We start from the raw sequence: 144179 nt of genomic DNA, 5'->3' as shown, positions 1-144179 counted from the left end.
CCCCCCTGGCCCTTGTCCCATAGCAGGAATGGTAGGTTTGTCCCACCCAGCCCTTTCTTACCCACAGTCGGTCCTGCTCCCTCAGGTGTGTCTCTTGGAGGAAGACTATGTCGGCCCTCATGTTTCTTAGGTGGGTGAGGACTCTAGATCTCTTCACTGGGCCGTTGAGTCCCCTTACGTTCCAGGTGACTATCCTGGTGGGGGGGGCTTCTGCCCCCTCACTCCTGTGGGATTAACGATATTTATCTGGTGGACGCGCTCCTGCCCTCCAGGGTTTCCCTTTGTTAGGGGGCCGTCCAGGATGGCCACTGTCACTGCTCTCCCCATGCGGTCGGGTCCCTGCGCTCCAGGTTTCCCTTTGTCCCGGGGGCACCCGCCATGGCCGGCCATTGTGCATCTGCCACGCGGGTAGTCCCCTGCACTCTGGGGTCTCCCTTCGCCCACAGACCGTACTGGGTGAGTGCTTGCAGCGATTCCTTGTTTCGAGCCCTTGGTTTTGGCACTTTGTAGCCCTACGTGGAGCTATATCCTGAGGCTCCCCCGTCACCTGGCGCTGCCTGTCCTGGAGGCCCGCTGCCCTCTCAACCAGGGTCCGCCGGCTCATGGCCATAGAGCACAGGGAGTGGACCATCTCCACCTGGAATTGCACCAGATCATCCATTGACTGCGCTAACACCTTCTAGGCCTGTGTTACATCAGCCAGTGACTGTGCCATCTCCCTCTGGGACTGGGCCACCTCTTTTTGTGACTGCGCCACGTCAGCCAGCACCTGGGCAATGCCGCTGACGTTTCCAGTCATGGCCTGCTGTGACTGAGCCACGCTCAGGAGCGCCGCTGCAATGTCGGCAAATTGGCCTTGGATGTACTGATCCATAGCCAAAACCGACACCTCCAGTGCCACCCGTGCCGTGTCGACCTGGGTGGCATGCATGACCGGCACCACCCCCTGCTCTTGCACGTGGATGGACTCCTTCACTTGCCCCTGCAGGTGCAGGATGCCTGCCGTCATTCCCTCTTGTAGTCCCCGAGTCTCTGAATGCACCTGCACTGTGGCTGGGACCCGGCTGGATGGCAGCCTGTTCCTGAGGCTGGCCTGCCCTCCCACTGTATGGCCCCTTGGCTGCTCCTACCTCCACCTGCGATGTGTGGTGCGCACCAGATAGTGTCCCAGGAAACTCTTCACTAATGTGCCAACCGAGGTGATGGTCTCTGGGATGGTTGGGACTGCAGGAGACAGCTGTGATGGAAAGTTCCTGTCCTCCTCCGACCCGAGCACCGGGGTGTCCTGAGTCTCGGCCGGAGGGTTGGTGTTTGGGCTGCTCTCCCCATCAGTGCTCGGCTGTCTGGGGGGGTATGGGCCCTGGCAATGTCTGGGGGCGGGAGTCTCCTGATGGACCGGCCCCATCTCCGGCAGGTCCTATTACATACAAGACGCCATGTATGATTAGACAGCAGGCCGGAAGGGCGTGAGGGGTGCAGTGTGAGAGGGGTGGGGACTGTGAAGAGGTGAGGGAGGTGCGGGGGGGGGGGGGGGGGGGGGGGGCACACATGTGCCATGGGGATCCGCAACTAAGCAGGGTTGCACTTCCTCGCCCGCCGCCGAACTCCACCTCAGCGACCTCCCTTTCCTCCGGACCGCCGACCACGTCCAGTGCCCTCTGCTCAGGATGGGGAGGGGCTGCAGTTCTGGTGGGCTCCCTCCAGTCTTTTCCCGCTCCCGGTGGTTGTGTGCGCCGTTCTCCGAGGGACACACGCAAACAGTACAGATATTCTGATGCATGCAGACCAGGGTTTGGGTAGATGGTGGCATCAGTGGCCAGAGCTCCCGGCCATGGCGGCTGCCATGGGGGGGCAGGATGGGAGTTCGGCCTTCGCCCGGGTAGATGGGACCAGGTAGGGTTAGTGCCCGGGGCACAGCGCTGTCTACTCACCATGGCCACCCTGAGGGGATTGTGGAGTTTCTTCCTGCACTGGATGCCAGTCTGGGCAACGTTGCCCACGGCATTGACCTCCTCTGCCACCAGGCATGGCGAATGGCAGCACCTGCTGGCCTTCCTCTCGGGCTGGGGTACAGGGTCATCCTCCTCTCCTCCATGAAGGTGTCAAGCTCAGAGTCCCTGAACCATGGCACTGCTCTCCTTCCAGCCACCTTGTTGGCTGGGTCGGTGTGTGTGTGGGTGGGGGGATGGATCGTTTAAGTGCGGCTGCGGCGTGTGAGTCTCATGTGCAGCAATCACGGACCTGCCGAATCCGGCACCGTTTGGCTTGGAACCGGTTGTGTTCCACTTGCCGATGGTGCCGGCTGACTTATAGTTGCTGAATCGGTGCAGCTGTTGCGCCGTTTTTTCTGTCGTTAAACACCACTGTTTCCACGCCTGGGTCGGCACTTCGTCTCAGAAACGGAGAATCCCGCCCCAGGTATCTCTAATTAAGATTACAGCTATGTTAGATGTAAAAGAGAAGGTTTACTGCTGCAACATCTGTCTGACTTGGAACCATTCCCCTAATTATCTGTTTGTGCCATTAGCAATCTGGTTTTAGCTAGCCCACATTGGATAGAACCACTGCAAAACCAGCAGTTGATGTACTATATGCACAATTACAGTATTCTTTAAACAAGTGGTAAATCAACCAAAGTTCCTGCCCCTGATTGCAACCTCTGATTATTGGATGTCATGATGCGGCCGGGCTTGCATTCATCTGGAATTGTATCAATCTGGCCCTCCTAATTTGCTTCAGTGAGGCAATTGTTAGAAATGGGTCATAACAGTAGCTCCCCAATGGGGATGCTAGAAAGGCAAATTTATGTTGAATCAGATAACCTGTTTTTAGGGATAGGACGCCTGTTTAAATGTGCAAAGTACTGAAGCATTTCACACATGCAGAACTCTACTTTTAAAAAAAATTAAATTAAGGGGCAATTTAGCATGGCCAATCCACCTACCCTGCACATCTTTGGGTTGTGGGGGTGAGACCCACACAGACACGGGGAGAATGTGCAAACTCCACACGGACAGTGACCTGGGGCCGGGATCGAACCCGGGTCCTCGGCGTCATGAGGCAGCAGTGCTAACCACTGCGCCACCATGCCGCCCCACAGAACCGTACTTTATGCCAACTCGGAAATGTAAAAAGCTAACCAACAGAGCTAAAACAAAAAGCCAATTCGTAAAAACCAATCTAACATCAATATATGAGAAAATAAAGTAACCAATTGCCAGACACAAACTTCAGGATTCACCGTATACAAACAATCAGGTAAATACCAGATAGTTGACTTTAAAAAGAAATGACTTTTCCAGATAAATCTACTCAGCATTTCTGAGAAAATGAGAAAGTAGAAAACCATATGACAAGTATACTCAGATTTTCAAAGAGCCTTTGTCAGCTGTGGCTTAGTGGTAGCACTCGTGCACTGAGTCAGAAAGTTGTGTGTTCAAGCCCCACTGAGGAAACTTCAGTCCATAATCTGAACGGCTGCTGTAACACAGTACTGAGAATGTGCTCTGCTGTCAGAGGTTCAACAAAGGCCCTGTCTGCTCTTGGATGGAACCAAACGATTTAACTTGTTTGAAAAAGAGATGGCGAGCTTTACCTGGACAATATATATCCCTCAATCACCTCAAACACTAAAAATGGCATAGCTGTCCATTTTCTCATTGCTGTTTGTGGGTTCCTGTGCAAAATTGGCTGTCATGTTTTCTACATTATAACAAATATATGGCACTATAGAACTTACTGAGCTATATACAAGTCTCTCTGATATAGCTTATCTTTAAGGCCTGCTAGGCGGCTCGGTGGCGCAGTGGTTAGCACTGCTGACTCATGCCACCGAGAATCCAGGTTCGATCCTGGCCTCGGGTCACTGTCCGTGTGGAGTTTGCACGTTCTCCCTGTGTCTGCGTGGATCTGACTCCCACAACCCAAAGATGTGCAGGGTAGGTGAATTGACCACGCCACATTGTCCCTTAATTGGAAATAAAAGAACTGTGCACACAAATTTTTTTTAAATCTTTAAAGTCTGTTACTGAAACCTAAAACAGTGGGGACTAGAGATGTCTGTGTAAGGAGTTGGTTAAAGGGAAGAAATCAGAGTGATGGGTGAATTGGAAGAACAATGGAGTGCCCCAAAGATCAGTTAGGGCTCAAACTACATCAATTTCTTGGATTCTGAAATCCAATACAAGCAGGTCAAATTCGCGGACATTTGGGGCAAGATATTCCCTCCAGGGATCAAAAAAGGATGTTGGGACCATTTCCGGATCCTGATCCTGCTCCTGGGGCAAAACAGTCATCGCCCCAATTATCAGAGGGGTTCATGGATAATTGGCATGGATATGTTTTTGGCAGTCAATTAGCTGCTGGGGGCGGAGGGGGAGGGCAGGAATGTTCAAGTGTACACCCGATTTAAACAAGACAACAGTAGCCATTATTGTGACTGCTGTTTTAATGCCTTAGCTTCAGCTTGGAAGAGTATACATGCTTAGAACTGTAGAATGTCTCAGGAGAGCACAGGCCTAGGACCCGGAGCAGGGTAACATCTCAACTTGCTTGAAGGTCCTCAGGGCCATAAGGGAGAGTAGGGGGATGCCTCTTCCTGAAGGAGCACAGTAAGAAGTCTTACAGCACCAGGTTAAAGTCCAACAGGTTTGTTTCAAACACAAGCTTTCGGAGCACTGCTCCTTCCTCAGGTGAATCTCCACATCATCTTCCTGGAGGGTGAGGGGAAGAGGCCACCCACCTAGACAAAGCAGACCTGGACAGTGGCAGCCGACAATCAGCTAGAGAGATGTGGGGCGGAATTCTCCGCTCCCGGGAAAAATCGGGAAGGCCGTCGTGAACTCGGCCGAGTTTCACGACGGCCTCGGAGGCCGCTCCTCTCACCGTATTCTCACCGGGGGCTAGGAGCAGCGCTCCGTTATTCTCGGTGGTCGGGCCTTGACGCTTTGCGTCGAGGCGGCGCGCCGAGAATGACACGGCCGGCGCGCCTAAATGATGTCAGCCGCACATGCGCAGGTTGGTCGGCTCCAACCCGCGCATGCGCGACTGACGTCACGACGGCTCAAACCCGCGCATGCGTTGTGGCCGTCTTCCCCTCCGCTGCCCCGCAAGATGTGGCAGCTTGATCTTGCGGGGCGGTGGAGGGGAAAGAGTGCGTCCCTTTGAGACGCCGGCCCGACGATCGGTGGGCACCGATCGCGGGCCAGTCCCCTCCCGAGCACGGCCGTGGTGCTCATTCCCCTCTCCGCCCCCCACAAGCTTCAAACGGGCCTTTGGCGCCCATGTTCACGACGGCAGCGACCAGGTGTGGTTGCCGCCATCGTGAAACGGTCGCGAACGGCAGGCCGCTCGGTCCATCCGGGTCGGAGAATCGCCGGTCGCCGTGAAAAACAGCGAGCGCCGATTCTTCAGAGCGGGGGTTGGGAGAATCATGGGGGGTGCCAGGGGGGCGTGAAATGAGTCGCCCAGCCCTCCCGCGATTCTCCCACCCGGCAGTGGGGAGCGGAGAATCATGCCCGCTGTTCTCAGAAGCTAGATCCAGAATTAGAAGATGATAAATAACCAAACATACTCTGGTAAGGTGAGTGTAACTCCCAACATTCAGGATATGTCTCTGGGTATTCACCCTCCGGTGAACACACTGAGGAGCCTCAGGGCGCTTGCTGTTCCTGAACATGAGGAGCACATTCCCATGTCAGATCAATTACTGACCCCTCAGAATGGCCCAGCGGAAAGTGCTGCCTAGCACCTGCCAGCACTGAAACATGATAATTTTTTTCAATGACTATGACCAGCAGGCATAGATGAGAGCATGCCTTATCGCACTTTATTTTGTCCATGCATCATAAACAGGCCAGGAGAGGGGCCAGACAGGTGGAGGGGTTTCCTACCTTCATAAGATCACAGCTACAGAGGAGGGTGCCATGGGCATCGCCAGGATATGGACTATGAAATTGAAAGCACAGCAGCAGCAGAACTCAGAAGAGGTCCCTTTACGTGATACAAGTGCACACTCAACCACAGGCGAAGACTCAAGGAGGTTGACTGTATCTGTGCTGAAGATAGGCTGGTACTCAGTGATGAACAGGGCGCTGGTGTGCAGGAGAAAGTGCCAAAGGCAGAAGCATCTATGGGCAAATCTCCCTGTGCTCAGCTGAACAGGGATGCAGGACCTCTAGTCACAGGAAAGTACCTTCTGCCTAGACCAGAAGCAACAGATGTGCTCCCCAGTGTCGAAGTTCGCTGAGACAGTTCAGGATCATAGACCATAAAAGGAGGAGACCATCCAGCTAACCTCCACTACAATGACTCGGGTCTTTGAGTACTTGACCTCCTTCATGGAAAGAGTGGCCAACCATATGGGCAGCACTCACAGAGTGCTTACAGGAATTACGCACTAGCATACACAGGATGCAAGCTACACTATCGAGCATGTACCAGTCAGTGTCACAGATAACACAAGGATTTATGCAGAGAATGTTAGTTGCATCCCATCTAGTGCTCTGCCCCCTCCCCCCAATGTTCCAGAGTGCCAGCCAAGGGCTGGAAATTGGTGCCAAAGGCTGAGAATAATACCAGAGAAGATAAAGAGTTTCAACCCTCATGGGTCAACATCATCAATTTCAGTCTCCTTGGCTTCTGCGATAGATTGGTGCTGCAGATCTTTGTCATGGAGGCTGCCCCTGCAGTGATTCAGCTGCAGCAGCCTCTAGAGATGCCCTCACAAGCACCTCCACGGTGCGGACAACCTCCATGTGTATTTCTGTCACAGGCAAAGACAAGTGAGAAGGCTCCCTCCAGTATCTACAGCGTTTTGCTTTTGTATACTGGGAACCAATAACATCCATGTAAAATGAAAATTACTGTCACTGACTCAAGCAATATAAAAGATGTATTTGTACCTGTTCAGTGAAGGTGTTAGCTTATTTTCTAACCCATATATTTTTGTCCTTGTTTTAATGGATTATGAATCTCTTAGTACTGTGTTTTCCCATTAAATGGGTCCAATTTTAACTCACTGTAAATCCATTCTCTTAAACAAGTTAAAATCAGGCCTAATCCATCCAAACTATAGATCTGTCACTGAAGGGAGAGAGATGGGAACATTACATAAAGAAATGTCTAATTGGTTACTTTTAGTTTGCTGACTAAGTGAGAAATAATTCAGAAGGGAACATATGTATAATAGGTGAGGACACCTTAGCTGTTATAATCCCAACAATGGAAAATCTCAAAACATCACCATCTTGTATCTTATTTGAAGAATATCCATTTGTTTGACGTATATTGGAGTTATTACTGACGCCAATAGAACAATAGCCCAATATAAACACTACCTTCAGAGCTGGTAGTTGGAAAATAAAATTACAAAGCTAGGTGTATAAAATGTCAATTTATATTTTAAAAATTAAGGATTACTGGAATTAGCCATCAATTGAACATTTATACTTTAGGTTAATTTAAATCCAAAAACTCCCCTTGTTTGCGTGGGTTTCACCCCCACAACCCAAAAGATGTGCATGGTAGGTGAATTACATAGAACATACAGTGCAGAAGGAGGCCATTCGGCCTATCGAGTCTGCATCGACCCACTTAAGCCCTCATTTCCACCCTATCCCTATAACCCAATAACCCCTCCTAAACGTTTTAGATACTAAGGGCAATGTAGCATGGCCAAACCACCTAACCTGCACGTCTTTGGACTGTGGGAGGAAACCCACGCAGACACGGGGAGAACGTGCAGACTCCGCACAGACAGTGACCCAGCGGGGAATCGAACCTGGGACCCTGGCGCTATGAAGCCACAATGCTATCCACTGTGCTACCATGCTGCCCTTAAATCTAAATTGCCCCTTAATTGAAAAAAATGAATTGGGTACTCTAAGTTTTTTTAAAAACCTTGGGCGAAATTCTCCGACCCCCAGCAGGGTCGGAGAATCGCCTGGGGCCGCCGAAAATCCCGCCCCCGCCGTGGGAGAGATTCTCGGCCACCCGGGAAGTGGCGGCGGCAGAAATCTCACCACTCTGATCGGAGAGGCCCCTGCGGTGATTCTCCGGCCCGGATGGGCCGAAGTCCCGCCGCTGGGAGGCCTCTCCCGCCGCCGAGGTTTAAACCACCTCTGGAACGGCAGCATCAGCAGCGCGAGCAGGCCCCGGGGGGCGGGGGGCGATCGGACCCCGGGGGGTGCCCCCACGGTGGCCAGGCCCGCGATCGGGGCCCCGTGCTCAGACTCCAGGCCAGTGCCCTGGGTGCACTATTTTCTTCCACGTCCGCCACGGCCTTCGCCATGGCAGAAGCGGAAGAGAACCCCACATCGCGCATGCGCCGGCAGTGACGTCAGCAGGCCAGCTGCCGCTGACGTCACTGTCGGCGCATGCGCCGACCGGCGAAAGCCTTTCGGCCAGCCCCGCTGCCGGGGGCGCCGGTTTTTTGCGCCAGTCTTCTGGTGCCAACCGCTCCGGCGCGGGGCTGGCCCCCAAAGGTGGGGAGAATTCCCCACCTTTGGGGAGGCCCGACCCCGAGTGGTTGGCGCCACTCCCCTACTCCGGCACCCTCCGTCATGCCGGGTAGGGGAGAATGCCGCCCCTTAAATCCAAAAGTTTGCAAACTTCAGCTAATCCTCTATTAGATATATCATTTCAAATATTGCCTATAACATTGTTGTGCAATTATTATTTTTATATAAAATCAGACGTTCTTGAAGTCTTATGAATGTGAAGATCCACTGGTTACATGCAGTGGTGATGAGTCACAAAAGCAAAACAGATCTCGGGTGGGATTCTCCGACCCCCCGCCGGGTCGGTGAATCACCGGGGGGCAGGCGTGAATCCCACCCCCGCCGGCTGCCGAATTTTCCGGCGCCAGAGATTTGGCAGGGGCGGCAATTGTGCCACACCCATCGGAGGGCTTCCCACGGCGATTCTACGGCCCGCGATGGGCCGAAGTCCCGCCCATTCTATGCAGGTCCCACCGGCGTAAATTGGAGTTGGTCCCTTACCGGCGGGCCCTGGCGGTGCGGGCGGGCTCCGGGGTCCTAGGGGGGACGTGGGCGATTTGGCCCCGGGGGGTGCCCCCACCGTGGCCTGGCTCGCGATCGGTGCCCACCAATCTGCGGGCGGGCCTGTGTCGTGGGGGCACTCTATTCTTACACGCCGGCCGTGTAAGCCTCCGTGATGGCCGGCGCGAACGTGAACCCCCCCTGCGCATGCGCGGGGATGACATCAGCAGCCACTAATGCTCCCGTGCATGGGCGGACCCGCGCCGGCCGGCGGAGTCCCTTCGGCCTCAGCTGGCGTGGCGCCAAAGGCCTTCCACACCGGCTGGCGGGGCGCAAACCACTGCAGCGCCAGCCTAGCCCCTGAAGGTGCAGTGATTGTGAGACTCCACAAATTTGTGGAGAAAAATAAGACTCCGCGATGAGCCAGGAAAAAGTGTACCAGCGACTGGAAGGGAAATAACATCAGGATTTATCAGGACATCGGAGCTGAGTTGGCGAAGTGGCGGGCAGGCTTCAACAGGGCCAAGGCGGTACTGTACCAGCGGCAGTTCAGGTTTGGGGTGCTCTACCCGGAGAAATTATGGCTGGCATTCGTAGGCCGGGAGTATTATTTCAAGACCCAGAAACGGCCGAAGTCTTCATTAAGGAGCATAAATTGGGGGAGAACTGCGCGGACAATACTTGGGAACCGGGATGCTGGCACTTCGTAATGGTTGGGATCATGTTTAAAGTGGGGGTAAGGATTGGGGGATTTTCACTTTTTTTGGGGGGGGGTTGCTGTTTACTGTTGAGATTGTATGGGGTTGTAGGGGAGTTTGTGTGGGGAGACTGTTTGTATTTAACATTTGTTTGTTTGTGTTTGGAGAAGGCTGCCAGGAACACAGAACCTAGAACATACAGTGCAGAAGGAGGACATTCGGCCCATCGAGTCTGCACTGACCCACTTAAGCCCTCACTTCCACCCTATCCCCGTAACCCAATAAATCCTCATAACCTTTTTTGATCACTAAGGGCAATTTATCATGGTCAATCCACCTAACCGGCACATCTTTGGACTGTGGGAGGAAACCGGAGCACCCAGAGGAAACCCATGGAGTTTAGGAGAAGTCCTTGTTTGGGTGGGGGAAGGTAAGGTCAGCAGGGAGCCTTCCTCCTTGAGCTGAGGAGTGGAGGGGGTGGTGGGGGGGGGGGAGAATGGAGGTCATTGGGAGGTGCCTTTGGGCAGGGGTGGCCACGCTAGCAAGTTATGCTGGTGAACGGAAGTGTGGTGGTGGGGGAGAAGGCCGAGAGGGATGGCGGGGGGACGGAGGAAGTTGCAGGGGAGTTGTTGCGACGTGTCAGGGGATGAGAGATGACATTGGTCAAGGGCGGCAGTATTCCTCCTTTTCACACATCTATAAGGTGCATTCGAGGATTGATTACTTTGTAGTGAGTCGGGAGAATTTGGTTGGGGTGGAGGGAGCAGAGTATGTGGGGATAGTTATCTCGGATCATGCGCCCCACTGGCTGGAGATTCGGTTTAGAGCCGGACGAGAGCAGAGGCCGGGGTGAAGGTTTGACTTGAGGTTGTTGGCGGATGGAGGTTTTTGTGATAAGGCACAGGCGGCGATTAAGGAGTATGGGGAGTTGAATCGGAAAGGGGAGAATCAGGGGTATGAAGTTGGGGATGGCTCCTGGGCCGGATGTGTACCCGACGGAATTTTATAAGGAATTTGTGACGGACCTGGCATCACATCTGTTGGGGGCGTTTAATGAAGCACTGGAGAAGGCAATAATCACACTAATCCCGAAAAAAGGGAAAGAGCCGGTGGAATGTGGTTCGTATACACCCATATCACTATTGAACACGGATGTGAAAGTATAGACTAAGTTGTTGGCGGAGAGGAGTGTGTCTCCAGGGTGGTGGCAGAAGATCAAACAGGCTTCGTGAAGGGCAGGCAGCTCGTGAGTAATATAAGACAGCTGTTGAATGTGGTGATGTATCCGCAAAGAAGGCATTTAAAAAAAAAGTTAAAAAATTTAGAGTACCCAATTATTTTTTCCAATTAAGGGGCAATTTAGCATGGCCAATCCACCTACTCTGCACATTTTTGGTTTGTGGGGGTGAAACCCACGCAGACACGGGGAGAATGTGCAAACTCCTCACGGACAGTGACCCAGAGCCGGGATTCGAACCCGGGTCCTCAGCGCCATAGGCAGCAATGCTAACCACTGTGCCACCATGCTGCCTGCAAAGAAGACCGCAATTGGGCGGTATTTGTTCGAGGTTTTGGGAATGTTTGGGTTTGGGCCAAGATTTGTGGCATGGGTGCGGTTGCTGTATGTGGCACCAAGAGCGAGGGTGAGGACGAATGATATGAACTCACAAAGCTTTGGCTTACACAGAGGTACGAGGCAGGGGTGCCCGCTGTCGCCGTTGCTGTTTGCGCTGGCCATAGAGCAGTTGGCGATGGATCTCAGGGGGTCAGCGGAGTGGCGGGGGATTGTGAGCGGACAGAAGGAGTATTGGGTGTCGCTCTATGCCAATGACCTCTTGCTGTATTTTTCGGATCCGTTGGAGAGAATGGGAAAGATTATGGGCCTGCTGGGGAGGTTTGGAGTGTTCTCAGGGTACAAACTGAATGTAGGGGAAAGGAAGGTATTCCCGGTGAATGAGCTAGGACAGTGCACTAATTTAGGGGGATGCCATTTATGGTAGCGAGGGATAGGTTTAGGTATTTGGGGATTCAGGTAGCAAGGGAATGGACGGGGCTCCATAAGTGGAACTTAACAAAGCTGGTGGAGGAGGTCACGAAGGATCTTAGGAGGTGGGATATACTATACTTAACGTTGGCAGGGAGGGTCCAAGTGGTGAAAATGAATATTCTGCCGAGGTTCTTGTTTATCTTTCAAGCTCTCCCGATCTTTATACCAAAGGCCTTTTTTCGGAAAGTGGACACGATCATCTCGGACTTTGTATGGGCGGGAAAGGCACCGAGGGCCGGGAGGGCCCTGCTACTGAGGCAGAGGCAGCAAGGGGGTTGGCGTTGCCAAACTTGCTTCATTATTATTGGACGGCAAATGTGGACAAGGTGCGGCAGTGCTAGGAAGAAGGTGTAGAGTCGGTTAGGATGGAGGAAGAATCTTGTAAGGGGTCCAGTTTGAGGGTTTTGGTGACGGCAGCGTTGCCAATGGCTCCGAGTAGGTATTCAGGGAGCCCGGTGCTGCAGTCCACGATGAAGATATCGGGCGGGATTCTCCAACCCCCCGCCGGGTTGCAGAATCCCCGTGGGGTGGCGTGAATCCCGCCCCGCCGCTCCGACGGGGATCACGCCACGCCGGTCAGGGGCCGTTGACAGTGGCCCCCCGAACAATTCTCCGGACTCCGATGGGCCGAGTGGCCATCAGTTTCTTGCCAGTCCCACCGCCGTGGATTGGACATGTCCCACACGACGGGACCTGGCAGGTACACTGGCTGCTGCGGTCCTCGGGGGGGGGGGGGGGGGGGGGGGGGGGCGTGGTGATCTGACCCCGGGGTTGGCCCCCACGGTGGCCTGGTCTGCAATTGGGGCCCACCGATCTGCGGGCCGTCCTATGCCGTGGAGGCACTGCTTCCTTCCACTCCGGCCCCTGTTGGGCTCCACCATAGCCAGCGCGGAGAAGACACCCCCCTGCGCATGCGCCAGAATACGCCGGCCGGTCTGCACATGCGCTGAACCACGCCGGCGGTTCTGCGCATGCGCTAACTCGCGCAATCCCTTCGGTGCCAGCTGGCGCAGCGCCAACTCCTCCGGCCTAGCCCACATGAAGTGCAGAGAATTCCGCAACTTCCAGTCGGCCTGACGCCGGAGTGGATCACGCCGTTTTTTACGCTGGCGTCGGGCCATCACGCCGATTCGGGAGAATCACGCCTATGGTATCAGTTGAGGAGGCATTTTAAGGTGGAAGGGATGTCGGTGCTAACACTGCTGTGCGAGAATAATGGGTTTGAGCTGGGGGGGGGGGGGGATGGATAGTGTATACAGGAGGTGGAGGGAAGTGGGGTTGGTCAAGGTGAGGGATTTGTATTTGGAGGAAGGGTTTGCCAGTCTGGAGGAGCTAAGGGAGAGGGTAGAGCTGCCGCGGGTGAGTGAGTTCAGGTATTTGCAGGGTTTTAAAAAAAATATTTTTATTCTCCTTTTTCACGTTTTTCACATCCCAAATTTGCACCCACCATCAATAAATAATAAGCAGTAACGAATATAATGTCAATCTGCATATCAACAACAATCCCATCCCCCACCAACCCCCAAACATTAGCCCATATGTTAACATAAACAAATAACAAAAAGGAATCAGGAATCACCCATCGTCACCATTAACACATACAGTCCATCCCCCACCCCCCTCCTCCCCCACTAATGTTCGATGTTATCCATTTCTTGAAAGTGCATCATGCATAACGCCCATAAATTGTAGAACCCTTCCATCCTTCCCCTCAGTTCAAACTTAACCTTCTCATGAGTCAAGAATTCCAACAAGTCCCCCCGCCACGGCAGGGCACGGGGTGGAGAGGTTGCTCTCGATCCCAACAGGATCCGCCTTTGGGCGATCCACGAGGCGAAGGCCATGATATCTGCCTCCGCACCCGTTTCCAACCCCAGCCGGTCCGACACCCCGAATATGGCCTCCCAAGGGCCCGGGTCCAGTTTCACATGCACCACTTTAGAGATTACCCAAAAAACCTCCTTCAATTCTTCAATGAAGGTAATCATTCCTTCAATCTCTCTCAAAATGCCTTTGGCAGGAAAATTGGCAGGCATTGAAAAATAAACAGGAATTGCGGCAACACATTCATTTTAACCGCCTGCACCCGTCCCCCCCACTCCCGAGCAATCTGCACCCCCAGGTATCTAAAGTGAGTCCCTGCCTTACAGAATGGCAGCCCCCACCCCTGACCGAGACACCACAAATATCCACTCCTGTCTAGATTTAATTTGTACCCCGAGAAAGACGCAAACACCCGAAGCAGCTCCAATATTCTGCAGGGCAGCACGGTAGCACAGTGGATAGCATTGTGGCTTCACAGCAGCAGGTTCGATTCCCTGCTGGATCACTGTCTGTGTGGAGTCTGCACGTTCTCCCCGTGTGTGCGTGGGTTTCCTCCGGGTGCTCTGGTTTCCTCCCACAGTCCAAAGACGTGCAGGTTAGGTGGCTTGGCCATGATAAATTGCCCTTAGTATCCAAAAAGCGTTTTGGAGGGGTTATTTGGGTTTTGGGGATAGGATGGAAGTGAGGGTTTAAGTGGGTCAGTGCAGGCTCGATGGGCCGAATGGCTCCTTCTGCACTGTATGTTCTATGTAATCTATGTAATATTCCCCCTATTGACACACTCAGTTCCGACACATATAACAAGTCATCAGCATATAAGGACACCCTGTGCTCTATTCCCCCCTGCACTATTCCTTTCCATACTCCCAAATTTCTTAATGCGATGGCCAACGGCTCAATCGCAAGTGCAAACAGCAGGGGGGACATAGGACATCCCTGCCTAGTCCCACGGTGGAGAGAAAAGTATCTCGAGCTGATGTTGTTTGTACAGACACCCGCCCTCGGCTCCTTATATAGTAGCTTTACCCAGTCCACAAATCTTGGTCCAATCCCAAACTGCTCCAGAACTGCCATCAAGTACCCCCATTCTACCCGGTCAAACGCTTTCTCGGCGTCCAATGCCACAACCACCTCAGTTTCCTTCCCCTCCGCCAGTGCCATAACCACATTCAATACCCTCCTAACGTTCGAAAAGAGCTGCCTCCCTCTCACGAACCCCATCTGATCTTCACCTATCACCTTCGGGAGGCACTCCTCCAGCCTACCCACCAGTACCTTCGCCAATACTTTTGCGTCCACGTTTAAAAGTGATATGGGCCTATACGACACACACTCCGCCGGATCCTTATCTTTTTTAAGCAACAGGGAAATCGATGCCTGCCCCAAGGTTTGTGGTAACACCCACTTCCCTATCGCCTCCTCAAACATCCCCACCATCAGGGGTGCCAGCTTATCCTTGAAGTTTTTTATAATATAGGTGTTTGCAAGTTAGGGACTTTGATCGATAAGTCTGGAGGGGCCTCCCTAGGTTGCCGGGATACACCTTGCTGGAGCAACTGCTGCTTCCGGATATGGAAGGGGAGGGAAGAATTGAGGATATATACAAGTGGCTGGGGGAGCAGGGAGGCGAGCGGGTGGTGAAGATCAAAAAGAAATGGGAAGCGGAGTTGGGGAGTATGGAGTGAGGCACTGTGTAGGGTAAATGGGACCTCCTCTTATGCAAGGATGAGTCTGATACAGTTTAAGGTGGTGCACAGGGTGCATATGACTCAGGCGAGAATCACAGAATTTACAGTGCAGAAGGAGGCCATTCAGCCCATCGAGTCTGCACCGGCCCTTGGAAAGAGCACCCTACCCAAGCCCACACCTCCACCCTATCCCCGTAACCCCACACAACCTTTATGAACACTAAGGGCAATTTAGCATGACCAATCCACCTAACCTGCACATCTTTGGACTGTGGGAGGAAACCGGAGCACCCGGAGGAAACCCACGGGACACGGGGAGAACGTGCAGACTCCGCACAGACAGTGACCCATGCCGGGAATCAAACTTGGGACCCTGGAGCTGTGAAGCAACTGTGCTAACCACAATGCTACCATGTTACCCCCTATGCTACCGTGCTGCCCTAGTGGGTTCTATCAGGGGTAGCAGATGAATGTGAGAGGTGTGGGCAGGGGCCAGCGAATCATGTGCACATATTTTGGGGTTGCGAAAAATTGGGAAGATTCTGGGCGGGAGTGTTCGCAGTCCTAGCCAGAGTAGTGGAGGAGGAGGTGGACCCGGACCCTTTGGTGGCAATATTTGGGGTTTAAGAGAAGCCGGAGCTCATGGAGAGGAGGAAGGCCGATGTTGTGGCCTTCACCTCTCTGATTGCACGGCGGCAAATTTTGCTGGAGTGGCGGTCGGCATCGCCGTCGACGGTAGAGGCATGGTTGGGGGACTTGTACGACTTCCTGCGGTTGGAGAAGATAAAGTATGAGTTAAGGGGCTTAGCAGGGGAGTTTGAGAAAAGGTGGGGGATATTTGTGACCGTGTTTATGGGGCTGTTTGTTGCAGGGGGGTGGGGGGAGGGTGAAAAAGGGGACAAATCTGTACAGACTGGGAAGTATGTTTCCCGGGGTGTTTATTTGCTGAAACCTGTTTTGATGCATGTTTGTAATAAAATATATATATATTTTTAAATGATGCCTCCACCTTGTGACATTCTAGCTTACAGCACCTCTGAGCATTGTCGATTGGGGACCAAACAAGCAGATTAGGAGTTTAATAAAACCCAAGGAGCTAAAAATGTGGAACATGCAATCAGCTTTTTGAAACAGTGGCCTGCATGTTTCCTGTCATAATATCCACTCATGTATATAATGAGATGCAGACAGGCAGTGATTGACACATAGGATGACCAGTAAACATACAACAGTACAGCCAATCACCAGACAGGACACTACCACTATAAAGCCAGAGGGCACTAGGTTTCCCGCTCTCTCGGGACCCAGCTACTGAGACAGTCAGAGTCCACGAGCTAGCAAGTGCAAACACCATGCGGTAGCTAGTAAGTCTGGTCAGGCTACTACAAGATCACCAGTCAGTTCAGTATAGTGTCAACCCACAGCTGAATATGTACAGCAGTTCTATAGTTGAATAAAACAGTGTTGGATCTTCTCCAGTGTTAGACATCTGTTTCTAACCTCCCTGCATTCGAGTGCAGTCTACATCGAACCAACCTGCCTAACACATCATTTCCAACTTAGCTTATTCTTCCTGGACGGGCGGCACGGTGGCCCCGTGGTTAGCACTGCTGCCTCACAGCACTGAGGACCCAGGTTCGATCCCAGCCCCGGGTTATTGTCTGCGAGGAGTTTGCACATTCTCTCCCGTGTTGCGTGGCTCTCACCCCACAACCCAAAGATGTACAGGGTAGATGGATTGGCCACGCTAAATTACCCCTTAATTGGAAAAAAAATAATCAGGTACTCTAAATTTATAAAAATATAAATAAATGTAAAAGAAGGAAATTGGCTGGATGTATAACTCTGAAAATAAATGCTGTTAAAAGGCTGGTTCCAGTTCTAGCATTCACCAACGGACTTTCAGGAATAAAACAGAAGGCAGGATTGGGGAGGAAGCGTGGAAATCAGGGGTTCCATCTAGACACCATCATCAGCTTCCACTTAGAACATAGAACAGTACAGCACAGAACAGGCCCTTCGGCCCTCAATGTTGTGCCGAGCCATGATCACCCTACTCAACCCACATATCCACCCTATACCCGTAACCCAACAACCCCCCCCCCCCTTAACCTTACTTTTATTAGGACACTACGGGCAATTTAGCATGGCCAATCCACCTAACCCGCACATCTTTGGACTGATGTCTCATCCCAGATAAGTACGAGAGAGTTAAAAAATATCATAAAGCTGTCAATTACTGTTATCTTGGGATTACAGAATAACCTTAAAATGCCAACCACAAGTGTGTGAACTGCAAAATACCATGATTATAATTACCGACCTGAAGTATAAAACAGTGATAAAACATTATACAACAGTAATAAAAATTGTTTTACTTATGCAAAAACCTGACCACGTCACCAGCGGGGAGGGTGCAGCGAAGAATTCAAACAGAGATCTTGCTGGTGCAAATCCCATTGTGGCTCTCTTGCGAGATTTAGCGGCCATGACGGGACCTGCGGCCATGGCTAAATCCCACCCACTGTGTCTTGCTGGGATCTGCTCAGGCAGTTCCGCGCAACTGGTGTTTCCAAACAATCGATTTCCAGACTGGAAAGGTTACCGTGTATAGATTTTCTTTTTCTTTTTTATAAATTTAGAGTACCCAATTCATATTTTCCAATTAAGGGGCAATTTGGCATGGCCAAATCCATCTAGCTTGCACATCTTTGGGTTATGGGGGCGAAACCGACACAAGCACGGGGAGAATGTGCAAACTCTACATGGACAGTGACCCAGAGCCGGGATCGAACCTGCGCCACCATGCTGCCCTTACAGTGTATAGATTAATGCATTTTTAAAAATCAATCATTAGTCTAAATCTAAGATTTGCTACCATGTAGTTTAAATGGGCATAATCATTTTAAAGGCTCGTCCTAACAAGGCGTTAGGACCCAGGGAAGCTATGAGGTGCTGATATAAGATTCATGAAGGGCAAAAGCAAGTGAAACTCTAACTCAGTTTATCTGCAGTCTGAAGGGTGTAATGCTGACTGCAGTAGTGAGGAGCTACAGTAACTCTTAAAATAACTTAAGGCATCTGGAAATATGCATAACCTTGGACTGATCAATTAAATATCAGAAGTAAAATGTTCTAATTCACAATACATCAGGGCATGTCACATCATAATTAGCTGTAGTTAAAAAAAATTGCCTTTATGTTGTCACCATGGCATTTTCTATGCAGTTGTTATAGCATACCAGTGAAAATGTAACATACATATCAAATGACTGTCACCACCATACATGATGCTGCAGTTTGCAGCAACTAACAAACAGATGTCCAGATTCTACGAAATGTATTCACAAATTAAAAAGATCAACAGATCTTAATGTATAAACTTGTTTCGCTGTACAACTTATTAAAATGTTATTAAAATGTTATAAAACTTATTAAAGTTCAGAAAATAAACAGAAGGTTGCAGTGTTTGGTTTAACGTAAGAAGAGCTCAGATTTCACTGGAACCAAGGTTGCCATTCTTGTAAGGGCTTATTCCTGGAGGCTGTTATCGCATGACATTCCATCACATGACATTTGCCCACAGTTTTCAAATGTTATTCCATTTAACTTATGAAGTTTGGGTTTCCTGACGATCTTGTGCAGCAGTTGTCACGCACGAAGATCTGTTAACTGCCTGAAAATGGGTGAAGTAAGAGCACAGCTGCAAGTCATGAAATGAAAATCGCTTGTCACAAGTAGGCTTCAAATGAAGTTACTGTGAAAAGCCCCTAGTCGCCACATTCCGGCGCCTGTTCGGGGAGGCTGGTACGGGAATTAAACAGCACTGCTGGCCTGCCTTCAAAGCCAGCGATTTAGCCCAGTGTGCTAAACCAGCCCCTGGTCATATATGGAAGCATTGCTTTTCTGCTGGGATGCTAGAAGCAGCAGCAATAGAACAGCTTTAAAGTTTTTTTTATCTGAAAGATGTTTCAGGCTTGGCTGATAATGTCAGTAATCTAACATTGAGTCAGACTATTTTGAGGATCAAGCAAATTTACTTATGTGCATTTGGTCAAACTGTACTGTCACAATTTATTCTCATCTTCATAATGATTAATTAAAAATAAAACACAAACATTAACGAAAGGCAGAATATATTCTTACTTATCCATCTGCTCTTGTTTTCCCTTCGACAGGTCACTGCACAATCCTTGTTCGTCAGGCTGGTGACTTCAATACACCCAAGTTAGCGTGAGGATTTTATGAGAGAAACAGTTTTTGTGAAATGGAAAGATTTTTATTCTCCCCCGGCATCAATAACAGGAGAGAGGTTGCCCTGTTCCTGAGACTGAATGTTGTATTTACACGTTCGGTTCCAGTGCTTTAAATTAGGAACCCAAGAGAAAAATGCCAGACCACCTTCACCTTCCCAGTGCCCATGGAGGGTCAAATGTCAATATCCATCTATAGTATTTAATTAAAAACATAAAGATAGGGAGCATTTCAATGTACTGCTATGGTTTTTTTGTGTGTTTGGAGTGCACTTTCATCCTCCATGTGTGCTGTGGCTAACTCTTTTTTTTTTTAAATTTTAGATTACCCAATTATTTTTTCCAATTAAGGGGCAATTTAGTGTGGCCAATCCACCTACTCTGCACATTTTTGGTTTGTGGGGGCGAAACCCACGCAGACACGGGGAGAATGTGCAAACTCCACACGGACAGTGACCCAGAGCCGGGATCGAACCTGGGACCTCAGCGCCGTGAGGCGGTTGTGCTAACCACTAGGCCACCGTGCTGCCCTTGCTGTGGCTAACTCAACCCTGAGAGCTGTTTTAAATTGTTGAAGATGCCCAATGTGCCTGGTCTTAATGACTGCTGTCACTGAGTCTCATAATATTATAGAAAATATCATCTGGCATGAACTAAAATTAGCTATGCCTTTAATTGCATAAAAGATAACTTTATGTAATAACCTTGATTTTGAATGAATGAGCATTTTGCATTGTTTAATGGGGTGACCAGGAGGGGAGGTGGTTGAATTTACCTCACAAATCACCTGTAAATACAGTTCTGATAAGTGGCAACTCAGATGCTGCATATAGTCAGAAGTAGTTCCTGCAATGTTCAAGTTCAGTAAAATAAAAAAAAGAATGCAGAATTCATCAAAGGAAGTAGGACAAGATATTTATTTCCACACAACTCAAGTACGGAGGTGGGAAAATATGAAAATGGGTCCCATAGATCGTTTTGCTGGCTTGCTGTTGTTGCTGTTAACGATTTTGCTTAGGAGGCATGAAGGTGGGACCCGGAAACCTGCCCGATTCAGATAATAGGCCAAGAGATCTTGTTAACAAGTTTGATGTTAGCATGCCAACGGTTAACATAAATTTTTTTATGGGGAGCATGGGTCACAGTCCAAGATGAAGGAGCTGGCAACACAACAAAGAGCTAGTTACTGGCAGGCCATTTAATTAGGTCAGAGTAATTTACAGAACAGGAGGCCATTCGGCTCATCAAATCCATGCTGGCTCCCCCACAGAGAAATCCAGTCAGTTCTACTCCGCTCTTCCATCCCCATAGGCATGCAAGTTTCATAGAATTTACAGTGCAGGGGAGGCCATTCGGCCCATCGAGTCTGCACCGGCCATCAGAAAGAGCACCCAACTTAAGCCCCCACCTCCATTCTATCCCCGTAACCCAGGAAGTTTACTTCCTTTAAGTGCCTATTTCCACTTGAAATCATCGCTCCACTTCACAACTCGTGAACCAGTGAAGTTCTTCACTGGTCACTGTATAAAGAAGTTATTTCTCACCTTCCCCTTGTATCTCTTGCCTAAAATCTTAAAGCTGTGTCCCCTAGTCTTTATACCATCAACTAATGAGAAGACATTTCCTTGTCTATCATATCTAAACCCATCTTAATTTTGTATACCTCAATCAACCCCCTCAATCTCTTTTGCTGCAAGAAGAACACCACCAGACTTTTCAACCTCACCTTGTATGTAAACTTCTCCCCCCATCCTTGGATCCCCTCATCCTTGGAACCATTCTGGTAAATCTCCATTGTACCCTTTCAAGGATCTTCACATCATTCCTAAATTATAGTGACCAGAACTGGACGCAATCAGTGGCTCTAGTCCTTCTATCTGAGGATAACATCTACTCAGGATTGCAAGTTTCTGTCATTGGTCTATGTGGGCACATGGAGCAGGTCGTTTCACAAAGTAGAGTACAAGATTTCCTTCCTTTTCCTTCCTCCCTGTTGCTGCTCTGCAACTCAAAGTGTGGTTCAGCTTGATGGACAAGTTGTCACCATTTTGAATGATTGGTAGCAAGCTCCTCCCAGTCATTAATGTCAATGCTGCCACACTTCAAGGGGATCTGGTAGTGTTTTCACTTTCCTCCCCAGAAATTTGACCATTTGAAAGTTGAGAAAACAGGACTTTGTGGGGGAGGTGCTTTTTGGCCATCTGGACATGGCATCCAGTCCATCGTAGTTGATTTTGCAGGGGTTTTGCCTGAATGCTTATGAAGTTGGCTTCAAGAAGGGCACTTGCATTTTTACGACTAGATGCAATTCTATAGTTAGGGCCTAACCAGAGCTTTACAAAGGTTCAGCATAACTTCCTTGATCTTCTACTCAATGCTTCTATTTATGAAGCCTAAGATCCTATAAGCTTTGTTAACTACTCTCTCAATATGTCCTATCATCTTCAAATATCGATGCATATGCACCCCCAGTTTCCTCTGTTCATGCACACTCTTCAGAATTGTGCCGTTGTCCCCATTGCCTCTTCCTATTCCTTTTGCCAAAATGCATCACCTCACACCTCTCTGTAATAAATTACGTCTGCCACTAGTCTGCCCACTCTACTAACCTATGTCCTGTTGCAGGCAAGTTGAATTACCCCTACTTTTTGCCACTCCTCCAAGTTCAGGTGGGCCTATAAAAGGGTGTACAGCTAAAAGGGGCCCTCAGCCATTGCTCAGCTGGTGGCACCTGTGAGCAAGAGTTAGCAGAATAAGTGATCTGTGCTAGCTCGGGCAGTGGAGGAATTTATGACCCTGCAGGGCTCATGGGGGGTCATATGAAGGGGGAAAGGTTAGACTTGAAAATGAAAATCGCTTATTGTCACGAGTAGGCTTCAATGAAGTTACTGTGAAAAGCCCCTAGTCGCCACATTCCGGCGCCTGTTCGGGGAGGCTGGTACGGGAATTCGAGACTTCATTGTGAATGCAGCTGGCATTGAGCATGGCAATAGCTGGCATGGGATCAAGGTACACATTCATAGGACTGAGTTGGAGGACTCCGTGGTTTGTAACCGACTAAAAACGAGCTTTATTCAGGAAGGCACCAAACACATTGAGAGAGTTTGTCAGACGCACGCAGAGGCCAAGTCAAAGCATTGGAGAGAGCACAGAAATTCCCAAATGTCTCATCTGCCCAATCCTTCCAGTACCACCCGCCCCACATGTGGCAGCGTTGGAAGTTCATTTATTGAACTTATCAATCGTTCCTCACCCACCGAGGTGAGCTAATTGCTGTGTTGCGATAAGGCCTCCTCCACTCCCTTCAGTTTCTCCCCCTGCTCCCGCACCTCGGCCGATGTCCTCGACACCGGCGTCTTCACTGGTGTAAATCGCCTCATCCACCAGCACCTTCGATGCCGCCATCATCTCCTTCTTCATTACCTCTATGTGTTTTGTGAACTGTTTTTCAAGTTCCACGACCATCACCTCGGTTATCTTTTCTGCTATGAACAGTACGGCCCCACCCAGCGACCCAGCCTCTGACTTCCTTCCAGTTGCCGAGCTGACCTTCTTCACGGCGGCTTTCCTTTGGGTTTTGGACAACCTTCTTCCTTATGTCTTCCTGCACTTATTTAAAGGAAAAGTGCCCCTGGGACCGGGCATTAAATTCTAAAAAATCAAGCCTCGAGCAGGAGCCCTCCAACGTGCGACCTCTTCCTACAGGCCGCCACCGGAGGTCCCTCCTCTTTTCAATATTCACCAGTCAATTCACAAAACAATCACAGAAAGATCCTTGTTTTGTTTAATTCATTCATGGGATGTGGGCTCATTGGCTTGGCCAGCATTTATTACCCATCTCTAATTGACTTTGAGAAGGTCGTGGTGAACTGCCTTCATGAACTGCTGCAATCCATGTGGTGTAAGTACACCCGCAGTGCTTTTAGAGAAGGAATGATAATGCTCATTGTTAGCATTTGGCTGCAAATATGATCTGAAATATACTCTTTAGATTAAAACAAATTGGTCCAATATATATGCAGCATGGGTTTTTAACATCAAGAGCAGCAACAATATAATGCAGTGTTAGTTCGTGTGCGCCCTACAGGTGATCCCACCACAGATATTAACAAACCAGAGTGCAAATTTTATTTAACAGCATCATGCAATATTGTTAATTTGACAGGAAAATATCCCATTAAATATTATTTTTTTTATAAATAATTTTTATTGAAATTTTTGAAAAATGTATAACAAAACAATGATAATAACAATAATAAACACCCCCCCGGACCCGTAACAACGCATATAACGAGCCCCCCACCCCCCCCCAAACCCGATGAACAACAAAATAAATTAAAAATAAATTAGATTAACATAAACAATACCCCCCTGAACCCCCCCCCCCTTCCCCCCGGGTTGCCGCTGCTGCTGACATAGTTCCCTATCGTTGAGCCAGAAAGTCGAGGAAAGGCTGCCACCGCCTAAAGAACCCTTGTACCGACCCCCTCAGGGCGAATTTCACCTTCTCCAGCTTAATGAATCCCGCCATGTCATTGATCCAGGTCTCCACGCTTGGGGGTCTCGCATCTTTCCATTGCAACAAGATCCTCCGCCGGGCTACTAGGGACGCAAAGGCCAAAACACCGGCCTCTTTCGCCTCCTGCACTCCCGGCTCCACCCCAACCCCAAATATCGCGAGTCCCCAGCCTGGCTTGACCCTGGACCCTACCACCCTCGACACCGTCCTCGCCACCCCCTGCCAGAATTCCCCTAGTGCCGGGCATGCCCAAAACATATGGACATGATTCGCAGGACTCCCCGAACACCTAATGCACCTGTCCTCACCCCCAAAAAACCTGCTCATCCTCGTCCCAGACATATGAGCCCTGTGCAGTACCTTGAACTGGATGAGGCTAAGCCTCGCACATGAAGAGGAGGAGTTCACCCTCTCCAGGGCATTCGCCCATGTCCCCTCCTCAATCCGCTCCCCCAGCTCAACTTCCCACTTAGTCTTCAGCTCCTCTACCGATGCCTCCTCCACCTCCTTATCACCTGGTAGATGTCAGACACTTTCCCATCCCCGACCCACACCCCCGAAAGGACCCTATCCCTTACTCCCCGCGGGGGCAGCAAAGGGAACCCCTCCACCTGCCGCCTAGCAAACGCCTTGACCTGAAGGTACCTGAACATATTCCTTGGGGGGAGCTCAAACTTCTCCTCCAGCTCACCCAGGCTCGCAAACCTCCCGTCAATGAACAGGTCTCCCAACTTCCTTATGCCCACCCTGTGCCACCCCAGGAACCCGCCATCCATGTTCCCTGGGACAAACCGGTGGTTCCCCTGCAGCGGGGCCTCCACCGAGCTCCCCACTTCCCCCCTGTGTCGCCTCCACTGCCCCCAAATCTTGAGGGTAGCCGCCACCACCGGGCTCGTGGTGTACCTCGTTGGAGGGAGTAGCAACGGCGCCGTTACCAGCACTTTGCAACACAACCTTTAAGAGGCCAGAGGGCAAAGACAATGGTTAACAATTGTATCTGCGTTGTCAGGAAAACAGAGGTAGTATAAACAAGTTATATTTGTATTGTTAAATATTCGAAATAAAGTACATATCTAAGTGGGTTTAATTTAGTGGTTTTGTGTAGGAAAGGATAAAGCACTAGTTAGATTCATGTTAAACAAAGATGTTTGCATGTATGGGGTTTTGGTTTCAGTTCAAACTGTGTTTCTGTTCTGCCGAGAGAGTATACAATGGGAAAAGTGAACACAAGCTGGGGGGGGGGGGGGGGGGGGGGGGGTTTGAGATGTTGCTTAGCAGCCAGGGCACCTATAAAGAGATGGCCTTTTTGATTTTGGTTTTAACTGGAAAGCCAGAGTAGAAGGAGCTTTACAGCTAGAGAGGGAACATCTCTCTCAGCTCTGCTAGAAGAAAATCCATGCCATGGAGTAAGAGGCAAAGGAGGCAAATGTCAGCAATTTAAAGAACATCTAGTTAAGGAAACTAGAGAAATGAAGAGAGGTTTCCAGGGAGTCTGAAGTTAAAGGAACAGAAGAAACTGGAACAGGGTACTGTTCATTGAAACCACAGAGCTGAGAAGGTGTTTACTAGTGAGAAGCCAGAAATATATCTGAAATGGTTCTAAGGGTGGTTGAAGCAATTGGTGAAATAATTGTGGATCCCAGAGTTTATGTAAAAGCATTCAAGACAAAAGAATCCTGAAAGGAGATTTGGAAAACCTGGAGGCAGATCCTTGTTAAAACAGTGGAGAGGAAGTGTTGCTTGAAAGGATAGCTGGAAAGCCTGGAGGAGAATCCTTGATGAAAACAACCAAGGGAAAGCATTATTTAAAAGGAGATTTTAAAGCATGTTTTTTTATGGGTGGCATGTGAAAGCACTCATGTGACATCATGTGGGAGGTAATTGAGGCAAAATCCACAGATCTATTGAGTGGGGTGTTATCCTTGAAATCTGTACATTTGTGAAAATAAGGGGGAATAAACGAGTATTGGATTGTAAACAACTTTTCACGTTTAATAAATGTTTTTTTCTTGTTAAAAACGAATTGGCAGTCCTGTGACTCTGTTCCTCCACATTTTCTAAAAGAAAGTAAAATGTTACTACTTTCTGAGCTAGGGTTCCATTCTGGGACCTTCCCAACCAGTAGCAACAAGCACTGGAATTGCAAGTGTTTTCTTGATCAGCAGGTCTGAGGACTCTGCTGATTGTTGCTTCGCACTGCAATGGACTTTCAATTTCTACCGCGCAACACAACTTTATCACAATATTTCAGAAAAATCATTAAAAATGCCAAAATAGGATGGGGTAATAGGTAAGTGGACAAAAGGGTAAAATTCAAGTCAATGGAAAAGACTCTTGAGAGTCAGATACAAGGTAAAACAGGTTACCAATTCAGTATGAGCTCATACAATCCTGTCCTGGCAATTTCACCCCGCAAAGTTGCTCATAGTAAACTTTCAGTAGGAACAAAATAAACAGAACTCCAGCCCTGATTCCACCCTATGTTCACAAGATATTTAAATGTGACGAAGGCTATCTAACCTAGCTTATCTCATCCATCCAGAATGACATACAAACATATATATTAGGAGCCAGCCATTTGCCCATTTGATAACACCGCCGACATTCTTTTTTTTAAAAAGAGAAGGACTGGAGGTTGGCAAACAGTTTAAGATGGAGGAGAAATGTCGAAATCTAAAGTTGCCGACCTAACGTTCTCACCACTGGTGAAACCACTGTGAGGAAGCTCATAACACAGTCAGGTTTCTGCTGGCACTGTGCCTCCTGCAAATGACATCATTGGTTTCTGCATATGCACAGACGAGTATCGGCAGCCACCTTGTGTTGGCAGGAGACACAATGAAAAATCCTTTGATTGAAACCGTAGTAGAATCCTGTGGCCTAATTCTTTCAGTAAATAACTGGGATTTCGGATTTATTTTCTTTAAAGAAGTTACTGGTATTAACCAAGATCATAACAATAAGAAACTAAAACAAGTCAAGGTAAATGGTTGCTTTTCAGACTGGTGGATGGCAGAGAGTGGTGCCCCACTACACCCCCCCCCCCACCCCCAAAAGACAGTGCTTAGACCACTGCCTCCTTTGATATATATAAATTACTTAGGTATTGGAATACAGAGTGAAATTTCAAAACTTGCTGAACGTACCGACTCACGCCGCCCGGCAGAGGCCCTTCAGCACCGGTTGGAGCAGCGTCAACCACTCCAGCGCCAGTCTAGCCCCCGAAGGTGTGGAGGATTCCGCACCTTCCGGGCTGCCCGACGCCGGAGTGGTTCACACCGGATACCGGAGAATCCCGCCCTGGGTCTGAAACACCCCTACCAACTCCACAACTCCAACAACTGCAAGGAGCTCGTGGATTTCTTTATCACTAAGAAGGAGACTATTAAATCAGCTGCCTCTGCCACTTCTCCTACCCACCAGGCCAACGATCTACTCGGCACCCCCATACGCTAGACCTGAACACGTATCTATATCAAATTTATCTGTCTCCCCTCATGCCCTCACAAAGCTCATCTTGTTCATGGGACTCACCTGGTCTGTCTCAACCCTTTTTCCACTAAGCTACGGAATTTTATTTTCCTAACTTCCATATTAGCTGATTTCATAGCAATTCTCTCTCCTCGGGTACCGTTCCGTCTCTCCTGCAAATCTGCCAGCATCACCTCTTCCCAATACGTGATCCGTCAAACCACCACCCCACATCCAACCTCCCTTTCTTCTCAGGTCATTGATTACGTAGGGATATACGGCACAACAACAGTCCATCTGACCACCCCATTCTATTCTGGTGTTTAAGCCTCACTCAAGCCTCCTCCCATCTTTCCTCATTGAAAGTTAGCATCCTAATCATCTATTCCCTTCCCCTTCATTCGAATGTTAGTCTAGTATCCTCTTAAATGTATCTATATGCCTTGTTTCACCCACTCTGTGTTGTAGCGAGTTCACGTTCCCACCACTCATTGGGCTGAAGAGTTTCTTCTGAATTCCCTTATTGGATTTCTGTGGAGTATCTTATATTGATGTCCTCTCGTCAAACTCTTCTCCTCAAGAGGAAAAGTTCTATCAAATCATTTCATAATTTTAAAGCTCAACCTTTCTTCAAGAGAGGGGAGACCCAGCTTGTCAATCCTTTCCCCGATAAGTATACCCATGCATTTCTGGTATCGTCCTTGTAAATATTCATTGTGATCTCTCCAGTGCCTGCAAATGGAATGGTAACAAGAACTACATGCTCTAAGTGTAGTCTAACTAGTGTTTGACAAGAGTTTTATTAAGAAATATGTGACGTTGCTTTCCAAATCTGTGCCCACACCACTTACCTGCAGATATGGACGGAAAATTGACGTGTCCGTGGTCACGCACAGGGGTGACCTGCAGCGGCCGCACCGTACAACATGGTGTCGGCCACACGTGCACCCAGCTTGCTAGGTAGTGTCCCCCTGTAACAACCCCCCCCCCTGCCATCCACAAACCACCCTCCACCAGTCCCCGCCGAAGCCCCCCAGCTAGCGGAACGGCTCTCCCCCCTCAGACTGTGGCAGCGCTGGACACAGTCCGTAGCCGCCACAGAAGCTCCCCAAAACCGGTGTGAACACGCACCCCACGGCGTTGGGAAGTCAGCCCATTGGGGGCAGAGCATCGGGGAGGGCCTCAGGTGTCATCCTGAAGCCGTCGCAACAGTGTGTGGCGTACGCAGCGATGACGCCGTTTTTGAGGGGGTGGAGCATCTGAAAATCAGCCCCCCCCCCCCCCCCCCCCCCCCGATATTGGCGTAAAAACAGATTCTGCGGCCAATTGCCGAACGCGATTTTGGCATCGACAATCGGAGAATCCGGCCCTAAGTGTTGACGCCAATGCAAAATCCATGAACTTTCACGACAGCAAAACTAGAGCCACACCTGGACTGATTCCGCTACTGTTAAGGGGCTAGCACCGGCGCCACGTGGAACACCATCTATTCTAATGAGAAATGGTGCTGGTTGATGCACGATCAATCACTACTGAAGCGATATTGTAGTCCAATTGAAGGCTTTAATGAACAAGTAGCTACCCCAGCAGCTCCGGTACAGAATGACTGCTGTGGGTGAAGCACAGATTCTAATGCTCCGCCTGCTGGGCGGAACCAGCAGGCAGTTTCTACCACTCATACTCCAGTATAAGGTACATTCCACCTAGGTACCACGATACCCCTAATATAGCCCACCACACCGGTTTCACGAGTAGGCAGCACTGCGCCCCTGGCACTAACCCCCGTCCCACACACCCATAACCCTACACTCCCAACTTGGAGGGCAGCCGAACCCACCCTGCCCTACATGCCAGTATTCATACCAGCCGCCATGGCCGGGTGTCCTGGCCACTGAGGCCACAAGTTACCCACCCCGTGGGCTGCCTGAGTCGGACTGTCCAACACTGTCGTCTTCTGTTCCCTCCCTCCCCCCCACCCGACCCAGGAGAAGACAACTGCCAGGAGCGGGAGAAGACAGGAGGGGGACCGCCGGACTTGCGGCCACTCATCGTGCCAGAGCAGAGGGCCCTGGATGTGGTCGTCGGCTCGGAGGAAAGGGAGGCGCTGAGATGGAGCGTGGCCACGGGCGAGGAAAACCCTGCTTAGTTGCGGTTCCCCATGACACGTGTGTCAACAACCTCCCCCCCACCCCACCCCCCTACCGCCCAACACCACCCTCACCCCAATACCACCCTCACCCCCACATTCCCCTCACCCTACACCATCTGGGCCCGGTCGCCCCAGTAAACAACCGCCAACGGGGACCCACATCACAGGGCAGTAATCACAGCAGGCCACCTCCACCCCTGCTGTACCGTCTGGGGAAGCACGTAGGCGTAGCGTTAGGGTCCATAAGTCCAGGAAGCTAGACAGCAGTTGAGTTGGCATGGGTGCAGGCCACAGTTTAGTTATGAGGCTAGGGCACAAATCTGTATATATCTGTTCACATTAAACACATGTTACCACTGCTATAACGTGCCTCGGTGCTCTGTCAGATGGGGTAGGCTGGGCTGGCCACAGAGAGGGGGGGGGGTTGAGGGTGAATGGGTGGGCGTTGTGGGTTGGCAGGGGGAGAGTGAGGAGGTGTGGGGTTGGGATGCAGTGTCCATGTCCCTGGCCAGTCCCCCTTCTCCACCACCACACCCCCAGTCGGTGAACCGGGAGGCGAACAGAGCGTCCCGTGCGCGTTGGCCCTGGCGCACGCATTGTGCTGCCTCCCAGGCCTGCCTGGGCCCCATGTCCTGCCCATCTTCACCCTCCCCAACATCCACCTTGTTGGATGAGGCCTGGTGTTCCTCTTGCAACACATTGCCCCTCTGCTGAGCGATATTGTGGAGGCCGCAGCGGTCCACCACTATGCGGGTAACCCTCTCAGCAACATACTGGAGGGCCCCTTCAGACGTGTATGATGTGCAGATGATGGTCACATATCAGCTGCACGTTCATCGAGTAGAACCCCTTTCGGTTAGTGTAGAGTGTCCTATCATCCACTGATGCTCATAGGGGGACCTGCATCCCGTCGATCACTCCCTTGACCCGGGACATACTGACGATGGCAGAGCCTCCTGGGCAGCCTGGTGGGCTCGGTCCACATTGAAGTAGATATATTGATCCACCTGGGCATGTAGGGCCTCCGTGATGGCGCGGATGCACCTGTGCACCGAGGTCTGTGGATCCCGCACAGGTCCCCGCTCAGCGCCTGGAAGGACCCTGTCGCATAAAAGTTCAGGGCGACCGTCACCTTGATGGCCACCGGGAGCGAGTGTCCTCCCCCATACCCCCGCGGTGTCAGGTATACCATAATCTGATATGTTGCACTGGTTCTCTGCTCAGCCAGAGTCTTCGATGGAATGCCTGGTCCGGCAGGTCCTTGCATTACAGGTGGTGCCAGTTTACATGAGACCTCATGTGGTGCCTTCTTTGCACCTCCTCCTCCTTAGCCTGTTGGGTGACTCGCTCTCCATCCTGGGCGGCTGCCACCTGTCCCTCTGAAGTGTGCTTCGCTGCTGCACGCTTTGCTGCTGCAGCTTCCACCTCCTCCTCGAGCACCGCCAGCTCGTACATCAGGGCATCCCCCAGAGCTGTGGTAAATAGCAGGAAGGCCACCAATGCTGGTTAAATTCCAATATCCATTGTCTACAAGGGGTAAAAGGCCAACCTGTTAGCATGGTGCGTACCCCTGTGCCCAACCAGGTCCAACGGCTACACAGTGGCCCCAGTTGGCACCTTGGGCTCTGCCCCCGCATGTCCCTCCCCTCAACCCTCCACCCCCTGCCCGTTGGCGGCTGCCACTGTGGGGGCCTCTGGCCCTGACGCCCATCCCCGATGCCAAGGATAACGTTGGCTGGCACTGCTCCTGCCAGGGATATGCACCGCGGCCCCCATAGGGGCTACTGTGGGTATTGCCCGGGGAGGGCGGCTGGTAGCCGGGTGGGTGGGTGGGAGGGGATAGGCAGGGGTTCGGTTGCAGGGTGGGGGCACCCATACCGGCTGGTGCCACTCTGCAGAATCAGGAGCCAGTGTCGTTGGTCAGTGGGCCCGCAGAAAGATAGCTTCGGTAATGGTGGTCCGTGCCTGGGCACCACCCCAGTCGCGTGGGGGGGTCACCCCCGTCACTCCCTTCCCTCCCCCCAACCCAGCCAGTGTCCAGCCCAGCAGCCCGTAGTCGTTCCTCTCTGTGACCTGCATCCTCTCTCTCCCTCATCAGCCACGATGCCGGATTCACGATTTTTAAAAGTACAAGTGAACCTCGCCATTGGGAACTCGGCCCATTGGAGGAGGTGAATCGCGGAGGCCCCGGAGAATACCAGGTCCGGCCCGCTAATGATATGCAAATATTGTTTACTGTAAGTGATTTGGGTACGCATTGACACCTCTGTCGAGGTGACGGAGAATCACAATTTGGCGTCAAATCGACGCCCACCGCGATTTTGGCGTCGGAACCTATTCTCGGGCCAATCGTGTTTCGCGAATTTGGCGTCGGCCAACAGAGAATCCCGCCCCTGGAGTTTGTGGTCCGTCAAGTCTGCTTTGCTATTCAATACAATCGTAACTAATCTTCTCCGCCAACTCTACTTTCCTGCACACTCCCCAAATAACTTGAATAAACCTCTATGTACCCCATATAGTCAATGCTTTTAACAATGTTTCCTCAATGTTGCCTTTCAGTAGATCCGTGGACGCCTTCTGTTCCTTATCAAAATACTGCCCTTTGGCAAAATCATCCATTAACGTGGGTTTATCTTCTACAAGAATGCTGACAACACCCAGCTCTAACTGACTAACCCTTTCAGTGCCTTTCAATTCCTGCCTGACTTTTCGTACATTTTAATTATTAGACAGCAAATTGGATCGGTTGTGCTCTTCTCTACAGATTTTTCTCTACTTCTTATGCCAGGCAATCCATATCTGAGGCAATGTCTCGGAGGATGAGGTGTGAAGGATGGTATAATAATCATCTAGGTCTAACTGATTGTACAATTCGGGTCTCTAAGGTAACATGCCTACAGATGGATGTAGGATTGAAACTGGCAACCACTAGCCATACTAATAGAACACCTGAGTCTAGGTGTCCACACAGTACACCATATTAGGAGTGACGATTAACCAGCTAGGCGCACTAATGGGATTTGCATGGATAGACCTAGGCTTCCTCCCACCTGGCTGCAGAACATTTTGCAGTGGATGGGGTAGTCCTAGCTAGACCAGCAACCAAAAACCTGCCCATGCTGTGTAAATCGTGTAGATTGTGTGCCAGCAATGCCATGCTAATAACCATCTGTCTGTTGGCAAGAACAAACACATTAGTTTGAAAAGCAAATCTGGCATCCAGACACGTGAGAGTACCTTAAACTTGTCAATTCTGAATTACAAGGTTAAATGCAAACTCTATTTACATGTACAACGTCAAGATAACAGGAAAAGGAACTTATTAAAATATGCAGAACAGTAAAACTTCACAACTGAGAATAGTGGTTACGTTTACTTCAGTAAAACAGGAACTCTGGCAAGGGTTTGGCTTATGTCTCATTGTTAATGGAAGTAGTAAAAATATCCTGAAACTGATGGGGTGGCAAACAGTTCCGATAAATTGTGTAGAAAATGTGGCCCCACGATTTCTCTTGCCTTAGAAGGGCTGATAATAGCTGAGCTTAACTTACCTGTATTTTGAACATAAGGCATTCAACGCCCCAACAATCGCCCTCACTTTTTAATGTACTTTTATTACTTAGTTTATTGGTGTGTTTTAAAAAAAAACATATTTATTGAAGGTTTTTATTTAGGAGAAAAATGCAACAAAACTACGAAATAATACAGGCCCAAGGGTAGGAAGAAGAAAACGGTTTATTTGGCATGAGTACAGAGTGGAGCAGGAGAATGACACCACAATCGGTTCGATAAAATCATTGGCCAAGACGAGATACTCCTTTAGCCTCACCGGAGACTGAGGGATGGACAGGATAAAGCCAGAAAAACATGACAAAAAGGTGCACCCCCTCCCACGCCCCACAGGCCCACAATCACCATGATTGTGTCTCCCGGTGCACACCAACGTACATCCCCCTAGACTCCAGCAGCGTCAATGGCACCACTGACCCATCGCAGCGGCCTCCCTTCAGATATCAGAACCAGATCAGACCCATCTGTATCCATGTGAAAGCCAAGAGCAGATTCATCCTTGCAAAAACAAAAGAAAATGCACAAAAACCCCAGTCCTAAGTGAAGTTGCATACATGTTACACAATGCAACTCAACCCAATCCAGGCCCGAGGCAGAAACAAAATCATTCCAGACAAATGTAAAGAGTGGACCGGCAGCAAGACGGAAGGAACCCAATCGCTCCCAGGATAAAGAAATCTGTTCAGGCACTCGAGGGATAAAGACATGGGGCGTGATTCGCTTACCGTGTTGCGCTCGAGCGAGAGCACAACATGGCCGGAGAACCTCGGGAGAGCCCTGCCGCAGGTCTCCCGGCAGCCTTCGCGCCTCATGAGATTCACCCAAGTCCAAATGGCACTGCCAGACGTAGGACTTAAACCTACTTACGACCTACTTACCCTGGATACACCGGCCATCGATCGATTCTCCGGCCACCCCGGGGAAGCTGCAGCTGGGCACTATTCACCACTGGTCCACACAAATGTGGACCAGGTGGAAAAGCACCCAAGGCGTCCCCCGGGCTATCGGTGACCCCTGGGTGGTCAGGGTCAGTTCAGGGTAGCTCCTGTCCCGTCTCTTCGAACGTGGCGGGCAATGGCGAGGTGCAGAGGCAGCACTGCCAAGCTGGTTGAAGCACTGCCTGGCTGCCAGTGCAAGGGTGCCTGCGTGACACTGCCAAGAGAGGGCCCGTGAAAGGAGGTTGGAGGGGTATTTAAAGAGTGAGGGTGTGCAGGGCAGGTAAGTAGGGGTCTCCACGAGGTTGGGAGGTTGACGGCTGGGGGTGCTCTAAGGGTCTTGGGGGTGGGTTTGAAGATGGGGAGACTCCAGGGACTTCATAAAGGGGTGTGGGGTACTGCCCATGTGTGTGTGTGGGAGGGGGGGTGACATTGCCCATGGATGGGGGGGTTAGGGGACGACAACTCACATATAGATCACGGCACCCTTTCAAAATGGCGGCCTGAACTCCGAGTTCAGTTCTCAAGTGCTAAAAAAATTCTAAGAGCCCGATTCTCCCAAACAATTTCAGAGATATTTTGTGGTGGGTTTTTCAGGGAGTTTCCTGCCGGCTCTCCCACTTAGGGCGCGATTCTCCAGAAAAATTTCCAAGTGCAGTATTGAGTGGGAATTACCGTGTGTTTCCTGGCGCTCGGCTCGGCGAGCCCTGCAACCGAACCCCTGCCTATCCCCTCCCACCCACCCACCCGGCTACCAGCCGCCCTCCCCGGGCAATACCCACAGTAGCCCCTATGGGGGCCGCGGTGCATATCCCTGGCAGAAGCAGTGCCAGCCAACGTTATCCCTGGCATCGGGGATGGGCGTCAGGGCCAGAGGCCCCCACAGTGGCAGCCGCCAACGGGCAGGGGGTGGAGGGTTGAGGGGAGGGACATGCGGGGGCAGAGCCCAAGGTGCCAACTGGGGCCACTGTGTAGCCGTTGGACCTGGTTGGGCACAGGGGTACGCACCATGCTAACAGGTTGGCCTTTTACCCCTTGTAGACAATGGATATTGGAATTTAACCACTATTCAATATTAATTGGCCCACTCAACGAGGCCCCACGGGCATCCTGCCCTGAATGCCGACTCGCCAGCTGCCGGGACCACGCTCGCCACCACCCTGCTAACAAGGTTGAGCAGCACTTAAACTGCACTTGTTCAGCCAACCCCAGCCAGCTCGGACCGAGGAGACCGGCTCCAAGATTCAGGGATGCTGATGTGGGGAGGCTCCTGGACGCGGTGGAGGCCAGGAGAGATGTCCTGTTCCCCCGAGGGTCCCGGAGGGTGAGCCACAAGGCAGCCAGTGCTGCCTGGGACGAGGCGGCGGCTGCTGTCAGCTCGGGCAGTGTGACCAGGAGGACAGGCCTCCAGTGTCGGAAGAAGGTCAACGACATACACCGGGCAGCCAGTGTGAGTAGACACCAACGTCCCACGCACCCAAGGGAGAATCCCCCCAGGCGACCTCCAACCCTTCCTCCATCCTCCTCCCCCTTCAGCACTCCCTTCACCCACCCCTTCAACCCTTCCATCACACATCCCCACAACTGTGAACCACGCATGTGGCTAACGATGCCCTCTGTGCACCCTCAGGAAATGCTCTCCCATAAACAGCGGGAGGACCCAGACTGGAATCCTCATGTCCTTCGAGGTGCGGCTCTGGAGGTATGGCCGAGGACAGGGCGGGTCACCCAAGTGGGGCAGATGCTGCAGAAGGAGGATCCACCGGAGGACCTGTCAAACGTGAGTTGTTGTTGCCTTACTGACTGATTCATCCCTCCCACTAACCACATGTCCATTCTCCTGCAGGTCCTCCAGCCGATGGCGCCGACTCATCCCAGACGGCCCCCTCGCCTGACTCAGAGAACACCTCGGAGGAGAGCTCCGAGGATGCAACTGTTGTAGTTGCGGCACAGCTGTCATCCCCACCCTCCACCAGGGCAGATACACACACCTCAGTGGGACATGCTAGTGGACAGGCTTCGGGGGCACAATCTGGTGAACACCACACTGCTGTTGATGTGCATCTGGTGGAGGCAGGAACCCCCAGGCAAGACTGCAGTTGTAGGCCTGCTGGATCCCAGGACCCAGCTGTGTCCCAGCCTGAGTCTGCGCCCCCTGGAACAGAGTTAGCCCGAGCTGATGGGGATGATCGGGAGCAGCCAGGACGTTCAGAGGGTGATGTCAATGTCCCTGCAGCAGATCCATAGCCAATTGGAGGACTCCCAGAGGCTACGGGCACAGGAGATGGCGCCGGCAATAAATGGTACCTAAGCCAACACTGCTAGGGTGCTGACCGCAATGGAGAGCCTGGCGCACGACACCAGCACCATTAGTGAAGGTGTCCAAGGCATCGCGCAGTCTCGGGCGAATGTCCACCACACTGGGGTATGTCACCCAGTACCAGGCCAACCTTGATGAGGTTCTGCAGGACATGTCCCTCTCTCAGATGGGATTGGTCGAAGTGCTGCGGAGCTTGCTCCAGTCGCTGGTGGGCATGGCTGAGGTGCTCAGTGACTGGATATGTTCCAGTCACGGAGGAGAATCGCCGAGGGTGTCGACACTATGGTGCGGACCATGGGGAACCGCCAGGGCTGGCAGAGCCAGATGATACAGGGGCAGCAGGGTCCTGAACTCGCTGCCCCTCCATTTGAGTTGAACCCCAGCGCCCCATGGACCCCCAAACTGGAGGAGGGGGCGCTGAGCCCCAACCTAGACCCATCCCATGGGGCGGAGTGGGTGACCACCAGCAATCCCGAGTTCCACCCCTCTGATGAGGCCATGTCTCAGGGTCAGAACACGTGACAGGGTGGCACGGCTGTGCATGTGCCACTGTCAAGTGGACTGGGACCGTCCGGCCCCAGAGGACGCCTGCCGGGGCATCGAAGGCCACGGGACGAGGTAAGCAGCTGGCTGCCCCCACCTCAGATCTGCATCCTGGGGAAACACCAAGACGTAGCGGTACAGCTGGGAGAGTCAGGCTGGTTGAGCACCACTAAGGGCCCTGAGGTAGGGGCTGGGGGGGAGGGGGGTTGCACTATCGGGAATCGGGTATTGTACAGCACATTAAACAACTCTTTGCACAAACATCATGATGGCCCTGTCACTTTCTTCCGCTATGCGGGCTGATCCCCGGACCCTTTGCCTGTCTCTCCAGGCAACACCCCCTCTCTGTGGCACCCACCCACCCTCCGACCGTGGTCGTCTTCCGGGAGCTGTGTGCCATCCCCTGGATGTCCAGAGGTTGGCTGCTGCGTGTACATGCATCAAGGTGTGATTGGAATGCTGGGCAATGACTCCCACATGCTACATGGCCCGCCCACCCACGGGAATCCAGTTGGAATGTGTCAAGTGCTCACTTAACCGGTGAATGACAGGAGGCCATTGGATGACAGGTGGCTCTCGTTAATTGTATGGAAATGGGCCTTAAGTGGTGATAATTGGACCAACTACATTAACATCACAGAAAATAGCTTAGTATTAACAGTTAAACAATTCTAAAAAGTAAAAGGAAAACAGTTTAACTATTAACTTATACCTTCTCTATCTCTAATTAAGCAAAATCCATTACAGATCAAAAGCCACGTTTAAATAAAGTTAGTGAGGGTGGCATGGGGGCGTAGTGGTCAGCACTGCTGCCTACGGCGCTGAGGACCCCAACCAGGACGGCCGCGGATTGAGTCCGCAGCGGCCACGCCAGCATCCCAACCGGCAATAGGTGGTTAGTTCCACGCCGTCGGGAACTCGGCCGGTTGGGAGCGGAGATTTGCTGGGTGGGCCTCTGTCAATGGACCCCCAGCCGCGCGGCGTACTCCGCGGACACGCCGATTTTCGGCTCCCGGAGAATCGCCGAACCAGCGCCGGGCCCGATTATGTCGTGAAAGTAGATTCTCCGCCTCTGCGGTGGCCGCGATTTCGGCAGGGGCTGCTGAGAATCCAGCCCAAGGCCTTTAGTTATCTAAACCCCAGGAAACCTTCTTTCTACAGTATAAACAAAATGCCATTAGCCCTATATAAGTAAACAAATGAATGGTTAGAATCAATGATTGCCTTATTTTTCCAACACTTTCATTACATGTTTTACATACACACCACCTACTTGATGAGCCAGGATTTTAAAAAATATTACTGCAACAGATATATAATGTAATATATATAACAATTTCCTATATTCATCACACCAGTTCAGGATGGTAGTGCTGGATTGGGACCCAAACTGACAATTTCACTCAATAGGCACAAGGACAGCTAACGTGGGACAGGGAAGTGTAATGTAGTACAAGAGGGTGTAAAGACTAAGATCCAACGTCAGTGCAGAAAGAGGCAGCCTTACTCTGCAGCTAGCTGGCTGGTTATAAATGGGTGTTTGAAAGGGGAAACTTCCATTCTCTAGTATTCTCTAAGCATAAATATATCTAAGGTTATTTTCAAAGCACATCTCCAATACCGAAACATTACATCTTTAATGTGCATTCCAATCAATTGAACATTTTTAGTATTTATAGTTGAGTAGGTGGGAAATTGCAGTAAATTATATTTGATGTGCATTATCAAAGAATGAAAGTCTCTGTGCAACACTCTTAAACATTTTTTCTTCATTAGTGCTCAACTTCCTACTCCTTTGGATATTAAAATAAACTCACCAATTGTGCTGGTTTTCAGAACTGCAGTTTCTTATGTCATATGTTGGAGTGGCTGACTTCAATTAACAGTGATGTCTAAGTACAGTCTTTACTGCGGTACTTCAAGTTAGGATGCAGAACGTAGTTATTTTATTTGATAGGCCATTGTTGTAAACAAGTATTTTTCAGGTAATTCAACAAAATTAAACATGGTGACCACTGAACAAAGCAAAGTAAAATCCATTTTTTTTCTTGAGGAATGAATCCACTTCCCCTGGCAAGTGTATATTCTTTATACAAAGTTATAGTTTTAATAAATTGCATAGCAGAAAAAAAAACATAATTTGCAGTTTCTATTTGCTTTCTCGCACTCATTGTGCATCTGATGTTAGTCTCCTTCTCCTGTGTGTGCAAACAAGGCATGTTGATTACAGGCTTGTCTTTACATAATGACTTTCAGAACCTCAGGTCATCCCAAAGTGCTCTCTACAATGAAGTGCTTTTTGATGCAAAGTCACTGATGTAACTTTGGAAACAAGGCAGCCAATTTGTGCACAGTAATCTGCCACAAGCAGCAACGAGATAACAACTAGATAATGTACTTTAGTGATTTTTCTTTTGAGGGTTGAATATTGGCTAGGACATTTGCAATTGAATAGCGGCCTGGCTTTGCAGAACTGACTACATCAGCTTTGGGGCAGTAGACAACCACCTATGGTGCTGTGCAGCTAATATGCACCAAGGGTCGGCATTGTTTTGGGGTCTGTTGCATCACCTGAACAGCTCAATAGAATGTAATGATCCAACAGCACTTTAAAGCAACAAGTTTGATGATAGTGTGAAGAGCAAGCGCAATTTACTGAAAATCCGTGAAAAAAACCTATCTCTTTGAGTTAGATTTTCTATTGAAAAGTATTTGACATATTTTCTCCTTTCTGTTTTTCAAACAGTGCAGCATAATTCCCATTGGATCACATCACTGTCTCAAAAATATCATTTTTGGTTTGGCTGTATGACCATTGTGTTGAATGCGACACTCAGCTGTTCTCCTCCCTATTACAATCCCAAACCAGACCCCAACGTTTTCTGGGATACTGGACAGGAACCCCAATCACTTTTTTAAAATTTGTAAACTGTGAGGAAAGGATACTTTGCTCCAGTAGTGATTCCATACACAAATAGGGATATGATGGATTAAAACAAACTTCATTATTAACACAGTATTAAACTACTTTTTAAAAAATTATTTTTATTCAAGCTTTTTGTCAAAAACATAATTTTTGCATAACCGTGCGCAACCATTAACATAACAAAATAAAATAAAAGTTAACCATATATACAAAAAAAGAGCAGTACAACGTAATGATTGCCCCCCCCCCCCCCCCCCCCCCCCGCCGCGGACTGCTGCTGCTACTGCTCAACATTACTGCTCTCCTAGAAAGTCGAGGATTGGCTGCCACCTCCGAGAGAACCCCGCGATGGACCCTCTCAAGGCAAACTTTATTTTCTCGAGACTGTGAAACCCAGCCATGTCACTAACCCGGGTCTCTACACTCGGGGGCTTTGAGTCCCTCCACATTAAAAGGATCCATCTCCGGGGAGGCAAAGGCCAGGACGTCGGCCTCTTTCGCTTCCTGAACTCCCGGATCGTCTGACACACCAAAGATCGCTATCTCTGGACTCGGCAGCACCCGCGTGTCCAAGATCTTGGACACTGCCTCAGCAAATCCCTGCCAGAATCCCTTAAGAGCCGGGCATGCCCAGAACATATGGACATGATCTGCAGGGCTTCCCGCACACCTCGCACATTTATCCTCAACCCCAAAGAGCTTGCTCATCCTAGTTGCTGTCATGTTTTCCCGGTGGACCACTCTAAACTGGATTAAGCTAAGCCTGGCACATGATGAGGAGGAATTGACCCTGTTTAGGGCATCCACCCACAGGTGGATCTAGCTCCCCGCCTAGCTCCTCCTCCCATTTACCATTAAGTTCCCCCACTGGGGCTTCCTCCGCCTGCTGAAGTTCCTGGTAGATGTCCGACACGTTCCCCTCCCCTACCCAGGTGCCGGAGACCACCCTATCCTGTATCCTGCGTGGGGGTAGCAGCGGAAATGTCACCACCTGTTCTTTCAGAAAGGCACGTACCTGAAGATATCTGAAAGCATTTCCAGGGGGCAAACTGAATTTCTCCTCCAGCGCTTTCAGACTGGGAAAGGTCCCGTCTACGAACAGGTCCCCCATCCTTTTAATGCCTGCCCTATGCCAGCTTTGAAACCCTCAGTCTATCTTGCCCGGGACAAATCTATGATTGTTGCGTATCGGGGTCCAGACTGAGGCTCCCTCCACCCCCTGTGCCTTCTCCACCGACCCCAGATCTTTAATGCCGCCACCACCACCGGACTGGAGGAGTAGCGGGCTGGCGAGAACGGCATAACAAGTGCCCCTAGGCTGGTACCTTTGAATGAGGCCACCTCTAACTGCTCCCATGTCGACCCCTCCCCCAGTATCCATTTCCTAATCATGGCTATGTTAGCCGCCGATAGTAGCTGCAAAGGTTCGGCAGCGCCATCCCACCCCCTCCCCGACTGTGCTCTAGGTATAGTCTCTTTACTCGCGGGGTCTTGTTCGCCCATACGAATCCCGAGATGATCTTGTTCACCTGCTTAAAAAAGGACTGAGGGATAAAGATGGGAAGACGCTGGAAGACGAACAGGAATCTGGGGAGGACCGTCACCTTAACGGTCTGCACCCTCCCCGCTAAAGATAGTGGGAGCATGTCCCACCTTTTGAAGCCCCCTCCATCTGCTCTACCAGCCAAGATAGATTAAGCTTGTGGAGGGCATCCCACTTTCGAGCTACCTGTATCCCTCGGTACCGAAAGCTCTTCTCGACCATCTTCAGTGGAAGCTCTCCCAGTCTCTTTTCCTGCCCCTTAGCTTGGATCACGTACAAGCTCGCTTTTCTTCTCGTTCAGCTTGTACCCCGAGAAATTGCCAAAGTCCCTCAGAATCTGCATGACCTCCCCCATCCCCTCTAGTGGGTCTGAGATATACAAGAGCAGATCATCCGCATAAAGCAAGACCCTATGCTCCTCCCTCCCCCCCCCCCCCCCCCAAAACCAGCTCCCGCCAGTTCCTTGAAGTCCGCAGCGCTATAGCCAGCGGTTCTATCACAAGGGCGAATAGTAACGGGGAGAGGCGGCACCTCTGCCTTGTCCCCCGGTGGAGCCTAAAGTATTCCGACCTCACCCTGTTCGTGCACACACTTGCCACAGGGGCCTGGTAGAATAGCTGGACTCAACCTATGAACCCCTCACCAAACCCAAACCTTCTTAGCGCTCCCATTCCACCCGGTCAAAGGCTTTCTCCATCGCCATCACTACTTCTGCCTCCCTTCCCTCTGAGGGCATCATGAAGATGTTTTGGAGCCTCCGTACATTGGAGTTCAATTGCCTGCCCTAACCGAAGTCTGTCTGATCCTCGCCTATCACCCCAGGGACACAGTCCTCAATCCTAGCAGCTAAGATCTTGGCCAGCAGTTTGGCGTCTACATTCAGGGACGATATCGCTCTATAAGATCCATACTGTAGTGGGTCTTTCTCTCGTTTGAGGATGAGTGAAATCGAAGCCTCTGGCATTGTTGGGGGGAGGGTCCCTCTCTCTTTGGCCTCGTTAAAGGTCCTTAGTAGGAGTGGGCACAGCAGTTCCAAAAATTTCTTGTAGAATTCTACAGGGTAGCCATCCGGCCCCGGGGCCTTGCCCAACTGCATGTTCCCTAGCCCCTTTACCATCTCCCCCAGCTCTATTGGGCCCCCAGTCCCTCCACCAGATCCTCTTCCACCTTTGGAAACCTCAGTTGGTCCATGAATTGCTTCATCCCCGTCCCTCCCGGCGGGGACTCTGATTCATACAATTTACCGTAGAACGCCCTAAAAACTTTGTTCGCCCCCTCTGGGTCTAAGACTGTGTTGCCCTCCTTATCCCGTATTTCCCCAATTTCCTTGATCGCCGCCCTCTTGCGAAGTTGGTGCGCCAGCATTCTACTTGCTTTCTCCCCGTACTCGTAGACAGCCCCTTTGGCCTTCCTCAGCTGTGCTACCGCCTTCCCCGTGGTCAACAGGTCGAATTCCGCCTGCAGCCTCCGCCGCTCTTTCAGAAGCCCCGTCACGGGAGTCTCCGCGTAACTCCTGTTTACTCTGAGTATCTCCTCAACTAGCCTTTCTCTCTCCGCTCTTTCTTTCTTCTCTCTATGGGATCTGATCGAGATCAACTCCCTTCTGATAACTGCCTTCAGGGCCTCCCACACAGTGGACGCCGCTACCTCCCCCGTATCATTAGTTTCCAGATAGTTTTTAATGTTCCTCCTTATCCACCCACAAACCTCGTCGTCTGCCAGCAGCCCCACATCTAGCCTCCGTAGTGGGGGCTGACCTCGCACCTCCCCAAGACACAAATCCACCCAGTGTGGAGCATGATCGGAGACTGCAATGGCCGAATATTCTGTCCCCTTCACCCAAGGGATTAGCGCCCTGCTCATCACAAAGAAATCTATATGGTAGTAAACCTTGTGGACAAGGGAAAAGAAAGAGAACTCCTTCACCCTCAGCCGGGCGAATCTCCATGGGTCTACGCCCCCCACCTGTTCCATGAATCCTCTCAGTTCTTTAGCCGCCGCTGGTCGCTTCCCCAAACTGGGGTTTGACCAGTCCAGTACAGGGTCTATACTGTGTTGAAATCACCTCCCATAATCAGATTGTGTGAGTCTAAGTCCGGAATTTTACCCAGCATGCATCTCATAAATTCCACGTCGGGGCATAAACATTCACCAGCACCACCTGAGTGCCCTGCAGTTTCCCACTAACCATTATGTATCTGCCCCCTTGTCAGCCACAATACTTCCTGCCTCAAAAGCCACCCGTTTGCTGACCAGAATTGCTACTCCGCTGGTCTTTGAATCCAGCCCCGAATGGAACACCTGGCCTACCCACCCTTTTCTCAATCTTGTTTGGTCCGCACGTTTTAGGTGCGTCTCCTGCAGCATGGCTACGTCTGCCTTTAACCCCTTTAGGTGCGAGAACACGCGAGCCCCTCTTGACCAGCCCATTCAGGCCCCGCACATTCCACGTGATCAACCCCGCCCCCGCCGATTAGCCATCTCCCTTTCTCGGCCAGCCTGTGTCTCCCACTTACTCGAGCCCTCCCATTGGGGCCACACACACCCCCCCGGTTGGGGCCCCTATTGGGCCCCCCCCCCCGACTCTCCCTCTGTTCCCCCATGTTGGCTCCTTTTTTGTCAGCATCCCCCCCCCCCCCCAGCAGCCCCACGATCCCAAACCCCCAAGTCAAGCACCCGCTTAACACTAACTCTCCCCCCATTACGCTTCCGTGAGTCAGCTGACCCATGTTGACTCCAGCCTCTGTCTCCGATTATTCAGATGCCTCGTTCTTTCGGGCCCCTCCCTCCCTGTGGAAAGCCCAACTTATCTGCTTCAGCGGCCCCCAAAGAACATTTTCCGCCAACTCCCCCCAGCGAAACAAACAACAAACCCGACCCCACAAAAGAAACGGCTCCAGCTGCCAGCGGAGTGGCCCTACGTGTAGGGCCCCTCTCCTCCCTCTGCGGCCGAGCTCTACAAAAGCCGAAAACATAGCCGAAGACACAGGGAACAAACAAAAATAAGAGGAAACAACATAGTGTCGCTCCCTCCGGCTACTTGGCAATTACCATCCCCACCAGAGTAACGTCCCAGTGTGGCTGTCCTTTAGGTCGAGTTCAGCTTTTCTTCCTTGATAAAATTCCACGCCTCGTCCGGTGTATCAAAGTAATGGTGGAGATCTTGATACGTGACCCAAAGCCTCGCCGGGTGCAACAGTCCGAACATCACCCCTTTATTGTGGAGGGCCACCTTAGCACGGTTGAATCCAGCGTGCCTCTTGGCCAGTTCTGCTCCCAGGTCCTGGTAGATGCGGATTACGCTGTTCTCCCACCTGCTGCTCCGCTCCTTTTTAGCCCATCACAGGACTCGTTCCTTATCCGAGAAGCGGTGGAACCGAACCACCATGGCCCTCGGCGGTTCATTCGTTTTGGGCTTCCTTGCAAGGACTCAGTGCACCCCATCCAGTTCCAGAGGCCGAGGGAATGCTCCTGACCCCATCAGGGTCCCCAGTAATGTGGTCACGAATGTGCTCGCGTCCGACCCCTCCGCACCCTCAGGTAGGCCCAGAATGCGCAGGTTTTGCCTCCTGGACCCGTTGTCGGCATCTCCATTATCGATGGGACCACCCTTTTCAGAAGCCAGTCAGACGCAGGCAGTGGGCAGCTAATGGCCTTTGTGGCCAGGGCACCCAGCCATGGTGGCTGGTATGGGTGCTGGCACAAGGTGCAGGGTGGAGAGCACTCATTGTACCGGTAGGTGGGGTGATGGGATACAGGTATGTGGGACGGGGATTGGTGCTAGAGGCATAGTGCTGCCTTCTCACCCTGGCCGCCCTGAGGGCATGCAGCTTCTTTCGGCACTGTTGACCAGACCTGGTGGTGGGACCCATGGTGCTCACAGCCTCTGCCACCTGCGCCCAAGCCCAGTGTACAGCAGTGGGTGGCAGCCTCCTTCTCACCCAGGGTGGCCTGCCTCTGCTCCAATGCATCCAGCAGGGTCCCCTGTTCGGTGCCCACAAACCAGAGTGCCGTTTTTCATTGGAATCAATTGTATTCCACATGGCGCCGATGCTAGCTCATTAACGGATCCTGAATTGCTCCGGACCAGCATCAATTTAGTTGTGGTAGAAGTCCACCGATTCAGTCCTGTCATCAACACTTGGTTTCTGAAACAGAGAATCCTGCTTCATGTCTCTAATTATCTACTCCCCAGAAATCCTATTAGGCCTCTCCTTGTAAACATAAGCATGGTTGGAAAAATGATGATATCATGTTTATGATATCTTAATTGCACCTTTTGCAGCTACAAAGTCTGTCTGTCTTTTAAACAGGATTTTTTAAAAATACTGCAGCAGATACATAGTACACACCCTAACCCAGGTTTTGACCCTTACTGTAACAAATATATGTTGTATAATCTACATACCAATTTCTTACATTCATCACATTCCCTAATGTTAAAGACAGTGCCTCTGTATCAGCAGATTCTGCACATATATCATACAGGTCATGCAACCATTGTCATCGCATTCAGTCCAGTCCCTGGATTCTTGGGAAGTCTGTCTTCGCACCGGCATTGAAGCAGTCTGACATGTCACGTTCTATCATTCCAAGTCCCAGGATGTGGCCAGGGGTGCACAAAATCATCCTGGATCAGCCTCTCCACAAAAGAGAGGCAAAAGCTCCTCTTGTTCAACTTTAAATTTCTCACTGGCTGTTGTTTACTGCAACATATCGACAACAGAAGATACATTTGGTGAGGCTTCACTCAGTTGCTTGATAGGTTGTAAAACCGAGCACACCCAATTCGCTGTGCACTTCACCAGGTACAATGTGATGAAGTTGCAGGAAACCACACAACTGGCAAGTATGAAACTCATCTTAACATACAACAAAAGACTTCAGGTTCACTGTCGGATTTTCACAAGTTTGGGTAAGGCTCCAACAAGGCATTAACTTGACTAAATATAAAAAGAACAAGTCCTCCTCACTGGTCGGCAGTAGAGCTGATTTATTATTTTTTGTCTGTACTTTGTTTTTGTTTGGAGTAATTACAAGGTTGCACATACATTGTTTGGGCGATTTGCTGTTGACCTACTTCACAATTCTTTTGTGGTACTGTGCATACTGTGAAGGTACAAAAGTGAAACAATTCTAATACTACTGAGGATGGCTTGGCTATGTCCACTTCAATTCAGTTATAACCTGGATTTGGAGGACCACTTCATGATGCCACATCATCTGCGAAAACATCTCAGGTACTTGGTGTGCACATCAGCCGTTATCCTTGGAATTGGAATTTGTAGAAAATATCACCCTTACCTGGGCATGTCAGTGCATCTGCTTCAATGCAGATGCAGTGATAGATTCCCAAGTCTTGGGCACAATAGATGGCTTTCATCTGGACATCAAGTATTCCACTGACTTGACTATTAAGATTGGTAAAAGTTAAAAAGAAATTGCTGGCTGTTTCTTTAAACATCTTGTTATCTAAAGGTACAGCCTCACAATCCCCAGTTTATTAGGAAGCTTTAGTTACACCCACTTTTGAGAGCATATCTATCCTTTTTTTAAGACAGCGGGTGACATTATAGGAACCTATCTTTATTTGTGCAACTTAAAAGTGCCAAATAGTGGGCAGCACGATGGCACAGTGGTTAGAATTGCTGCCTACGGCACTGAGGACGCGAGTTCGAATCTCGGCCCTGAGTCACTGTCTGTGTGGAGTTTGCACATTCTCCCCGTGCCTGCATCACAGTAAAGTATTAGAGGATAGGTATTAGCATGAAACGTTACTGAAATGTAATGTTCAGTGAGTGACAAGGAATTGTTTTTTTCAGTGTGAATTAAAAGGGGCTGATTTAGCATACTGGGCTAAATCGCTGGCTTTTAAAGCAGACCAAGGCAGGCCAGCAGCACGGTTCAATTCCCGTACCAGGCGCTGGAATGTGGCGACTAGGGGCTTTTCACAGTAACTTCAGTTGAAGCCTACTTGTGACAATAAGTGATTTTCATTTTCATTAGAATTATGAAAATAATCAGCGGATGTTTGGAGCAAACTCTGAATTGAAACTCAAACCCCTGTTTTTCCCATATTCTTTCTACCCTGGAGGAGATGTGCTGGTTCCTCACAGTAAGCTAGAGGCAGGGTGTTGGGACTCTGATTGAATACACAGCTTTTCTCCCTTTTGTAATGGCTAATCATTTGCTAAAAGAATTGAAGGAGGTGAGCCATTGACAAGAGCACATATAGACCTATTCATAGAATCATAGAATTTACAGTGCGGAGGGAGCCCCTTCGGCCCATCGAGTCGGCTCCGGCCCTTGAAAAGAGTACCCTACTTAAGCTCACGCCTCCACCCTATCCCCGTAACCTAGTAACCTCACCTAACCTTTTGGACACTTAAGGGACAATTTAACCCGGCCAATCCACCTTTTTGGACTGTGGGAGGAAACCGGAGAACCTGGAGGAAACCCCACACAGACACGGGGAGAAAATGCAAACTCCACACAGTCACCCGAGGCCGGAATTGAACCTGGGGCCCTGGAGCTGTGAGGCAGTAGTGCAAACCACTGTGCAACCGTGCCGCCCTGCGGCATTGATGTATCTGCATATTGTCACTGGTTGTGATTACAGGAATGTACACATCATGTACACCGGATTAAAGGATTTGCCAGGGAACAGCACTTGGAACTGCGAGAAAAGCAATTGTAGGGAATGGGGAGCTGATGCAAAGTATTTCATGGTCCAGAATGGCCAATCATGGGAGACTTTCTAGGCACTGAAAGACTGCGTGGGTGTTTTAGAAAATATATTTTTATTGAAGATTTTCCATTTTACAATAAATTTTACAACCAAACCTATATTACCCGCAGCAAAACCAACATAACAAAACCCAACAACTGTACACACCTCATCCAAAAAAAAGAGAAACAAAAAGGAAACAAACCCCCATCTGCCACCCAACCCCCCCCCCCCCTTGAGATACTGACGCTGACCAATTCCTTAAAGTAGGTAATGAATGGCTTCCACCTCCAGTAGAACCCCTTAACCGACCCTCTAACAGTGTACTTGACTTTTTCCAGCTACAAGAATATCTAACTGCTGTCACCAGGGTATTTGTGACGAGTGATCATGCCTAAACTCATTCTTACTTCACCCAATGCCCATACTTGCACTTCCCAACAAGCATCGTTGGATAGCGATCAAGAACAGTAAATCCATCTAAGTTTTTTCCCTTCCCTAGTGTGGTGACACTTGGGCCAACTCTCGAACTCCAATTGTGATTGACTAAAATGAGATGAAGATTATGGATTTAACCTGGGTCTTTTGTGTACTCAGTACTCAACAAAGCCTTTGGGATTTAAACATTTTTTTTAGCTAACAAAATATTCACCTGATAATTAGTGGCACGTACTTTAATATCCCCCCCCCCCCCCCCCCAAACAAGTGAATAAAATAACTGAATGAGGCATTACGCTGATGCAAAGATTCTTGCATGCCTAAGATCTGGTCAGAGTGTGAACAATTATCCACTACTGAGAGATCCAATAACACAGATGGTCAAAGGCTTGTCAAGCAGATGGTTTCATGTGGAACCAATGTGACGGAAGGAAAATTAAACTGACAGTCACTTCATTTTCTCCCCCTCCTCCTCTGTAAGTTGAGAAACAACGGTGGCAGAGTGAATAGTACAGAAGTAAACAGCAGTATTGAGTATATGGATCCAAATTCGCCAACTCCCCCGAGCTCGCAATGCCTTCCATAAAGGCGAGAGGGAGTAATGATCACCACAGTTGCGCCTTGTGCTTCTGCTTAAGAGCAGAATTGATGAAGGGTTGCAAATTGGTTGTCCGTCTGCAAAGACACACAAAGTGCGCAGCTCAGTCAGACTTCCACAGGGAAGGAGAAATTGAGAAAGGTCAAATATTCAAACCCAGATGGGATGACGTCATCCACAGCTAAACATCTCCCTTCAGGCACTAGCAGTTAAATAATAGAGGAGAAAGAAATATGATTAGCAACATCTGTCAACTTTGGCTCAGTTGGAAGTAATCTCACCTCTGAGGCAGAAGATTCAGGATTCAATTCCCACCCCAGAGAGTTGAGAATCATGTCCAGTCTGACACTGTAGTATATTATTGAGGCACTGCTGAGGTTCTGGCTTTTTACGGGATGTTTATCTGAGCCTCATCTTCCCTTCCAGGCGGTTGGAAAAGATTCCATGGCACGTTTGTGAAGAAAAGCAGGGGAATTCTCGGCCAACATCAAGAAACAGATTATCTGGTCGTTATATCGTTGCTGTATATGGGACATTACTGTGTGCAAAATTGGGCAGGGCTGTTTTGTATTTCCTACATTACAATATTTATTACAACTTGCAAAATGCTTAATGGGCTGTGTTTTTAGCTTCCTGTGTTTGTGAAAGGAGCTACACAAATGCAAGTTCTATCTTTCGCAAGTTAAGAGGCTAAAAAAACATAAATGAGGATCTCAAAAATGGAAAAGAAAAACATACATTTGTGTAAAATAAACATTATCAGTGATTAATTAAGCTTCTATTTACCTGGATACATTGTCAACTGACGACCCATGATGCAATGCAATATATTAATATGCTAAAAGATACTTCTATATCAAAAGATACTCTATGCTCTGAATTCGAAATATCCATGTTTGTTCAGGTGATCTATTGCTCCGACCAACAAATGGAGCTGTGAATGTAAGCCGTGAAGCCCTAATTAACGTGTAACAATTACTGAAGGCAAGTAGGTGTATCTTGATTCTTACTCTGCCTTTTTCAGGCCAAACACTGAATAGAAGCCTGATTAATTGCATTTACATTCAAGAAGGAAGGAACACAGTTTCAGTTTTCGTCTCCATGGTAACAGCCTGCGCTTTTCCAGCATTCCTCTGTTCATCTGCAGTAGAGAACAAAATATGCAAAATTTGTCAGATGCTTTAACTCAGTAAAATGCAAAGAGTAAAATCATACTAAAGTACTTTGGGTTTTAAATTTGGCACTCAGGTTACCTGTTGCCACAGTTGTTTTTTGTATTTTTGTTGATATGCATATTAAAAATGCCTTCAATAAAACATTTTTCAAAAAAACCTTCGGCACTCAGGGTCAAAGAGATAACTTTTTGTTCTTGGTACATGGTGTTCACATTAAGTCTAAGATAGGCACAGTGCATAGCTAAACATTTTCCACATTGCTTCAAGTACGTGCATCAAACATAGCCTAAGAGAATGTTATATTGCACAAACAAATTCTTCAAACTTGTTGTAAATTTCAACATAGCTACAAAATGATTAATGACGGATTGGTCAGAAAAGTCAAAGCCCACGAGGCCAAGAGAAAGTAGCAAGTTGGATCTAAAATTGGCTCAGTGACAGACAGGGTATAGATGACAGGTATTTTTGAGTCTGGAGAATGTTTCTAGTGAGGTTCTGCAAAGCTCTGTATTAGGTCCGTTGCTTTTTGTGGTATATATCAATGATTTTAACTTAAATGGAGGGCATATGATTAATAAGATTACAGATGATAGTAAAATTGTCCATGTGAGAAAAAGAGACAGTGAGGAAGAAAGCTATACTCTGCAGGAAGGGGGCAGCACGGTGGCGCAGTGGTTAGCATTGCTGCCTACGGCGCTGAGGACCCGGGTTCGAATCCCGGCCCTGGGTCACTGTCCGTGTGGAGTTTGCACATTCTCCCCGTGTCTGCGTGGGTTTCGCCCCCACGACCCAAAGATGTGCAGGTTAGGTGAATTGGCCACGCTAAATTGCCCCTTAATTCGAAAAAATAATTGGATACTCTAAATTTATTTTTTTTTTAAATAAAATAAAATAAAAATACTCTGCAGGAAGATAGTGTTGGTCGTTCTGGGTGAGTGTGCTTAACACTCAATTTGGCTCTGTTTCGTTACATAGCTCTGGAGTCGCCATGTGTCGTTAAGACACCGCCACAAGCTTCAAGGTGAAGTTCAAAGCAATAAAACCATACACCAATTAGTAAGTCCAAACAACTGATTTTATTTTAAAACAATTATAATAACTACCCATAGGGCAGCACGGTGGCCTAGTGGTTAGAACAACCGCCTCACGGCGCTGAGGTCCCAGGTTCGATCCCGGCTCTGGGTCACTGTCCGTGTGGAGTTTGCACATTCTCCCCGTGTCTGCATGGGTTTCGCCCCCACAACCCAAAAATGTGCAGAGTAGGTGGATTGGCCACGCTAAATTGCCCCTTAATTGGAAAAAATAATTGGGTAATCTAAATTTAAAAAAATATATAATAATAACTACCCATACACACGCTAAAAGGATTAAACTTATTCCTACCGCTAAATAAACTAATACTTATCTCGAAGGAACTGCTGGGTCAGGGAACAAGGCCTCTTGCTCTGCTCTGGTCTGCAGACTTCAGGTTGGTATCAGTTAAAAGGGGTCAGGAGTGCCTATCTCTGGTAGCGATCGTTGTGAGGCACTTACTTGTTGGCGGCTGCTGTCCGAACCCTCTCCTCTCTCTCGTTCAAGATCTTCTTTAGGGCAGCACGGTAGCATGTGGTTAGCATAAATGCTTCACAGCTCCAGGGTCCCAGGTTCGATTCCCGGCTGGGTCACTGTCTGTGCGGAGTCTGCACGTCCTCCTCGTGTGTGCGTGGGTTTCCTCCGGGTGCTCCGGTTTCCTCCCACAGTCCAAAGATGTGCGGGTTAGGTGGATTGGCTATGCTAAATTGCCCTTAGTGTCCTAAAAAATAAGGTTAATGGGGGGGGGGGGTTCTTGGGTTACTGGTATAGGGTGGATACAATGACTTGAGACGGGTGATCATTTGCTCGGCACAACATCGAGGGCCGAAGGGCCTGTTCTGTGCTGTACTGTTCTATGTTCTATGTTCTTGGCAAAAGCTGGTCGAAGTGCTGGTCCACGGAGGAGTGTTGGTCAAAGAGAGAGAAGGGCTGGATCAGAAGACTGAACCATGTGTGGGACCTGTCTTTTATAGGTCCCAGGGGATCCGCGCCCCTTTGGGCGGACTCCCTTACCTGCTTGGAATCGATTGGGTCTCTTCCCAAACGATATGTTTGAACCCCCCCAATCATGGGGCAGTTCCTCGGTCACTGGGGCGGTTCTTGGGACTTATCGTTTTGGGCTTCTCTGGCGCCGAAAGGTCTGGCCTTCCATTCAATGTATCGATCTGTGTTTAACTTGTTTCCATTGTATCTGGGGATCGCCCGGTATCGCCTCATTAGTATGTTAACTGGTTTCTTTTCACAGTGCTGTCTGGTTTCTGCCGCAGTCAAAACTGGTTTCTGCAGCCATCCCAATATACAAGCGCTTTGCAAGCTGCTTGCTTTAAAACATGTCCATTTTCCCTGCATTCCTTGCAATCTTCCATTTTGTGTTGGGCAGTGGCCACCCCAGGTGGCTACAATAGGAATGGATTGAAAAAGTGCCACAGAAAAGTGGCAAATGGAATTCAACTGAGAACTTTTAAGGTCATCTTCAATCGACTGGGGTTCTTTCCTTTGGAACAGAGGAAGCTCAGGAAAAATTTAATTGAGGTGTATAAAATGGAGGTGCCTAGATAGAGTTACTAGGAAGGATCTATTTCCCCGGCAGAGAAGTCAATAACCAGTGGTCACAGATTTAAAGGAGACAGTAGAAGATTTAATTTAGGAGTCGAGAAGAAATTCTTCACCCTGAGGCTGATATGGGTCTGGAACTCACTGTCAAAAACTATGGTGGCGCAGTTTCCATTGTAACTGCCGAGGTCCCAGGTTTGAATCCCGGCTCTGGGTCACTGTCCGTGTGGAGTTTGCACATTCTTCCCGTGTTTGCGTGGGTTTCGCCCCCACAACCCAAAGATGTGCAGGCTAGGTGGATTGGCCATGCTAAATTGTCCCTTAATTGGAAAAAATGAATTGGGTACTCTAAATTTTTTTTGGAAAAAAAATTAGATAAAAAAAATATATGGTGCCTGCAGAAAACCTCTTCACATTTAAAAAGTACTTGGATACGAACTTGGTGCCCTGTACAAAGATATGGTCCAAAAAACTGGAACGTGGCATTAAATTGAATGGGCCAGCACTCAGCAGCGGGATCTTCCGATACAGTTGCTGTCAACAGGGCTTCTTGTTGTTCGCGACTGGAAGATCCCGCTGCAGAGTGCCGGCCCAAACTTACCCATTCAATTTAATGCCATGTTCCAGTTTTTTGGACCATATCTTTGTACAGGGCACCAAGTTCGTATCCAAGTACTTTTTAAATGTGAAGAGGTTTTCTGCAGCCAACCATAGTTTTTTTTTATCTAATTTTTTTTTTCAAAAAAAATTTAGAGTACCTAATTCATTTTTTCCAATTAAGGGGAATGCTCAGCAAATCCTGCCCAATAGGCTGAATATCTTCCTTCCAAAATTCCTTAAAGTTCTACAATTAGGACAATGTAATTAGTTTCCTTTATACACTGAATAAATCTCCACATTGACCTGCATGGTTTGGATTATTAAACTTTTAGAAATTGATCTTTTACTCATTCAACCTTGTTTCTGGTCTCCATTGTTGAACTGGATAAATTAAGCTATTGGATGCGATTCAACTAAAAGGGAACAAAGTCCCTCAGTGAGCGTGTTTAGACACATGTTTCCCGGCGTTCGTAGCTTTGAGAAACAGATGGCTATACAGCGCCAGTGGGGAATGCACAGCCGATGCTGCATATAGCACCGTTTTCTACACCGAGGAGCTCCGCCTGCCGGAACTCCTCAGTATAGCAAGGGATCGGATGCTGTTTTTAAATGGCGTCCCAATCTCCGCAGTCCCCGACGCAACTCCCGACCCCCGCAAGCCCCATCGCACTTTGGCAGGATCCCTGACCCCTCTATGCAGGTCCACTAACACCCTGCGCAGCAGAGCATCCTTGGCCCAATTGCCAGCACACAAAGTGCCATCATCACACCTTGGCAGTGGCAAGCTGCCCAGGTGATACCAGCAATGCCAGAGTGGCACCAGCTGTGCCAGGGTAGCACCCTGCCCAAAGGGCTTGCACTGGGGACCTCCAATCCCCTGGGAGACCCCCATGAGTGCCATTCTGAGTGGTTCCTGTTTGTGGCACCAGTATTGAACGGCACTCGCCCGAGGTCTCCAAGGCAAAGCGGAGAGATTCCAATGCCTGGGTACCTCAGGAATCTGCACATTAAAGTGAGACTAGTTGTCTCACTCTAATATGCAGATTTGGTAAAAAGTGATTGTTGTGTTATGCTTCTTCACATAGCATTAGCTGCTTCCTTGATGTATACTCTGACAAAGGAAGGTTCAGACTTGGAGATAGATTTAACACATTTATTGAACAGTTAACAATTCTCCTACTTGGGTTCGACTCTCCTGCTAATCTTGCTATAGTAACTCGATCTAACTAACTAGTCTGCTCTAATCCATGCGGTGGGTGTAATGCTTCCTGATCCGCCCCTGTGCCTCTGAGTGTCTCCTAGGGAAAGAGAAAGAGCATGTGTGCCCTGTCCTTTTATATGGGTAGACCCCTTGCGGTAGTGTCACCTCTGTGTGTATCTTGAATGTCCATTGGTCGTGTCCTATCTTACTGACCTATTGGTTGAATGTCTGTTTGTCATGATGTCTCTGGTGCTCCCTCTAGTGTTTATTTAGTTCTAGTGTGTTTATACATTAACCCCTTGTGCGTGATGCATATCACCACAGTGATCCCGCCGACAATGGCCGGGATTTACATCACAATGTCTTGCAAGACAAGTGTTAGATCTCGCGAGACATTGGAATCCGGGTAGATTCCGGGAGCGGGGTCTTCCAGTTTTTATCGGCCACGATGCTTTTTGGGCGCGTCGTGGCCAGTGGATCGCACCCATTGTGAATTTTGTTGGATGAAACTAATATCGAGCCAAGTTAAATAGGTGAACGGTGTTTTTGATTAATGTTAAGAATCTCAAATTTGGTGTTCAGTTGAAATAAGTCCAAAACCCAAAGCTGCTCTGCTGTTACATTGGACACTTTTAATTAGTTTGTTAGTCAGTTCACCTGGATAACACATGCAAATAATTTGGATGATATACTTAATTGTGAAAGTTCCTTGGGACCTTCTGAGGTCTTGAAAAGCATTATGTTGGGTTTTAGGTTTACAGAATAATGTGGAGAGAGTGTCTACAATGTAGTGGGCATGTCCAGGCTATACATGCAATGATTGCTGGTGTTGCCAAAAAACTGCAGGGAAATCTTGCACTCCAACCTACTCCATAAGAAAAAGATATGCAAAGCTATTAAATGAGCGGCATGACATAATATAGTCACCAATTATCTTTGTGAGTTGATTGTCCCTACAAGGGCAACACAGCAGAGTACAGGTCACCTGGCCTAGGTGAAAATCAGGATTCAGAGTTGAGAATCACCCTTGTGGGGGGGGCTCTCCTAGACTGGAATTAGCTGCAAGCATGCTGCTGTTCTTGGGATCATTAAATAAATCCCTTTCTATTCACTTATGAAGTTTCTGAAAGTGCAGCATTACAGTTTGTATGTCCTTTATCACTTCTGCCTATGTGTTACAAAGAGGAGCAACATATAGCAAACGTGTTTTGGATGACTCCAGCAGTTTTGAGCTGCAAGTTCAGAAGACATGTCCTTGCCTGTCAGAGTGCTGCCAAAATGCTTATTTACTATTCCCCATACCCTACAGTTCTTCCTGTTTGATCAGTGAATCACTGGGTAACAGTGACAGCTTATTTCTGTTGGGTACTGTTCTGTGTTGCTTCATTGTTACACATACGGACTCCTCCATCATCACCCCATATGACAGGTGAGACTTTCAACTGAGCCCCCCTCTTCCTTCTCAGATGAATGTAAATTGCACTATTTCAAAGAAGAGCAGGGGAGTTCTAGCTGCTGTCTTGATCAATGTTTATCAAATGGCTAAGATCACACAAGAAAAAGAATTATCTGGTCATTTATTTCAATGCTGCCTGGGCAAACTTGCTATGCACAAAATTGGATGTCGTATTTCATACATTGCAACAATGGCTAAAGTTCGAAAGTACTTCATTGTGAAAGCGCTGTGGGGCCTTCTGAAGTCTTGAATAGCATTATATAAATCAAAAGTTCTTTACTTTCACCCACCCACCAACACAAATAGTGTCACGCATAATCAATACTGTTTGTTTTTATTCTTTAATGGAATGTGGGCATCTCTGGCTAGGTCAGCATTTATTGCCCATCTCCAATTGCCCTCAAGAAGGTGGTGGTGAGTTGCTTTCCTGAACCGCTGCAATCGATCTGGTGTAGGTGCCCCCACTGTGCTGTTAGGGAGTTCCAGAATCTTGACCCAGCGACAGTGAAGGTACGGCGATATTTTCCAAGTCAAGATGATGTGTGGCTTGAAGGGGAACGTTCAAGTGGTGGTGTTCCTATGCATCTGCTGCCTTTATCCTTCTAGGTCAGAGAAATGTTGTTGTCTGGCGTATTTGATCTCTACCTCACAGAGGCTGATACCAACTCTCAGACACTTCCTCCTACCTTCCCCTGGACCAGGGCCTCACAACCAAGCATCAAGCCATTGTTTCCAGGACTGTCACTGACTTCATCTCCTCTGGAGATCTTTCCTCCACAGTGTTCACCCTCATAATCTCCCAACCCTCGACTGCCTGCTTCTGCTTCTGCATCCTCCCCAAAATCCACAAACAGGACTTGTTAAGATGGTGTACGGTGTGTTAGCTTATATTAGTAGAGGGATTGAGTTTCGGAGCCATGAGGTCATGTTGCAGCTGTACAAAACTCTGGTACGGCTGCATTTGGAGTATTGCGTGCAGTTCTGGTCGCCGCATTATAGGAAGGATGTGGAAGCATTGGAAAGGGTGCAGAGAAGATTTACCAGGATGTTGCTTGGTATGGAGAGAAGATCTTATGAGGAAAGGCTGAGGGACGTAAGGTTGTTTTCGTTAGAGAGAAGAAGGTTAAGAGGTGACTTAATTGAGGCATACAAGATGATCAGAGGATTAGATAGGGTGGACAGTGAGAGCCTTTTTCCTCGGATGGTGATGACCAACACGAGGGGACATAGCTTTAAATTGAGGGGAGATAGATATAGGACAGATGTCAGAGGTAGGTTCTTTACTCAGAGTAGTAAGGGCGTGGAATGCCCTGCCTGCAACAGTAGTGGACTCGCCAACATTAAGGGCATTTAAATGGTCATTTGATAGGCATATGGATGATAAGGGAATAGTGTAGATGAGCTTTAGATTGGTTTCACAGGTTGGCGCAACATCGAGGGCAGAAGGGCCTGTACTGCGCTGTAATGTTCTATGTTCCGGTAGGCCCATTGTGACAGCCTGTCCCTGCCCCACCTAACTAATTTCTTCCTATCTTGACTCTATACTCTCTCCTCTTGTCCAGTCCCTTCCCACCTATGTTCGTGATTCTTCCGATGCCCCACATCACATCAACAACTTCCAGTTCCCCAGCCCTAACTGCCTCCTCTTTACCATGGATGTTCAATCCCTCCATAATCTCCATTCCCATCAGGATGGTATGAGGGCTCTCCGCTTCTTCCTCGAACAGAGGCCTGAACAATCCCCATCCACCAACACCGTCCTCTCACTGAAATATTTCGCCTTTAACGTGTCTCATTTCCCCAAACCAAAGGCGTGACTATGGGTACCCGCATGGGTCCCAGTTTCACCTGTCTCTTTATGGGGTATGTGGAACATTTTGTGTTCCAGTCCGACTCCAATCCCATCCCACCAACGCTTTTATTGGTACATTGATGACTGTTTCAGTGCCGCTTCATGTTCCCGTCTGGACCTGGAAAATGTATTAATTTTGCTTCCAATTTCCACCCCTCTATCACCTTCACATAGTCCATCTCCGACCCTTCACTTCCCTTCCTTGACCTTTAGATTTCAATTTCTGGGGAAAGACTGTCCACTAATATCCATTGCAAACCCATTCCCACAGCTACCTCAACTACAGCTCTTCACACCCAACATCCTGTAAGGACTCCATCCCATTCTCCCAGTTCCATCGCATCTATCCTGATGATGCCACTTTCCAGACATGTCTTCATTCTTCCTTTTCCCACCCACTGCGGTCAACAGGGCTCTCAACAGTGTCCGACCCATCTCCCGCACCTCTGCCATCACTCCCTCTCCTCCCTCCCACGTCCAGGGTAGAGATGGCATTCAGCACAAACCCGGCGGTATTGCACATGGATGTAGTGCCCAGTCCTCCAGAAGCCATCTTCGAGTTGTCAGACTGGCCCAAGTTACAGGCGGGAGCGGGAGCAGATGTTTTAGCCTTCGCCTCGCTGAACGTTCGTAGGTGGGTCTTGTTGCGGTGGAGGTCAGCCTCTCCACCCTGCACCTCGGCCTGCCCGCGGGGGGGGGATCTTGCTGGAGATTTTAACTCTGGAGAAGGTGAAGTTTGAGCTGAGGGGGTCAAAGGAGGGGTTCAACAATTCTAGGGGTTTGTTTAATATGTACTTTCGGGAGTTGGTTACCGTTGACTGTTGAGGGGGGAAATCAGGGGGTGGGGGGATTATTTTCTTTTTTATATCATTGGGGTTATTTTTGTTTCTCTTTTGTATGGTGATAATGATGAAAACATGGCGAATAAAAATATTTAAAAAAAATAATTCCACCACCAAATACAACTTCCCCTCACTCCGCTTGTCAGCATTTCGCAGGGACCGTTTCCTCCAAGGTACCCTGGTCCACTCCTCCATTGCCCGCAATACCTTATCCTCTTCCCACGGCACCTTCCCATATGCAATCGCAGCAGGTGTAATGCCTGCCCCTTTACCTCCTCCCTGCTCACCATCTCGGCCCTACACACTCTTCAAGTGAGGCAGCGCTTCACAAGCACCTCCTTCCATCTGGTCTATTGCATTTGCTGTTCCCAATGTGGTCTATTCTACATTGGAGAGACTAAACGCAGAGGGTGATCGCTTTGCAGAACACATTTGGTCCATCCGCAAGCAGGGCCCAGCCCTTCCTGTCGCTTGCCATTTCAACTCACCGTCCTGCTCTCACATTCACGCGTCTTTCCTAGGCTTGCTGCAATATTCCAGTGAAAACCAGCGTAAACTGGAGGAACAGCACCTCATCTTCTGATTAGGCACATTACAGCCTTCCGGGCTTAACATTGAGTTCAAATTCAGACTGAACTCTCTCCTCCACCTTCACCCCATTTTTATATTTAGCAATTTATTATCACTTCTTCCATTGATCTTTTTCCCCTCACCATTGTCCCCCCTCCCCCCACTCCACTTGAGTCATCTGTTCCTAATCGCCCTTTGACACACTCTTCAACTTTGTTCTGCCATTCACACATTCTAATCTCATGTGCCACTTTCAGCAACCTTCGTTCTTGAATTTCTTTTCCAATTGAGGGGCAATTTAGCGTGACCAATCCACCTACCCTGCACATCTTTGGGTTATGGGGCGAGACCCATACAGACAGGGGGAAATGTACAAACTGCACACAGACAGTAACGCAGGGCCGGGATCGAATACAGGTCCTCGGCGCCATGAAGCAGCAGTGCTAACCACCGTACCACCCCTGTCAGCATCCTTCTTCACCTTAATCATCCCCATTTACATTCCTTTTGTCTTCTGTCCTCGACATCTTTGTCAATCTCCACCTATCGCTGGCTCCCTATCCGGCTCCAGCTCCAGCCCCCCCCCCCCCATATCAGTATAAATCTGACCCTATTTCCAGTTGTCTCTGGCTTTGACAAAGAGTCATCCAGACGCGAAACGTTGGCCATCCTACCTAAGCCCACACTTCCACCCTAACCGAGCAACTAACCTTTGGACACTACGGGCAATTTAGCGTGACCAATCCACCTAACCCATACATCTTTGGACTGTGGGAGGAATCCGGAGCATCCGGAGGAAACCCACACAGACACGGGGAGAACGTGCAGACTCTGCACAAACAGTGATCCAAGCAGGGAATCGAACCCGGTCCCTGGTGCTGGGAAGCAACTGTGCTACCGTGCCACCCACCAAGCAAGTGCAAAGTATTCCATCATACTCCTGACTTGTGCCTTGTAGATGCTAGCCAAGCTTTAAGGAGCCGGGAAGTGAGTTACTCGCCACAGAGTCCAGGCCTCTGACCTGTTCTTGTAGCCACAATATTTATATGGCTGGCCCAGTTTGGTTTCTGCTCAATGGTAACTCCCAGGATATTGGTAGTGGGGGATTTAGTGATGGTAATGTCACTGAATGTCAAGGGGAGATGGTTAGATTCACTTGTTGGAGATCATCGTTGCCTGGTACTTGTGTGGCACAAATGTTACTTGCCACTTGTCAGCTCCATCCTGAGTGTTGTGCAAGTCTTGCTGCATATGAACACAGATTGCTTCAGTATCTGAGGAGTTGTGAATGGTGCAGAACATTGTGAAATCGTTAGCCATCATCCTGAATTCTGACTTTACGATGGAGAGGTAATTGATGAAGCAGCTGGGACTTCCGGTGACGGCGGGCAGGAGGCTGCCGTGCAACGGAGGGCTCCCGATCGGGAACGGCATTTTCGGGGCTTTAAGCCCGGTCCCAGGGTCCACGGAGGCGTCAAAGGCAGGGAGAAGGCGCAGAGGAGGCACAGCAGAAGAAGATGTCCAGGATCAGCAAGAAAACGGCCGGTAGAAGAACAGCTGAGGGCCCGTCGGGAAGTGGAGAGGTCACCACGGGGTCACCAGGGAAAAAGGAGGCTGGAGCACCAGGGGAGGAAGATTTGATGGGCCAAATGGCCTCCTTCTGCACTGTAGGGATTCTATGATAACATTCAACATTTTAGAAACTTAAAAAGACCCATTTGGCTCGCAAAACTCTGCCTTTCCCTGACTGATTGCAATCCTGCCTTCTCACCATATTCCTTTATGTCTTTATTATCCAGAAATATTTCTTATTGTTCCAATTTGTATTATTTACATCTCTGGCTTTCAATGGTAATATGCCACAAGGCTATTACTTTCATTGTGGAATTGTTCTATACAAGTTCCTTATTTTCTCTTCATTTATAGTATTTGGCCCTAATCCTGAAACTTCAAATCAATGTGAACCATTTGTTTCGGATCAACTTCATCAGACATTGCCATAAATTTCAACGCCTTTGTTCGGCCACCTCAAAGTTGCCTCTTTTCCAACCGAGACGAGGCTAATTTCCTTGATCTTCATAACTTAGAAACTTGTTTGTGCCACGCTGCACCCCCTTCTGGGTGATATTATTGTTTCTGTGACCTTGTGACTGATTCGGCGGTGCACCAGATAAGGCCTCATGCAGCTACAGTATCACTTCTTTGGACTTGCATTCTATTTGTCATCTGATGCATCTCAAAATCTCATTGATACCAATCACTCCAGTCAAAATGGTAGTTAACAAGAACTGTGGTTTTAATCAGCTAGAATGCGCGCACCGGTAGCTCCTCCTGCACTGAGAGGCTGTCCCGGATCGATGGGTTATATACCTTCTCAGAGGGGCGGAGCCACAGGCAGAGCCAACAACATGAACACAACAACAGTAACAGTGAGTAAATACAATATATACAACAGCCGTATGTGGCTCACCTCATTCATCCCCTGTTAAAAAAAAGTCCGATGGGGATGAAGTGGACTCACAGGTTCAGTCTCACAGGGGGGTGTATTGTCCGCTGTGAACGTCGCAGTGTAGGCGCTGGCGCGAGACCTTCGACTCCGCGAGCATGTCGTCCTGACAACAGGGTCCCGGACAGGGTGACGGCGCAGGGGCAGTGCTAATGGACCCCGATGAGTTGATGGGGTGGATGGGGAGGTAGAAGGAAACGGTCAGGTGATGGTGGGTGCAGGGGTACCCGCGGGGGCCAGGTCCCTGAGGGAGACTGTGTCCTGCCACCCGTCGCGGTGTGTCACGTACTGAAGGTTCGCATGGAGGAGGTGAACCCTCTCGACCAAGGGGTCGGCTTTATGGCTCCTCACGTGCATCTGGAGGACTACCCGCCCATGGGTCGTAAGCCAGGTCAGAAGCGAGACCCCGGAGATCGATGTCCTGTGAAAGACAAGCAGACGGGCGTGAGGGGTCTCGTTAGTCGCAGTACACAACAGTGACCGGATGGAGTGGAGCGCGTCAGGGAGGACCTCCTGCCAGCAGGCGACTTCCAGACCGTAGGACCAGATGGACGGCCTTCCAGACCATAGCATTCTCCCTCTCCACCTGCCCGTTTCCCCTGGGGTTGTAGCTGGTAGTCCTGCTCGAGGCGATGCCCTTACTGAGCAGGTGCCACGGGATGCCACGGGACAAGGCATCTGGGGGCTCATTGAGTTTCCCAGGACAATACAAGATGTAGTTATAGGTGGAGAGCTCGATCCTTCTGCAAAATCTTATCGTTCTTAATTTTGCCCCGCTGCGTGTTGTTGAACATGAAGGCAACCGACCGTTGGTTTCTGAGGAGAATGAATCTCCTGCCGGCCAGATAATGCCTCCAGTGCCGCACAGCTTCCACAATGGCTTGCACCTCCTTTTCAACAGAGGAGTGTCGAATTTCAGAGGCATGGAGGGTACGGGAAAAAAAGGTGACAGGCCTCCCTGCCTGGTTAAGAGTGGCTGCCAGGGCAAAGTCAGACGCATCGCTTTCCACCTGGAACGGGATGGATTTGTGGCCTTGGCAATTTAGGATCTGATGCGGTTGAAGGACAGGCGGGCCTCAGCCGTCAGGAGAAAATTAGCAGACTTAATGAGTGGGCGGACTTTGTCCACGTAATTGGGGACCCACTGGGCATAGTAGGAGAAGAACCCCAAGCACCTTTTCAGGGCCTTGGGGCAGTGAGGGAGAGAGAATTGCAGGAGGGGGCGCATGCGTTCGGGGTCAGGCCCCAGGACTCCATTTTCCACAACATAGTCGAGGATGGCTAGCCAGGTTGTGTGGAAAATGCATTTCTCCTTATTATATATCAAATTAAGGAGTCGGGCGGTGCAGAAGAATTTTTGACGGTTGGCATCGTGGTCCTGCAGGTCATGGCCACAGATGGTAACATTATCCAAGTACGGGAACGTGACTCGCCGCCTGTACTGGTCGACCATTCAGTCCATCGTTCATTGGAAGACCGAAAACCCGTTGGTGACGCCGAAGGGGACCCTGAGGAAATGGAACAGACGGCCTTCTGCCTCAAAGACAGTGTATGGGGGTCCTCCCGCCGGTCTTCCCGTATCAGCCTCCCCGAACAGGCGCCGGAATGTGGCGACTAGGGGCTTTTCACAGTAACTTCATTTGAAGCCTACTCGTGACAATAAGCAATTTTCATTTAATTTCATAGGGAGCTGGTGGTACGCAGATTTCAAGTCTACCGTAGAGAAGACTTGATACTGTGCAATCTGATTGACCATGTCAGATATGCGCGGGAGGTGGTACGCGTCGAGCTGCGCGTACCGGTTGATCATCTGACTGTAGTCGACTACCATCCGGTTCTTCTTCCTGGTCCTGACGACCACCACTTGTGCTCTCCACGGGCTATTACTGGCCTCAATAATCCCTTCCCTCAGGTGTCGCTGGACCTCTGACCTGATGAAGGCCTGGTCATGAACACTGTACCGTCTGCTCCGGGTGGCGACGGGCTTACAGTCTGGGGTGAGGTTCACGAAGAGGAGAGGGAGGGGGCGAACATCAGGGTCACGAGGCTACAGACAGTGAGAGGGGGCAGGGGTCCCCGAACTTCAGGGTTAGACTACGGAGGTTGCACTGAAAGTCTAAACCCAGTAGGAGAGGGGCGCAGAGATGGGGGAGGACGTAGAGTTTGAAATTGGCATATTCAACGCCCTGTATTGCCAGGTTGGCGGTGCAGTACCCCCAGATCTGCACGGAGTGTGATCCGGAAGTTAGGGATATGACTTGGGAGACGGGGAGGACCGGAGGGAACAGCGCCTTACCATGTACGGGTGGACGAAGCTATCCGTGCTCCCAGAGTCGAAGAGGCAGGACGTTGTGGCGCTAACAATAATACTCAAAGCCGAGAGACTAGTACAATAGAGGCTTTATTGCTGTACGATGTTGTCCCTCCATCTGCAACAGTAGACTAAGGGTCTGAGCAGCTCTCATACATTTATACATAAGCTCCCTGTGGGCGGAGCTAGCCGGCAGGGGCTGACCGGAGGAACCTGTATTACAGGTACAGGCATACATCCCCCTACTGCAGTACACATAACTACAGTGGTTATCTCACCACATTCACCCCCTGTAAAAAATGAGTCCGGCGGGGGTGACATGTAACTCTAATACAAAGGATGCTATTTACCTGAGGACCCGGGTTCGAATCCCGGCCCTGGGTCACTGTCCGTGTGGAGTTTGCACATTCTCCCCGTGTCTGCGTGGGTTTCGCCCCCACAACCCAAAGATGTGCAGTTTAGGTGGATTGGCTACGCTAAATTGCCCCTTAATTGGAAAAAAAAAAAAAATTGGGTACTCTAAATTTAAAAAAAAAAAAAAAAGGATGCTATTTACAAGAGGGTCCAACAAGGAAAATCAAGAGTCCCTCCGGTTAGCAGGTTACAGGTTGAGCCGAATCGGTGGTCGGACGTTCCGCTGTGATCGGCGTAGCTGTGGTGGTGACGTCGGCACAGGCGGTGATGGCCCCGATGGTGCAGGTGCTGGCGGTGTTGGTGCTGGCTGCTGGCGGGATGACTCCGAGAGCAAGCCGAAATCTTCCGTGTCCTCCAGGGTGGGCAGGGGCATGAGGGATGGACCTGATGGGGACGAATAGGGGGGCACTGGGGTTGGCGCAGGAAGGGGTGTGCGCATGGGATCGGCACCTGAGGGAGCCAGGTCCCGGAGCGAGACTGTGTCCTGGCGGCCGTCGGGGAACTCCACGTAGGCATACTGAGGGTTGGCGTGGAGAAGGCGTACTTTGTCCACCAGGGGTTCCGCCTTGTGGTGCCGTACATGCCTACGGAGAAGGACTGGGCCCGGAGTCGTGAGCCAAGTCGGGAGCGACACTCCGGATGTGGACTTCCTAGGGAAGGCAAAAACACGTTCATGGGGTGTACTGTTAGTTGCGGTGCACAGTAGTGATCGAATGGAATTGAGCGCGTCAGGGAGGACCTGCTGCCAGCGAGCGGCTGGGAGGTTTCTGGACCGTAGGGCCAGCTGGACGGCCCTCCATACCGTCCCGTTCTCCCTCTCTACCTGCCCGTTACCCCGGGGGTTGTAGCTGGTCGTCCTGCTGGAGGCGATACCCCTGCTGAGCAGGAATTGACGCAGCTCATCGCTCATGAATGAGGATCCCCTGTCACTGTGGATATAGTCGGGGAAACCAAACAGGGCGAAAATGGAATCCAGGGCCTTGATGACGGTGGCAGACGTCATATCTGGGCATGGGATGGCAAAGGGGAACCTAGAAAGTTCATCGACCACACTAAGGATGTAGGTGTTGCGGTCGGTGGAGGGAAGGGGTCCTTTGAAGTCCACGCTGAGGCGTTCAAAGGGGCGGGATGCTTTCACCAGGCGCGCGCGATCTGGCCGGTAGAAGTGCGGCTTGCACTCCGCACAGATCTGGCAGTCTCTGGTGACTGTCCGTACTTCCTCGACGGAGTAGGGCAGATTGCGGGCTTTGATCAGATGGTACAAGCGAGTGACCCCCGGATGGCAAAGGCTGTCGTGCAAGGCACGGAGCTGGTTCACTTGTGCACTGGCACATGTACCTCGGGAGAGGGCGTCTGGGGGCTCGTTGAGCTTGCCGGGGCGATACAAGATCTCGTAGTTAAAGGTGGAGAGCTCGATTCTCCACCGCAAGATTTTGTCATTCTTGATCTTGCCCCGCTGCGTGTTGTTGAACATGAAGGCTACTGACCGTTGGTCAGTGAGGAGAGTGAATCTCCTGCCGGCCAGGTAATGCCTCCAGTGCCGCACCGCTTCAACGATTGCCTGGGCTTCCTTTTCGACAGAGGAATGCCGAATTTCGGAGGCGTGGAGGGTGCGTGAAAAGAATGCCACGGGTCTGCCGGCCTGATTCAGCGTGGCGGCAAGGGCGACATCTGAAGCGTCGCTCTCTACTTGGAAAGGCAGAGTCTCGTCTACGGCGTGCATCCCCGCCCTGGCTATGTCAGATCGAATGCAGGCGAAGGCCTGTTGTGCCTCGGCCGAGAGGGGAAAATGTGTGGACTGGATAAGTGGCCGGGCCTTCTGCGTATTGCGGGACCCACTGGGCGTAATAAGAGAAAAACCCAAGGCAGCGTTTGAGGGCCTTGGGGCAGTGGGGAATTGGGAGCTCCATGAGGGGGCGCATGCGGTCGGGATCGGGTCCCAGTAGTCCGTTTTGGACTACGTAGCCAAGGATGGCTAAGAGGTCTGTGTGGAACACGCATTTCTCCTTGTTGTACGTGAGATTAAGGAGAGATGCGGTGTGGAGGAATTTATAAAGGTTGGTATCATGGTCCTGCTGGTCATGGCCGCAGATGGTGACATTGTCGAGGTACGGGAAGGTGGCCTGCAATCCGTACCGGTCAACCATTCGGTCCATTTCTCGCTGAAAGACCGAGACCCCATTCGTGACGCCGAAGGGAACCCTCAGAAATTGGTACAGACGACCGTCCGCCTCGAAGGCAGTGTAGGACGGTCCGATTTACGGATAGGGAGCTGGTGGTAGGCGGATTTCAGGTCAATAGTAGAGAAGACCCGGTACTGTGCAATCTGATTGACCATATCAGAAATGCGGGGGAGGGGGTACGCATCGAGCTGCGTGTACCGGTTGATGGTCTGGCTGTAGTCCACGACCATCCTGTGCTTCTCCCCGGTCTTAACCACTACCACCTGGGCTCTCCAAGGGCTGTTGCTGGCCTCGATGATACCCTCCCGAAGCAGCCGCTGGACTTCGGACCTGATGAAGGCCTTGTCCTGGGTGCTGTACCGTCTGCTCCTGGTGGCGACGGGCTTGCAATCCACAGTCAGATTAGCAAAGAGGGAGGGGGGCTCGACCTTGAGGGTCGCGAGGCCGCAAACGGTGAGGGGAGGTAGGGGTCCACCGAATTTGAGGGTGAGGCTCTGGAGATTGCACTGGAAATCCAGGCCTAGTAAGAGTGAAGTGCAGAGGTCGGGGAGAATGTACAGACGGAAACGGTCGAATTCCACACCCTGTACAGTGAGTTTAACCAGGCAGAAACCCCGGATCGGGACAGAGTGGGAACCGGAGGCAAGGGAGATCTGCCGGTCGGCGGGATGGATCGCAAGGGAATAGCGCCTTACCGTGTCCGGGTGGACGAAGCTCTCGGGTGCTCCCGGAGTCGATGAGGCAGGAGGTCACATGGCCGTTGACCAGCACCGATGTGGAAGAGGGTGCCAGGTTGCGAGGACGGGACTGGTCGAGCGTAACGGAAGCGAGCAGTGGTTGGTTGGCGGTTGAGTCAGATGAGTCCGACGAGGAGCGGTAGCGACCCGTTTCCCGTGATGGCGGCCCCTGGAGACGAGATGGCGGCATCCGCAGTACCTGTGGGTAAAATGGCGGCGTCCACGGAGCGCACGTCATGGGGTCGGAACAAAATGGCGGCGCCCATGGAACGCACATGGCTGTGGTGGATGAAGATGGCGGCGCCCATGGGGCGCACGTGGCGGGGGCGGCAAAAGATGGCGGCGCCCACTGATCGCACGTGGGGTCGGGGGAAGCGGACGGTGGGGCCCATTGAGGGAGCGGCTGAGGCGTGGGGACCGGCGGCGCGATAGCGGCGACCGTCCGGGACTGACACACCGCTGCAAAGTGGCCTTTCTTACCACAAGCTTTGCAGGTCGCTGTGCGGGCCGGGCAGCGTTGGCGAGGGTGCTTCTGTTGGCCGCAGAAGTAACAGTGGGGACCCCCAGGGGGTGCGGTGCGGCGGGCAGCGCAGGCATAGTGCGCAGGGGCGGCTGCTGGGGGGGCCGTTTGTGGGGTCCACGAGGGGTAGGACGGATGGGCCTGGGGAGCCGTTTGCGGGGTCCACGAGGGGTAGGACGGGTGGGCCGAGTGGCTAGCGGAGTAAGTGTGCGCACTACGGGAGGCGGCCGTCATGGAGAGCGCCAGGGCCTTTGCGGCCGCGAGGTCGGGGGCGACCCCATCCAGCAGTCGTTGCCGGATGGGGTCCGATGCAATGCCTGTAACGAAGGCATCGCGCATGAGTAAATCAGAATGTTCCGTGGCTGTGAGGGCCCGGCAGTCGCAGTCTCATACCAGAGGTATAAGGGCCCTCCAGAAGTCCTCAATCGACTCACCCGGCTGCTGGACGCGAGTAGAAAGTTGATGCCTCGCAAACAGGGTGTTCGCCAATGGTGCATAGTTCTCCTTGAGCAGTTCCATAGCTGCGGTGTAGTCGGTCGCATCTCGAATGAGCGGAAAGACGCTGGAGCTAAGTCTGGAGTACAGGAGTTGCTTTTTCTGAGCCTCCGTCGGGGGAGGGTCTGCTGAAGAGATGTAGGCCTCGAAGACTGCGAGCCAGTGATCAAAGTCTTTTCTGGCGTGAGGCGAATGCGGATCCAGCTGCAGACGGTCAGGCTTGACTCTGATGTCCATGGTGACTGGGAAATCGTACAGCAATAAATTGTGGCGCTAACAATTATACTCAAAGCCGAGAGACTAGTACAATAGAGGCTTTATTGCTGTACGATGTTGTCCCTCCATCTGCAACAGTAGACTAAGGGTCTGAGCAGCTCTCATACATTTATACATAAGCTCCCTGTGGGCGGAGCTAGCCGGCAGGGGCTGACCGGAGGAACCTGTATTACAGGTACAGGCATACATCCCCCTACTGCAGTACACATAACTACAGTGGTTATCTCACCACAGACGTCTCCTTCCCGTTGAGGCTGTTGGCCATCATCGAGCTTTGAAGATGGCAAGGCCGGGACTGGTCAAGTTGAATGGAGCTGAGTAGATGGCGATGAGTGTCGTTCTGGTTGCAAAATGGCGGCATCGACGAAGCCGGACAAAATGGCTTCCCCCATGGATTGCACATGGCGTTCGACGTTGATGATGTCAGACAAGATGGCTGCCCCCATGGATTGCACATGGTGAGTGACGCGTCAGCAGAGGGCGCTCCGGGCAGGTACGATGCCACGCAGCGGGGTCTGTGAGTCTCAGACTGGGCTTGACAGGCTTTTGGTTTTTGATTTTGATTTTTAAGCTTAGCTAGGCATACTTTAGCGTAGTGCCCCTTCTTGCCACACTCGTTACACGTGGAGCTGCGAGCCGGGCAACGCTGCCTGGGGTGCTGGCGCTGACCGCAGAAGTAACAGCATGGTCCTCCGGAGCTGGACGGCTGCCACGTGGCGCAGGAATGAGGCATGTCTGGGTCGGGTGATGGCTGCGCCTCCAACATCCCTGAGGATGCCGCGTGGTCGGATGGGAAGGCATCCAGGCTCTGGAAGGCCACTTCCAGCGATGTAGCCAGCTTCACAGTCTCCTCGAGGCCGAGGCCCCCCTTTTCTAGAAGCCGCTGCCGGATGTAGATGGACCGGACACCTGCCACATAGGTGTCCCGGACCATCAGCTCCGCGTGCTCGACTGCTGTGACAGTCCCTTAGTTACAACTGCGGACGAGTACTCTCAGCTCACGTAGGTATTCAACCAGTGACTCACGAGTGAATACCCCGTTCACCGGCCTCACGAACTGTCGTTTGAGCAGCTCCACTGCCTCCGTGTATGAGGCCGCGTCTCTGATGAGTTGGAAAATCCTGTGGCTCACCCGGGGGTTGAGGAGACGCTGTTTAATCTCCGGGGAGACCTCGGCGGCGAAGGAGCTGAGGTAGGCCTCGAAGCAATTGATCCAATGTTCAAATATTGCCGCAGCCTCTGGCACCTGCGGGTCAAGATTGAGGCGGTCTGATTTTAAAAATGCTTATCATAGAATTTACAGTGCAGAAGGAGGCCATTCGGCCCATCGAGTCTGCACCGGCTCTTGAAAAGAGCACCCTACCCAAGGTCCACACCTCCACCCTATCCCCATCACCCAGTAACCCCACCCAACACTGAGGGCAATTTTGGACACTAAGGACAATTTAGCATGGGCAATCCACCTAACCTGCACATCTTTGGACTGTGGGAAACCGGAGCACCCGGAGGAAACCCACGCACACACGGGGAGAACGTGCAGACTCCGCACAGACATTGACCCAAGCCGGGAACCGTACCTGGGACCCTGGAGGTGTGAAGCAGTTGCGCTAACCACAATGCTACCGTGCAGATTCCATGTTAAAAAACAATTCTAGCTGATTAAATTGATACCAAGATTGTTAACAAGAACTGTGATTTTAATCAGCTAGAATGTGCCCACCAGTAGCTCCTCGCGCACTGAGAGGCTGTCCCGGATCGATGGGTTATATACCTTCTCAGAGGGGCGGAGCCACAGGCAGAGCCAACAACATCAACACAACAACAGTAACAGTGAGTAAATACAATATATACAACAGCCATACGTGGCTCACCACATTCATTTTGTTTTCCTCATACCTCTGGCATTCTCATGATTTCAATTATTTTTTAACAGTAACTCCTGTAACTCTTCCCTGATCAGTGTACTGACTACATGGCTGTTCTTTCAGCATATACTCCCTAGCCTGGTCTAATTCTTGGATACGTTTCTACATTGAGATGCACTTACTATCCCCTGGTGCAGTTTCCCAAAAGATACATATTTTTCAGGATCATTTTAGTATTTGTCTTTCAAAGTTATCCTTGTCTTTCAAAGTTATCCAATTATTTACTTATGCTGTACATGTAACAGGGGCCTTCTAGGGGGAGTCTTTACAGTTTGCAAAGTTTGCATTTGTGGCTTCCCCATTTCCTGTTTCAAATCCGTTTCTGAATCACAGGAACAGATGAATTTCTAGACAAAAAAAGATCAAGGTAGTCACACAAGACAACAATGGAGTTGTGAACTAATCACGACAGTCAGTTTGTGGTTTACAACAGACCTAGACCTAGATATGAGGAAATTAGTTTTCAAGAAGCAGTTACATATTGCACTCGCGGCGAAAGGGATAAGAGAATAAGGCAGATGAGCTACTCACTTGGATGATCAGCCATGATCACAATGAATGGAGGAACAGATTTGAAGGGCTGAATAGCCTTCACCTGTCTCCTATTTTCCATGTTGTCTATGTTTAGTGGTGGGGAGTTTTGGAAACCATGGGATGGATTCTCTGCAGCCTGACGGCGAAGTCACGGACGGCACCGGAGCGGAGAATCCAATTTGACGCTGTATTCGGGCCCGGTGCTGATTCGGCGATTCTCCGGGCACCGAAAATTGGCGTCACCACGGAGTATGCCACGCCGCCAGGGGGGCATTGCAAGAGGCCTGACCAGCAATCCTCCGCTCCCGACCGGCTGAGTTCCCGACAGCGTGGAACTAACCACCTGGTCGGGATGCTCGCGTGGCGGCTGCGGAACGCTGCTGCCCTGGTCGGGGGCGGGGGGATTGGAGACCATGTGGGGGCCTTATAGAACATACAGTGCAGAAGGAGGCCATTTGGCCCATCGAGTCTGCACCGACCCATTTAAGCCCTCACTTCCACCCTATCCCCGTAACCCAATAACCCCTCCTAGCCTTTTTGGTCACTAAGGGCAATTTATCATTGGCAATCCACCTAACCTGCACATCTTTGGACTGTGGAAAGAAACCGGAGCACCCGGAGGAAACCCACGCACACACGGGGAGGATGTGCAGACTCCGCACAGACAGTGACCCAGCGGGGAATCGAAACTGGGACCCTGGTGCTGTGAAGCCACAGTGCTATCCACTTGTGCTACTGTGCTCCTCAAAGGCAGCCGATAGGCAGCCAGGGATTTAATGTGCGGGGGTTGAGGCTCAGGCGCACGGCCGATTATGGGGATCTCTTTCTTCAGTCTGGGTCCGCGGTCCGAGTCCGCCATGGAGCACGGCGTGGCCGCTGGAGGCCGCTGCCATGCACGTGCGCGGCCTCTGACCCGGGGTCTGTAGCTGCAGAAAAAGCTGCAAGATTCACTCCGGGTCCATGCTAGCCCCCTGCAGGGCTATAAATTTGTTTCACGTTTTTGCAGGAATTTCAGGAGTAAAACGCCACTGTTTTTATGCCGACGTGGGGACATAATCTCAATAATGGAGAATCCAGCCCCATAGGTCCCAAGTCAATTGGTCTTCCCAAGCATACTACACTTACCACATGCTATGACTCAAATTACTCAGATACTGTATCCCAAAGAGTTAATGGCTGAAAGAATTCAAGACTGAAATCTGATTGATGTAGGAAACTCCTGTCTTAAAAGTGTAATGTCACTTTTTGCATTGTATGTATTGGAACCTTTGGTAAGTTCATCCACTTTTCCTGAGACAGTACAGGCATGTAGAGACTGTCATAATATATACCAATATATCATGGTGCAGACACGCACTGATGGAAACACACAGGGACCAATCAACATGTACAAACACCGCAGCCAATCACCAGTTAGAATACACACACTATAAAGGCAGAGGGTACCATGGTTCCCGCTCATTCTGGGTGCTGCCTCTCAGTGTAACAAGAACTCATCCAGCCCAGCACAGATTTACAACACGTGCTGAGAGAATCAACTGGTTCGGACAAGGCTTAGGTCTCTCGTTTAAGTTAGCATCATTTAGACCCACAGTCATCGTGTGTTAGTTAGTTAGAAATAGTTAATAAAACTGAGTTGAACCTTCATCAGTGTTGGAAGTGTCTGTTCATCTCTCAAGTCTACACTAGCCAACACTTCAGAGACTGGACAAAACTAACATTTTGTTTTGTTCGTTCATGGGATGTGGGTGTCGCTACAGTAGCTGGGTCAACATTTATTGCCCATTCCGGAGGGTATTTAAGAGTCCACCACATGCTGTGGATCTGGAGTCACATGTAGGCCAGACCAGGTAAAGACAACAGATTTCCTTCCCTAAAGGACATTAGTGAGCCAGTTGGGGTTTTTACGCCAATCGACAATGGTTTCATGGTCATTTTCAGACTTGTAATTGCAGATTTTTATCGAATTCAAATTTTACCATCTGCCATGGTAGGCCTTGGTCCCCAGAGCATTGTTACCCTGGGTCTCTGGATTATTAGTCCGGCAACAATACCACTGCCTCCCCACAAGTGGAGTGTGATGAGGTCCGATAGAGGATCAGCAAATAAAGACACCTCACACACTCACATCATGAGACCTGACTTTAAATTCAGTTTAAACCTGCCATGCTGATAGGCTCCGCTCTCAGTCAATTGTAAAAGTTCTTACCTGGAGAAAGACTGGGCAACGTCATCCAAGATAGGCTGATAAGATCAAATAAAATGACTTTTATATTTACCTTGTTCTAATTTCAATTCCATATTTGAGGGCAGCACGGTGACACAGTGGTTAGCATTGCTGCCTTACAGTGCCAGGGACCCGAGTTCAACTCCAACCTTGGATGACTGTGTGTAGTTATTCTCTGTGTGGAGTTTGCACGTTCTCCCAGCGTCTCCATGTGTTTCCCCTGGATGCTCCGCTAAGGCGTGCAGGTTAGGTGGTTTGGCCATGATCAATGCACGGGGTAACTGGGATAGGGTGGGGGAGTGGACCTAAGGTTTAGTGCTCTTCTGAAGGGTCAGTGCAGACTCAATGGGCAGAATGGACTCCTTTTTCACTTAATGATTCTATGATTCCTGACATTTACACTGCAAAAGTTAGTTTGCAGTGGAGTTTTATATTTACAGTTTTTTTTCATGAGGGCACCTGAGGGGGGGAATGTGGCACAGTGGTTAGCACTGGGACTGCGGCGATGAGGACCCGGGTTCGAATCCCGGCCTTGGGTCACTATGCGTGTGGAGCTTGCACATTCTCCCCATGTTTCACCCCCACAACCCAAAGATGTGTGTTAAGTGGATTGGCCACGCTAAATTGCCCCTTAATTGGAAAAAAATAATTGGGTACTCTAAATTTATTTTTTTGAATGAATATACGCACCTGCTGCTAGATTGAAAATACCAGCTGTCAAGTCACAGATGCTTAGAAGATTAAAATGTGAGCTAATTAAGCAGTTTAAGATGACTGAAGGAATTGACAGAATAGATAGAGAGAAACTATTTCCTCTGGTGGGAGATTCCAAACTGGAACCATTCAGGAATAATGTCAGGAAACATTTCTTCAAAGGATAGTAGACCCCTGGAACTCCCTTCCCCAAAAAGCCCACTGAGGTTCGGTCAATTGAAAATTTCAAAACTGAGATTGATAGATTTTTGTAGGACAAGAGTATTGAGGTTTAGGATGTCTACGGAATTGGGATACAGATCACCCATTGAATGGTGATTTTGGCTCAAGGTGCTGAATGAACTACTTCAATTTCTATATTCCCATACTGGGCTCTTGGAATTTGAATGAAAGCAAGGCTGATTTAAAAAAAAATCAATGACACATTTTGCAGAGTGCCATTGCGAGCCACACATATCAGCAATGTGCCAGGTGTGAGCACTGACCCGTGCTGTAGTACCTGATGTCTGCAAGACAATATTGGGAACATTGTTATTGGTCTCAGCATACCTAAACTAAGGAAGGTGTTAAAAAAAGAAAATCAGCCAACCTCCTGATAATTATCCGGGGATTCCTGCTGAAAATTGAACATACGCAGGTTTAGCGAACAGGTTTAGTTTCAGTTGGGTTCCCCTTATGGATGAACAACTTACTCAATCATTAAGAATTCGAATGGTCATTTATTCAAGTTACTGGAGAATTGCCAGCGTACAAGTCACCACATTCATTTGCAAAAACACCTTTAATCCGTCCGCAAGCAGGACCCAGGCCTTCCTGTCACTTGCCATTTCAACTCACCGTCCTGTTCTCACTTCCACATGTCTGTCCTTGGCCGACTGCAATGTTCCAGTGATGCCCAGCGTAAACTGGAGGAACAACATCTCATCTTCCGATTAGGCACCTTACAGCCTTCCGGGCTTAACATTGAGTTCAGCAACTTCAGACGGTGAACTCTCTCCTCCACCTTCACCCCATTTTTATTTCTATCAATTTATTTTAATTTCTTCCATCAATCGTTTTCTCCCTCACCATTGTCCCCCCTCTCACCACCCCACTTGGACCACCTGTTCCCTGTTCCCAGCTGGCCTTTGACACACTCTTCACCTTTGTTCTGCCATTCACACATTCTAATCTCTTTATGTGCCGCTATCAGCACCTTAGCCGTAATCAGCCAATTTACATTCCTTTTGTCTTTCTATTCATGACATCTGTGGCAATCTCCACCTATTGCTGGCACCCCCATCCATCCCCATCGCTCCACCCGCCCCCACAACAGTATAAATCTGGCCCTATTTCCAGTTCCCTCCAGCTTTAAGAGAGTCATCCAGAATCAAAACATTAGCTCTTGTTTCTCTCCACAGATGCTGTCAGACCTGCTGAGATTGTCCAGTATTTTCTATTTATTTGTCACCACATTCATTGGTGGAAAGAAAAATGGAGGGAGTGGGTAGAATTTTAATAATTCTTGCTGTGACAAAGCCACAGACTGTCAAAGTTTGCTATGCTCACATGCTTGTGACACAAGAGTTCATAGAATCATAGAATTTACAGTGAAGAAGGAGGCCGTTCGGCCCATTAAGTCTGCACCGGCCCTTGGAAAGGGCACCCTACCTAAGCTCACACCTCCACCCTATCCCCGTACCCCAGTAACCCCACCTAATCTTTTGTTTGGACACTAAGGGGCAATTTAGCATGGCCAATCCGCCTAACCCACATATCTTTGGACTGTGGGAGGAAACCAGAGCACCCGGAGGAAACCCACGCACACACGGGGAGAAAGTGCAGACTCCGCACAGACAGTGACCCAAGCCGGGAATCGAACCTGGGACCCTGGAGCTGTGAAGCAACTGTGCTAACCACTGTGCTACCGTGCAGTAACCATTCCCAGTTAATACTGGGAATATAAATGCTTTTTTTTTTTTAAATCACCCAGGTTTTCCTACTTCAGGTGTTTCTCCAGTAATAGCTGATGGTAAATATATGGGCATTGGGTGAGAATTGGTTTGGACTGATTAAAATTGTTCTCTAAAATAACCTGGCATCGTTGAATGTTCAACCGTGGAGTATCTCACAGCTGCAATCGGAGTTCTACAACGATTTCACGCTGACCATGGGAACATGAGAAGGCCATTCAGCCCGTCGAGCCTGTTCCACCATTCAAATCAATCATGGCTGATCGGACACTTCAATGCCTTTTACACCCAGTATCCCCATAACCCTTTACGTTATTGATCAATCAATCTTTACTTTAAACATAATTAATTACTGAGCTTCTACAGCCTTCTGGGGTGGAGAACTCCAATCCTCTGTGTAAAGAAATTTCTCCTCATCTGGGTCCTAAATGGCATCCCTCTTATTTTGAAATTGTGCCCCCTGGTTTTAGACTCCCCAGCTGGGGGAAACATCTTGGGCGGGATTCTCCGACCCCCCCACCGGGAGGGAGAATCGGCCGGGGGGGGGGGGCATTGGCAGTGCCCCCCACCCCCCCCCCCCCCCCCCCCCCCGGGCGATTCTCTGCTCCGCGATGGGCCGAGTGGCCGCCCATTTTCGGCCAGTCCCGCCGGCGTAAATCAAACAAGGTCCTTACCGGCGGGACCTGGCTCCACGGGCGGCCTACAGAGTCCTCGGGCTCGGGGGGGCGCAGAGGGATCTGGCTCCGGGGTGGCCTGGCCCGCGATCGGGGCTCACCGATCTGCGGGCGGGTTTGTGCCATGGGGGCACTCTTTCTCTCCGCGCCGGCCGCTATAACGGTCCGCCATGACCAGCAGGGAGAAGAACCCCCCCTGTGCATGCGCTGGGATCACGCCAGAACACGCTGGCACTCCCACGCATGCGCCAACTCACGCCAGCAGGCGGAGGTCCTTCGGCGCCAACCCTTCCGGCACTAGCCTAGCCCCTGAAGGTGTGGAGGATCACACCTTCCGGGCGGCCCGACGCCGGAGTGGTTCACGCCACTCCTTGGCGCCAGTACAGCCCGCCCCGGCGAATAGCAGAGAATCCCAGCCCTTATCTGCATCTCCCCTGTTTACTCAATTCAAGTATTTTGTAGGTATCAATGAGATCAGCTCTCATTCTTGAATGCTCTAGAGAATACAGGCCCTGTTTTCTCAATCTCTCTTCATAAGACAGTCCCACCATCCCCAGAACAAGTCTGGTGAACCTTTATTGCAATCTCTCTATGGTAATAATATCCTTTCTGAGGTAAGGAGAACAAAACTGCACAGTGCTCCAGGTACAGTCTAACCAGTTCCGATGCACAGGGAATAGTTGATAGAGTATGCACAGTTGAGTGTGGCATGTCAGCGTAATGATAATGCTGAATACATGTTCAAGCAAGCACGTACAAGTCATTATCCTATTCGCTTACAGATCTCAATATGGTTTGGAGGGTTTGGCTTTTACAAGATTATTGGGAAAGCGTTAGCAGCAAGCTGGAAGAATAAAGTGTTTTTGTTTCTGTCCAGGTTCCAACCCTTCCCTCCAGAAAACATGCATGCACACACCCTCCGATTCACACTCACATTCACACGCACACCTGTTCACTGAGGTACACACATGCGGAGAACCAAAGGAGGGCCAAAATATGTGAAATAGGTCAATTCCATGTCAGGTCACTGACATTGCATAAACGTTTGATTCAGAGCAGAGATTAAAGAATTAGGACAGGTTTTCCTAGATTTCGGTCTCCGCAGATTGTAGTACAAATTATTACATTGTAATATTCCATAGCCTTGAGAAAGAAGCAACCTTAGCACCAATGTGTGAAGAAATCTGTAGTTTGTGGGTCCAGTGAAGAGCCTGCATGAGCTGTTGTCTGCACAGTAGCTTGTTGAATACTCGGTGGGTGCGCTTACTAATGTTTCAAAAGCCTGCAATATTTTGAGACGCCATCAAACTAAAAAAGAGAAACTTAAACTTCAGATTTCTGGTAAAGAGGGTTGTGGGGGCAGCACGGTGGCGCAGTGGTAGCACTGCAGGCTCACGGCGCTGAGGTCCCAGGTTCGATCCCGGCTCTGTCCGTGTGGAGTTTGCACATTCTCCCCGTGTTTGCGTGGGTTCCGCCCCCACAACCCAAAGATGTGCACGGTAGGTGGATTGAACACGCTAAATTGCCCCTTAATTGGAAAAAAAAGAATTGGGTACACTAAATTTAAAAAAAAAAGAGCCGGCTTTATGTTTCTGGCTGTAATAATATCTGGGAAATCAGACTGTGACACGTCAGGAAATGGAAGCTGATTGAAACTAAAAGAAAAACATAGAGACACCAGAGATCGGGGCGTGATGTAATGGGGGGGGGGGGGGGGAAACACCTACAGCACTGAGAGTGACCCCATTATCAAACAGGACTCTGGGGTTTTTTGGTCTTGGCAAGGAAAGCCCTGCCGACCACACCTACCTTAATTACCTGCACTGACAAACTGATGCCATTTCTAAATGCCGCTCAATCCCCCATCGTGGCCTTCTCCCCCCCCCCCCCCCCCCCCCACGCCCTCCCAAAATGCCCCAAGTGACTTATTAGGGGATCCTCCAGCCCCCACACACCCCACCTCATAAGGATAGGGCACCCCTGGGCCCGATCCCTGGCACGAGTAACCTGGCACTTTGGCAAGGCAGCCTGACACCCTGGCAGTGGCACTTGGGACCTTGGCAACATCAGGATGCCACTGCCAGGTACCCAGGTATTACTGCCAGGCTACCTAGGTGGCAATGCCACAGTGCCAGGCTGGCAGTACCAAGGTGCACAGGTGGAAGCAGGGGTACTATCCTACCCACAGCGTGATCATCTCAGGTCTTCTGATGGCCTGGGAGACCCTCCCAGGGCCAGTGCTAAACGGAGGCCTCTCAGGTACATGCATTAGTTCCCAGGCCTTGGGAGAATCCAGCACAGATATATTTAAGTGAGCCTAACTTAAAAGAGACTTAGGCACGTATTTGAGGATGAGAAATCTATAGGCATACAGACAAAACATGGGGATATTGGCACAGTTGCCAACACAGATCTGATAGGCCAAATGCTCTTCTTCCATATCACGGTTGGCTTTGGACTGAGATTTTCCGTCTCCCTTGTGGTGGGACCTGTCGCAGGAGATTCAACGGCTGAGCCAAAAGTCCATTGACTTCTGGAGGGGCCGGACAATCTAGGTGGCAGGTGGGGCTGGAAAACCCCGTCCTCTGAGACTGTGATAGCACGAAGTCCTCTTTTGAAAGTTATTATCGAATCCTGCAAAACCCTTTCAGGCAGTGCATACCAGATCATAACAACTCACCAATGTAAAATAAATTATCCTTGTACACGGATATGAGGATATTAGGTGGGCGCACGGTTGGGCTCACCTGTAATACAGCACCATACCCTGTGATTGAACACAATACAGACAGTCATTATTCAGACTGGGATATGAAAGTTAGCCACTTGGGCAATTTACAGAAGCACGATAGTAGCCTTTGATCTGTAGTCCAAAGACAATCAGCTGCTTCAAGGAGAGGAAAAAGGAGAAAATTTCGAAGAAATTTGGACCAAGCACATCAATTATCTTTTGCGAACATGGGTTTATAATAGTCAGGTAGAAATCCCAGTTTGCAGAATGAGGATGAACAGTGCTGCAACAGCTTCCTGCCCTTTATAAATTGCCCATGAACTTGGTTTGGGGCATGATGCTCCGAAGATCGTCCCCCGCCCCCCCTCCATTACATTGATGCAAATGTGGAAATGTTTCTGGGCTCCAGTCCCAGTCCTGGACTTGGGCACAAAAATCAAGGTTAATAATCGTAGAATCATACAGTACAGGAGAGGTCTCCGGCCTATCAAGCCTGCACTGACAAAAAAACTACTCTAATCTACACTAATCCCACTTCCCAGCACATGGGCCATAGCCTTGAATGTTGTGGTGTTTCCAAGTGCTTATACAAGTACTTTTTAAGGATTGTGAGGTTTCCTGCCTCAACCAGCCTCCCAGACAGTGCATTCCAGATTCCCACCACCCTCTGGGTGAAAATAATTTTCCTCAAATCCTCTCTAAATTCCAGCCTTTCACTGATAAGATTTACGAGGATGTTACCAGGGGCTGATGGTCTGAGTTAGGAGAGGCTGGGACTTTTTTCCCTGGAGCGTTGGAGGTTTAGAGGTGATCTTATAGAGGTCTACAAAATAACGAGGCGTATTGATAAGGTAGATGGTCAATATCTTTTCCCAAAGTAGAGGAGTCTAGAAGTAGAGGGCATAGGTTTACGGTGAGAGGAGAGAGATACAAAAGAGACCAGAGGAGAAATGTCTGCACACAGAGGGTGGTGAGCATCTGGAACGGGTACAAGGTGGATACAATTGTCCTTTAAAAAGCAGTTGGACAGTTACATGGGCAGGGTGGGTATAGAGGGATATGGGCCAAATGCGGGCAAGTGGGACTAGCTTAATGATAGAAACTGGGCAGCATGGACAAGCTGGGCCGAAGGGCCTGTTTCCATGCTGTATACATCTACGACTCTATAACTATGCCCCCTTGTTATTGACCCAAGTGTGATACTGAGGGAAGTCTGCATTGTTGGAGATGCTGGGCTGGATTCTCCGGTTCCCCAACTGCATGTTTCTCAGCGGCGCGCCATTCGCTGGGGGCAGGATTCTATACTCCTGCTGCCTGTCAATTTCCCATTGAAGCCACCCCACACGCTGCCAGGAATCCCGCGGGTGGGGGTGCGCTGCCGGCGGGAAAAGTGAAACGCAACTGCAGGAGAATTCCGGCCGTCGCTTTTCGGATGGGAGGTTAAATGAATGTCCCACTCTGCTGGACGGAAAAGACCCAAGGCACTATTTTGAAAAGCAGGGTTGAGTTATCCCCTGACATAAATACAGATTATCTGCTCACCAACATAATGCTGTTTGTGGAAACTTGCTGTGTACGGATTGGCCATCATGTTTATTTATTTTATTACAATAGTGGTTAAGTATTTCATTGGCTGGAAAGTGCCTTGGAATGTCCTCTGATTGTAAAAGGCACTAAGTGCAAGTCTTTCTTTCTACTCTGGAAATACTGTCCAGCTATCCCATCACAATCTGAGGAGAATCTGTCTTGCTGAGAGCAACGTCAACCCATATTTTAAGCCTCAATAAATCTGCACCCTATAGGTGCCCTTCTGTTCCCCGAGGAAGTACCAAAAGAAAAAAATATTGAACCTTTTTATTTGCCCTGAATTGGGCCAAAGGTATTATCAGAGTGGCACAGAACTACGTCATGTTCCAATATCTTCAACAGGGCAGATAGTGCCCTCCTGGAATATTCAAGTAACACCTAACCCTTTTCTACGGTTCCAACCCTGGGAACTGCCTTGGGATAAACTGCTGTGAAAAGCCACGTGCACAAGCTCTGCCTCTCACTTCTGCCCTTACCCCTAATCCCTCCCAGAGTTTGTGGGAATTCTCCAGTAGTGTGTCAGGGTAGAAATTAAAACCAGTTTCACTGTGTGTCGTACTGTTTTTTACAGTCTCTAGCGTGTGACCTTAGCTGTTTACTGACCTTGAGACACACCCCTGTCACCTGTAGTAGAACATGATTTTGCTCCATGACTAACACTTAATTTCCATTACATTTACATGAGACTGGGGACTAATAAACACATTTGACTGCAAATGTCTGGAAAACAAACACACTTGGAGGTTTAAATAGTCCACTGGGGAATTTGAAACAAAGATGGTAACCAGTATGCAAGAAGAAGCTCATGATAACATTTCAAAATGTCCAGGCATTGGACAAGATTGAAGAGAATATTTATGAGAATGGTACCAGGGATGCAGGACTTCAGTCAGGTGAAGAGACTATAGAAGCTGGGTTATTCTCTTTACGACGGAGAAGGTTAAGAGGATATATAATAGAAGTGCCCAAATTCTGATGGGTTTTTATAGAGCATATAGGGAGAAACTCCTTTCACTGGCAAGAAGGTTATATTATGTCCAAAGATGTTCCGGTTAGGTGGATTGGCCATGCTAAATTGCCCCTTAGTGTGCAGATAGGTTAAAGTGTTATAGGGAGAGGGCAGGGGAGTGGACTTGGGTAGAGTGCTCTTTTGGAGGGTCAGTGCAGACTTGATGGGCTGAATGGCCTCCTGCACTGTAGGAATTCTATGATTAACCAAAGGACGGACATTTAAAGATAATTGCGAATGACTAGTGGAAGATTATTCCAATTCAGATAGCCGGACAGTGAATGATATAACTGATGCCTAGTCTTAATACACTTTATACACTTAATAATGGTAGTTCGAAGGTAGTACGCACGTTCCCCAACTGGAAACCATGGTTTAACTGGGAGATTCACTAAGGCCAGGACTGAGGTGTTCAAGGCATGTGATCCTGACCTATACAAGAAATCTAGGTACAACTGCTACAAAGCCATCAGGGATGCCAAGAGACAATACCAGACTAAGCTAGAGTCACAGACTAATGACACAGAGTCTTGTCGGTTGTGATAAGGCTTAAACAACATAACAGGCTACATAACAAAACCTAGTAGAATCTCCAGCAACAGCACACCTATCCCTGATGAACTCAACGCATTCTGTGTTCGGTTCAAGCAGAAAACCAACAAACCGGTGTCAACTGGCCCAGCTGCCTCGGACACACCCATACCTACCGTCACAGCTTCCAAAGTCAGATCGGCCTTCTTGAACAGTTATTGAGCACAAAAACAGAAATTACAGATCAACAGACTGTACACAATGGTACAACTGTGAAACTGAAGGACAACTGAACAGCACAGTCCAAAACAATGTCACGAAGAACAGGACACTGTTTAGACACAAACGAAGTCATGCCAATGAATTTAATGAGTTCATTTTTGCTCAAAGACCAAAAAGCAATCCAGTATTTAAGGCAAATGACATACAAAATTGATACCACAAGCACAGAAAAAACATCAGGTCAGACAATAAAAGTGATTCAACCAGTCAAACACCTGATGATGACTTGTTGGTACTTCAACACACCACGAGTGAAGACTAAGGACAGATTCAACTTGTGAATCATTACAAATAGACTGTTTGCTAAAATTTATCTTGCCTCATCTGTTAATTTCAAAAACATATCATGTATTATGTACTAATATTATACATTCTTTCCTTTGATAATGGAAAAGAAATGTAAAAAAAGGGGGGGATGTAATGATATGTATATGGTCAGGTTAGTGAAGGGTTAATAATTACATCTATGTGTAAATCAAACACTGGAGGGCGGTACTAATTCTCTGTATTTAACACAGCCTCTCAGGGAATTCTGGGAGAAGTATGAGGAGAAAGCTGAGAAGAATATAGAGAGCAGATTGAATGTTAATTAGAGATAGAGAGCACAAGTTTAGATCATAGTGTAGTTCGTGACTAGATAAAATATAGACCACTGTAAGACAGATTCAATATCATTTATTATCATCTATAACTCAGTAGAGTGTGCAAACTTCATTTAAATAGTAGTATAATAATAAATTAGTTTTGTTTCAATCTTTTGATTGGTATATTACTTTTCAACACTACATCGGGTCATTCTGGAAGAAAGGACAAAGAATACAACACATTACCAATCATGGTAATATAACATGCTACCAGGTGTAGAAACATAACATGGTTCAGTGACTACTGAAGCTATATAGACAGATTAGCTAGAATCTAGTTAACAAAAAACTAGCGGGTGACAAAGACCTGATACTGCGAGACTCCGTAGAATCCCAAACTAATGGAGCAACTGCAATCTCTCCAACACCTCCGGATAACTGGTAAACTACATGTTAACTGGAGAATGTTTAAACAAGAATTTCAACTGTATCTCTCATCCTCCAACCTAGAAACTGCCAGCAATGAGCGAAAAACTGCTTTATTTTTACTAATAGCTGGACAACAGGCCATAGAAGCGTATAAGCATTGCATTTGGAGAATGATGCTGAAAATATAACTTTGAACTGGCAATTAAAACATTTGATCATTATTGTGAAAGTAATGAAAATTTCAGCAAAAGAAACAAAAAATGCTGTCTCCTGATTCGATTAAAATGTACAACGCGAGAAACCAACCTACAAATAGAAGTGCCGAAATATTAAATCGTCAAAGTAAAAATATTTTTCCCTCCGTTGAAGCTATGGCACAGTTGGAAACTAATCGCGCTCAAAAAGGTGACTGCGCACAAGTGCACCCGAACAAAATCCGCAATTCCAATTCTGAACGTTCTGCGCATAGGCGGGACCAGTTTGCACATGTGCCCTTACAAAAAAAAGACGCAAACAGGAAAAATACCGTTCTGCACAGGCGCAAGAAGCTGCAGGTGCGCACATATAAAAAGAACTAATCCGAAGAAGCTCGATTTGCACATGCCATGATGTCACAAACGTCATGGTGTCAGAACATTTTGGACACGCCCACTTAAAGGGAAACTGCCGAAAATTGAAAAAAAGTTTTAAAGGCACCAAACACTTACCTTGCAAGGCAGAACATTGCCTGAATTTAAACAAAACAGCTGAAGAAAACTTTTTTTTTTTTAAATCTTTTTATTGGCTTTTCTCTTATTTATAAATAGTTGTTGCGTTACATTTTGTAATGCATTGCATTACATTACATTTTTCTTGCCCGCGCTACTTTACTTTATTGTACAGAGAGGTTTATTTTGTCCTTCATTTAACTAACTATGTACATTTCGTTGCCTTCTGTATCGGTCTATAAGTTGTCCCCCTTCCTTCCACACCCCCCTCCTCACCCCCCTTCCTTCTGCCCCCCCCCCCCTCCTCCCCCTCTGATGGCGTACTTAATCTTCTCCAGGTGGAGAAATTCCGAGAGGTCAGCGAGCCAGTCTGCAGCATTGAGTGGGGCTACCAATCGCCAGCTGAGCAGGATTCTCCGGCATGCGACTAGGGAAGTGAAAGCAAGGGCGTTGGCTCCCTTCCCTATGTGTAACTCTGGCTGCTCCGATACCCCGAAGATTGCCACTATTGGGCATGGCTTCACCCTCACAACCTTGGACATTGCCTCAGAGACGGCTGTCCAGAACCCAGCAAGTTTGGGACATGCCCAGAACATGTGGGTGCGGTTGGCCAGGCCAACCTGGCACCACTCATTTTTGTCTTCCATCTCCAGGAAGAACTTGCTCATTCGATCGCCCCTTCTCGCTGCTTGTGCCTACTAGGCCCTCTAGCAGTGTGTTTTCTGGGGTTTCTGGGGTTTCTGGGGCCCCGGAGTACCCGACTGTCTCTTTGCGGAGGAAGTGTTTTATTTGGAGGTGTCTCAATTCCTGTCCTTTTGCTAGTTTCCACTTCGTCAGTTCATCCAGTGTCGTCAGTCTGTGCCCTATGTAGAAGTCCCCGACCGTCAGTGTGCCCCTGTCCCGCCTCCCTCTTTTGAAGGTGGTATCTAGCATGGCGGGGGGAATCTGTGATTGCCGCATATGAGGGCCATTTTAGTTATCCCAAAGTGTTGTCTCAATTAGGTCCACGTTCTCAGTGTGGCCTCTACCATTGGACTCGTTGTGTATCTTGTTGAGGAGGATGGGCGTGTTGCTCTGGCTAGGGCCCGGAGGGTTGTTCCTTTACAGGATGCCGCCTCCATTTGTACCCAATCTGTTTCGGGATCTTGCACCCATCCCCTCACTCTTTCTGCCATTGCTGCCCGGTGGTAGTATTGTAGGTTTGGTAAGGCCAAGCCCCATTTGATTTTTCTTCTTTGCAGCGTCGGTTCGGGAATTCTCCAATTCTGACCCCCCACACAAACGCCATGATTAGCCTGTCTATGTTTTGGAAAAAGGCCTTGGGGATGAAGATCGGGATGGATCTAAACAGGAAGAGGAACTTTAGCAGTACGTTCATCTTGATCGTCTGCACTCTCTCCGCCAGGGAGTGAGCCCCACCGTTGAAGGTCTTTCTTACTTCCTCCTCCAGGCTGGTCAGGTTCCCCCTCACCCTCGTCCCATGGCATGAGTGGTACGTCAGTCCCACCCAGCCCTTCCTTACCAGCAGTCGGTCCTTCGCCCTCAGGTGCGTCTCTTGTAGGTAGATTATGGCTGCTTTTAGGCTTCTTAGGTGGGCGAAGACTCTGGATCTTTTCACTGGCCGTTGAGTCCCCTTACATTCCAGGTAACAATCCTGGTTTGGGGGGGGGTTTCTGACCCTCCCCAGTCCTGTGGGATCCCCCATGCTTACCCGGTGGACGCGCCCCTGCACTTCGGGGCTTCCCTTCGTCAGGGCGCCGTCCAAAGTGGCCAGGGTCACCATGGGGTCGGTCCCCTGCGATCCGGGGTTTCCCATTGTCCAGGGGGCACCCAACATGGCCACCAACTATGTGTATGCGCTCCTGCCCTCCCGGGTCTCCCTTCGCCCTGATGCCTTCCCGAGTGGCTGCTTAGTTCCTCGCCCTGCTCCATGCCTGCCGGGGCCTGTATCTGTACTGGTTCTCTATCTCACCCTTCTCTTTTGTTCTGCGCTCTCCCCCTGACTTGTCCCCCCCCCCCCCAGCCCCCGTCCCTCTGTCCCCCCGTGTTCTCCCCCCCCCCGCCTTCTGTCCACCCCCCTCCTTGCGCCAGGCGCTCCTTCTCCCCTGAGAGATGCGCAGCGGCCCTCCTTCCTTCCTTCCCTCCTGTGTTGGCCCTCCTCGCTTGTACGGTGGCACTCCTCCCAGTATTCGCCCAGCTCTGGCCTTGTTTAACCTTCCTCCTACTGGCCCGTTTCTCGCCCTCCTGTCCACTTTTCTCATCCTCATTCCCCCCCCCCCAATCGCAATGAGAGAGGAGACAAGCCCGGAAACGAGGCAGCACAGCCCCGCGCAAAACATAAAACACATGTGCACAATTCATGATCTTATTGGTCCTTGTTTGCAGTCTGTCCTCCGCTCTTTGTTCCAAATTTCCCTTTCTTTTCCGTCCCCGTGGCTTTCATAGCGGTTGCGGCTGCTCGATGTAACAAACTCATCAGCCGCCTGTGGGGTTTTAAAATACAGCTCTTTCCCCTTAAATGTTACCCAGAGTTTGGCCGGGAATAACATCCCAAATTTCACCTCACTTTTGTAGAGTGCTGATTTTGCCCTGTTGAACTCAGCCCTTCTTTTTGCCAGGTCCGCCCCAATGTCCTGATACACCCTTACGTTCTTCCTTTCCCACGTGCTCGGTCTCGTCTGCAGAGCCCACTTTAGAATTTTCTCCCGGTCTTGGAACTGGTGCAGCTTTGCAATAATTGCTCTGGGCTGCTCCCCGGCTTTGGGCTTGGGTCGGAGCAACCTGTGCGCCCTGTCTATTTCTGAGGGGTTTGGAAATTCTTCCCTTTCCACTAGCTTGCCCAGCATTTGGGCGATATAGCCTGTTGGGTCTCTGCCCTCTATCCCCTCTGGCGGACCCACTATTCTAACGTTCTGCCGTCTGGACCCATTTTCCTGGTCCTTCACTTTCCCTCTTAGGCTCCCCTGGGACATTGCCAACCTTTTCACCTCGGTTTCCAGAGCTATCACCCTGTAGCTCTGGTCCGAGGAAGCCCTCTCCAAATCCAGAAATCGCTCTCTCCTGCGCCTCCACTTTCCTTCCCAGGCCTTCGATGGTTTGCTGCATTTTGTGCGTTGTCTCCGCCAGCATCTCCTTCATCATTGTGTGGAGCTCTGACCTGATCGCCTCCTTTATGGGGCTTAGCTTTATTATCACGTTTCTCCACTCTTCCCCCTGTGCGAGGGGGATGCTGGTTGCTGCGTCCTGCTCCGCTCCGCGGTCCGCCATCCTTTTCCCTTCTAGCTCGCCCGAACCGCCGTCTCGTCTCGTGGGGCCGCCTGCCTGCACGCCCGCCGCTCCTGCGCTTTTCCCTCGCTGCTGCTGCTGCTGCTCCGTGCGTCTCGCCATCCCTTCGCTTTGACATTTTCCTTTCCTCCAGCCATCTGTCTCTCTCCATGCTGCTGTTCCTTACCCTGACGTTGATCTCCCTTTCATCGTCCTCTGCTCTCGTGCTCTCGCAGCTCTAGTCTGCCTCAGGTTTCAGGTTTTATTTTATTTGTCTGTCCGGTTTTGTTTATGTTTGTGGTGGTTAGGGGCAGCTCGGTGGAGCAGTGGTTAGCACGGTTGCCTCACAACGCCGAGATCCCAGGTTCGATCCCGGCTCTGGGTCACTGTCCGTGTGAAGTTTGCACATTCGCCCCGTGTTTGTGTGGGTTTCCCCCCACAACCCAAAGATGTGCAGGGTAGCTGGATTGGCCATGCTAAATTGCCCCTTACTTGGAAAAAGTTCATTGGATACTTTAAATTTATTATTTTAAAAAATGTTTGTGCTGGTTAGTTCCCTTCCTTTCCCCTTCCCTCTCACCGGGTCAGGAGGGTCGAGAGCGAGAGGCTTCGAATCAGACTGGGAGTCCTCCTTTGTGCCGCCGCCCACCTCGTGGTCGCTCGCGACTTTGGAGTCCGGGCCGCCGCTCCTCTCCTTCCGCACTCTCTTGCTCTGCGAGGGTGGGGGCCCCCAGTCGGACCAGTTTGCGTGCTTAGGTGCAAGTTCTCCTCGGGGAACGGGAGGCGCCCGTGTTCCCCTCTTAGGAGCTCTGCTACCCGTGACTGCTCTCTTCCCCAGCAGAAGTCAAATCCAACTGAAGGAAACTTTTGCAGCACCATGGAACAAAATGTTCTCTATTGTGTTGCACTGTACTCCGTATGCTTCACCCGATGTCTGTGCTTGCATTGTGTATTTATCGTATGTCCTATGTTTTTCATGTATGGAACGATCTGTCTGGACTGTATGAAGAACAATACTTTTCACTGTCCCTCGGTACACATGACAATAAGTCTAAATCCAAATCCTCATCTCCTGAATACAATTCCAGAGAAGTGTGAATTGTTACAATCTACAATGCACTGCCAAAAATGCTAGTGAATGAAATTTCAGCCGAGTCACAAATTTCAGAAGGGAGCTTGGAAAAATATTTGAAAAAAGGAAAATATTGCCAAGTTATGGGGAAAGAACAGCCCAGTGGTTTAGTTGGATAACTCTTTCCAATCTGTCACAGCCATGATGAATGGCCTCATTTTGTGTTATATGACCCAGGAAAAAGCAGCTTGCTTAATTAAACAACTCACCAACTAAAGTATGCACTCCCTCCAACACCGACACACAGATGCAGCATTAACAGTGTACCGTCAGCAGTGCACTGTAGCAAGACACCAAGGCTCCTTCAACAGCATCTTCCAAACCCACCCATGAGCACAAGGGCAGTGGGTACATGGGAACTCCACCACCTGCAAGTTCCCCTCCAAGCAACACACCATTCTGATTTGGAAAGATATCGCCGTTCCTTCATTATGGCTGGATTAAAATCCTGTAACTCCCTCTCGAACAGCACAGTGGGTGTACCAACGCCACATGGACGGCAGCAGTGCAGGATCCATGGTAGCCATGATGTGGAGATGCCGGCATTGGACTGGGGTGAGCCCAGTAAGAAGTCCTACAACACCAGGTTAAAGTCCAACAGGTTTGTTTCAAACACGAGCTTTCGGAGCACTGCTCCTTCATTCACCTGAGGAAGGAGCAGTAATCCGAAAGCTAGTGTTTGAAACAAACATGTTGGACTTTAACCTGGTGTTGTAAGACTTCTTACTGCAGTGCAGGAAGGCAGCTCACAACCACCTTCTTAAGGGCAATTAGGGATGGGCAATAAATGCTGGCCTAGCCAGCAACAACATCCGCACACTGTGAAAGAACTTTTAAAAATTGTGTCCCTACGATCTGAAAAAGAGCTATCTAACTTGCCCACATTTTCAAGCCCTTTGTCCACTTCAAGTAATAAAAGCAAATTACTGCGGATGCTGGAATCTGAAATGAAAGAGAAAATGCTGGAAAATCTCAGCAGGTCTGGCAGCATCTGTAGGGAGAGAAAAGAGTTAACATTTCGAGTCCGATGACTCTTTGTCAAAGCACTTCAAGTAAGTATCCATGTAATTTTGCAATGTGATGAGCTATTATTTTTTTTAAAATTTAGTGTACCCAATTATTTTTTTTCCAATTAGGGGCAATTTAGCGTGGCCAATCCACCTACCCTGCACATCTTTGGGTTTTGGGGCAAAACCCACGCAAACACAGGGGGAAACTTGCAAACTCCACACAGGACTGTGACCCAGAGCCGGGATCAAACCTGGGACCTCGGCGGCATGAGGCAGCAGTACTAACCACTGCGACATGTGATGAGCTATTCTGCCTCTACCTTTCAGGCACTGAGTGTAGTAGTCACCACTGATGTATATATTAGGTGATTTGTGGTAAGCCCTGTACTACAAGTACGGGGTTAGTTCCCTGCCTGCTGGCTCCGCCCAGTAGGCGGAGTATAAATATGTGTGCTCCCCGTACAGCAGCCATTTCACCAGCTGCTGTAGGAGGCCACACATATTAGTGTATTAAAGCCTCGATTGCATTCAACTCTCGTCTTTGTGTAATTGATCGTGCATCACTGAGCTCCAGATCCCATTCTATGATTAGATAACTAAGTGTTTCTAAATGAAATGAGATCAAAAAGAATGTGCTTTGTGAGGTAATTGTTTCAGGAAACAAGAAATTTGTAGTCCGGACACCATTTCTGCATAAATACTGGATTTGCCACACCAAACCAGACTTTTCTTTTAAAGCATATCTTCACACACACACATTTTCCCCCCTTTGGGGAATAGTGGGGAAGCGGATTCACAGACTGTTGAACCACATTATGAACACTCCTCCTCTGGCCAACAAGTCCTGCAGTTGGACTTGAACCCAGATTTCTGGTCCAGAGGTAGCGACAGTATCACTGCGCCACAAGGTCTCACACCCGACTCTGTCATACTCCAATTACAGCTGGCATCCAAAGCTATAGCCGTATTCTGGTTATAAGCTTCAGGATACTGAAGGCTTTACCTCGAGACATATGAATGCATCTTACTGAAGGGATCCCGCTGCGTACAGTTTTAAGTTCCTCCCCAGTCTTCTTCTCTCTCTCCTTTCCCTTCAGTTCTTTGGTTCCAGCAGCAGCTGGTGCGGTGCTCGGTCACATAGAACAAGAAGGTTTCAAATTCAATCCCGGTCTGTGCTGAGTTAGCACTGGTGCTTCACAGCGCCAGGGGCCCAGGTTCGATTCCCACTTGGGTCACTGTCTGTGCAGAGTCTACACGTTCTCCCAGCGTCTGCGTGGAATTCCGCCCGGTGCTTCGGTTTCCTCCCACTGGTCCCGAAAGACAAGCTGTTAGGTAATTTGAACATCTGGCACTGTCGCTACCTCTGGACCAGAAATCAGGGTTCAAGTCCAACGGCAGGACTTGTTGGCCACAGAAGGAGTGTTCATAATGTGGTTCAGCAGTCTGAGAATCCCTCGGTGTACCCGAACAGGTGCCCGAATGTGGTGACTAGGGGCTTTTCACAGTAACTTAATTGCAGTGTTAATGTAAGCCTACTTGTGACAATAAAAAAGATTAATAATAATATAAATCTTAACTAGTTTATTATTATTATTCTCCCATGTCTGCATGGGTTTCCTCCAGATGCTCCGGTTTCCTCCCACATGTCTCAAAAGACGTGCAGTCAGATCTGACTGAATAAGCCTTGCGTCTATTGACAGTCCCTTTTTAACATTGTTTTCCTCAATGTGCCGTAGCAATGTGGGGAACATTTTGTAGTTTTGGTTTTGTTCTCCCACTTGCCAAACTTCTTTGCAGGCAGTTCACTGCTCTGTACTGTCGTGGACTTTCCTGAGCAGTGTCAAGTGTACATACAGGATAGGGCGGCATGTGGCGCAGTGGTTAGCACTGGGGCTACGGCACTGAGGACCAGGGTTCGAGTCCCGGCCCTGGGTCACTGTCCACGTGAAGTTTACACATTCTCCCCGTATCTGCGTGGATTTCACCCCTACAACCCAAAGATCTGCAGGTTAGGTGGATTGGCCACACTAAATTGCCCCTTAATTGGGAAAAAAAATAATAATTGGGTACTCTAAATTTATTTTTAAAAAGCATACGTACAGGAAGAGTGACCTGCTCACTGTTGCCTCTCGTGGTCGGAAGACAGCACAGCTAATGATGCAGTTCCCATTCTAAATGCCGGTAACAGCCATTGGGCACTTCTTTCGGGATCGGGAACACCGTGACCCAATTGCTCCATGACCCTTCCGACACCTGCAGGTCGCGGCCCATACACTGAAAAACCCTGCACTAAGGCTTGTGCCTTGGTTTCTGTGAACTTCCCTCAACCTGTGAGTGTCCAATCTTAGCTTTCTTTCGAGAGATAGAATCCATAGAATACCTACAGTGCAGGAGGCCATTCAACCCATCTAGCCTGCATTGACACTCCGAAAGAGTACACTACCCCCTACTCCCATAACCCCACTTAACCTGCATATCTTTGGATTGAGAGAGGAAACCCACACAGACATGGGGAGAACATGCAAACTCCACACAGTGACCCAGGGCTGGAATCGAACCATGGTGCCGTGAGGCAGCAGTGCTAACCAATGTGCCACCTTACTGCCCTAACTTGCAACATTTTATCAGAGAGAGGCGGTTAAAAACTAGAGGTTGAATTTTAAGGATATATGATAGCAAGAATGAAGAAAGGCTCATTACCCGATAAGTCTTGATTTGTTGTCTACATCAAGATTCGTAGTTCACAACCCATCACATTGGGCCTATTTCTATTTGTGAGTTAACTAGAACTGTTCCAGGGCGGCACAATGGTTCAGTGGTTAGCACTGCTGCCTAACAGCGTCAGGGACCCAGGTTCGATTCTGACCTTGGGTCACTTGTGTGGAGTTTGCACATTCTACCTGTGACTGCGTTTCCTCCGGGTGCTCTGGTTTCCTCCCTCAGTCCAAAGATGTGCAGGTTAGGTGGATTGGTCATGATAAATTACCCCTTAGTGTCCAACGGTTAGGTGGGGTTACGGGTATAGTACAGGGGTATGGGCCTGTGTAGGGTGCACTTTCGGGGGGCTGATGTAAACTCAATGGGCTGAATGGCCTTCTTCTGCACTATAGGGATTCTATGAAAGTATATGGTCCAGAGTCCACTGGGAATTAGCCCATCTCAGTTGGGCTGTGTGGAAAGTTCCAGAACTTGGCTTCAGGATTTAGAACATAGAACATACAGTGCAGAAGGAGGCCATTCAGCCCATCAAATCTGCACAAACCCACTTAAGCCCTCACTTCCACCCTATCCCTGTAACCCAATAACCCCTCCTAATCTTGTTTTGGTTACCAAGGGGCAATTTATCATTGCCAATCCAACTAATCTGCACGTCTTTGGACTGTGGGAGGAAACCGGAGCACCCGGAGGAAACCCACGCAGACATGGGGAGAACTTGCAGACTCCGCACAGACAGTGACCCAGAAGGGAATCGAACCTGGGACCCTGGCGCTGTGAAGCCACAGTGCTATCCACTTGTGCTACCATGCTCCCCAGGTTCCCCCTGACCATAAAATAAATGGACCTGGGTACCCTGGCCTAATCATCACCCCATGACCAATTGCCAGACTGGCAGAGAACAGGACAGGATTTTGGTGTGATGACCTAGAAATTACATAGATTATCAAAGTTCACACATAAAGCACCAAAGATGCAGTGGTGCTTACGGATCATAGTTCAGCAAATGTCAGCACCTTCAAGGGAAGACAATAATAAAAATAGATCCCTTGTAAGGGTAAATTACCAATGACATTTTCACAGGGAAGGTACTTACGGGATAAGTTGATCATCATCACTCCCCAGGTTATGCTCCAAAGCCAGCCCACCAGGAGGAAGGGTACAGTGAAAAGTTGTGAGATTCCCACCCAAACATTGAGGCAGACGAGGGCCAATATCTCATCGCTGGTCTTGCGGCCAGTGGGTGTCGCTGGTTCAGAACAGCACAGAAGTGTAAACCCCGATAGAATGGTACCTGAAAGATTAGACATCATTCAGACGGTCAACATTTGTCAGTAATTTAAATACACGGAGAGAGAGACAGACAGACAAGAAGAATGAAGGACTCTGTCACTTTGTTCGTCATACCTTACGATCACCAAACCAACAAGGCAATTTCATATCTATAAAATGCAGTCTATTCCATTAAACTTCAGGTGAATTACGTATTCTCATTTCAGAAATGTTACACCTTACATAAATGAAAAAAAATGAAATGACCTAAAAGAAGAACGTGTACTTGCATGACATCTTTCCCAGAGAGGAGAGAGCCTCTTGAATGCTTTGGACACAGTGAGTGCTAACTCCCTGCATGTCTCCAAGAAGGAACTAGATTGGGCACCAATTGTCTCAGATAGGAGGTAAATGGATGAACAGTTATTCCACACAATGCCGATTTAATCTCCCGGGCCTGTTTTGATTGTCTGAGGGGGTTGGAGAAGAATATCAGTGGACTTTTTCCCCTCTTGTTGGCCTGTATTTTTGCCTCTCTCAAGAAATTAAATGGCTGTGGAAGGAGTGGGAAGTGCCTAGCTGCGGTGCTCCCAGGCACCATGAGTGTAGGGTAGATTTGATGGACATACCCTTGCTGGCTCTTTAAAACAGCAATTGTACTTCGTCCTACACACCATTTCAGTCTGTAACTATCGTTATGATTCTGGACCAGACTCCAAAATTTTTGGTGTGATTCAATTAGGGACCAATACGTTTTGTTCAAAGAAGACAAAATTTGAGATCAATGCACTTGCTCAGAGAATAAAGCCACAAGATTCCATGCTTTTTGAACAAACAAAATAAACTTTACCATACAAAGGTCAGAAAGATAAAACAATTTACAACATCTATCTTTAACATTTCATGGTTAAAATGAGGTACATGTGAATTAGCAGGCAAACTATGGCCGAACACACTACACTCCACAATTAATGACAAATGTAACCAAGATAGATTCTATGGATTTCTCAGCAACCCACCCAGATGTCAGTAAACACAGTGAGTTGACCAACCCCGTTGAAACTCTGTGTCTCTCTGAAGGCGGTAGTGTGTATGTGTGTGTGTGTGTGTGTGTGTGGTGGGGGGGTGATCTCATTTAAGGCTAAGGTGGATAGGGAGGAGAGGGAGAAACACCAACGATTGATAGAAAAGATGTGGAGGTGGGTGGGAGGTATGCGGGGGCCCCAGACCCAGGTCCCCTCTTGCCAAAGGGGAATGCGGTGTGTCAGCTGAGAAGGGTGAGGAGAGTTGTCTATGAGTACGGGGAGAAGGCAGGGCGCATGTTGACAGGTCAGATGCAAAGGGAGGCCGTGGTGAGGGAGAGGGTGCGGGATAAGGCGGACGAGGGAGTTGGTGATGGCTCCGGATCAGATTAATAAAGTGTTTGAGGAGTTCTAAAGAGACCTGTATAGGTCGGAGCCACTGGAGGAGGAGCAGCAGGTGAGGGAATTTCTGGGTGGGCTCGAGTGTCCGAGATTGGGAGAGGCAGAGAGGGTATGGTTGGAGGAGCCAGTGGGGAGCAGGAGGTGAAGGTGGCTATTGGGAGGATGCCAGGCAGGGAAGGCGGCAGGGCCAGGTGGGCTTCCGGTCGAACTTTGTAAAAAATATAAGGACAGGTGGCCATTGATGGTGAGAATGTTTGATGACACGATGGGTAGGGATGTCTTGCCGCAAACAATGGGGTAGGCTTCCATCTCGTTGTTGCTTAAGAAGGACAAGGGTCCGGTGAAGTGTGGGTCATATAGGCCCATATCTTTACTGAATATAAATGCCAAGATATTGGCAAAGATGTTGGCGTTAAGGTTGGAAGAGTGTCTCCCAAAAGGTGATTGGAGAGGGCCAGCCGGGGTTCATAAAGGGAAGACAGTTGTTCTTGAATGTGAGGGGGTTGCTGAACATGTTGCTTTCTCCGGCGGAGGGGAGGGGAGGGTGACGGAGGTGGTGGTGGCGTTAGATGCGGAGAAGGCGTTTGATCGGGTGGAGTGGAGTTATTTGATGGCGATATTGGAGAAATTTGGGATCGGGACAAAGTTTGTGGCAGGGGTGCAGCTGCTTTATAAGGAGCCAATGGCGAACGTGTGCATAAACAGTATGACCTCAGGGTATTTTGCATTACATTGTTTTGCAGGGATGCCTCATGTCCCCCCCTTCTGTTTGCACTGGCTATAGAGCCCTTGTTATAGTTGCGTTGAGGAGCTCGGTGTTGTGGAAGAGGATAATGGGGGGTGTAACATAGGGTGGTCCTGATATGCAGATGATTTGTTGCTGTATATTTCGGAGCCGAGCATTTTGGTGGGATGTATAATGGGGTTGCTCCAGCGATTTGGGCTGTTTTCAGGGTACATAATGAATGTAGGGAACGGTGAGTACTTTGTGGTCTCCCCTCTGTGAGGGAGCAGGGGTGAGGAGCTGCTATTCCCCCTGGCATATATTTAGATATTTGGGGGTTAAGGTGGCCCAGGATTGGGCAGGGCTTCGGAAGTTTAACTTCACTAGTTTGGTAGGGAAGATGAAGGCGGATCTCCCTCTGTTGTTGGTGTGCCGGGTGGAGGCATTTAGGCCACAATTCCCGCTTTCATTTCAATGTCTGCCGGTCTCTTTGCCCCCCGGGGGGGGGGGGGGGGGGGGGGGGGGGGGGGGGGGGGGGGGTAGGCCTCCCAAATCTGTTTGTGTTCTCTTTGGCCGACAAATGCAGAAAGTGCGGGGCTGGAGGGTGGGGAAAGGAGACTTTGTGGGTGATGGTGGAGGAGGGCTCTTGTAGAGGGGCATGGTTGCGGTCGCTGGCAACATGCCGCTCCCGATGGCCCCAGGGACGTATTCAGTGAGTCCAGTGGTGGTGGCCATGTTGAAGATCTATCTGGAGGCAGTTTAGACAGCACTTTAGGCTGGGGCCGGGTCAGGGGGAATGCCGATTAGGGGGAATCATGTGAGCCGGGGAGAATAGATGTGAGGTTTTGGGGGTGGGAAGAGAGGGGGATTAAGGAAATTAAGGATCTGTTTCTGGGAGGGTGGTTTGCGAGTTTGGAGGAGTTGGGCGAGAAGTTTGGGCTGGCGGCGGGTGAAAGTTTCAGGTATATGCAGGTGCGGGATTTACGAGGTGTTTCCGACCTTCCCGATAGCGACGCCTCTTTGTTGTTGGAAGCGGTGCGGTTAGTGGGAGGATTGGAGAGGTGGGTCGTCTCGGCGATTGACTGGCAGATTTAGGAGGAGGACAGGGTATCTGGGGAGGTGGTTCAAGTGAAGTGGGAGGAAGAGCTGGGGGCAGTGCTGGAGGAGGGTCTGTGGTATGAGGTGTTGCGGATGGTAAATGCCTCGACTTTGTACTGGGCGCACCTTACAAAGTCTAGGATGAGCCAACTGTTCGAGGCGGTGGACGATGTCTGTGAGAGATGTGGGAGGGGCCCCGCGAACCACAAAACATATGTTTTAGTCCTGCCCGAAGCTGGAAAGGTTTTAGAAGACGCTGTTCAGCACCATTTCGGGGGTTTTACATGTGGACATGGAGCCCGGTCCCCTGGAAGCCATATTCGGGGTGTCAGACCTGCCAGAGCTACAGGCAGGTACGGGGGCAGATGTTTTTGGCTTCGTCTCACTGATTGCTCACAGACGGGTCTTGTTGGGGTGGAGGTCAGCTTCTCCACCCTGTGCCTCAGCGAGGATGGGGGACCTGCTGCAGTTTTTGACCCTGGAGGTGAAGTTTGCACTGAGGTGGGGCAAGTGAGGGGCTCTACAATTGTTGGGATTTGTTCATCTTGCATTTTCGGGAGTTGGTTACCCGAGATTGTTGAGGGAGGGGAGCAGTTTGGGGAGGGCTGGGGAGTTTTGTATTGTAAAATTGTTAAAATAAAATACTTTTTTAAAAAATTGAATGGCGAAGCAGGCTTGAAGGCCGCTGAATGGCCTACTTCTCATCCTAGTTCATACATTTGTATGTTTTACGCTTCACCAGGCTTGTGCACTGCAGACAAGCCTAATGCAGCCACATAACACTTAATAGATGTATTTCCGGAAGCAATTTTGTTAATCAAAGTTAAATGAAAAGTCTAGCACAGTTGCATACCATTTGTTATCACTTCCAACTATGACTTTTTGTTGAATCTAGCCAACTGTATGTAAGAATAGTGATTTCTCTACCCTGGTTTCCATGACAGTGAAACCTCAAGTAATTTCTAGTAAAAATGAATTTGAAACACGTACCCGGTTGTATGTACATTCTAACCTTGTTCCCAATTTCTTTTTTTTAAATTTAATGTACCCAATTAATTTTTTCCAATTAAGGGGCAATTTAGCGTGTTCAATCCACCTACCTTGCACATCTTTGGGTTGTGGGGGCGAAACCCACGCAACACGGGGAGAATGTGCAAACCCCACATGGACAGTGACCCGGGGCCAGGATCGAACCTGGGACCTCGGCGCCGTGAGACTGCAGGAATGCTAACCACTGCGCCACCGTGCTGCCTCCTTGTTCCCAATTTCTAACAAGCGTTTCCTTACAACTGTAGTCCTTCATCCCTGGTAAAATTCTCTGGTACTCTTTCTAAGGCCATTACGTGGTTGTGTACTTATTTCTCGAGCTTGGAGAGACCATCTTATTGTTAATTGTGCATTCTACAGATTCTTCTGCTGCAAGCTCAAGTATTTCAGCATTGTGCACATTCCAGTCAACTGCACTCAGCTGTCAACGCCCCCCCCCCCCCCCCATACAATCTTTGCTCAAACACATAGCAACTATAGGAATGAAACTGCTGCAACCTATAAATGAACCACATACAGGCCCCACTCTACACATCATCTCAATTACTGGACTGCTTTCGGAACACAAATTTTTTTAAAGCATAGAAAATACTAGAAATCTGAAATAAAGACAACATTCGTTGGAAATTTGCAGTAGCTCGGTTGGTGTTACAATTCCAATGCAGGATTCTCCATCTGATAAGTTAACCATTTTTGCTCTTTACAAAAGAGGTTGGACCTGCTCCAGCGTTTTGAATCTTTATTCCTTGCTTAGAACCGGTTTTTATTTTTGAACGTTGGCAGGGATCTCCAAGCATCAAAAGAATGCTTTAGATTTCTCAAAGAATACATTTTTTTATTCTCTTTGTTGATGCTGGGGTTCCATATATGGGGCTGGATTCTCCCCTACCCGGCGGGATGGAGTGGCGTGAATCACTCCGGCGTCGGGCCGCCCCAAAGGGGCCAAGCCCTCACCTTTAGGGGCTAGGCCCGCACCGGTGTGTTTGGCGCGCCGCCGGGAAAGGCCTTTGGCACCACACCAGCCGGGGCTGAAGGGCCTCCGCCGGCCGGCGGAAGTCCACGCATGCGCGGGAGCGCAGCGGCTGCTGATGTCATCCCCACGCATGCGTGGGGGGGGGGTCACCTCCGCATCGGCCATCGCGGAGGCTGATGCCCAACGTGGAAGGAAAAGAGTGCCCCCACAGTACAGGCCTGCCCGCAGATCGGTGGGCCCCGATCGCGGGCCAGGCCACTGTGGGGGCACCCCCAGATCCCGCCGTGCCGCCTGGTCCCGCCGGTAAATACCTTGTTTAATTCACTCCAGTGGGACTGGCATAACAGCAGCGGGACTTCGGCCCATCGCAGGCCGGAGAATCGCCGATGGGAGCCCGCCGACAGACGTGGTGCGATTCCTGCCCCCGCCAAATATCCGGTGCCAGAGAATTCGGCAGCCGGCGGGGGCGGGATTCATGCCAGCTCCCGGCAATTATCCAACCTGGTGGGGGATCGGGAATCCAGCCCATGATATATATATTATTTATATATCTGGTGTCCTGTCACCCACCCTTAAGAGAAGAGAAAATGGGAATGGAGGAGTTTTGAGTAAGTAGGGCGATTGCAGAGCGAGGAGAAATAGATTGAGTAGCTAGTTCAAAGGAGGGAAGGCAAGAGCACTGATGAAAGGAGGAGTAGTTGGTGGAAGGAGACATGGAATCCAAAATGAATGAAGGTTTGGAGTGAAAGGTTGGGCCAGAAGAGAAAGAGATCTGCGGAGAGTCACTCTTTCCCCACAAACCCCACCCCCAATGCAGCCCACAATCATCTATGGCATGTTCACCCAGGACCCTTTTGGATGCTGAGAGGAGGTATTCTCAAATTGAGAAAAAGAGGGCTTGGGGCCGTGTTTGGTATAAACAAATTTCACCAGTATGTCTACAGTTGTAGTTTCATCATAGTAACTGGCCACAAGCACTTATTGGGACTTTTTAAAAACAGTGAGGCAATCCGCGGCTGTCTGTAAATTATCAGACACTTCCCAGTTTATTACTAAAATGTTTTACTTGGGTACCCTTATTTGCAAGATGAACAAAGGACAAGAACAGGTTCCCGGTTTAACATCATTTTATTCACAATTTTCTCACTCACACAAAGTATGACTCAGACTCACAGTTGAGCTCTAGGTACCACCCGCCACTCAGTGAAGGAGGCTGACCAGACTGTGAACACGCAATGAGGATATCTTCTCTGGGCCCGGAACCCAAGGCACCTTCTTTTTGCAATGGTTGTGACTGGGGGACTCCCAGTTATCGCTGAAGATCTTTCTTTTATACCAGTTCTGCTAGCATGGAGGCATAGGTATATGCCCACACCTGGCCTGAGTTCTATTGTCCCATCCAGACTTAAACTTATTAATGGGATTAAACAGGATCCATTGCCCTCTAAAACACGTGTCTGACCAGCTATTAGCCCATTATGGAGTCAGATGGCCTCTTTTGTTTGTCCTGCTACAAAGTTGATCACTTGTGCCTGGAGGTTTGTTACATATTATAGCATGGTCTTGTTCTTTGGGTAAACATGAGTGGGTAATCACAAAATCCACATAGCGATAAATGTGGATTTATCAGGGCCTCATTTGGCAGTTTCAGTTCTGGGCCTATTCAGCCAAACATTATGATCTGCAGGAGTGGAGGCAGACAAAGTTTCAGCATTGAGCATGCCCCCCTCCACAACCAGATGCTGTGGGCTACATGGTTGGCCCGGTTGGCAGCTCGCTGCCCGGCCACGCATGCCCCCACCCCCACCCACCCCCTCGGTGCCCTGACACCTGTCACCCATCCCTCCTGCCAGGGCCACCATTTGATGGCACTGCCCCCACTGGGGGCTGCCGTGGGTACGGCCCTGGATGTACCCGCCGGTGGGTGCCGCTGGCTGGGTGGGGGGGTCCGGCACGCATCCGGACGGCCGGGACGCCTGGGCTGAGCCAGCGACAGGGTGGGTGCCCATCTGCATGGCCGCCGTCATGGTGTCCGTGGCGTTGGTTCCGCCCTGTCATGGTGGGCCGTCGCGGCTGTCTGCCCACCCCACCCGCCGACCCTGGGGGGCCTCCCTCAAACCCCCCGCAGTCACGGCCGTGCCGTCTCGCCGTCCTGGGTTCCCCCCCACGCCAGCCCCCACCTGCTCCGGCCGCCGCGTCAGCCAGCATGACTGGTTGACGCTTTTTCAAACCTTGTTAGAACGACGCGACGTGACCGGAGACTTCAGCCCATCTGAGCCACAGAATCGCTGGGGACCTGGAGAATCACAGGTCAGGCCACCACTGGCGCTGAATCCACGCGTCGCGCGCTTTTGGGAGTAACATGTCCCGGTGTCGCGGGCCGTCTCGGCCTGAACGACGATTCTCCAAGCTGGCGCGGGTCTGGAGAATCCCGACCATGGACTATGGAGGCTAAAAACTGAACCAGTCTGATTATGCCCAGTTCTTCCAATCACTTCCGCTCAGCTTCGACCTTTTAATGCAGGGCATAGGAAGCTGGTCTGGCTAAAACATTTGGGTGTTGAATCTGGATTGTCATAAATTTTGGCTCTCACAAATCTGTGATCCGACTTAGCTCGCTGTGACAAACATCCTTGTAACTTCGCAAAACATCTTGAAGGACACCGTTGGAAATATAAACAATTTTCCAGCCAATGGAATTTAATTTGTTGTAACCAGTCTCTTTCCATTAGGCCGAGTCTGTGCCCTTCCACAACATCCACGGGCAGATGGGCCTCTTGGCGCTTTGTAAGTCACAGGTGTGTTGGTGAACCCAAAGATTTCCAAGGTTTCCCCAGTGCAAGTCTGGCTGCGGTGCTGCTCAAATTTGAAGCTCGAGCTCCATCCTGAATATACTTGAAGGTCTGCTCCCCACAAGTCACTGAGGCTCCGTGGTCGATTTCCATTTTCAAAGGTTTACAATTCACATTTAGCATCTAGCTTACCCGGACTACGTTCAACCGGTACATTGTGAGCTCCTTCTCAGAGTTCCTCTCCACTGTTCAGTGGTGTTGTGGACTGGTGCCCGTTTTTTTATTGACACTTTCGGTCTCCTGAGGCAATGTGCTTGAAGATGGCCGCGATTACAACAGAAGCACATGAACCAGCAACAATAGCAAGTCTCTTGGGGATGGCCCCCCCCCCCAAATTGATAACAGTCCAGCGGTCTTAGGTTGACGACATGTTCTTTTCCCGGTCCATTGACTCTGGTCCAGTTCTTGAGGATCGTGTCGGGTTCTCTGGTGTGCCTGTTGATTCTACCACGCATCTGACTGCCAGACCTCTCCATGCTCAATTGACTTCCGTTTCAGCCACACTTGGAGCTCAGTGGTGCTTTTACAGTGCACTCTATCGTCTGTGCTATCACGATCACTTTTTCCAACGTAATGGTCGTTTCAGCCAGGAGTTTCTTTTGGATGAGATTATGGGTACCATGGGCAATTTAGCGTGGCCAATCTACCTACCCTGCACATCTTTGGGTTGTGGGGGTGAGACTCACGCAAACACGGGGAGAATGTGCAAACTCCACACGGACAATGGCCCGGGGTCGGGATCGAACCCGGGTCCTCGGTGCCTTGTGGCAGCAGTGCTAACCACTGCGCCACCAACAAATTATATATTTGGGGCCCACAAACTATCAAAAGGATCACCTTCTGCTTCTCTTCCCCTGTGATCTCATTCGCAGTGATGAAATAGAGGAACCATTTGATGTAATGCCTCTTTTCTTCATTCCCTTGGTCAAATGGGCCCAGTTTACCAATAATAGGCATTTCAGTCACGTTTTGATATTTCCTGACTCTCGTTGGTCTTTCTTTATTATAACTGCTCCTTCCTTGCCCCCTAGTGTCACAAAGTACTGCAGGCTGCAGTCGGACTTTTTAACCTTGTTTCCAATGTGGTCGCTTGAGAAACACTCTGGAGGCTTCAGGGCTGTTTATTGATAACCTAACACTGCTGCCTCATGGCGCCGAGGACCCGGGTTCGATCCCAGCCCCAGTTCACATTCCGTGTGGAGTTCCAGAGTTTATTAATGGGGTTTACTAATGAAAGGTAAAGGCTGGTAAACAAAAAGGCACAGAAGACAATAGGTTGGATCTTATCTTCCCTACTCCAGGATCCCCTTTTAAGTCGCTATTGGATGGGGTTCATGCACTCCAGCGCGATTTGCCCCAAGCCAGTAATGTGGGTCACCAGGAACCCCCCACCCAGCAGAGACACTAAACAATCGTCTTGGTCTTTATGAGCTGTGAGCTGCAGCCGACACTGCGACACTGAAGAGGAAATTGCAGAGACTGGCTCAGGAATAGGAAAGGAATCTCACTGGGACAGAAAAAAGTCACAATGCCTGGGCAAAGGCTGAGAGGATAAAACAGCAGCTCAGGAACTGACCCATATGTGTTGCACAGGATGATTCCAGCCACCATTCCAAACTGGTGGTGAAACCACCTCACGACCTGTAAAATATTATCCATTAAACAGTTCAAAATTGATCTTTAAAAATGGAAGTTCTCCGAAAGAGCCAAGAATAATATTTTTTAATTTTCAAACCCAGGAACCCAGGGTTGCGGGCAGCTGTCGAGAGGGTCGTGGGGCCATGCGTCGTGGCGTTCCCGATTGCGGGAAGAAGTGTCCAACAGCATGACCGGCTTTTAAAAATGAGATCTTGAGGACCAAGCAGGCTCAACTGTCACATTAAAGGTAAGCAAAAATGGTGGGTCGCAAAGTTCGGGGGGCGTGAGTCGTGAAAGTTGGCCGGCGTGGGTCGCGAAGATCGGCCGGTTGGTAAAAATGGGTCCCAGGCAAAAAAGTTTGAAAAATACTGTATTAAATGATCACACTCCATTTCACTCAAGTATTTGTGTACAGTGTGAATAAGTCCTTCAACAGGACTAACAGTGCCCTCTGGTGCAAAATTGGGCAATTGCCTTCTTGGTCTGCTTGGACTACTGATGCTTCACACCATTTCTTTTTTTTTTAAATAATTTTTATTGAAGAAATTTTTCAAAATACAAACATTTTAACCCCCCCTACATTTACATTTAAATTATAACAAAACAAAGTCAAACCCCCCTACTTAACAAGAAAAAGAAAAAAGTCCCCCCCCCCCCCCCTACTCGCGCGTCCCCCCCCCCCCCCGCCGGCGAACCGACAGTCAGACCAACTTATCATTTCTAGCAGCGTCCTCGGGCAGGCCTTGCCCGTGCCACCACCGCTACCGTACTTCCTTCGTCTTTGTCCCCCCTCCCCCCCCCCCCCCCCTCCTCCCCCCCTCCCTCCCGCCCTCCCCTCCCCTCCCGGGTTGCTGCTGTCACGGCCTCAGTTTCTATCTCTGATCCAAGAGGTCTAGGAAGGGTTGCCATCGCCTGAAAAACCCCTGCACCGACCCTCTCAGGGCGAATTTGATCCTTTCCAATTGGATGAAGTTTGCCATGTCGTTTAACCAGGTGTTAACACTCGGAGGCCTTTCGTCCCTCCACTGAATCAGGATCCTCCTCCGAGCCACCAAGGACGCAAAGGCTAATATTCCAGCCTCCCTCGCCTCCTGTACCCCCGGTTCCACCCCAACCCCGAAGATCGCAAGTCCCCATCCTGGCTTGACCCTGGACCCCACCACTCTCGACACCGTCCCTGCCACCCCCTTCCAGAACTCCTCCAGTGCCGGACATGCCCAAAACATATGTGCATGATTCGCAGGGCTTCCCGAACATCTGACACACCTGTCTTCACCCCCGAAAAACCGACTCATCCTTGTCCCCGTCATGTGGGCTCTATGCAGTACCTTAAATTGAATGAGACTTAGTCTCGCACATGACGACGACGAGTTGACCCTCTCCAGGGCGTCTGCCCATGTCCCGTCCTCTATCTGTTCCCCCAGCTCTAACTCCCACTTATCTTTCAGCTCCTCTACTGGTACCTCCTCCACCTCCTGCATAATCTTATAGATGTCCGAGATCTTCCCCTCCCCGACCCAGACCCCTGATAGCACCCTATCACTCACCCCCCTGTCGGGGAGCGCGGGGAACCCCGCTACCTGTCGTCTGGCAAATGCCTTCACTTGGAGGTACCTGAACGTGTTCCCCGGGGGGAGCCCAAATTTCTCCTCCAGCTCTCCCAGGCTCGCAAACCTCCCCTCTATAAACAAGTCCCTCAGTTGTCTAATACCCGCCCTCTGCCAGCTCTGGAATCCCCCTCCTGTGTTTCCCGGCGCAAATCTGTGGTTCCCTCTTAGTGGTGCCCCTATCAGACCTCCCACTTCCCCCCTATGTCGCCTCCACTGCCCCCAGATCTTGAGGGTGGCCGCCACCACCGGGCTCGTGGTATACCTCGTGGGAGGGAGCGGCCATGGTGCCGTTACCAGTGCCCCTAAGCTTATGTTGCCGCAGGACGCCCTCTCCATGCGCTTCCAGGCTGCCCCCTCCCCTTCCATCATCCACTTTCGTACCATCGATGTATTTGCCACCCAGTAATATCCTGAAAGGTTGGGTAACGCCAGCCCTCCACTATCCCTACTCCGCTCCAAAAAGACCCTTCTAACTCTCGGGGTGCCATGTGCCCACACGTACCCCATGATACTACTCGTTACCTTCTTGAAAAAGGCCCTGGGGAGGAAGATGGGCAGACACTGGAACAAAAACAAGAACCTCGGGAGGACCGTCATTTTAACTGACTGCACCCTCCCTGCCAGTGACAGCGGCACCATGTCCCACCTCTTAAACTCCTCCTCCATCCGTTCCACCAGTCTGGAAAAGTTCAACTTGTGGAGGGTCCCCCAGTTCTTTGCCACCTGCACCCCCAAATACCTAAAACTTTTAACTGCTCTTTTGAAGGGGAGCCTCCCAATTCCTTCCCCTTGGTCTCCCGGGTGTATTACAAAGACCTCACTTTTCCCCAGATTTAATTTATATCCCGAAAAGTCCCCGAACTCCGCTAGTATCCCCATTACCTCCGGCATTCCCCCCTCCGGGTCTGCCACATACAACAACAAATCATCCGCATAGAGTGAGACCCGATGTTCCTCCCCTCCCCTTGTCAGTCCTCTCCACCCCCCTGAACCCCTCAGTGCCATCGCCAACGGCTCAATCGCTAATGCAAAGAGTAAGGGAGATAGGGGACATCCCTGCCTAGTACCTCGATGGAGCCCAAAATATTCTGACCTCCTCCCGTTTGTTACCACACTTGCCATCGGAGCTGAATAGAGCAGTTTTACCCACTTGATAAATCCCTCCCCAAACCCAAACCTTTCCAACGTCTCCCACAAGTATTCCCACTCCACCCTGTCAAATGCCTTCTCCGCGTCCAGCGCTACCACTATCTCCGCCTCCCCTTCCACTGCTGGCATCATAATCACATTTAACAATCTCCGGACATTTGTGTTAAGTTGGCGTCCCTTCACGAACCCCGTCTGGTCTTCATGGACTACCCCTGGCACACAGTCCTCTATCCTGGTTGCCAGGACCTTTGCTAACAGCTTGGCGTCAACATTCAGGAGGGAAATGGGCCTGTAGGACCCGCACTGGACCGGGTCCTTGTCCCGCTTCAAAATCAAGGAGATCAGGGCCTGCGACATTGTTGGGGGCAAAACCCCCCCCTCGCGCGCCTCATTAAAGGCTCGCACCAGCACTGGACCCACCAAGTCCACAAATTTCCTGTAAAACTCCACCGGGAACCCATCCGGCCCCGGCGCCTTCCCCGCCTGCATCTGGCCTATCCCTTTAATTAGCTCCTGCAGCTCTATCGGCGCCCCCAACCCTTCCACCAGCTCCTCCTGTACCTTTGGGAAACCCAATTTGTCGAGAAAGTTCTTCATTCCCCCTCTCCTCTTCGGCGGTTCAGACCTATACAATTCCCTATAGAAGTCCCTAAAGACCCTATTCACCTCTTGCCCCTTCTGCACTACATCCCCACCCCTCTCTCTCACTCCCCCAATCTCTCTGGCTGCATCTCGCTTACGAAGCTGGTGTGCCAGCATCCTGCTCGCCTTTTCCCCGTACTCATACGCCGCACCCTGCGCCCTTCTCCACTGCATTTCCGCCTTCCTAGTGGTCAGTAGGTCGAACCTGGCCTGCAAGCTACGCCGCTCCCTTAATAGCCCCTCCTCTGGTGCCGCCGCATATTTCCTATCTACTTCTAGGAGCTCCCCCACCAGCCTCTCCCTTTCCTGCCTCTCCTTCCTCTCTCTGTATGCCCTTATGGAGATCAGCTCTCCTCTAATCACTGCTTTCAAGGCCTCCCAGACCGTCCCCACCTGCACCTCACCTGTGTCATTCGTACCCAGATAGTTCTCAATGCCCGTTCTCACCCTTCTGCACACCTCTTCGTCCGCCAACAGCCCTACATCCAGGCGCCACAACGGGCGTTGGTCCCGCGCCTCCCCCATGTCCACGTCCACCCAATGTGGTGCATGGTCCGATATCGCAATGGCCGAGTACTCCGTGTCCTGCACTCTCGGTATCAGCCCCCTGTTCAATACGAAAAAAATCGATCCTAGAGTACACTCTGTGGACGTGGGAGAAAAAAGAATACTCCCTCGCCCTAGGCCTACCAAATCTCCATGGGTCTACCCCTCCCATCTGCTCCATGAACCCCCTTAACACCTCTGCCGCTGCCGGCCTCCTATTCGTCCTGGAACTCGATCTATCCAGCCCAGGGTCTAACACCGTATTAAAGTCCCCTCCCATGATCAGGCCCCCTGCCTCCAGTCCCGGGATGAGGCCCAGCAGGCGCCTCATAAAACCCGCGTCGTCCCAGTTCGGGGCATACACATTTACCAGTACCACATTCTCTCCCTGCAGCCTACCCCTCACCATCACGTACCTGCCCTCCTTGTCTGCCACCACCTCTGCCGCCACAAACGACACCCTCTTTCCCACCAAAATCGCCACCCCCCGGTTCTTGATATCCAAGCCTGAGTGGAACACCTGTCCCACCCACCCCCTTCTCAGGCGGACCTGATCTGCTACCCTCAAATGAGTCTCCTGCAGCATTGCTACATCAGCCTTCAGTCCCTTCAGGTGAGAGAAGACCCTTGATCTTTTGACCGGCCCATTCAGCCCCCTTACGTTCCACGTGATCAATCGGGTCGCAGAGCGACCCGTCCCTACTCCCTGTCGATTAGCCATGTCTTGTCCCTTGCTCGCCCCGGGTCATCCCTTCTTTTCTGACCCGCTTCCCATAGCGATGGCCCCCCCCGGCTCTCCCCTTCTCGTCCCTGGTCTTTCCAGCAGCAACCCGGTGTCCCCCCCCCCCCCCCCCCCCCCGGCTAGGACCCCTCCTAGCCGCGATGTACCCCACATCGTACTCCCGAGAGTCAGCTGGTCTCCGCTGACCCGGCTGCTCCTGCCACATTCCGACTCCTCCCGGTTCACCCCATCTGCGCCCGTGAAAGATCCCCTTAAAACCCCCGAGAAAGACCCGCATAATCAACCCGCTCCCCCCCGTCCCGTCTCCCCAACTTAACGATATAAATACCCAATGGCAACTAAATACATAAATACTTAACTACATACTTAAATAACAAAATAATTAACTATCAACTAACAGTGAGCCCAACCATCACCCTCCATCAAACAGTATAAATAACCGCAGATAACCATAACCCGAAAAGAAAAAAAGAACAAAAAACCCCCCCAAGCACCCAAAGAAAATGGGTAAGAGGGGTAAATAACTAAGGGAAATTGGAAACGGGAAAAAACACCCCATAAGAAGCCAACGACCCACAATAGAGATTTCAACAGTACAAATATACAGAAACACCCAACAATTCGAAACCTTCAAAATATTCAGAAAAGTCAACCGTTCGAGAAAAAACACCCCAAACAATCCACGAAACTGTTACCCAGTTCCGACCTGGCCTGAAAAAGAAAAGGGCCACTTGCTCAATCAAGAGTCCCCCGGCGGCTACAACCGCCGGTGCTCCCAGGTTTTAGTTCGTGTCCAACTTTTCCTCTTGTACAAAGGTCCAGGCCTCCTCTGGGGACTCGAAATAATGATGTTGGTCCTTGTAGGTGACCCACAAGCGCGCCAGTTGCAGCATTCCAAATTTGATCTTTTTCGCGTGTAGCACCGCCTTTGTCCGGTTGTACCGGGCCCGCCGCTTTGCCACCTCCGCACTCCAGTCCTGGTACACCCTTACCGTCGAGTTCTGCCACTTGCTGCTTTTCTCCCTTTTTGCCCACCTCAGGACTTTCTCTCGATCACTTAGCCGCTGGAACCGCACCAGCACCGCCCTCGGGGGCTCGTTTGCCCTAGGCCTCCTGGCCATGACCCGGTATGCCTCTTCCAATTCCAGGGGCGCCGGACCGGCCCCTTCCCCCATCAGGGAGCTCAACATCTCCGCCACATATCCCGGGAGATCCGACCCCTCCAGGCCTTCTTCCAGGCCCAGGATCCTCAAATTTTTCCTCCTCATCCGAGTGTCCAGCTCCTCGAAGCGGCTCTGCCACTTCATGTGGAGTGCCTCGTGCACCTCCACCTTTGCCCCGATGACTGTGGCCTCCTCCTCCCTCGCGGTCATCTCCTGCTGCAGATCTTTAATCGACGCCTCTTGGATCGCCTGGGCTCCCACCAACCTGGTGGCCGTCGCGTTCATGGACTCTAAGAGCTCCACTTTCATCTCCGTGAAAAAACGGAGGAGAGCGGCCTGCTGCTCCTCCGCCCATTTCTTCCACTCCTCCGATGCACCGCCGGCCGCCATTTTGATTTTCTTCCCCCGCTTTTTTTGGGGAGCTGCTGCCGTTTTTCTTGCCGCTCCACTCCGGGTACCGACCATAAAATCGGTCTAGTTCTCCTCAGGGGACCTTCCCCCACCGGGATTTGTTTTTTCAGCGCCGTTGGGGCCCTCCAATTGGCCCAAAAACACCTTTGTTGCAGGAGCTTCCAAATGTGCGGCTTAGCTAGTCATAGCCGCAACCGGACACTTCACACCATTTCAATGTACAACCTCGTCAAATCTATTTAGAACAGTAAACAGTCACGCTGAAAGTTTACTTTTGCATATGTGCTGTGTAGATTTGTTTGTGCTTTTCGTTACATCACTGCACTGTTCCATGGTTTATTGCTAACCTAACACTGCTGCCTCATGGTGCCGAGGACCCGGGTTCGATCCCAGCCCCGGATCACATTCCGTGTGGAGTTCTCCCAGTGTCTGCGTGGGTCTCACCCCCACAACCCAAAGATGTGCAAGTTAGGTGGATTGGCCACGCTAAATTGACCCTTAATTGGAAAAAATTAATTGGGTACTTTAAAATTTTAAAAAATGTTTCTTACCAACAAAGATTTCCTTTGTGGCAATTTTAGTCTAAACCAGCTTTTCCAACAGTCCTTGTGGGTATTGCATTCACCACTGTAAATGGGCAATGCAGTTACTTGCTGAAAGTGTCTCTGAAAAACTAGCCAATCAAGGCGCCGGAATGTGACGACTAGGGGCTTTTCGCAGTAACTTCATTGAAGCCTACTTCTGACAATAAGCAATTATTATTTGTAGTAGTAGTATAGTTAGATGTCAGTTGTATCTCAGTGGATAGCACTCTTGACTCTGAATTTGAAGGGACTGGGTTCAAGCTCCATTCCAAAGAGCTGGGTGCATTATCCAGGCTGATACTCCAGTGCAATCCTGAGAGAATATCCTCTCAGGTTGATGTTAAAGATCCCATGGAATTATTTTTGAGGATGAGAAAGAGGGTGTGTTGTCCCTCGGGCCAGCATCAGATTTCTCTCATCTTTATTGTATTACAATTTATGGGACATTGCTGTGTGAGGAGTGGCTGTTGTAGTTTCTCCAACTCTGACAACACTTCAAAAGTACTTAATTTCCTGTAAAAATGCTTTGTGATGTCTTGAGGTCAAGCAAAGCTCTTTATAAATGCAAGTACTTCCTTTCATGGGTGAAACCGCACCTTGAAATCAATCTTGATGTTTGAATGTCGTGTGCCATGTTCTGCTCAGTATCAACATTATTAAACCACTCATGAGGCACACACTGGACCTTGGACCTGATAAACAAGAGCTGTCAGTTCACCAGCAACCACTAAATCACTTATGTGGCTTTCCCTGGATGATTTCAGCCTACCTGACTCTTCCCTCACCTCCTCGTTTCCAGGAGACCTCATTCGCAGTTCACAATGGGGCAGAAAAACAAGTCTAACTTTGAAAATGGTTCTCCCCCCCCCCCCCCCCCCCCCCCCCCCCCCCCCCCCCCCCCCCCCCCCCCCGTGCGATTCTGCAGCTGATTTAATTTCACTTCCCACCCCAAATCTCCATCAAGAATCCAATTAAACAACATTTGACATATCTGAACCTTTCAGCCATGGCTCAGTTTGTAACACTCTCGTTTCTGAGTCTATTGTTTGCTCAAATTCGACTCCAGAGTTTTAAGCACAAAACCTAGGCTAACACTCCAGCACTGTACGGATGGAGTGCTGCACTGTTTGAGATGCAGTCTTTCCAATAAGAAGTTCTAAACCTTTTTTTTCTCTCCAGGTGGCACTACTTGATGAAGACCTGGGAGGTTCTCCCCGGTCTCCTGGTTTTAACATCTATCCTTCAACCAACATTACATAAACAGATTTGTCATCACATTAATATTTATGGGATCTTACTGTGCACAATTTTATTAGGGCATTCCCAACATGTTGAACACCACTTGGAGGAAGCACTAAGGGTGGCATGGTCGCAGAATATACTCTGGGTGGGGGACCTCAATGTCCATCACCAAGAGTAGCTTGATAGTACCACCACAGACTGAGCTTGGTGGGTCCTAAGGGACATAGCTGCTAGACTGGGATTCCACAGGTGGTGAGGGAACTAAGAAGAACAAAAACATACTTGACCTGAGGCTCACCAACCTTCCTGTTGCAGATGCATCTGTCCATGACAGCATCGACAGAAGTGACAATTGCACAGTCCTTGTGGAGACAAAGTCCCGTCTTCACATTGAGGATACCCTCAAATATGTTGTGCGCAGTACACCGTGCTAAACGGGATAGACTTTGAACAGATCTAGCAATTCCAGACTGGGCATCCATGAGGCTCTATGGGCCATCAGCAGCAGCAGAATTTTACTCTACCACAATCTGCAACCACATGGCCCGGCTTATCCCCCCGCTCTACCTTATCAGCTAGCCAGGGGATCAACTCTGGTTCAATGAAGAGTGCAGGAGCAACATCAGGCATACCTAAAAATGAGGTGTCAACCTGGTGAAGCTACAACTGAGGACTACTTGCATGCCAAACAGCATAAGCAGTAAGTAATAGACAGAGCCAAGCGATTCCACAACAAACACATCAGATCTAAGCTCTGTAGTCCTGCCATATCCAGCCGTGAACGGTAGTGGACAGTTAAACAATTGTCCACTACCACTGGAGGAGGAAGAGGCTCCACAAATATCCTCAATGATGGAGGAGTACAGCACATCTATACAAAAGGCAAAGTCAAAGCATTTGCAACAATCTTCAGTCAGAAGTGCTGAGTGGATGATCCATCTTCGTTTCCTGTAGAAATACCCAGCATCACAGATGTCAGTCTTCAGTCCATACGATTCACTCCACATGATATCAAGAAATGGCTAAAGCTACTGGAAACTGCAAAGACTTTGGGCCCTGACAATATCCCAGCAATAGTACTGAAGATTTGTGCTCCAGAACTTGCCGCGCCCGCCAGCCAAGTTGTTCCAGTACAACTACAACACTGGCATCTAGCTGGCAATGTGGAAAATTGTCCAGGTATGTCCTGTACGCAAGAACAGGACAAATCGAACCCAGGTAATTACCAACCTGTCAGTCTACTCTCCAAGATCAGAAAAGTGATGGAAGGAGTCATCAAAAGTGCGATCAAGTGGCGTTACTCAGCAATAGCCTGTACACGGACACTCAGTTTGGCTTATGCAGGGTTACTCAGCTCCTGACCTCATTACAGCCTCGGTTCAAACATGGACAAAAGAGCTGAATGCTGAAGGTGAGGTGAGAGTGACTGCCTTGATATCAAAGCAGCATTTGACAAAGTATGGCATCAAGGAGCCCTTGCTAAACTGGAGTCAATGGGAATCAGGGGAAGGCTCTCCGCTGGTTGGAGTCATAGCTGGCACAAAGGAAGAATGGTTGTGGTTTTTGGAAGTCAATCATCTCAGCTCCAGGATATCACTGTAGGAGTTCCTCAGGGTAGTTTCCCAGGCCCAACCATCTTCAGCTGCTTCACCAATGACCTCCCTTCCATCATAAGGTCAGAAGTGGGGATGTTCGCAGATGGCTGCACAATGTTCAGCATCATTCGCAACTCCTCAGATAATGAAACATCCAAATGCATCAAGACCTAGACAATATCCAGACTCGGGCTGACAAGTGGCAATTGACATTTGCGCCACACAAGAGCCAGGTAACACAAGAAAGGATCTAAACATCGCCCCTTGACATTCAATAACATTACCATCGCTGAATCTCCCACAATCAATATCCTGGGGGTTACCATTGATCAGAAACTGAACTAGGCTAGCCATATTAATACTGTGGCTGCCAGAGAAGGTCAAAGGCTAGGAATCCGATAACAGGTAACTCACCTCCTGACCCCCCAAAGCTTGTCCACGATCTACATGGCACAAATCAGGAGTGTAATGGAATACTTTCTCCACTTGCCTGTACGAGTACAACTCCAAAAACACTCAAGACGTTTGACATCATCCAGGACAAAGCAGCCCACTTGATTGCTCCCTTTTCCACAAACATTCAATCCCTCCACCACCGACGAACAATGGCAGTCGTGTATACCATCTACACGATGCACTGCAGGAAGTAATCATGGTTCCTCAGGCAGCACCTTCCAAACCCATGACCACTACCATCCAGATGAACAAGAGCAGCAGATACCTGGAAGTTCCCCTCCAAGTCACTCACCACACTGACTTGGAAATATATTGCCATTCCTTCACTGTTGCTGGAGCAACATCCTGAAACACCCTCCCCAATTGCACAGTTGGTGTTCCTACATCTCAGGACTGCAGCAGTTCAAGAAGGCAACTCACCATCACCACTGAAGGGCAACTAGGAATGGGCATTAAATGCTGGCCTAACCAGCGGTGCCCAAATCCCGTATATGAAAAAAAGTGAAAAGCAATTCATTGCATGTAAACTGTCTTAGGGCATCCAGGGGTCATGAAAATAGCAAGTCCAATTTTTTTATTTTGATCGAGAAGAGTTTTCATATTTGATCAACTTTTATTTTTAATTTAAGAGTATCCAGTTATTTTTTTTTTCCAATTATGGGGCAATTTAGCGTGACCAATTCACCTATCCTGCACATTTTTAGGTTGTGGGGGTGAGACCCACACAGACATGGGGAGAATTTGCAAACTCCACATGGTCAGTGACCCGGGACCAGGATCGAACCCTCAGCGCCATAAGGCAGCAATGCTAACCACTGGGGCACCGTGTCGCCCTTGATCAACTTTTTAAATGAAAATGTATTCCCAAGCACATCATACAATGGACATATACTTTGACTCTTTTCCTTCTCACAAAAAGGTTCGTTGCTAGATCTAAAGCAATGAGTATGTCAGCCACACAGACCCGTAAAAACCTTGATCCAGACCTGTGCGCAGACCTAGCTTATCTCAGATGGAATGACAAGATGACTACAACTGACCCGAGTCGGTGCCCCGGATTAGCCCACTCCTGCTTCCAGCAAAATGGCTGAATGTGGCTTGTGTGTGATGCACTATGCAGAGGAATAGCTTGTCAGTATTGTCTCGCCCGAGTTCAGACTTGAATGGACATCTGGGCGAAATACCAAGAACATCCAGGACCTATGGAGTCAGTCCTCATCGGAACATCCACCCACTGAGGATTAAACAAGTTGGTGAAGAAAGATATATATATATATATATTTTAAATGCACCAAACATCTTTTCTCATAAACGCAATGTTCCTTTGAGGATTGTTAAATCTATTCAAGAAAGAGGCGCACGTTTAATAAACAAGGTTGGACAAAGTAATGATTTTGACTTCTACTGAAACGTGCGTACCTGTTCCGGGGAGTATGATGTTGAGGACCAGGCAGAAGACAGCCATTTGCCTGCTCATGTAGGGGATGGCCCCGGTGATCTTGGTCGGCTTCATCTGAGGGTCATCTGCGTCGTTCTCCGAATCCTCCTCTTCCCTTTGCAGGGCGCCCCGGACCAGTGTTACCAGGTTGTTTCTGGAGTCGGTGAGAGAGGCTCTCCTGAGGTCGAGGTGAGCGACGGACAGCCCATCCCACAGGTTGACTGTCCGGGATCCCAGTCCGGGAGGTCGTTTCTCCTCAGGGGGAGCCTCTGGGAGGTGGGAGATGAAAAGGGCGGGACACCCCTTGTTCATATTCGCGCGCGCGTTTCCCTTGAAGCAAGGAAGATCCCTTCAACTGCTGACCAATTCTGTACCACTTAACTTTTCATCATTTTAGCTCCCACCGTCCATTCCTCTTATTTTCCCAGTTTCTCAACTTTAAAAAAAAGTTAGATCAATTTTCTTTTCGAAACCCAGGTCATGGCAAAGCAAGGATACCAGCTTAACTCGAGCTCTCTTGTTTCCCCCTCTTCAGACTGGATGCGGTTTCAGAGGAATGAAGGTTCAGCTCTAACTCTTGGGTCATGTTGCTGTTTCACAGTTGAGTGTGCCTTTAACCGAACAGATCAGTCACTTAACTAACAGGCCAGCGATCATGGCGTTGTGATTTATACACATGACCCCAAAAGAAAGGGAGTGTGCAGATAGATGGAGGCCAATAATAAGATTGAGAGAAACTAATTGTATTACAATACCAGTCGAAAATGTGCTCAACACCGCCCTACCACAGTGACGGATGTTCATGTTTACTATACAGTCTGAGGGTAACACATAATAAAATTGCTAACGCGGGAAAATGTAGAACATTAAAGAAAAAATGGGAAGAGATCACATTGGGCCTAAAAGAAAACACTTGAGATTTTTGAAATAAATAAATGCCATTCATCAGTTAAAATAATAATTTATTACAGTGCGAATATTAATGTGGGCTGGAATTGGTCTCTATTTATCATCCAGTTTCTAGCAGGCTGACTGGTGTTGTCAACAGTGCAACCTTTGGCATTAATTGCCGAAAGATCACATTTTCCACTTGAACTAAGCTCCACCCAGAATAGATTGGTGCACAGAGAGTCCAACATTAATTCAAGCGGGGAAACCTGACTGAAATAAGCAGTGCTGTTATTTTCTACATTTCCTAAATTCAGGTTAAATGAATTGACAGTGAGGCACGCTTGCTGCAGGATGCAGTGCCTCCCACAATTTCAAGCTGAGATATTCAGAAATCTTTGAGTTGTATACGAATATTGAGATATTCACCATCAAACTTTTTTTTAGGTTTACAAATGTGCGGTTATCCAACAAATGTGAGGTTATCCATTTTGGTTGGAATAACAGCAAAAGGGATTATTATTTAAATGATAAAATATTAAAACATGTTGCTGTGCAGAGAGACCTGGGTGTGCTATTGCATGAGTCGCAAAAAAATTGGTTTACAGGTGATTAAGAAGGCAAATGGAATTTTGTCCTTCATTGCTAGAGGGATGGAGTTTAAGACTAGGGAGGTTATGCTGCAATGGTATACGGTGTTAGTGAGGCCACACCTGGAGTATTGTGTTCAGTTTTGGTCTCCTTACCTGAGAAAGGACATACTGGCGCTGGAGGGTGTGCAGAGGAGATTCACTAGGTTAATCCCAGACCTGAAGGGGTTGGATTACGACGAGAGGTTGAGTAGACTGGGACTGTACTCGGAATTTAGAAGGATGAGGGAGGATCTTATAGAAACATATAAAATTATGAAGGGAATAGATAGGATAGATGCGGGCAGGTTGTTTCTACTGGCGGGTGAAAGCAGAACTAGGGGGCACAGCCTCAAAATAAGGGGAAGTAGATTTAGGACTGAGTTTAGGAGGAACTTCTTCACCCAAAGGGTTGTGAATCTATGGAATTCCTTGCCCAGTGAAGCAGTTGAAGCTCCTTCATTAAATGTTTTTAAGATAAAGATAATAGTTTTTTGAAGAATAAAGGGATTAAGGGTTATGGTGTTCAGCCCGGAAAGTGGAGTTGAGTCCACAAAAGATCAGCCATGATCTCATTGAATGACGGAGATGGCCTACTCCTGCTCCTAGTTCTTATGTAAAAGATATTTAGACACTACTGGTAATAGTATATTATTGACACAATTGTTAATGTCAAAATGGTGCTGCAGTAGAGTTCATGCTTTAAGTTGACCATTAAGTGCAGTTGTCTCCAATTGGGGAAGTGTTAGGGCTTCATTAAAATATTGCAAAAAGGTGTCCACAGTGGATGTTAGGAGGGAGTTGGAGGGGTCTGCACCTTTACTCTGCAAGTTTGGAATTAAATCAGTCTTATAATTTTTTTTTAAATTTAGAGTATCCAATTCATTTTTTCCAATTAAGGGGCAATTTAGCGTGGCCAATCCACCTACCTGCACATCTTTGGGTTGTGGGGGCGAAACCCACGCAAACACGGGGAGAATGTGCAAACTCCACACGGACAGTGACCCAGAGCCGGGATCGAACATGGGACCTCAGCGCCGTGAGGCAGCTGTGCTAACTACTAGGCCACTGTGCTGTCCAAATCAGTCTTATAATAATAATCTTTATTGTCACAAGTAGGCTTATATTAACACTGCAATGAAGTTACTGTGAAAAGCCCCCAGTCACCAGGGAGGATAGCTTGCCAGAAGCCAAGGGGTGGCACAGTGGCTAGCACTGCTGCCTCATGGCGGTGAAGACACAGGTCCAACCCCGACCCCAGGTCACTATCTGTGTGGAATTTGAACATTATAATAATTTTTTAAAATTTTTTTTTTTATAAATTTAGATTACCCAATTATTTTTTCCAATTAAGGGGCAATTTAGCGTGGCCAATCCACCTAACCTGCACATTTTTGGGTTGTGGGGGCGAAACCCACGCAGACACAGGGAGAACGTGCAAACTCCACACAGACAGTGACCCAGAGCCGGGATCGAACCTGGGACCTCAGCGCCGTGAGGCGGTTGTGCTAACCACTAGGCCACCGTGCTGCCCGTGAACATTATAATAATAACCTTTATTGTCACAAGTAGGCTTACATTAACACTGCAATGAAGTTACTGTGAAAAGCCCCTAGTAGCCACATTCCGGTGCTTGTTCGGGTACATTCAGAATATCCAATTCACCTAACATCACGTCTTTCGAGACTTGTGGGAGGAAACCTGAGCACCCAGAGGAAACCCACACAGACACAGGGAGAACGTGCAGACTCCGCACAGAAAATGACCCAATAGGTAATCAAACCTGGGACCTTGGCGCTGTGAAACAACAGTGCTAACCAAAGTGTGGACTGGCAGATTTCAGACCCATTCTATCCTCAACATACTGATATTGTATGCCAACTGACTATATGCATGATCCTTCTTCACCCTTCTTAACGTATCTGTAACTTTGAGATAGTTGGACACACCTTGGTTCAGTGCCTCTCCTCCATCACCCAGCTATTCTATACATTCATCTAGTCGTAACCAAAGAATTCCCTGCAATGGTTTCCTTCTTGGTTCCTTTATCTCTGCACTCTCCCAATAATCTATTTTTAGCTCCCTCCTATTTATCATCGACATACTACCCCCACAGTGATGTTCTCTGAAAGCACAACATTAAGTCCCACATGTAACGCTATTAATGTCCAGATTTACTTAATCATTGCCTCTCTTGATCCATCCACAGCCATTAATTTGTTATGCTGCTCGACTGACATCCAGTATTGGATAAGCTGAAATTTCCTCCAATTCAGCATTGGAAAATCAGTCATTTTCTTTGGCCCCTGCCACAAATTAAATTTCCTCACCATTGGCCCCACCCCTCTCTAGGCCACTGTCTGAGGCTAAAGCAGACTGTTCGTAATGTCGGCATTAATTAGTCCTGAGCTAAGCTTCCAAACCCACATCTTCTCCATCACCAAGACTCCCTATTTCCATACTGCTACATCACCAGACCGAACGCTTGCCTCAGTTCACCTATTGGAAACCCTGACCCATGTCTTTGTTACCAAGACTTTAATTATTCCAATGCCCTCTTGATCAGTCTCTAGCTTCCATGCTTGGTAAACTTCAGCTCTTCTGCAACGCTCCCAATCCTATTCCTACCCAAATCCCACCCCCTCATCACCGCTGTGTTCAGAGATTTAGATTGACTTTCGACCCAGCAACCTGACAAATTTAAAATTGTCATCATAATGTTTAAATATCTGCCTGACTTCTCCCCTCTCTATCTCTGTAACCTCCCCCATCCCTGCAACTCTCCAGAGGAACTCTGTGTTCCTCCAATTCTGGTCTCTTGTACATTTCCAAATTTCTTTGGCGCTCCATCAGTGGCTGTGCTTTTAGCTTCAGACTCTGGTATATCCTCCTGAATCCATCTTCCTCTCACTCCTTCAATGCATTCTTTTTTAAAATATAAATTTACAGTACCCAATTCTTTTTTCTCCAATTAAGGGGCAATTTAGCATGGCCAATCCACCTACCCTGCACATTTTTGGGTTTTGGGGGTGAAACCCATGCAGACAGGTGGAGAATGTGCAAACTCCACACAGGCAGTGATCTGGGGTCGGGATCGAACCCAGGTCCTCAGCGCTGTGAGGCAGCAGTGCTAACCACTGTGCCACAGTGCCGCCCCTTTTAATGCATTCCTTAAAGTTGACCTTGTTGGCCAAATTTTGGTCACCTGTCCAAATATCTTTTTGTGGCTTGATGTAAAATTCTGTCTGATAATTTCCTGTGGAGCACGTTGGGATGTTTTACTATGTTAAAGGTACTATTTAAATTCACCTTTTCATTGACTTAAAGGGACAAAAGCAACTGAGGGATTTGCTTTCCATCCAGCTAATCTTATGAAGTACTTGGTAATAAGAAAGCAATTTTCAACATAGTGGGGAAATGAGGTTACTTGGCGAATAAATGTAAAGCACATGAAAAGATTTAAATAATTTACAAAGCACTTTATCAGGGTATAAATCTCTCCGAGCACTTCATGCATTATTTCTGTATTGTAGAGCCTTGTTACATAGAAATTCAATGGCAAGGCAGCTACCAACTAAACCCAGGTGACAAATTGATAAATCTCCTACTGTGCTGTAAAAATCCTGAGATTGTGTGAAACCCTTCAGAAGTTGAGAGCGCAGGACACAGGACTCTCTGAGAAGAAGCTTCTGAATTAAACAAAAAAAATCCTGATGCCACTGACTTTCTGACAAAATGGTTTCTTAAAAAATAAATTTAGAGTATCCAATTCTTTTTTTTTCCAATTAAGGAGCAATTTAGCGTGGCCAATTCACCAATCCTGCACATCTTTTTTTGGGTTGTGGGGGTGAGACCCACGCAGTCGCGGGGAGAATGTGCAAACTCCACACGGACAGTGACCCAGGGCCGAGATCGAACCTGGGACCTCAGTGCCGTGAGGCAGCAGTGCTAACCTTGCATCACCGTGCTGCCCTTTCTGACAGTGTACCTGGACACATAAATAAATCATAGGCAGATTAATTAACAATATTTTACAAGGCAAACATAAAAGATTGGCGGTTAAATTCATGACCAATTATCTATTCTATCTGTGGTTGCTGGTTGGAACGTATCAACTGTATGGATATTCAAGGTGATATGAAACATGCTGTTGTTAAATATGTGGTATCCACATATATGGGTAACTTGGAACATAGGTTCCCAGTGGTGTATACGTTTTTTCTGGTATAATGTGAGGAATGGTGTACAACCCAGTGAGAAACAGTCCAGTCATTATGTGAACAATTAATAAAGAATATTTATTAAATTAAAAAGACAAATACACACACAAGAAGGACTATAATACACTATGACACTTAAGTATACTGATTACTATACTCACACAATTTTACATGAAACTATCTCTTGGCCGCCAAATACTTATGTTTACCTGAACTCAGACACTAATTTTCCCAAACAACATCCAATATTAAATAACTTTATGATCTAAATCCAGCAAATAATTTCTACAACCCCGTTACGTTGGCCACGCCTGGGAAATGGTCATCAGGTTCAGCGAAGGCGGAAAATCGCTGCTTCTTTCTGGAGAATATATCTACAACTTGCTGCAGTCCTGATGTTAGCTGTCTCTTTTTCTTCAGTTCGTGTTCTACAATTATACTATTTCTTTCCCTTTCATGTTATTCACCCTGTGGAGCTGGCTTTTGGCAGGTACATGCCAATTTCCTTATCTCTCAACTTTGAGTTACTACCTCTATAGCCCCATTGTTTACTCGAGTCACATATGTAAAATACTTGTTTTCCACTGATAAGCAAATTCACATCTCATCATTGCTCCAGACGTCTGCCACTAATCAATTCTCTGTTTTACTTTACTTTTTCTTATTTTTAATCTTAATTTCTGCTCCAATAAACATGCTGTACTGTTAGGGGTCTGCTGTAGGTGGGAAAATGGAGTTCAAGCCCGAAAGCCCAAAATCAGCCTTGACCGCACTGAATTACTAAGCAGGCTCGATGGGCCATGTGGTCTACTCCTGCTCCTATTTCTTGGGCGGAATTCTCCAATAATAGGGCTATGTCCCCACTCCAGCATCAAAACATGGGTGAATCACTCTGGACTTTCCTGAAGAAAGTCCAGAGTGATTCTCATACCTGGAGGGGGCTAGCAGGGCCCCGGAGTGCTCCCCACAGCTCCAGCTGCCAATACGAGGCTCTGCACTTCCTTCCGGTTGGGGTCCACGCACGCCGGCGGCCCGCACGGCCGCCCCGCGTGACATGGCGGACCCACACTGCGGACCGTCACCAAAAAGATAGGCCCCCCCCCGAGATCGCGCGTGCCGGCGGATGGGTGGCCCCCAATCGATAGCCTGGCCATCTGTGAGGCCCCCCCCCCCCTCCGGTGAAGGATCCCCCGCCCCCCATCAGGGCAGCCACAGACTGACTCCGCAGCCGCCATGCCGAGTTCCCGATGGGTGGGACCATGAGAGACCCACGCTGTCAGGAACTTGGCCAGCTACATTTGGAGAATCGCCGCGGGGGCCTCTGTGAATGGCCCCCTACCCGTGCCGCGTAGACCATGCATGCGTGATTCGCAGTGATTCTCCGGAAACTGGATTTCAGCGTCAACGCTCATTCTCCGTCCCCGCCGATCGTGATTTTGGCACGGAAGCTCGGAGAATTCCACCCCTTGTATTCAAGTGTAAAACTGATTTATGCACAGCAAACCCCCAGAAACAGCAATATGAGGGACAACCAGGGCATGGTGTTTTTAATAATGTTGCTTGGGGGAAAAACATTGATGCTGGGGAGAATTTGCCAACTATTCAGAATAATTCCCTTGGATATTTTATGTGCATCTGAGAGGACAAATGGGGGCCTCAGTTTAACATCCCTCAGTGCTGCACTGGAAGTATCAGCTTGGATAATATGCTCAAGATCCTGAAGTGAGACTTGAACTCACAGCGTTTTGATTCGGAGGTGAGAGGGCTACCATTGAGTAATAAAAAAAAATTGGATTTATAGAGTACTTTTCAGGACCACTGGATGTCTCAAATGGCTTTACAGCTAATAAAGTACAAGATGTAGTCATTATTGTGATGTCAGAAACACAACAGCTAATTTGCGATCGCAAACAGCAATGTGATTTATGGAACTCGATTGGTGGATAAATGTTGGCTAGGACACTGGAGATAACTCTACTGCTCTTCTTTGAAGTTGCGCCATTCAATGTTTTACACACTTAAGCAGGCAAATGGGGCCTTGGTTTAACTTCTCATCTGAAACACAGCATCTCCGACAGTGTGGTTCTCCTTCAGTACTACACTGGAGTGTCAGCCTTGATTTCTGTGCTCAAGCCCTGGAATGAGACTTGTAATTCAGCGGCATAGCCAACGCTTCTGTGCAGTTAATCTCCCCTTCGGGTGACAGTGATGGCCCTTGACCTCAAGGCAGCATTTGACTGAGTGCAGCATCAAGAGGCCCTAGCAAAATGAGAATCAGTGCTGGTTGGAGTCTCACCTGGCACAAAGGAAGATGGTTGTGGTTGTTAGAGGTTAATCATCTCAGTTGCAGGACGTCACTGCAGGAGGTCCTCAGGGTAGTGTTCTAGGCCCAACCATCTTCAGCTGCTTCATCAAGGTCAGAACTGATGACTAGACAATGTTCAGCACCATTACGACTCTTCATAATGAAGCAGTTCATGTCCAAGTGCAGCAAGATCTAGACAATATCCAGTGGCAAGTAACATTTGTGCCACACAAGTGCCAGGTAATGACCATCTTCAACTAGAGAGGATCTAACCATCCCCCCATGACATTCAATGGCATTACCATTGCTGAACCAAAATGTGGGGGTTACCATTGACCACAAACTGAACTGGACTAGCCATATAAACACTGGCTTCAAAGCAGGTCAAAGACTAGGAATTATGTGGTGAGTAACTGACCTCCTGACTCCCCAAAGCCTGCCCACCATCTACAAGGCACAAGTCAGGAGTGCAATGAAATACTCTCCACTTGTCTGGATGAGTGCAGTTCCAACACTCAAGCAGCTCAACATTATCCAGGACAAAGCAGCCCACTTGATTGCTCCCCCTTCCACAAACATTCACTCCTTCCACCACCGACGAACAGTGGCAGCAGTTTACTGTCTACAAGATGCACTGCAGGAAATCACCAAGGTTCCTTAGACAGCAAGTTCCAAACCCACGACCACTACCACCTAGACGGGCAAAAGTAGCAGATACCTGGGAACACCACCACCTCGAAGTTCCCCTCCAAACCACTCACCATCCTGACTTTGAAATATATCAACATTCCTTTACTGTCACTGGGTCAAAATCCAGGAACTCCCTCCCTAACAGCACATTGGGTGCACCCACACCTCGGGGACTGAGCGGTTCAAGATAGCAGCTCACCACTACCTTCTCAAGAACAACTAGGAATGGGCAATAAATGCTGGTCCAGCCAGCAACGCCACATCCTGTGAATGAAAAAGTGGCTACTCTTCCTCTCCGACTCCCAAAGGTAAAAAGGCTACATTGTGGAATACCCACCTCTCATCAAAGCTACATTACCCAGGCCTGGCCTGTTGTTCTCTACAAAACAGCCTTTATTTGTTAACCAGTGGTATAAAGCCTTTTATGCTCCAACACCATCTGATCAAGCCCAAACATTTCTGCCATGCTTTCTCTTTTTTAAGAATACTAAATTATAATGCCACAAGCAATTGGCAAGCAGTATAATGACTTCATGCTACAGTCAATCATGTCATTGCACTCTTTTCTGTATACAAAGTGGTACCATGGTAACCACGTCCTTTTACCGAACTTATTAAAATAAAAAGGCCCCACCTGTAGTGTGCACAATCTCTAGTCCACTTTCCTGCTGTAATACGGGAACTGCCCTTGTGTATCTGTGACAACAAAATTTCGTTCCTCACCAAAGTGGCTATTTCATGTATCAGTGATAAGGCCACAGTCACTTCAAAATTGCTTCAGCGACTGTAAAACACTTTGACATCATGGGCATTTTATAAGCCTTTCTTTTTTCATACACACATACTCATGGACTAAAAAGTTAAATCTGAAACTTTAAGCCCGACTACCAATTTAAAGATAAAACTCTCAGTCCTAAACACCTGGAAATACGTGCTCTGGCGATACTGGGGATTATAACAGATGTGGGCCGACGAAAGGGGGAACCAAGGCCATAGCGACAGAGAGGACAATTGCCAGTAAATATATGTGCTGATTTATAGCTCTTGCTGCTACCCAGGAGCACTGAGCAGCCTTTGAGCTGTGCTTCTTCAGTGGTTTAATCAGTGGGTAACTGAGTCGCAAGATAACAGCAGGTGTCCCAGTTTCAATCCCCTGCGCCGTGTTGTTAACTGTTCTCAGCCATAGCACTGTTACCCCAGGCTACATGGAGAGGAGGGAAAATAAACTGATTCCCACTCTTTCAGATGTCAGGTGGGGACAGGACTTGGTTGTGATGCTTCCCGTAGTCAATAGTAATAGCAATGTAGTGCTGGAAAGACAGCTTATTAATAATTCTGCCAACTGCTCCTCCCCCAAAACAAAGTCTACTACGAAAAACGAAACGAAAATCGCTTATTGTCACGAGTAGGCTTCAATGAAGCTACTGTGAAAAGCCCCTAGTCGCCACATTCCGGCGCCTGTTCGGGGAGGCTGGTACGGGAATTAAACAGCGCTGCTGGCCTGCCTTCAAAGCCAGCGATTTAGCCCAGTGTGCTAAACCAGCCCCTGAGCGTGGGTTTCCTCCGGGTGCTCCGGTTTCTTCCCACAGTCCAAAGACGTGCAGGGTAGGTGGATTGGCCATGATAAACTGCCCTTCGTGACCAAAAAGATTAGGAGGGGTTATGGTGGAAGTGAGGGCTTAAGTGGGTCGGTGCAGACTCGATGAGCCGAATGGCCTCCTTCCACACTGTATATTCTATATATTATCAGACATAATTTGACACTGAAACACCCAAAGAGATATTAGGACAGGTGGCCTAGGAGGAAAGAGGTAGGGGTACGGAGAAGGAGGGAATTCCAGAGCTTGGAAATGAAATGAAAATCGCTTATTGTCACGAGTAGGCTTCAATTAAGTTACTGTGAAAAGCCCCTAGTCTCCACATTCCAGCGCCTGTCCAGGGAGGCTGGTACGGGAATCGAACCATGCTGCTGGCCTGCTTGGTCTGCTTTAAAAGCCAGCGATTTAGCCTGGTGAGCTAAGGACACAGCTCTCAATGGTGGAGACATTAAAATCAGGAATGTGCAAGAGGATAGAATTGCAGGAGTGCAGATACCTCGAATGGTTGCAGGGCTGAAAAAGATTATAGATAAAGGGTCCAAGAAGGAATTTGTAAACAAGGGTGAGAATTTTAGAGTCAATGCATCACCACACTGCGATCAATGCTGTTATGAGCAGAGGTGGGATCCAGCTGCAAATCAGTAAAAGTGGAAATAGGTGTCCCACTTAAATAATTTTAATATTAGACATGTCAGAGAAACAGACTCCCTGGATAGCCTGAGTGGCTAATGGCACTGCCAGGTTCCAGTTTGGATCAAAAGCCATTAATTTTTTAATTAATTTATCAGAGTTACAAAGTCAGAGCTCAAGAGTGTGGGCAGGGGCAAACCCCTAATCCAGCTTCTTGCCTGCTCCAAAAACCAATTCAAATTGAATCCAATTCATGGTCCCTCCAAGAGACATACCAGATGCAGGCATTACACGTGACCTCACGCTCAGTAACTTATCAACATTCAAACATGGAGAAGAACTTGCATTTTTAGATATAGCACCCTCACAAGCTCTGGACACCCCAAACTACTTTGCTGCCAATTAAGTACTTTTTGAAGAAGATTCACTGTTGTAATGCAGACACTTTGTGCACAACAAGGTCCAATATACTGCAATGTAATAAAAACCACATATATTTGCTCGTTTCAGGTTGATGGATAAGTATAGAACAGAGGAGTATTCCTTGCTCTTTTAAATTATGCCATGGAACCTTCTACCTCCGACACTACAATGGAATGGGACTTGAACCCACGACCTTCCAACTCAATTGAGGCTGAGACAGCCTTAGCCACGGCTGTGGTCACCTGCATGATGTACAGGAGAGCTGCGATCAGCAGACATCCTACACCTCCAGCATAAGACAAGGGGGAATAAACATGTCAGGCATAAACTGAACTTATTTTGGATTTATTGGCACAATCCATTTATTTATTTGAACATTTTTTCAGAATCTTTGATCAGAAAGAAACAATGGAGTTTCATATGTATCGGTTTCAATTGCTGACACCCATGTTCACGGTGTGATCTTCTGGACACTGGGGAGACCAAAAGCAATTGGATGATCGCTATGTGTAACGCCTGTCAGTTCACAAGTGTAGCTCTGAGCTTCCGATCAGTACAATTCTCCACCCCATTTCCACTGTTCTCTGCCTCCTACACTTTTGCACTAAAGTTCAATGGCAAGGATCACCAACTTCAACAACTGGATACCAACATGGATACCAAAGACCCTCAGCTTCCTTCTTCCCTTTCACTTTCCTCTGACCACATCCCTTCTTCCAATTTTACCCCTTCCTGTGTATTCACAATCACTTCTCACCTTACTCTCTTTTGGCACTGAACAATCTGCTCAGCAAAGGCCTCAGGTTCATCCCCTTATACCCCATACCTTAATGCATTTCAAGCTGGGCACAAAACAGCTCTCTTCCATTGCCTTCACTTCCCTGCCCACTTCTTTGTTCAGTATGCCCCCCACAAAACTGACTCTTTCTTCTATATTCAGAAACCTTAGTTCACCTGGACCCTTCCCTCTGTTCTCGTACGCTCTGTAGATCTTTTCATTCAGAATTATCAGCTTGACATTGGCTGTCTCAATTTCTCAGCTTCCCTCACTTACGTAACTCTATCCGCCTCTGAACTCGCAACACTCATTTTTCATAGTCTCACGCCAGCCTGCTCTGCCTCCTTCCCATGACTCACACACAGGACTGCCCTGGTAGACCCATCATTCCAGCCTGCTTTTACCCCCAGAACTGTTTTCCTCCTATCTTTACTGCTTTGTCTTCCCGTGTCTATATTTACAACTCTTCCAATGCCTTCCATCACTTTGATAACTTCTCGTTTACTGGTCCTAATCTCTTTTCACCATAGGTGTTCAGTCGTTTTACATTACGACCCCCTATCAGGATGGTCTGCAGGCTCGGTTTCTTCCTTAAATGGAGATTCAACCAGTCTCTCCTCCACCTGGCTGAACTTGTTCTCATGTTGGACAGGTCCTTTCAGCTCTTGATCACTTTGCCCAAAGATGTAGTGATGTGAACACATTTGGGTTCTTGCTTTACCTGTTATTTTGGGGCTTTTTAAAACTCATTGGTGGGATCTGGGCATTGCAGATAGGAATTTACAGTCCATCCCTCAAACCCTTGAGAAGTTTGCGGTGAGCCACCTTCTTGAACTGCTGCAGTGCATACGGTGTAGGCCCACCCACAATCCTGTTGGGGAGTACCAGGAATTTGACTCAGCTCAGTCAGGATGGTGTGTGACCTGGAAGGGAATTTGCAGGTGTTAGTGTTCACATGTATCTGTTGCCCTTGTCCTTTGTAATTGAAAATATGGTAAGATGTGTCATTTGAAACATGGAAGTCTGGCAATATCTGGCCTGAGAGAAACATGAGAGGATACAGGGAAAGATCCCATGAAGGGTTAACAGCAGCTGCAAAGAGCAGGATTATAAAATGCAGATTCCTTCTCCCAAACAGGATTTTTGTCTGAAGCTAAAAACAATGGCTCAGACCTTCATTGAAATGAACCATCTTAGTAAGCATCTGGAAAAGTATAGATGAGGGTTTCAGTTGAGTTGGGTGAGAAATGTAAACCTTTCAAGTTATAACCAAGTTGATTTTTAGCATTACGCTAAAAACAATGATTCACACCTTCATTGAAGTAAAATCAGCAGATAGAAAAGAATGACTAGGGGAACAAATATATAGATGTGAAGCTCTGCTGACATCAGGTAAATTAAAGAAAATTGGAGACTATCAGTCTACGAGAAACATAATTTAAAGCCAAAATCAAAGTCAAAATTATGGTAAGAAGTCTTACAACACCAGGCTAAAGTCCTACAGGTTTGTTTCAAACACTAGCTTTTGGAGCACTGCTCCTTCCTCAGGTGAATGAAGAGGTTTGTTCCAGAAATATTTATATAGACAAATTCAAAGATGCCAGACAATGCTTGGAATGCGAGCATTTGCAGGTAATCAAGTCTTTACAGATCCAGAGATAGGGGTAACCCCAGGTTAAAGAGGTGTGAATTGTCTCAAGCCAGAACAGTTGGTAGGATTTCGCAAGCCCAGCCCAGATGGTGGGGGATGAATGTAATGCGACATAAATCGCAGGTCCCAGTTGAGGCCGTACTCACATGTGCGGAACTTGGCTATAAGTTTCTGCTTGGCGATTCTGCGTTGTCGCACGTCCTGAAGGCAGCCTTGGAGAACGCTTACCTGGAGATCAGAGGCTGAATGCCCTTGACTGCTGAAGTGTTCCCTGACTGGAAGGGAACATTCCTGCCTGGTGATTGTCGCGCGATGCCCGTTCATTCGTTGTCGCAGCGTCTGCATGGTCTCGCCAATATACCACGCTTCAGGACATCCTTTCCTGCAGCGTATGAGGTAGACAATGTTGGCCGAGTCGCACGAGTAAGTACCGCGTACCTGGTGGGTGGTGTTCTCACGTGTAATGATGGTATCCATGTCAATGATCTGGCACGTCTTGCAGAGATTGCCATGGCAGGGTTGTGTGGTGTTGCGACTCGGCCAACACTGAGAAAGGGGCAGAGAAGCAGAGAGGGAGAAACAGAGAAGGAACAAGAGAAGCAAGCAGAGTCAGCTCGGTCATGGGACAGAGCAAAGCAGCCGAGCTAAAACAGCTAATACATCTAAGGAAGACCAGAATTTAAAGAGGAGGCAGAGTCAGCGCAGCGACAGCCAGCAGAGCGAGCTCTCCTAGCTCGGTACATGTGTTCGACAAGACATAGGGACCAAACTAAATCCTTGTTCACCATTTAGAATGTCGGCCCTTTTTAGAAAAGGGGGACTTCTGAGAATAGTGGTGAGTTTTCAACACCTTATAGATCAGGATCTTCCAAACTGCATGTCGCTGGCCGGTGTCGGGAGGGTCGTGGCATTTCCGATCATGGGAGAAGTGCCCAATGGCTGTGATTTTAAGAATGGCAGTCACGACTTCTGGCAGCAGTAGCATGGCTCTGAATAGTGGGGATAAGTTTATATAGAACCCCCCCACCCCGATTGAATGAAGGTGACCAAGGCCCACCACGAACGCCAGGACAAGATCACCAAACTGATGGGGGAAGTACCTGCTGAAAGGAGACAGGATGCTGGTCGACCATTGTCAGGAATATGGAACAGTTAAAGAAAACAAAAAAAAACTGTCGCCTGTCAGACCTGGTTTCTGACATGGGCAAGGACAACCCAGCTTTGAACTCACAAGCCGCCCCATCTAAGTGAGGGAGCGACAGCACATTTCTAATGGCCAGAAGGAGCCGCTCCCCTCCCGATTATTCCGCTGAGGCCAGGGCTGCTGCTGACCTTTTGTTTTTACCGTTCTGCCAGGAGATCTAGGAATGGTTGCCATCTCCTGAAAAACCCCTGCACTGACCCCCTTAGGGCAAATTTCACCTTCTCCAATTTAATAAACCCCGCCATATCGTTGACCCAGGCCTCCACTCTTGAGGGCCTCGCATCCTTCCACTGAAGAAGAATCCTCCGCCGGGCTACTAGGGACGCAAAGGCCAGAACACCGGCCTCTTTCGCCTCCTGCACTCCCGGCTCCACTGCAACCCCAAATATTGCAAGTCCCCAGCCTGGATTGACCCTGGATCCTACCACCCTCGATACCGTCCTTGCTACACCCTTCCAAAATTCCCCCAGCGCTGGGCATGCCCAGAACATATGGACATGGTTTGCTGGGCCCCCAGAGCACCTAATACACCTGTCCTCACTCCCAAAGAACCGGCTCATCCTTGTCCTGGTTATATGAGCCCTATGCAGCACCTTAAACTGTATGAGGCTAAGCCTCGCACAAGAAGAGGAGGAGTTCACCCTTTCCAGGGCATCCGCCCACGTCCCCTCCTCAATCTCCTCACCCAGCTCCTCCTCCCATTTACCTTTCAGCTCCTCCACCGAGGCCTCGTCTACCTCCTGCATCACCTGGTACGCTTCCGAGATCCTCCCCTCTCCAACCCACACCCCCGAGAGCACCCTGTCCTGAACCCCACGCGGCAGCAGCAGGGGGAACCCCGCCACCTGCCGCCTGCCAAACGCCCTAACCTGCATGTACCTAAAGGTGTTCCCCGGGGGGAGCCCAAACTTCCCTTCTAACTCACCCAGGCTCGCAAACTTCCCATCTATGAACAGGTCCCCCAGCCTCCTGACACCTGCCCTGTGCCAATCAGGAATCCGCCATCAATTCTCCCCGAGAAAACCGGTGGTTCCCCCATATCGGGGACCCCATTGAGGCCCCCACCTCCCCACTGTGCCGCCTCCATTGCCCCCAAATCTTGAGGGTAGCTGCCACCACTGGGCTCGTGGTATACCTCGGTGGAGGGAGTGGCAGCGGCGCTGTTACCAGCGCTTCCAGGCTCGTGCCCACACAGGATGCCATCTCCATCCTCTTCCATGCTGCCCCCTCCCCGTCCATTACCCACTTACGCACCATCGCTGCGTTGGCAGCCCAATAATACCCACAGAGGTTGGGCAGCGCCAGCCCCCCCTATTCCTGCCCCGCTCCAGAAACACCCTTCTCACCCTCGGGGTCCCGTGTGCCCATACAAACCCCGTGATGCTCCTGTTGACCCTCCTAAAAAAAGGCCTTCGGGATAAGGATGGGGAGGCACTGGAACAGGAACAGAAACCTCGGGAGCACCGTCATCTTGACTGACTGCACCCTACCCGCCAGACACAGCGGCAGCATGTCCCACCTCTTAAACTACTTCTCCATTTGCTGCACCAGCCTTGTGAGGTTTAGCTTATGCAAGGCCCCCCAGCTCCTGGCCACCTGAAACCCCAAGTACCTGAAGCTCCTCTCCGCACTTTTCAGCGGGAGCCTCCCAATCCCCCCCTCCGGTCATATCCCCCCGGGTGGACCACAAACAGCTCGCTTTTCCCAAAGTTAAGCTTATACCCTGAGAAATCCCCAAATTCCCGGAGAATCCCCATCACCAACGGCATTCCCTCCACCGGGTCCGCCACATACAACAAAAGGTCGTCCACGGAGAGCGACACTTGGTGCTCCTCCCCACCCCGGACCAGCCCCCTCCAATCCCCCGACTCCCTCAGCACCATAGCCAGGGGTTCAATTGCCAGCGCAAAAAGTAGGGGGGACAGGGGACACCCCTGCCTCGTCCCTCGATACAATCGAAAATACTCCGACCTCCTCTTATTCGTGGCCACAATCGCCATCGGGGCCTCATACAACGGCCTCACCCAACTGACAAACCCCTCCCCAAACCCGAAACTTTCCAGCACCTCCCACAAGTACCCACACTCGACCCTGTCAAAGGCCTTCTCCGCATCTAGCGCCACCACTAGCCGCCTCCCCCTCCACCGCCGGCATCATTATAACATTCAAGAGTCTCCGTATATTAGTGTTCAGCTGCCTCCCCTTCACAAACCCCTTTTGATCCTCGTGAATAACCTGCGGCACACAGTCCTCAATCCTCGTGGCTAAGATCTTTGCCAACAACTTGGCGTCCACATTCAAGAGTGAGATCGGCCTGTATGATCCACACTGCAGGGGATCCTTGTCTTGCTTAAGAATCAAGGAGATCAGCGCCCGAGACATCGTCAGGGGCAAAGCCCCCCCCCTCCCTCGCCTCGTTGAAGGTCCTAACCAACAGGGGGCCCAGCAGGTCTGCGTACGTCTTGTAAAATTCAACCGGGAACCCATCCAGCCCTGGCGCCTTCCCCGACTGTATGTTCCCTATCCGTCTGACCAGCTCCTTGAGCTCAATTGGTGCCCCCAGACCCTCCACCCGTCCCTCCTCCACCCTCGGAAATCTCAGCCGGTCTAAAAAGCGCCCCTTCCCCCTCACCTCCGGCAGAGGTTCGGACCGATATAGTCTCTCATAAAAGTCCCTGAAGACCCCATTAATGTCTACCCCCCTCCGCACCACATTTCCTCCCCGGTCCTTAACACCACCAATCTCCCTGGCCGCATCCCGCTTACGGAGCTGGTGTGCCAGCACCCTGCTCGCCTTCTTACCATATTCGTACACCGCATCCTGAGCCTTTCTCCATTGAGCCTCCACCTTTCTGGTGGTCAACAAGTCGAACTCAGCAACGAAGGCTGCGCCGCTCCCTCAGCAATCCCTCCTCCGGGGCCTCCGTGTACCTCCTGTCCACCCTCACCATCTCCCCCACCAATCTCTCCCTTTCTCTCTGCTCCCCTCTCTCCCTGTGGGCCCGAATGGAGATCAACTCCCCCCGAACCACCGCATTCAGCGCCTCCCAGACCGTCCCCATTCGGACCTCCCCATTATCGTTGGCCTCTAGATACCTCTTGACACATCCTCGAACCCGCCCCCTCACCGCCTCATCCGCCAGCAGCCCCACCTCCAAGCGCCACAATGGGCGCTGGTCCCTCTCCTCCCCCAGCTTGAGGTCCACCCAATGTGGGGCCTGGTCCGAAATGGCTATCGCCGAGTACACAGCGTCTACTACCCTCGCAATCAGCACCCTACTTAAAACGAAAAAATCGATCCAGGAGTAGGCCTTATGCACATGGGAGAAGTATGAAAATTCCCTGGCCCTCAGCCTCGCAAACCTCCATGGATCCACCCCTCCCATCTGGTCCATAAACCCCCTCAGCACCTTAGCCGCTGCAGGCCTCACACCCGTCCTGGAACTGGATCGATCCAGTGGCGGATCCAGCACCGTGTTGAAATCCCCCCGCCTCCAAATCTGGAATCTGGCCCAACATGCGCCGCATGAAACCTGCATCATCCCAATTCGGGGCGTATATATTAACCAGCACCACCCGCTCCCCTTGCAGCTTGCCGCTCACCATCTCCCGCCGCTGTCTGCCACAACACTCAACGCCTCAAACGACACCCTCTTCCCCACCAGGATCGCCACACCCCCGGTTTTTTGCATCCAGCCCCGAATGAAACACTTGGCCTACCCACCCCTTCCTCAACCTAACCTGATCCGCCACCTACAGGTGCATCTCCTGAAGCATAGCCACGTCCGCCTTCAGCCCCCTCAGGTGCGCGAACACACGGGACCGTTTAACCGGCCCATTCAGTCCCCTCACATTCCAGGTGATCAGCCGGATCGGAGGGCCACCTGCCCCCCTCCCCCGTCGACTAGCCATCACCCTTCCGTAATCCGCCACGTGCCCGCGCCCCCCACTCAGCCCATTCCCCACAGCGACAGACCCCCATCCCGACCCCCTCTACTCCTTCTTGGCCATTCCAGCAGCAACCCGGTATCCCCCCCCTCCCCCCCAAGCTAGCGTAGCTCCGGTCATTGTACTTCCGTAAGTCAGCCGACTCCTGCGCTGAACCCGGCTGCTCCCGCCACCCCAATTACCCTCCCCAGTGACACACAACCATTCCCCCAATGCCGACCCCGCCCCCTGCTTCTCCAGCGCGGGAGAAAAGCCCGCGCCCTCATTCCAAGCCCCGCCCCCCGACCCAAAACGCGGGAAGACGGGCACATGACCCAACAGGGCCGCGAACCCCACCCAAACCCGCAACCAGTGAAATAATAAAAATCTCAACATGATATGATAAAACACCCAAGTAAACAGATAACAGTCCCAAAAAGCAGACAAGAAAAAACAGAACAGCAAAAAAACATCATCCAATAGAACCAAAAAGAAAACGGCGAAAAGATATCAAGGAGGACAAAGCCTCCGGGCTGTGTACAATGTTCCCCAGCCCCCAGTCTTCAGTTCAAGTCCAGCTTCTCTGCCTGGACAAAAGTCCAGGCCTCCTCCGGGGTGTCAAAGTAAAGTTGGCGGTCTTTATAAGTGACCCACAGGCGGCCGGCTGTAACAGGCCAAACTTGACCCCCTTCTTGTGAAGCACTGCCTTCGCCCGGTTAAACCCAGCCCTTCTCTTTGCCACCTCCGCACTCCAGTCCTGGTAGATCCTGATCTCCGTGTTCTCCCACTTGCTACTTCTCTCCCTCTTCGCCCAACGAAGCACACACTCACGGTCGACCAAGCTTTGAAAGCGGACCAGCACCGCCCTGGGCGGCTCGTTCGGCCTGGGCCTCCGCAGCATCACCCGATGGGCACCCTCCAGCTCCAGGGGTCCCCGGAACGAACCCGCACCCATCAGCAAGTTCAGCATCAGGACCACGTAGGCCCCCAAATCCGAACCTTCCAGCCCCTCCGGGAGGCCCAAAATACGCAGATTCTTCTGGCGGGACCGGTTCTCCATCTCCTCCATCCATGCCAACCATTTCTTGTGAAACGCGTCGTGCAACTCCACCTTCACCGCCAGGCCCAAGAGTCCGTCCTCGTTCTCCAAAGTCTTCTGCTGCAGCTCCCGAATCTCCGCAGCCTGAGCCGTCTGAGTCGCTCCGAGCCTGTCCAGCGACGCCCTCAACGGCTCCAGGATCTCAGCCTTTAGTTCTTGGAAGGAGCGCAGCAGCTCCTGCTGCTCCCTCGCCCACTGCTGCCACGCTGCCGGTTCCCTGCCCGCCGCCATCTTGTTCTTTCTGCCTCGCACCTTCTTCTGCTGCAAAGTTGATTTTCTGGTCGCTCCACTTCTAGTCCAGCCCATCCACTGGCCGCCAAGCACAGAGGCTGATGCCCACCCGGGGAAAAGTCAAAACAGCGCCGTTGCGGGCCCTTAAAAGAGCCCGAAAGTCCAAAAATAGCGGGAGCCACCGAACGTGCGGCTTAGCACTGCATCGCCGTAACCGGAAGTTCATAGCTCTGCATCTTGATCAGGAACTGCACCGCCAGGGGCACGGGGTTGAGGGTGGTCTCAGTGGCTCCATCTCCATCTAAGTGGTCCCACCTGGAATCCGAAGGTGAAGATCCACACCTGGTCTGCAGGAGGCACAGTTGTTACATTAGCTCCAGCACATCCTCCTCCAAGCCCATGTGAATTTCCAATGACCGTCTGATCCCCTCCACCATATTCAATTATGCCCTTTTGGAGCCTAAATTGCCAGTGGGCATTTAGCGGTAACTAGGTTTATAAGGCTTCAATCCACCTGGCCTCGGATCAGATTGCCAACCCCAAGCAAATATATTCCTGGAGGAAACATCTCCTGAATAGCTCGACCCCATCAAAGAGCCTTTTCATTTTCCCTGATATCTTTGTAACTAAGAAAGACAAACGTTAAAATCCAAAATTAAGAATGTGGCCACGACCAGGTTTTAAATGCGAACAATGTAATCTTCCCGCCAGAAGCAGCAGCAGAGAGCTGGTCATGCACCCTGCACGCCAATACTTTTGGCACTAAATTACAGAGGAGATTCCTCCATTTTCTAGCTATGAGCAACCAAACAGGACTGTGAAGAAGTGAAGATGGATTGTTTTGTTATGAGAGGGCCAGAGACACAAACAGGCCAGGATCTCACAACTGAATCTACTGGAGAGCGCTGCTCAGGAGTCCTGGGCAGGACAAAGCAGTGCCAGTGTGAACTATAAAGAGGTCCAGGGCCTCTGGTGAACAGCTTAGCTTACTAAGCACTGAAATCAATAACAAAGCATATCAAGCAGCACGGTAGCATTGTGGATAGCACAATCGCTTCACAGCTCCAGGGTCCCAGGTTCGATTCCGGCTTGGGTCACTGTCTGTGTGGAATCTGCACATCCTCCCCGTGTGTGCGTGGGTTTCCTCCGGGTGCTCCGGTTTCCTCCCACAGTCCAAAGATGTGTGGGTTAGGTGGATTGGCCATGATAAATTGCCCTTAGTGTTGGGTGGGGTTACTGAGTTATGGGGGTAGGGTGGAGGTGTTGACCTTGGGTAGGGGGTAGGGTGCTCTTTCCAAGAGCCGGTGCAGACTTGATTGGCCGAATGGCCTCCTTCTGCACTGTAAATTCTATATAAAAAAGATGATTTCTGGAGGTATGGCTTTGTTAATTGTACCAATGTGTTACGTGCAGGGAAGAACTGGCAACTGAATGTTTAAACGGAGACTTCTGGTGGCGGCTATGAAAAAGTAAGTTGCACATTTGGTGGCTCCCACTCTGGTTGGACCTTTGCCCCAGACATTGTTCCAGTTTTAAACAGCAAATTCGAAGGCTGAGGCAATTGGGCACCGTTTCCACGTATCGATGTATGGAGAAAAGGATCAGAAGTGCATGAAAGGGCAAAACAAGAAGTTAGCCACGAGCTGTGTTGAAGCTGTAGCGGGGACAGTATGGCCAAGGACCGGACCCCTTGGGTGGCAGAGCAGCGATCAACGGACCCAGTAATGCAGGCCATCCAGGATGGTTTTGCCAGGCAGAAGCGGGAATGTTTGGACCCGATTCAAGAGTCAATTGATTGGATAGAGAGCAGATTGGACGCCCAGGATCGGGCGATTCAGAAGTTTGAGAAGGCGCTGGCTGAACAGGAGGAGCATCAAACACCGGTGGAGCTGGAGGTGGGGATGCTTCGGGAGCAACAGAAAAGGCTCCTGGAGAAGGTGGAGGACCTTGAAAACCAGTCCCTTAGGCAGAATTAAGAATTGGCGGGCTCCCAGAGGAGGCTGAGGGAGCAGACGCTGGGGCATACGTGGCGGGTATGTTCGAAAAGCTGCTGGGGGAGGGGGAATTCCCCCGACCGTTGGAGGCGGACAGGGCGTATCGAGCGCTTGCTCGGAAGCCACGAGCGGGGGACCCTCCGAGGGCAATGGTGCTGAGATTCCACAGGTTCCTGGACAAGGAATGCATTCTTCAGTGGGCCAAGCGCACGCGGAGTTGTGAGTGGGACAACAGCATCCTGCGGGTGTCCCAGAACCTGAGTGTGGAGGTGGCGAGGAAGAGGGGAGGCTTTAACCAAGTCAAGGCTATTTTCTTTAAGAAGCAGGTGAAATTCGGTCTCCTGTATCCGGCGCGTCTTTGGGTCACGCATCAGGACCAGCATCACTACATTGAGTCGCCCGATGAGGCGCTGGACTTTGCTAAAAGAAAAGGACTGGTAGGGCTCTGAGAACCCTTGGATTTTGAGACAACTTGTTGGCCTATATTGAGCCCCTTTTTTCCATTTTTTTCCCCTTGGTTTTTTTTTGGGGGTTCTGTTTTTCAATTGGTTATGCCTTCTCTTATTGTTTCGTGTCTGTTTGGGGGGGTTCTGTTTAAGGGAAAAAAGGGGGGACGAAAAGTTCAATTTTTCATTTTTGGGTTCTTTTTCTAGGTAGATGTTGGCAATGTCCCTTTTGTTTTTATTGATGTGCACTTTTGAGGGATGGAGTCGTGCCTGTCTGAGTTTCAGTGGGTGGTGCCTTTGTTTTTGTGTTTTCTTGCTGTTGGGTGTTTGGGGATTGTTAGATGAGAAAGTTTGTTTGTATGAGCGGTGGGAGGGGAACGAGAAAACAATAGGTGGGAGACTTCTTGGCGCCAGGAGCGGGGGTAACCAAGCTAGCTGGGTGAGCTAGCTCACAGAAGCACAGTGGGGGGGGGGGGGGGTGTATACGTTTAGTTTACGAGATGGGTTAGGTTTTAGAGTAGTCTTGCTGGGGGGGGGGGGGGGGGGGGCGTGAGATGGATTCTGTTGATGAGGGACTTTGGTGGAGGGACACTGAGGTCGGGGGTGGGAGCCGCTGTGGGGCGGGCCAGAGGACGTAAGGTGCAGGGGCTGGAGGCAGGCCCAAGCAAGGAGATGGCTGATCAGCAGGGAGTGGGGGCACTTTGCCCCCCCCCCCCAAACTAGGCTGATCACCTGGAATGTTCAGGGCTAAATGGGACGGTAAAGAGGGCACGTGTGTTTGCGCACCTGAGGGGACTGAAGGCAGACATGGTAATGCTGCAGGAGTCGCACCTTAGAGTACTGGACCAGGTCAGGTTGAGTAAAGGCTAGATTAGTCAGATTTTCCACTCAGGGCTGGATACAAAGACTAGAGGGGTTGCGATCTTGATTAACAAGCGGGTGATATTTGAGGTGGGAAGAAAGTCTCGGACGTGGGGGGGTCAATATATCACGGTTAGTGGCAAGCTACAGGGGATGAAGGCAGTGCTGGTCAATGTATATGTGCCAAATTGGGATGACAGGGATTTTATAAAGAGGGTGCTAGGGAAGATTCCGGACCTGGACTCGCACAAGCTGATTAAGGGAGGGGACTATAATACAGTTATTGATCCAGGCCTGGACTGGTCATGCTCGAGAATGGGCAAGGTGCCAGCAATGGCAAAGGAGCTGAAAGGGTTCATGGAGCAGATGGGGAGGGGGATGGATCCATGGAGGTTTAGGCAGCCAAGAGCAAAGGAATTTTCTTTTTACTCCCACGTACATAAGGTGTATTCCAGGATCGATTTCTTTGTCTAGGGTAGGGCCCTACTGGCTGGGGTGGTGGACACGGGGTACTCAAAAATCACGATCTCAGACCATGCTCCGCACTGGGTGGACCTGCAGGTGAGTATGGATAGCAAGCAGCGCCCGCAATGGAGGTTGGATGTAGGGCTATTGGCGGACGAAGTGGTGTGCGAGAGGCTGAGGAAGTGCATGCTGAATTACCTGCAGGTTAATGATACAGGGGAGGTCTCAGCAGCGGTGGTCTGGGAAGCGCTGAAGGCAGTGGTGAGAGGGGAGCTGATCTCAATCCGGGCTCACAGGGACAGGACGGATAGGGCAGAAACAGACCGACTGGTAAAAGAGATTTTACAAGTTGATAGGAGGTATGCGGAGGCTCCAGAGGCAGGGCTGTTAAGGGAAAGCCGGAGGCTACAGGCAGAATGTGGTTTGTTAACCACCGGGAGGGCAGTGGAACAGCTCAGAAAGGCGAAGGGGGCGATTTACGAGCACAGGGAGAAGGCCAGCAGGATACTTGCACAGCAGGTCAGAAAGAGGGAGGCAGCTAGAGAAATAGGGAAAGTTATTGACAGGGATGGGAACTTAGTTGGGGACTCGGCGGGGACGAGCAAGGCCTTTCGGGACTTTTATAGCAGGTTGTCGGTCAGAACCCCCTGCGGGGCCGGAGGGGATGAGGCACTTCTTGGAGGGGCTGACTTTCCCGAAGGTGGATGGGGAGCTAGTAGAAGGGCTGGAGGAGATAGTGGAGAGGCTGAAGGCCATGCAGTTGGGTAAGGCCCCGGGACCGGACGGTTACCTAGCCGAGTTCTATAAAAAGTTATCCGGAATATTGGGGCCGGTACTGATGAAGGTCTTTAACGAGGCTAAGGAAAGAGGGGCTCTGCCCCAGACTATGTCACAGGCCATGATCTCGCTCATCCTGAAACCGGGCAAGGACCCGGAGCTATGTGGGTCTTGCAGGCCGATTTCCTTGCTGAACGTAGATGCCAAACTTGTCCTCCAGGATTGAGGACTGTGTACCGGAGGTTATTGTGGAGGATCAGACGGGGTTCGTTAAGGATACGCAGCTGGTGGCCAATGTCAGAAGGCTGTTAAACATGATCATGATGCCCCCAAAAGGTAGGGAGGTTGAGGTAGTGGCCGCGATGGATGCGGAGAAAGCCCTTGAGCAGGTTGAGTGGGATTATTTATGAGAGGTGCTGGAGTGGTTCGGTTTTGGGAGGGGCTTTATTGACTGGGTTAGGTTGCTGTACCAGGGGTTGCAAGTGTATGGACAAACAGGACAACTCCCGGACTATTTCAGACTGTACCGGAGGACGAGACAGGAATGCCCCCTCTCCCCACTGCTGTTTGCGCTGGCAAGAGCCGCTGGCAACTGCTTTGAGGGCCTCAAGGGGCTGGTCTGGGGGGGTGGAGCACAGGGTCTCGGTGTATGCGGATGACCTACAGTTGTATGTCTCAGACCCAATGGAATAAATTATGGGAATTTTAGGGGAATTCAGCCGGTTTTCAGGGTATAATCTCAATATGGGGAAGAGTGAGATGTTTGTGGTCCAGGCGACAGGTCAGGAGAGGCGACTGGGGAACTGCCTTTCAGAGTGGTATGGGACAGTTTCAGATACCTGGGTATCCAAGTGGTGCGGGATTGGGACAGGCTGCATAAATTGAACTTGGTCCGGCTGGTGGAGCACATGGAGGAGGATTTCCGGATTTGGGATGCACTCCTGTTGTCTCTGGCGGGCAGAGTTCAATCGGTAAAAATGACGGTCCTCCCGAGATTCCTATTCGTTTTCCAATGCCCCCCCATCTTCATCCCCCAGTCCTTTTTTAAGCAGAGCAATAAAATGATTGTGGGCTTTGTGTGTGTGTGTGTGTGTGTGTCGGGTGGGGTTGGGGGGGGCCAAGTCCCTGCGAGTGAAGAGGGCAATGCCTGAGTGGAGTCGGGGCGGGATGGTGGGCTGCGCTGCCGAATTTCAGCAATTATTACTGGGCGGCTAATATAGCTATGGTGTGGAGGTGGCTGGGGGAGGGGGGGGGGGAAAAGAGGAGAGCCGGCGTGGGTACGCATGGAGGCAGCTTCTTGTAAGGGCCCAAGTCTGGGGGTGTTGGTAACAGCGCCTCTGCCGCTCCCACGGGCGCGATACTTCACCAGTCCAGTGGTGGTGGTGGCCCGGAGAGTCTGGGGGCAGTGGAGGGGACATGTGGGAGGAGAGGGGGCATCAGTATGGTCCCCAATCTGCGATAACCACCGGTTTGCCCCGGGGAGGATGGACGGGGGTTCTGAATTTGGCAGCGAGCAGGCATTGAGAGGATGGGGGACTTGTTTACAAAAGGATGCTTCCCGAGTACGAGGGCACTGGAGGAGGTTTGCATTGGCCGGGGGGGGGGGGTGAATTTCGATATTTAGAGGTGCGGGACTTTCTGCGGAGGCAGGTACCAACCTTCCCACTCCTGCCGCTAAGGGGGATTCAGGAAAGGGTGGTTTCTAGAGGATGGATAGGAGAGGGGAGCATCTCGGACATATATAAAGAGCTATGGGTTCGGAGGAGACACAGACCGTGGAGTTGAAGCTGAAGTGGGAGGAGGAACTGGGGGAATAGAGGAGGGCCTTTGGGTGGACACGTTGGGTAGGGTCAACACGACCACAACATGTGCCAGGCTCATCCTAATCCAATTTAAGGTCGTTCACCAGGCCCACATGACAGTGGCCCAGATGAGCAGATTCTTTGGGGTGGTGGATAGGTGTGCGAAGTGTGCCGGGGGGGGGGGGGGGGGGGGGGGGGGGCAGCGAACCATGTCCACATGTTCTGGGCATGTCCAAATCAGAGGGGATTTTGGCAGGGGTTTGCCGACGCCATGTCCACGGTATTAAATACGAGGGTAACAATGAGTCCAAAGGTAGCGATTTTTGGGGTGTCACAGGATCCAGGAGTTAAGAGGCAGATGTTCTGGCCTCTGCTTCCCTGGTATCCCGGAGGTGAATATTACTAGCATGGAGGAACTCAAAGCCCCCGAAATCGGAGACTTGGCTATCGGACAGGGCTAACTTCCTCTGCCTAGAGAAAATTAAGTTCGCCATGAGGGGGTCTCGGTTAGGGCTCGCCCGGAGGTGGCAACCATTCGTCGACTTCTTCGCAGAGAATTAATCGTCAGCAGAAGGGGGGGTTTAGGCTAGCTTAAATTAGGGGGGTAAGTAATGGTAGGAACTGTGGGAGAGGGAGGTGGTATTTGCACTATGCTAATATTTTCCTTGTTATGTACACTGTAACAGCAACAAAATCAACAATGCCAAAGAAATACCTCAATAAAATGTTTATTAAACAAAATTGAATGTTTAAACCCTCAAAGGCATTTAAAGACTAAGCATGGCGAGTTAGAGGAGAAAAGGATGCAGTGAGAATTTAAATCATCAGCTTAAGTCTTTAGCAGAAGTGAAACATTGAATGACAAAGCAAGTTAGATTCTGAGGAGCAATCAGGCTCACCTATCACATTAAAGGTTAAGTGAAAATGCTGGGCCAAAGGTCAGTTGGGTCGCAAAGGCCGGCCAGTTGGTAAAAGTGGATCCCAAGAAAAAAAAATTGAAAACTCTGTTCTGGATTGTAGGGTCGTAGGTCAGCGATATCAACGGTACAATGGATTACCACAGTGAAATTTGTAGATTGTATATACTGTTACCACAAATTAGGAAGGCAGTGAATATTTAAGATGGTGGATAGGGTGCCAAACAAGCAAGATGCTTTGTCCTGGATAGCGTTGAGCTCCTTAAATGTTGTTCAAACTGCACACATCCAAGCAAGTGGAATATTCCAATCACACTCTGGACTTTGTTATGCCTTATAGATGGTAAACTGTCTGTGGGGAGCCAGGTGGTGAGTTACACATTGTCACAGGATGTGGGCATTGCAGGATACTCCAACATGTATTGCCCATTCCCAATTGTCCTGGAGAAGATGGTGCCCACATTCATATGCTGCAGTCCACACCGTACTCACCATAGAACTCCTGGTCTCTGAACTTGTAGCCACAGTAGTTATATGGCTGGCCCAGGATACGGATGGTGAGAGATTCAGGATGATAATGCTGCTGAACCACACATTGTGGTGGTTAGATTCTCTCGAGAGATAACCATTGCCTGACGCAAATGTTAGGAACACTATCCTGAAGAACTTGTACAACGATGTCCTGGGGCTGAGATGATAGGCCTCTTAACAACCATATAATTTGTGTTTGGTACGACTCCAGCCAATGACACATTCCCTCTCCTCTTGCTCTCTTGTCCTCTCTCTCCCCACACCCCACTGATTTTAATTTTGCTAGGGCTACTTGACACTACACTGAAACGCTGTCTCTGGAATTCAGCTCTTTGGACTAAAACCATAATGAGGCCTGGGGTCGAGGAGCCTTAATAGAGCTCAAACTAAGCATTGATGATATCAGCATAGTTAAGACGGAGATGAGAAGGAATTTCTTCTCTCGGCGTATCACAGATTCTAGTTGTGCATGCTGTCATGGAATATATT

General features: G+C 49.7%; 1 protein-coding gene across 1 annotated transcript; it reads right to left on the bottom strand.

Moving 5' to 3' along the window:
• Nucleotides 1-48951: 48951 nt before the first annotated feature.
• Nucleotides 48952-116153, bottom strand: LOC119977764 (protein SPEC3-like). The gene is made up of 3 exons (XM_038818971.1): nt 115606-116153; nt 94115-94312; nt 48952-50389 (listed from the first exon to the last, which is right to left on the bottom strand). The coding sequence occupies exons 1-3, from the start codon at nt 115934-115936 to the stop codon at nt 50313-50315; spliced, it is 606 nt and encodes a 201-aa protein (XP_038674899.1). The 5' UTR covers nt 115937-116153; the 3' UTR covers nt 48952-50312.
• Nucleotides 116154-144179: the final 28026 nt, after the last annotated feature.

This window comes from Scyliorhinus canicula, chromosome 1 (assembly GCF_902713615.1).
Source record: "Scyliorhinus canicula chromosome 1, sScyCan1.1, whole genome shotgun sequence".
Classification (NCBI taxonomy): Eukaryota; Metazoa; Chordata; class Chondrichthyes; order Carcharhiniformes; family Scyliorhinidae; genus Scyliorhinus; species Scyliorhinus canicula.
This window is presented reverse-complemented; position numbering and strand designations above follow the sequence as displayed.

Excerpts from the sequence above, each read along its gene's own strand:
- LOC119977764 (XM_038818971.1), bottom strand. The coding sequence starts at position 115,936 with ATGAACAAGGGGTGTCCCGCCCTTTTCATCTCCCACCTCCCAGAGGCT. Across the intron at positions 94,313-115,605 it reads CATCATACTCCCCGGAACAG|GTACCATTCTATCGGGGTTT; the intron begins GTACGCACGTTT and ends CTAATCTTTCAG. Across the intron at positions 50,390-94,114 it reads GATGATGATCAACTTATCCC|ATGAACAGAGGAATGCTGGA; the intron begins GTAAGTACCTTC and ends TCTCTACTGCAG.